Here is a 143,753-nt window from a genome sequence, read left to right on the forward strand (position 1 = left end):
AATGTCCTTTTTTTTCGCCGCTATAAAGGAGCGTAGAGTGTTGCATACCAGGGGCACCCATTGATGGCTTCGAAGGGGGCGCTGCTTGCAACCCTCTCGAGAACAACGAAGACAACACAGCGGAGAGCTCGAGCTGTGCGTTGCCAACGTCAGAACGCGCTTGAGACATGGCTATTGTTAGGGCTTCGGAGGTATGACTGGCCTCACAGTGGTCGCCCTATACCCCAGCGTCCCCGTGGTGAGTGTCTGCTGTGTGCCAACTCTGGGATTTTCTGCTATGGGATTTCTTCCCGCTAGGTTTCTTCGGAACGGGCTAGCTTGCTGGAGAGCGTAGACGACTTTAAGAACTCCTTATTGTGACCTGAGCAGCTCGAAAGAGGTGATAAAGGTTAGCGAGAGATAGAGGACATGCATTGCTTTGCGGTTGTCTGGTGTGTACCTTCGAGGCGATAACCGAGACTCAGGAATGACTGGCGTTAAAGGTGCACTGAAGAGGAATCTGAACTCGTCTTTTTGCCGCGGAAACTCAATCTACACGTTCCGAGCATTCTTAGAAACTGCGACTTATTGCCATGTGTGGCCGATTTCCCTAATTAAATCGAAATAACGTCCGGCTCCCGCCTTTTTTTTCGAATTCTGCCTCGTACGGTGGGCGGAGTCGACCGACGCGGGGAGTGCCTTTCACCCAGTCCCGCGGCGGCTTGCCGCTCTGCCATCGGCGGAGTAATACGTAGTAGTCCGTAGAAGCAAATAGTCCGCGCGTATTTTTATTTCTGCGGCCTTATTTTGCGGTTATATTATCCGCAAATGAAACTATTTATTCACGGAAACCTAACAAACAAAATGAAGCGAAAGCAAAGCCTCCACGGGGCTGGCTGAAAGGCACTCCACGCGTTGGTCGACTCCGCCCACCGTACGAGGCAGAATTCGAAAAAAAAGGCGGCAGCCGGACGTTAATTCGATTTAATTAGGGAAATCGGCCACACATGGCAATAAGTCGCAGTTTCTAAGAATGCTAGGAACGTGTAGATCGAGTTCCCGCGGCAAAAAGACGAGTTCAGATTCCTCTTCAGTGCACCTTTAAGGCTTGTCCAGATTTGTTAACCACCTGGCTGTGAAACTACACGCACATGACCATCCGGCTACACTTCAGCCCTGCTGCGCCGGCCCGACTTTGCAATGGTTCCAGGATGCATTTTCTGGCATGGCTTCCAGTCGAGAAAACCAAAGAAACCAATTAGACATTCCAGTTGGTTGCATTTATTTTCCAATTGGAACCATTTGGTTCCGGTTGATTTCAGTCATCTGACCAATTGGACACGACTGGATCCAACCAGTCTGACCAAATGAACCCATTAGGCTAGGCAGTTATGTCACCAAGAAAATATTCACTCAGTTTAACTCACAATTAAGTTGAGCAAAATACATTGCAGTGTGTGAAATATTTCTGCAACTTGACATACTATTAATGTGCAAAAGGAAAACTGATTTCTCAGAACTGCACAGAAGCACTGCTCTGTGCCAATCAACATTTTTATACGGAACTTTACGTGCTTGTATGAAAATCGATGTCAACAGACTCACATACAGTACACAAGAAACACTACACATTGAGACACTAGTAGCATATATTAGCTTAATATGCATATCCAGAAAACATAGACCTGCTCCAACTTATATGCCCCATTTATGAGGCTTTCATACTGGGGCTAGTTGCACTCGCCCACTGAGCGCAGTTATTTAATTTCGACCGCAGTGGTGGCGAAGATGATGAATACAATTTAGTAGGTTAAGCTGCATATAGCCCTTATTATAAGAACCATATTAGTTCTGCATTGTTTGTCAAATATGCAAACATTGGATACATTGAGCGCAGTTGGGCTGACCATTTGGATGCAATGAGTAAGATCCATTGGCTCACCAATTGGAAAACCAACTGGTACAAATGGATAGTAAATTTGGATCATCCTGTTGGAGCACCTTTCCAGTTGGAGGCAGTTGGATATTCAATTGGTTCCAATGGCTTTTTTGACTGGGTTGCTGACTCAGTTGCGAACACAAATGGGAAATGCACGTTCTCAGTCCGCTATGGTCCTGTACGTGTTCCTCTCTCTATAGTCGTCGTTTCTTTCATGTGCGCACGTCAAAGCCTACCACCGACTGGACCCAGCCACTGGCTTCTGTCTCTCTTAAATAAAATTTCAGGTCTTCTCTCATTAGTGGGACACGATTAGTTGATCGGTTGCAGATTCTAACATTGATGGAAGGGGACAATTTTCTGATTTTTCCGTTCACATCCGAGATGAAGAAGTTCGAGGAGTAGATTCCATATGACCATCCCCTTTGAACTCTATAGCAGCGCTCACTCCATTGTTCCAGAGAACCATGCTCACCCTGATCACGTGAACACGACGTATTCCTTCTCGACAGCGTCTATACTTCTATGCGGACGGGCATTACATTTTCGCTGGCTAGGAGCATAACGCGCCAGTTTTTGGCTACGACGCAACAAGGCAACGTGGCTATGATGCCAGTTCGTTCACCCCTGAGGAAGTCTCGCACAGAGTTATTGTTTACAGCCAACAGTGAACTATACAAACTTACACCGCTCATTCTCGGTGCATCACCTTGCTACATCAAAAAATGGGAAGTAGATACTTGGTGTCGTGAACACGCAAATGCGCACTGAATTACTTTTCGTTTAGTGTGCTTAATTTATTTCAAACTCTAAGTTCTTCATTTATTATGATCAATGTATTTCACGTCGGTGAGTAATTTTCGCGTTTTATGCGAGAGCCTTTATTGGCGAAGAAACCCAGCTGCCGAGTGTGTTCGCTTGACTACATACGGGACTTGGGAGGGGGAGAGAGACGGAACAGTGAAGAAGACTGTGGCGGTCGCAGCGAGGAAACAGGAAGAGGGCTTATAGGGGGGAAAATGTGAAACGCTATAGAAACTGCCACGGAGATGGCCAGGAGGCATAGGAAAAATGGCCGTGTAGGGTGACTGTATTACCCTGGCGCTCCCGGCACATTAGTGAGACGCGGCGTGCACATAGAAAAGCAAAGCAGCAAGTGTTGCCGCGGAGAAGGAAACTGTACCCACTAGGGGTAAAAAAGGGCGCGCGAAGTGTGCTCGGCTTGGCTTAGCCATGTTCCCTTGGCTATCCTTTACCTCTGCGTTTAGAAGGCATGTAGCCGCTGCGCATTTAATGGCATGCGCATGTGTCGGCATGCAGCTGCCATGTCACCGAAAGGAGTGACGTCGTAGAAGAGGCCGCTGGAAAGAGTTGCATCAGCTATTTTTGTCAGGCCCGGCAAACAAAGCAGCAGCAAATCGACGCTTGCAGCAAAGCGGCCAAAAGAGAGCTTCAGCGAAAGATAGAAGAATAGTAAGAATCGTCGGCCTAACTGAGGCACAGTGGCAAGAAGGCAGAGAGTACTTTGGTGTTCGAATGATCGTAACGAGACTGAAATGGTAAAGTGCCCGGGTATTGCGCTGCCGAAGCTTGCATAGTAGCCAGGACATAGGCTTAGCGAGAGAGGTCTAGCGGTGGTGAATACTTGCATGGCTGCAAATGCCGAGTGCGGTGGGCGATTTCTGGATGGTTTACCGCATTCTTGCGACGCATGCGCTCTGCCTTGGATTGAAATGGACTTTGAAAAGGCGTCCTTCCCTAATTGGTTCCTTCAGTGCGGCGTTGTGCGAACAAACAAGCGGTTGTCTGTGAATTGACCCATTGGTCGTCGCGAAGGCAGAAAATTAGATTAGTTACGAAGCATTGCACGGACTCGGCGTGTTACTGGCCGAAGACCGAGATTTTAAGGCCAACGTAATCTATGGCATCAATTCATATGGCTAAAGTGCTTGATCTGCACGTGTACGTATAACCCCGACACAGACCAACCGTGAACAACCGCAGAGTGGTGGAACTGGTGTTTCGGAAGGAAACTCACGTTGGCAGTCTAAATTTAGCGATACGCTACAGTTATCACAAGCCTACTACGTATTTTTGTAGTGTAATCAATTTCGAATTGTAATGAAGGATTTGCCTTCGTTTGTAAGTTTGTGTGACTTGTGTGCAACAAAGCCTGAAGATCAGACTGTCGCCGCTATTCTTTTGCAAGATACGGCAAGGAACTGCGAATTTCCATTGCTACTTAACCCTTTCAGGCCCCATTTTTTGTTCTGACGGAAATTACTTATTTTTTTCACCTAAGTAGTATATTCTGGCTTGAAGAAAGGGACTTCGTTAGTTTTCGAACGTGAGAGGCCAGCAGGTAAGTTTTTACAATGATGTGGAGAATTGCGTACAAAGTGTCAGATTTGTTAGAAACAGTAACATCGAAATGTTCTCGTGTGTCAGGTAAACACCCAAGGGATTGTGGAATCACTTTGTGTTTCGAAGATTCACATTACGCTCGAAATTGAGCAAAAACGATCGATGTTTTCACACGCGGCAAAATCGGTCTGCACAAAAGCAGCGGGCAAAGTGCTACCTAGCTCACTCGTATGTGAAGTATTTACTGAATTCGCTGCATGGTACAAAAAGCACCTCATTTGCAACAAGAAGAGTGCTCAATTCGACTGAAATAATGAAATAGGTGTTCAGTGCTCCAACTTCTCAGAAAAAGCTGTACGTTTGCCGTTTGCGCAATTGTGTAGAAAGCGCCTGAAAGGGTTAAGGTCAGTGAGAAAATGCGGTACGCAGAGCAGCGTTCGAAACAATGTCGTGCGCCTTATTTAGCAAGATTCATGTGCATGCACATACTAGTCCAACGTTTCGACAAATTTGAATTTATTATTCGTTTACAACTCTTCACTTCGCCGTCTCTTTCTCCACTCTTTATATTCGAGGTTTGCCTATCGCTAATCCACGAAGCTTATCGTTTTTGTTATCCGCACCACTTATGTTAGCTGCTGCACCTTCCAACTTCAAAACAGCAACTTAAAAAGAAGTAAAGATATGTTGCATTCGCACTAAGATCGATGTCGTTCTCGTACCGTTTGAAATGCAGGTCCACAGCTTCGCCCACGGTATCCCGAGCCTTTCTTCAGGCTTACACGTAACCCAGGATCACCGGTTACGGCGATACATGTAAGGTATTCTTATGAAATTGCCTTAAAGTTGCAGCTGCGCTTTAGACACAATGCCTCCAACGTAAGTAAAAGCGATAGTAGTCCATTTCTGACAGCATCACTTAGGGTTACGTGCAGAGAGTTCCGTTCTCGCAACCATCTCAGTTCATTCCTTGACAGGAACCGTAAGTAAACACACCGCGCAAATAAAATTCTCGCAGTTCAGCAGAAACATTAACACCTATTTCTCCCGCCGCGCTGCACTGTCTCGCTCCCGTTGGTGCGAGATTCTGTGCGGTTCTCCGCTACAGCCTCAACTTCAGAGGCTGTCACCCCAAAGGTGAGCAAATGTGCTTCAAACAATATCCTCTTCAGCGTGCTTCTTTGTGTTACTATGCTGAGCCTCTTTTTTAGGTTAAACAGAATGGCTTCGTAGTAACTGGTGTCCGCGACTCGCGAGCTTAACAAAAGTGGCAGAGCGGTAGTCATTACTGGCGGAGTGTTTTAACTTTGAGAAGTGGCTTTAGAGATGGAGAACGTAGGCAACGCTGACAAGCCCTGTATTGACTGGCTTGCGTTTTTTTTTTCAACTCCAAACTCGCTTCTCTCAAGTTAAGCGAAGCGATGGCATAAAAGATGCTGTTTTCAAACAGGCGATGCCCTGTTGCTTCGTTGATTTCTCGGGTTTTTTTTCTCATCCCACAATCTAGCAAGATCAGTTGCACTGATCTTGCACACGTCGATGTTCGTGTTCGTCGTGTGGACTCACGACGAACATGTTCGGGAACAGTTCATGCTCTCGATTTTCATCGCCTATTCCCATCGTCATTCGTTCGCATGGGTGGCAGTGACCATTTTCATGAAGATCTGCCACCCATTAGTATCATCCGACCATCGTTAGCAAGGGAAGTCCGTACTCATGCTGATGTTTGAACGACGACGAAAAACTTCTACGTAACTGGCGGATGTGCCCCGTCTCTGACAGAAAAGCAAAAGCCACTCGCTGCCTTTGGCAAAGGCATTTCTGGCCTTTGCTTTTTTCCTGTAATCTCTGTTCTTACCTCACGGGAGAGTGGTGTTGCTGGCTCTGTTTTGCGTCGCCTTCTTTTATTTTTCGGGCGCATCACTGCGGCGTTGGTGATGCCCTTTCCCGCCGTTTTCTTGTCTGGCGCAGACAGCGGACCGGGTGAGACTGTCAGCTCGTCCGCAAAGGAAGGTGACGAGAACAATCCAGGGCACTGCCCCTTTTCGTACGACGGAAAGGAAGGTACGGAGGCGTGAAGGACGACACATATCCCGTCGCGGAATACGATGTCCGGCATACCGTAAGCGCTGTCCTCACAGCGCCAGCGTGCAATCGCGTTTCAATGCTTCGAATTGATGCAATAGTTTTTAAACAGCGTTACCTTTCACTGTTATCGCCAGCGGCCAATAGCGCATGCGCAAATGACCAAGAAGGACACAATGGTAGATGGTTCGGCCGTTGTGGCATTTTTACGTCCATGTCTCAATTCCACTGTGCGCTACTGTGGGCCCGAAAGGGCTAGGTGGTTGCTTCCAACGCATGCGCTTTTTCCGGCTTCGGTGGAGGCAACTTTAGGTACATATACGGCAAGGCAATAGGTAGATTTAGCTGAGCGTATTTACGGCCAGCGCGGCGGAGCGGGCGAGCAGATACACCAGCGGACACGCGCGAGAAAGCAGTTTTAGCAGGGCGGATCGCCCGTCCTCTCGAGCGGACTAGAATCGAATTGCTCTGCTGCTCCACCTATAGGTCACAATTCGAGTTAGAGTGAAAATAATATCAATTAATTGTGCTAATAATGCGCTGAAAGTTTATAGTAAGGGTAGATTCTGTGTTTTTAGTTGTTTATTGGGTAAACGTTGCGTTTTAGATGTACCAAAGAGGCTGCCATCTTGAATACCCATACACGCCCGCGCGTTCTTACGCACGCTCGCGCGCTACCTACCGCTCCGCTGGAGAGGGCTTCCCAGTGGGTGTAAGCTTCGTTCCGTAAAAACGCTGTCCGGCCCAGCGACGTGCGCGTGCGCAGTGGCGTCTGCGCCCGCCCGCTCCTCTCCGCTGGCCATAAAAACGCTCAGCTAAAACTGTCTAATGTTGAAACACTCGGATGAGACCGTGCGTACAGTTATGCATGCAGCGGGCTATGGTACTTGTGTAATGAGCATTCTAAAAATCTTCCCTTATGAACTACTTTAAGAACTTCGAAATACAGAGGTTACTTCGCAGCGGGAGCAGCTACTAGGAGCGCACTCGCAGGGGTACAACTGCTTGTGGGAACACAGTAGCGTAAGAAAGACCGAACTGTTCATTTCCCATGCGTACCACGAACTGATGAATATCACCAGTCTTTACGTACACCCCATTGTACGCATCGTCTGGGCTCCCGGCCACGCGTCCCTTCCTGGCGCCGAGTGCGCACATGCGCTCGCCACCGGGCGACGGGCGGTCACATCTCAAAGACGATGCACCACCAGCAGCGCTAATCACGTACTCGCACACCATGGAATGCTACCGACTTCAGCGAAGAACACTTCTACCACACAACCCATCTCCAGAGCGGATCCCATGGAGCGGCTCCAGCACGAGGCGAGCTTCTACCCGAACCTCTACCCCAAGCACTCCTAATGCCCCACGCCATACCTCTCACCCAACACAAATTCTACCTTTACACGGCACGCTTGCGAGATTCCTAGATCCCATGCTGCTCGCCTCAAAAACACGTAGCTGAGTGTGTGGGCACAGTCTGTTAGCATGAAGGACATTGTTGGGGAATAGTAGGTGCCGGCCGGGGCGTTAACCGTGGACATGGATGGTGTTGTTTCCGAAGGTTATCTAAACGCGGTGCTTATAGTCCGTGGGATGAGATGATGTCGTGGTGACGTGGTCATACAGTTTCAATAAACCTTCTCACTAGTCCATAGCGAAACTTGAAGGCACCGAGCAGGAACGACCGAAAGGATTGTCGCCCCTCTGACACTACTATGGCGGCCGAAGTTCAGCTCTTGTCGTGGCTGTGCACCAGCTTCAAAGTATCGTTTGCAGAAAACGTTGTCTGAGCTATGCCATGATGGTGTCCTGCACTTCCTCGCTCGAGTCTATTCTCCCCTTTCCAACGACTTGATCGCGGAAAAAGACGTGTTCAAGTCACACATCGGGGAGCTGATAAGTGGTGAACTTACGCCTATCGCTAAAAATTTGATCCACTCAATTCACAAGTTGCACTACTGCCACAGCGTACTCTGTCAAGGCTCCTTCACCGTGAGCGCCTTTTTTGCTATCTCGAAATTCCATTCGCCAATCTCGCACAAGGCTGTCATTAACACAGCCCTCAACGCGAACAGTGCTCGTTCTACAGTGGATTTCCTCTACAGTATGCGTGTCCACTGCAAAAATTTCGGAAAACTATGTTGCTGGCACTTGGCGGCATTCTTGATTGTCGAGACCATGCTGACATGTTCAAAGCGAAGCTCCTATTGATGCACTGGTTGCGGCAACGGAAGGCATTATTGCCCTACCAACTGCGCGTACGGAACTCGCAGCCTTCGGTCACATGCGACGTTTTGTGGCGACGGCATCAGCTTGAAAGAAAACATCCCTCGTAGCAGTTCGGTTTGGTTTGTTTGTGGGGTTTAACGTCCTAAAGCTACTCATTCTATTAGGGACGCCGTAGTGAAGGGTGCGGCAGTTCAGGTACGCTGTTATTTTCGGTGTATCTATTGTACTGTGCGTACTGCTGTTCAATCTGCACTGTCTTTCTCTGTCGTAAGCAGCGCTCCTGTTTTCCCTTTGTCATTGCGTTTCTGCCTTGCCTCGAACCTCGAGACTTTGTGCCCTTAAAGCTAAGACGGGACGCAAACTAAGCACTATTATCGGAGCACCGCATGGTTAAGTTCAAAAAGACCGCCTGGAGATCAAAAAATGTATCTGCCTCTCATTTGTCGGTGGACACCTAAACCTCACGGGAAGGGAATGGAGGAAGATGAGAGTGAGTGAAGACACCGTATTCACTAGACGCGCCTTTGTTCATTCCAAACCATCGAGCTGGCATGGAGGAGTGGATAGCATGCTCGTCTCTCACGCCGAAGACCGGGGTTCGATTCCTGAGCTCGACCAATTTCTTAATCAGTTTTATTTATTTATATGGCCTGACTAGTAAAGCTAATTAGGCTAATTGGGTAATTAAGCGATTAACTAAGCTCAGTCCCACTTACTTGGAGCATCACTATACGATCCCTTCGATTGGTTGCATGGTTACTAGGCAAAGTATAATTGGCCCCGTTTGAAATTCGCGCACTGTGACGTCACGACCGTTTCCACCAATTGAAAAGCGTGACATTTTCTGTCGACAACTGCTGCTTACAACGATGAGACATTAAAGGCTTCCGCCTTAATAGTTAACAGCTGTACCGCACCGCGCACCCATCCTCTCCCCAAGGGTGCTTCTTCCCAGGCTTACCTGCGTAATACATCGCCGTCGACGGGGCGTTCTCCAACGTGGTCACGTGACCCCGGGTTATTCGAAGTGGCCGGTGTATGCGCATTTAGCCTCGTCTCGCAATGAAACCAAGCATTACCAAGTGTGACCGTGAAACCAGGTGGTAACTAAACGGTAGCATCGGATGATAGCTGGTGGTAACTATGTGGTAACCGGGTGGTAGAAAGGTAGTAACCTAGGGCGGTATGTGGTGGTATCCGGTCGTAACCAGGGGATAACCCGATGGTAACCCTGAATGGTAAACTGCGAAACTCAACGTTCTAGCGCACATATTCGCGCTAGCTAACTCGGCTAAGCTCAGGTAAGTCCGTAGGAGCGTGGCCAGCTGCGAAAGAAGTTGCTCGGGAAGAGCAACATACTTCACACAGTCCATACGGGTGGCTGTGACAGCAACAGCCAGTGCAGTGGCTCATCGCTCAATCGCTGCGCCACTGCGCAGGTAGTGGTATGAAGACTAGCCGCCATCTATGAATGTTAAGTACAGAATGTCCAATTCTGCATATATGGGCATTAAGCCACGGAGCTCCGCTTGGTGGGCGGTTTGGTGGCAAACGGGAACTAAGTTACATAAACGCACAGACTAACCACAGACATAACCAACCATAAACGCATCAAAGGAAACAGCAGTAGTGTACTGTGCTTTCGCGTTCATAGCACGTAAGAAGACTAAAGTTTCCCTGATAGTTTTATAATTACCCCCCTGCTGTCGAGACAAAGCAAGACGCTCTTCTTCTTGACGCTCGTTTCACGCAGGACCCAAGCCCGAGAAGTGGGGTGAGCTGACCTGCCTAAAGGAGGAGAACATGTGCGGCAAGGGCGACGCCCAGTCACCCATCATCCTCCCCTCCTTGGAGGCCACCTTCGAGGATGACAAGTTTATTGAGGGGGACCTCGAGTGGGAGGGCTATGAGGCAGAGTTGAGGGAGTTCGACGTCGACGCGGAGACGGGACATGCCAGTGAGTTTACGCCTATGGCCTCTAAATCCCCCAAAAAGACATTCCTTGCAATCCACCGCGGTGGTTCAGTGGTTAAGGCGCTCGGCTACGGAGCCGGGGTACCCGGTTTCGAATCTGACCGCGGCGGCCGCATTTCGATGGAGGCGTATGCAAAAAGGCGCCCGTGTGCTGTGCTACATCTGTGCACGTTAAAAAATGGCTGAGGCTTAGCCAAGGTTAAGCCTAGTCAGATGCGAAGCACATTGATGGCTAGGCTTGGTAATACATGGCTTTCTTTGGTTGAATACTTGGTCATTTTAATACAACCACTAGAAGTGTAGCAAGGACTGCCGTGGCAGCTATATACGGGATCATCGGTGAATTCAATGCAGAGTGTAAACCGCTGCCCCAGCACCGGCTACAACAGCATTCTTGGCACCCATGGAAAGTACATTGGAAACACCCTTAGTTATTCCACCACCGCCACCATTCCCTATAGACTGTATTGATGTACCCCCAGCAGCAGCAGCAGCTGTAGTACCGGCGGTTATACCAATATTTCCCCTCGACGTACGCCTATTCTGTTTCGTAGCATCCCAGCGTTCCGAACTTGTAGAACTACTGACGGACTCGGTGGCAGCACTATTGGAAGCATTGCTGACAAGTTCCTCGCTTTGTTCTTCAGTTGTTGTGGAACGCTGTCGCCGAGCCGCATATTGAGCACGCCGCTTAGCCAGACGTTCATCCCGCTCTTCATCGGCCTCTGTGGCACGCTGAAGCTTTCGCTTCTCGTTCAAATCAGCCCTGCTTCTAGGCGGCATCCCAACACCTGGCCGCCTCGTAAGTGCCCGGAGAGCTGTTGTTGTGACTGAGAGAAGGATGAAAAGGAAATTGCACGGGCCTGCCTACTGGCTCGAGCCGAGCCACCACCTCTGCCACGTGCAGACAGATGAGAGTTAAAAGATCAGAGGAAAGAGAAAAAAGGAAAGAAAAGACGCGCGTCGCAGCAACAACTGCGTCCGCCAGAGCGGACGCTGCTCAAGGAAGGAAGGAAGGGAAAACTTTATTTACACTAATGGTTTTTCCTGCGGTTTGGAGGCATCTTCAGAGACGTCTTGGTTCTACCCCCAGGAGCCTTCTCTGTCGAAGTCGTCCGCCTCTAATCAGTGGTCGGTTGCCCTCAGTCCAGGGCTCCGCTGGCCACTGCCGCCCGTTGAGCTCGCTGTACCAGACCTTGTTGGTCTTCGCAGCGGTCGCTGGACAGCAGAGTCTCCCACTGCTCCGCACTCGGGTTTTGTATTTTGGGGACCACGTCTATGTTTTGGCAGGCCCATGTGATGTGGTATAGTGTAGGTTTTTCGTCGCACCAGGGACATTTGTTCGTGTATATCGTAGAGTGCATTTTGTTTAGTATATGTAGGTTTGGGAAAGAGCCTGTTTGTAACTGTCTCCAAGTGACAGCTTCCTCTCTGCTGAGAGATTTGTGCGGTGGGGGATATCGCATTCTTCTGCCTCTATAGTTTTGTAGTATGGCCGAGTATTCCCTGGGTGCTGGCGCGAGTTCCGCGGTCTCATCGGAAGCTCGGAAAGTAATGTATCCTCGAGCTATCCTGTCGGCCTCTCGGTTCCCTGCCACCCCCGTGTGCCCCGGTACCCACACAATTTTGTGTCGGATCTTGTCGTTTTGTTCTTTCCGGTTTTTAATTCTGTCACTCGCTGCGAGGAGTATACGGAGCGCGTGACGACCTATCCTGCCATTCATGTAATTTCGGCAGGCTGTTTGAGAGTCCGTAAGTATTGTTAGTGACCGCCCGGTTCTATAGCCCTCCGCCACCGCTAGAGCAACGGCTACTTCCTCGGACTCTGCAGCTGTGCAGCCTCGGAGAGACGCGCTGGTCATTTCGCGTAAAGACGAATCGACCACCGCCGCTACAGCGATTTTGTTATCTCCTCCTCTCCAAGACGCGTCTGTATACACGGTCGTGGCTTGAGAAGCGTATGTTTTCTCGATGAATTCGGCCCTCGCTTCTCTTCTGCCTCGATGGAGGTTGGGATCCATGTTTTTTGGTATTGGCGCTACCTTGAGGGTCTTGCGAAGCTCGCCGGGGATCGTTGCCGTCCTCGACATTTCTCGCATCTGCTCGCGGTATCCGAGCCTCTGCAGGAGCGCTCTTCCTGTCGTTGTTTGCAACAGCCTGAGTTTTTGCGACTCAAGCTGCGCCTCTCGTAGCTCCTCAAAGGTGTTGTGTAATCCCAGGGCCATGAGTTTTTCTGTAGACGTGTTGCGTGGTAGTCGGAGCGCTGTCTTATACGCTTTGCGTAGCAGGGCATCCGCTTGTTGTATTTCATTTTTGTTGAGGCACTGGTAGGGTAGGCTGTACGTGATTCGACTAACTACAAGGCTTCTGACTAGTTTTAGTGTGTCTTCTTCACGCATGCCATGTCGCCTGTTGGTGATGCGGGTGATCATGCGTGCGACTTGTAGCGTTGTTGCTTTCAGTAGGGTAAAAGTGTGAGTACTGCGCTGGTTGGATTGAACCCACATGCCCAAAATTCTTATTGTTGTCTTTTCGGGTATGGGCGTCCCTTCTATGTAGACGTTGAGTTTTAGGTCCTCGTTGGTTGGGACGGTCCGGTTTTGCTTGCCTCTCCAGACTCTCAGCAGTTCCGATTTCTCGGTCGAGCATGAGAGTCCTCTTTCTGCGAGGTATTGCTCTACACAAGAGGCCGCTTGCTGTAGCCTTTCTTCCTTCTCTCCGAGACAGCCCGTGTTTGTCCAGACTGTTATATCGTCAGCATACATTGCATACCTGATGTCTTCGATGTTCTCTAGTTTTCGAGCTAGGCCTATCATAGCTATGTTGAAGAGTAGGGGTGAGATAACTGACCCTTGGGGTGTTCCTTTGTTTGGAGTGCGAATTTTTTCCGATCCAAGGTCTCCTATGCCGATGGTGGCAGTTCTATCGGACAGGAAGGCTTTGACGAAGCCGTGGATTCTGCGTCCGCAATCCAGGTTGTCTATGCCCGTAAGGATCGCTTCGTGGCTGACGTTATCGAATGCCCCCTTGATGTCCAGGGCCATTATGACATTTTCTCTCGTCCGAGGTACGTTTCGCAGGACATCTTCTTGTATTTGGAGGAGAACGTCCTGCGTCGAGAGCTTCGCTCTGGAGCCGAACATGGTATGTGGTACACAGTCGTTGTCTTCCGTATAATTTTGCAGTCTGAAAGTCACAACCCGTTCGTAAAGCTTGCCAAGGCACGACGTGAGTGATATAGGCCTGAGGTTTTCAATTTGTAGCTTTTTACCAGGTTTAGGTATCATTATTACTTCGGCGTGTTTCCAATCTTCGGGAACCGTCTCCGCCTCCCAATGTTTGTTAAGAAAGGTGACGAGCTCTTGTATGAGGTCGTCGCTCAGGTTGCGGATTAGGGCGTTGTCGATTCTGTCCGCTCCGGCTGCCGTGTTTCTGGTGGTGTTTCTTATGGCCGCGTAAACCTCTTCCACAGTTATGGGGCGGTCGAGTTTCTCGTTTTCGGCTCCTCGATACGTTCCTTGGTATCGCGGGGGGTTGTGATCGCCGAAACATTTTTCTCGTGCCTTCTCCAGTAGGGCGATGTCTGATCCCTCGAAGGAGTGGATGAACCGGTGGATGGCTTTATTGTTTTCTGATTTTATTTTGGTCGGATCGATTAGTGCTCTTAAGAGATTCCAGGTTCTGGCCGTGCTTAGAGTTCCCCTAAGTGAGTCGCTGAGTTGGTCCCAATTTTGTTTCGCGAGTTGCGTCGCGTATTCTTCCGCCTTTGCCGTAATTTCTGCTATCTTTAGTTTTAGTTTCCTGTTGTGTTTTTGCTTCCGCCATCTTTTGGTGAGGCTGCGTCTCGCTTCCCATAGTCTGAGGAGGTGGGCGTCTACTTCAGGCGTTGCTGTCGTTCTCCTTAGACTTTTTGTGCATCGTTGTCGCGTTTCTCTCAGCATGCCGCTCCATTCCTCCAGTGATTGGATACCGCCTTCAGATTTGTTGCAAGCCCCACGAAACTCGTTCCAGTCAGTGATTTTCGCCTGTCCAATCTGGCGTCTTATGGTGTCGGATGCTATTCGTGTCCGGAGGATAAAGTGATCGCTGCCTAGATTTTCCATCATGTTTTCCCACTGTGACTCCCTGCTGTTCCTTACGAAGGTGATGTCCGGGCATGTGTCCGTGCTCACGCTATTCCCGATTCTCGTGGGGGTCGCAGGATCTGTGATTAGACTGTAGCCAAAGTATACCGCTACTTCCACTAATGTTCTTCCCTTGATGTCTTGTTTCTGGTATCCCCAACTCCTGTCCATGGCGTTGAAATCTTCTACGATGATGAGTGCATTTTCTTTGGCCAGCTTGTGCGCTCCATAAAACAGTTCGAAGAGTTTGGCTTTTCTTTGTCTCGGCGGGCTGTACACGTTCAGTAAGAACGTGCTGCGTGCAAAAGAGATAAGCGCCGAAGCCGCGCTCGCCAAAGCGAGGACAGATGTGTCCGGAGAGCGAGGCAAGCTCAGCTTTATACCGCTGCTGTAGCGTCACGTGGTCAGCTGCAGGGCCTCTAATGTGGAGCCTCCACCGCCGCGGCCGACCACGTGAGCCGGCAGCCCATCTCTCCTCTGCTGTGACGTCATGTTGTCACGAGGTCAGCCGCCGCGCCTCTGATGTGGAGCCTCCACCGCCGCGGCCGACCGCGCGACCCGGCAGCCCATCTCTCCTCTGCTGTGACGTCATGTTGACACGTGGTGTCACGTGGTCACGCTAAAGGTGAATGGTAGCTCCACCGCCGCGCTCGACGGGCTGTAGTGTAGCTCTAGTAATATGCTTCGCATAAAATCCTCAAGGGATCGAAATTATTCCGGATCCCTCCACTATGGCACCCCTTCTTTTCTTTCTTCTGTCACTTCCTCCTTTATGTCTTCCTTACGGCGTATTTCGGGTGTCCACCGAGATACATGAGACAGTTACTGCATAGGTTACTGCTCCATGGCCTTTTCTCAAAACCAGTTTTTTTTTTTTCATCCATTGCGGTGAATGTGTGGGAGCGTGATGAATGGAGTACAGTTTTGAAGCGAAAAGTTTCACTAGGCTCGTCAACACCGCGCTTCGCGTGGGCCACCCCTGGGCGCCGCCGTGGCGCGCCCTTTCCCTCCTCGCCACCCCCTCCGTTCTCCTCCCCGCCACCGGTTTATCCTTCGCCACTGCCGCGCGGTCTCCGCCGCAGTTCCAAGAGAAGGTTCTTTCGCAAGGCGTAGCCATAATGCGTGAGCGGCGGCGGCAGCCGTAGAAGAGGCGCAGACATTCGCCATGGAAGGAAAAAGACCCAGAAGTGATAGCGAGGGAGTTGGCTCAAAATCTACACCGCTGTCGCGGTGCTCCCAGTGCCTTGTGCGCGAACTGCGACAGCCATGACGTCAAACAAAGCATATATGCAGCTTTTTGCTTCTATATCAAGGCTTAACCAGAGCTAAGCCACAGCGAATTTTTTTTTAAACTTTTATTTCTAGAGAAAAAAGCACCTGAGGCAAAGTACTGAGAAACCTGACGGGGCCTCAGCACCATAATACAGTTTTACTGAATAGACAAATGATATTGATTAGAACAAAAAAAATTACATCCCAACACAATTAGCATAGATATATGTACAAATTACACACGCAAGAGCTACAGGAACACAAACAATACAACGACAATAAAAAAACAATATAATTACAATTATACATACAAGTAAAGACTGGAAAATACAATAGAATAGACTGATCTGCAGAAAGCTTGAGATTTTAAAGTAAAGAAAATTCAATGTTGTCGACGACCATATGGTATTGTTTAATGTTTCGCTTAAAAGTAATATTGCTGTCGTTTAAATTAGAATGCTTAGTTAATGTCTATGATCCGATAGTCACTAAGCTAAGCGCGTTCAGGGTGTAGATAAGGGTTGTGTCATGTTTGCCTTACACGTGAGGGACGTGGGCTGCCTATAGTCTTCATATAGTCATATAGTCGGGCAGCTCTCCAACGGATACAGGGCGTGGTGAGGGGGATGTCTCAGAAGAAAGACGACTTATTTATTCAATTAACTTTAGGTCTCCAGTAGTTTATAAATAAGGCGAAATGTACCATAAATAAATAAATATATAGATAAATAAATAAATATTTCTGCATGTAATGTTTCCAGTATATTGCTGCTCTAGTATCTACAGAAGCATAGAGAGGTTTGCATACACTGTAGAGTGAAACTGCAACGTAAGTCTAAATCGCTTCATGACTCCGGCGAAAGACCACTCGCAAAAGAATAGGCTCCGGGCAGCGTTTACGCAACACTCTATGCTGACTTCCACCTGCTACATCCGGGAAATTAAAAGTTTCTACGAGCGCTGCGCCAGCACAGAAACGATGTCATTAACTTGTAGCGAGGGCATCGTGCGATCACGGAACATTCCGATGACTCTGACCACTCCATCGAATCGAATTCAAGCCTCGGATCCGTATGCGCCACTAAACCCACCGCAACACAACAAGCACTGTTTCCATTCCCACCCACTTGGTTCGCATGGCGGTGAGCTCTTCCCCAGAACTGTGGCAGTCCATCAAAGCAATGTTAGAAATCCACCTCTCTGTGCCCTATGGCGTAAACCCTGAAGAAAGCGCCGAGTGGGCGCAGAAACGATGCTTCTATCCCCATGTGACGCTGCTTGGAGTTTCGCGTTCTTTTCTAATTCGCCTCCAGACCAGGCGGATCTCTGCCGATACATTCACGTTCGGACATCTCTACCTTTCGTTGTCAAAGCTTGCATAGTAGTGCGAAAGCAATATTTGGCTCATTTGTGGCTTTACTGTTGACGTCTGGCGTAGCCTGTCCAGTGTATATCTAGCAAGGAATTTGCTGTAAGCATTAAAGAACGTCTCAGGGCCATGCTTTCAGTCTTGGCAGTTGCGAGACGCAACCAGTACTATAGCATCCGAAAGCGACTCCTCGCGTTATTAGCTCAGAACTGGTATTTGTGAGCATAGTATAAAGAAAAACTGCACAGGTTATACAAATCAACGAGCTTAAAAGGGTCGAATGTGTGAAACTTGCAGGTAAAGGATGCGAAGCCTTTATGGGCTAGCACTTGAAATAGTGAAGTAATCGCCGATTGAAATCCGGACGCCTTTCAAGCTTCTTCGCAGCGCACAACACAAAGTGAGGGGGGGGGGCATGATGACGTCATCGGAGGTATCGGTACATTTCCAATGCACCAACGCCTGCTTTGAGGCACAAAAACCAACACCACCGAAGGCGAACCCTGATAAGAGTTGTTTGGCAGCGTCTAATGCGTGAGGGCAGGTTGTGGCGGAAAGACAACAGTAATTTGAAACCGTACCTTCCATGAAGTCGCGCTGAGTTTTCCTGCACTTCTTCGATGCATTGAGGAGAACGTCAGTTTGGGCTAGATGGTGCATTATTTGAGACAGAAAAGAAAAATAGCGCTGCAAAAAGACGTACACACGAAAGACTGACACAGGACTTGACACAGGAGAAGCGCTAAATTCAATTGTCGATCGCGTCACTATTTTAAATGCTACTTCAAAAACACTTGACATGCTTTACCTGCAGCCTACATAGATTTGAATCCTTGAATATCGCGAAATTCTCAAAAAAGTGCTGCAGTTGCCATTTAAGCGCTTGTGAGCCCTCACCACGTTATCTGTTGTTCCTTCGTTTCCACCACAGTCGAGGTGGTGATCAAGGAAGAATATCTGCCCTACCTGACTGGCAAGAACACCGTCGGGGAGGACAAGTTCTACCTGAGGAGTTTCCACTTCCACCTCGGAATTGACGACACGAGGGGGTCTGAGCACACGTACGAGGGAGTACAGTCTCCGATTCCGATGGAGGTAAGTCCTAAGATGCTTACTGCGGTCGCCTGTGTAGCTCTGTTGTTCATTGTTGGCCATAAACGCATTCGTAAAAAAATTAGCCCAGTGTTGCAAATTCCAACCTGTGGACGACGCACATGCAGCTAGCGGTCGCATTCGCAGTTTCTTTGGCATTAGCCTCTTCAGCCGTTCGTCGTTTATTGGCGGGGGTTTTACCGTTAAGTATAAAAAGACAAAAATGCCTAATATACTGTGTGACACTACGCGTATGCTTACTGGCTCCGTTTCTCCTATTTTTTGCCTTCTTTAAGTATGCTCGCTTTCTGGTCCATGGAATGCGCTATGTGCGTAGTGGCTTTTACACTACGCTTCTTTCTAAACACCGGCTGTTTCCTGATTTACATATGAAATATTGAGTGAAGGTTATTAAATCTCTTGTATAATCATGGGGCAGTGGTTTCAGATTCTAATGCATGCTGACGTTATTGTACTTTGCTTCCGTAGAGAAGCAGGGGACAGACGCCCTAGGCTTTATGTTCAGCGCAAATAAATCATGTTTGGTTACATACTTGATCACACTGATCATGCGCTCAAAATTCAAGATGATCTCATTTCTGTGTACGAGAGGGCAATTATCTCACTGTGTGAGTAAGCGAGGCAACACACTGATGAAAAAGCACGAACAGGATTCTGGAACGACAGGTAAGAGGAGTGCCACGATAATATAGTGTTTTGAAAAAGAATAATGGTGCCAGGGTTTATTTCTGAGAATGTAGAATTGCTCCGAAGGTAAGGACTTCAGTGGGGAGTTAGAAATGAACCAGACAGCTTTGAGTATTACGTGCTGAGGGCAAACACAGAATAGGCAGTACAGGGGGATATAGGGTGGACATTTACCGAAGCGCCGGAAGTGCTTTCTAAAATGTTGTGTAAAAACCAGGCGAAGAAAATGGATGAAAACCGATGGGCACCTAAGTTACAGCCTTTGTAAAAATTTAAAAGCCCATGGAGTTTTGCCTCTAAGCCATGCTGTGGGGCTCTTGCAGCATCCAGTCCTATCCTGAGGATAGGGAGGTCCAGGGTTCCCCTTAGTTGCCCCCGACGAAAATTTCTTTAGAGAGTAGACTGTCCGTAGATTTCCATCGATAAAGTCTAGAGACGCTTTATCCACAAATCTTATCGCCTAATACATCGGCGATAAAAGTCCTAGACACTATCCACAGGCAGTCTTCGCAGTTATAGCCATACACATTCCGTATTTTTTTTCCTATTGACATTCTATAGGTTATGAATAGACTAAAGGAAGTATAAGCTTTGAGCATCAGGTGCTCAAGGCAAACCACAAAAGGCAGTACAGGGGGATACAGGGTGGACATTTATTGAAGCGGCGGAAGTGCCTTCAAAAATGTTGCATAAAAAACAGGCGAAGAAAATGGATGATAAGCGATGAGCACCTAAGTTACAGCCTTTGTAAAAAGTTAAAAGCCCATGGAATTTTGCTTCTAAGGCTCTAGCAGCATCCAGTCCTATCCTGAGGAGGGGGAGGTAAAGAGTTCTTCTTAGCTGCCCCTTACGAAAATTTCTTTAGGGAGTAGGTAAATTGGTTTTTGAGGAAAGGAAATGGCGCAGTATCTGTCTCGCATATCTTGGCGGACACCTGAACCGCGCCGTACGGGAAGGGAGGAAGGTGGGAGTGAAAGAAGAGAGAGAGAAAGAGGTTCCGTAGTGGAGGTCTCCTGAATAATTTCGACCGCCTGGGGGTATTTAACGTGCACAGACATCGCACAGCACACGGGCGCCTTCTGCCTTTCGCCTCCATCGAAACGCGGCCGTGGTGGTGGTGGTGAAAAACTTTAATCAAAGAGAGCTTGAGGGTAAAAAAAAACAAAAAAACCCTGCTGCATGGTCGGTATCCTTAGTCCGGGACACCGCATGACGAGGCCCCTGTCTCGCGCCCGCTTGACCAGAGCCCTTTGGGACTCCAGTGTGGAGCAGTTGAGGAGGGCAGTCTCCCATGCCTCTCGGGTGGGGGTGGGGGAAGGGGGAAGGTGAGGATTCTGAGTACATGCCCACACCATGTGAAAGATATCGCAGATCTCTCCACAGTGCGGGCAGCGCCCATCTGTGTTCGGATCGAAGTGTTTTGCTATTGCAGGACAGAGAAAGGTTCCTGTCTGCAGGCGCCGCAGAGTTCGCTCCTCCGCCTTACTCAGCCCCTTGGCGGGTGCCGGGTAGAGACGGTGGCTGTCGCAATAATAAATTAGGATTTCGCGGAACCGCAGAACCGGTTTATGAGCTTCTGAGCCATGAGAGCTAGGATGAGGAGCCCGGTGTGTGAGCGCTCGGGCGGCCGCATCAGCGGCCTCATTGCCTCGTAGACCCTGGTGGCCAGGAGCCCAGATCACTTTTGTGCGAGTTGGATCGGCGAGAGCGCGTCTTAGAATTTGCGAGGCAAGAGGTGATATTTCGCCTGCAAGATAATGTTCACAGGCCCGGCGAGAGTCTGTGATTACCGTTTTCGATTATGGATCGGCGGCAGCGAGAGCTATTGCGACTTCCTCCGCTCGTGTTTAATTTGGGGCCCGAAAAGATAGCCCATCGACATTCATTCCCTGGTGGACTACGGCAGCCGTGAAGAATCCCGCGGGCGACGGCCCTGTGATGTCCACGTAATAGACGCCCTCTTTATAGCCATATTGCCTCTCAAGCGTGCGAACCCGCGCTTGTCGTCTGCCTTCATGTGAAGCCATGTCCATGTTACGCGGGAGCGGAGCGACCAAGAGCATGTGGCGCCACAGCACAGGGATGTTCTCCGTCCCCTCTGGTATGCATGTGTGTTGGATGTGTAAGCGGTTTAGCAGGCGGCGCCCAGGCATCGTCTGCGATAGCCGCGTATATTGGTTCACGAGGTGGGCCTCCCGCAACTCCTGGTAGGAGTTTACCACTCCCAACGCCTTCAGTTTCGCGTTGGAGGTAGCCACCGGGAGGTCCAGTGCTCGCTTTGTTGCCTTCCTGATGATGGCGTCAATGCGCTCGTCTTGTTGTTTGGTGGTGCGTAGGTACGGCACGGCGTAGAGGATCCGGCTGGTCACGAAGGCATAGGTGAGCCGTAGCGCGTCCCTGCCCCGCAGACCACCCCGCTTGTTGGAAACACGGCGGATCATGCGCCCTACCTGTTCACCTATGCTCTTGAGTTTCGCTATAGTAGAGTCCAGCCTAAGTTTGTGATTGATGAACAGACCCAGGATCCGGAGCTCTGCCACTTCTCTGATGGGACCGCCCGACAGAGATATGTGTAGAGACGTGTTGTCCTTGTGGTTTGTCCTGACGTGTAGAAGCTCTGATTTGGCGGGAGCACATTGGGGACCACAGTCGGCAGCATATGCTTCGACTATGGAGGCGGCCTGCTGAAGGCGGTCCTCCATCTCCCCAAGGCTCCCCTCGGTGGTCCAGATTGTAATGTCGTCTGCGTAGAGTGCGTGTTTTATGCCATCCACCTGAACCAGTCGGCCGGGCAGGTGCATCATGGCGATGTTGAAAAGGAGCGGTGATAACACCGCCCCCTGTGGTGTACCTCGTGTACCCATAGAGTACGGGCCGTATTCCTCGTCCTCGATCCGGAGGAGTGCCTGACGCGCAGAGAGGAAGTCTCTGACATAGGCGAAGACCTTCGCCCCGCAGTTAGTGGTGTTCAAGTTAGAGAGTATGGTGCCATGTTTAACATTGTCAAACGCCCCCTTAAGATCGAGGGCGAGAATGGCCTTGTCGTTTTGTTGCATGGCTGTGGGTCGTATTATGTCCCTGTGTAGTTGGAGTAGGACATCCTGTGCAGACATGTGCGGGCGGAACCCGAACATAGTGCCTGCAAAGAGGCCCTTACCCTCCATGTATGGAGAGAGGCGATCCCGAACCATCGTCTCCATGAGTTTTCCCACACACGAGGTTAATGAGTTGGGTCTCAAGTTGTCCGTAGACACGGCTTTACCTGCTTTGGGGATGAACGTTACAAGCGATGTTTTCCATTCGAGCGGGAGCGGACACCCATCCCAGATCTGATTTATGTATTGTAGCAAATGGAGGTATGCAGAGTCGGAGAGGTTCGCCAACAGTTTCACTGTTATGCGATCCCGACCCGGTGCCCCACCTCGGCGCATTTTAGCCAGGGCCGCCTTAGGGTCATGCAACTCAAAAGGGGCGTCTAAATCCTGATTTGGCTTGCCGGAGTACGTGTACTCGGGCCCAACCGGGTCATTTGTACGGCAGAGATACCTGTCGCACAAAGTGTCCGCAAGTTGCGCCGTCGTACCTTGGTACCCGTGCAGAGCCCGCCGGAGCTGTTTTTGCGTCTCCCCTTTCGTTTGAAAAGGGTCGATGAGGCTGCGCAAGAGACGCCAAGTCCCCTTCGAGCTCTTCTGACGCGCTGCCGAGTTGCAGCGTTCTATCCAATTGGTGTCTGTGAGCTGGGCGGCATATGCCGCAGCCTGCTCCGTAAGTTGTGCAATGCGAGCTCTAAGCTTGCGATTCGTCTTCTATTTCTTCCATCGTTTTGTTAAGCTCCGGCGCGCCTCCCACAGATGCAGGAGGTGATTGTCCACTGCGGGGATCTCGTCGGTGGTGTGAAGTGTTTGCGTGTGTTGTTTCTGTATGTTGGTGACCTGTGTTGCCCACTCCGCATAGCCATCGGAGAATAGTACCGGAGGGACGTCCTGAGTTCGAAATTGGTGCCAATTGGTTATTTTCGCCTGGCCCCATTTTTTACGGGCTGCTTTCGCCAAAAGCGTGATGCGGAGAAGGCATTGGTCGCTGCCCAGGGTATCCCCCAGGTTCTCCCATGTGGCGTTTGTAGTGTCCCTAACCAGAGATAAGTCAGGACAGGTGTCACGGCTGACCGAGTTGCCCACACGTGTGGGGCAAGACGGATCCGTGAGCAACGTAAGACGAAGGGTGGAGATGAGCTCCGCCAGCTTGCGTCCCCTGAATTTCTCGAAGTGATAGCCCCAGTGTAGACTGGGTGCGTTGAAATCCCCAATGATCACCAGGGGTTCATTGTCAGCCGATTTGAGAGCACGATAGAAAATTTCGCTAAAAGTAACACGCGGCTTATGCGGGGGGCAATACACATTAAGCACATGTATTGACGGGTCGCGGCGCCTGAGAGGCAGAACCCTCACCATGGTGTATTCCTGCTCAGTCTCCAGATCAAGATCGACCTGAATCGCGGTGTATGCTTTATGCACCAGGATGCAGGTCGAGGGGCCCCCCTGAAACGAGCTATACCCAGAGAATTTAGTATCATTGCCGGGCTCTTGCAAAGCAAGAAGCGCCGGCATGTCACCAAGGGATTGCAGGTAGAGCTGGAGATGTGACCGTATTTTGCAGGCTCTGAAACCCCTGCAGTTCCATTGAATGATTTCGAATTGGTCTAATTTTTTAGCTTTCTGAGAAGGTTTGCCAGCCATATTGATGTTTTTTTTTTATTTTACGCTGCTGGGTAGCCACTTGGTTCGGGGGCCGGCGCAGCCCCAGGTAGGGGTTGCATCAACGCCGCGGCTATCGGGCCGGAACCGCTTTCTTCCGCTGCCTGTCGAGGAGCTATTTTACGTTTTAGCTGCGGGGAGTCGCAGGAGAGAGAATTTTTTTTCTGGGAGCTGACCCAGGGCTGCACCGCCTTAAGAACAGAGTCAGTCACCTGGGCCGCCGCTGTCGGGTTGGAACCCGGGTACTCCGGCTCCGTAGACGAGCGCCTTAACCACTGAGCTATCGCGGCGGGTTTATAGAGTGGACTGTTCCTAGATATTTGTCTATAAAGTTTGGAGACCCTTTATCCACAATCCTATAGCCTTTTATGTAGACAACAAAGATCCTATAGACTGTCTAGAGGCAGTCTTTGGAGTTATAGCCATGCACTTTCTGTAAACTTCTTTTCCTATAGACATTCTATAGGCTATGAATAGGCTAAAGGAAGTATGTATAGGAAGACAACAGAAAACCTGTGCACCATTTTTATAAGTTTGGTTTATTGGGGTTTAACGTCCCAAAGCAACTCAGGCTATGAGGGAAGTGTGAAGATATTTGGAACACTGGAAATGCATAACTAGCCGCATGACATGACCGAGAAGTAAACACCTTGGGCTTTAAACTTTTGACAAAGAGTATGCTTCAGAACTTGTACAGAAAGAGCGTGGGGTCACGGAGGAGGGAAAGGACTAGGCAGCCTACCAGTAAGTTAGCAGGAAACTGGGACTGGTAATTACAGAGCTTCAAATGCGGTGTTAAAAGGCAGAGGGTGCCAACTGGATCAAATCAATTGAAATGTAGCATAATCTGGACCTATAGAGAAGCAACAAAAGGAAACTCCAAAATTAATTGTATGTTAATTCACAGCTGTTCCTAAGATGATGTTCGCCGCCGCCGCGGTGACTCAGCGATTATGGTGCTCGGCTGCTGACCCAAAAGACGCGGGTTCGATCCCGGCCGCGGCTGCTAGAATTTCTTTGGAGGAGAAATTCTAGAGGCCCGTGTACTGTGCGATGTCAGTGCACGTTGAAGAACCCGAGGTGGTCGAAATTTCCGGAGCCCTCCACTACTGCGTCTCTCATAGCCTTAGTCGCTTTCGGACGTTAAACTCCATAAACCTAACCTAACCTAAGATGATGTTCAGGGTGTGCTACATCTGACGAATCAATTCTGCCTATTATCCTGGAATATGGCTTTTCCGATCCAGTTCTCAAGGCAGGTGCCATCGATATCACTAAGCACCTAGGGTCTGGGAATAATAATGTTGTTCTTTAAGCATTCCTGGTATACGTGAAGGAACAGTTGAATGTTTGATCGCTCACGAGCAGGCACGTGACCTAATGATACACGTTCGGGTTTCAAAGGGAGCCCACCGAAAATATTCTTACAGGAGTGGAAACTTGCGCAAGTCGGTGTCGGTGATTCATGGCATGAGCGGTAGCGCAAACCGAGTCTACGGACATAGAAGGAATACACACCACAGGACATGCGTTGCGTGTATTTATTATTTTGAGCTACCTTTCATACCATGGACCACCGCAAGTGCAATGAAATTTGTGTCTAAAAGCTGTACAGTTGAAGACAGTATAGAGAAAGGTTGAAATGTTGAGATAATATAGGCAAAAATAAATGTCAATTCGAACTACATAAGCTACAAGGCTTTGGGGCGCTCCGTAGGAGCTGACCAGAACTGCAGGTCACACAGCACTTTTTACGCAGTTTAGAGGTGTACGCAATTAAAAAAAAAAAAACCCTTGTACCGGCGAAGTGTGCGTGTGGGCCAGAACAGCTGCAAGCGCCCCGCTTCGTATACGGCGATGCCCTCAAATCTTGTCTCTCATGCAGGTGCACTTCGTTCACCTCAAAGCGGGCAAGAACAGTCTGGCGGAGGCCCTCGACGAGCCGAGCAGCGTTGTCATGCTGAGCGTGTTATACTCGGTTCGTGGCTCTGCATGCTTTCGCATGAGTACTCTATTTCAGTGCTGGTAAAATCAGCTGGTTTGAGAAGACGGAATCCTCCTCCGCGCTCCTTTTCACCCTCTTCCCATGCGTTAGGCTTCTTGCCTGCTTCGGGCGTGCACTAAGAGGAAGAGAGCCCCTCATCCCAATAGTGACACCCCATTGGAAATGGGCGAACGTACTCTCGTTCTCTTATTCTTGAGGCTGCCCTTTGAAGATGGTTTTATGAGGTTTAACGTCGCACACCAACTCGGGCTATAAGGAACGCCGTAGTGGAGGGCACCGGATAATTTCGACCAGCTGGGGTTCTTTAACGTGCACTGACATCGCACAGTACACAGGGCTCTAGCAATCCGCCTCCATCGAAAATGCGACCGCCGCAACTCGTGTCGAACCACGTCTTTGGGGTCAGCAGCCGAGCACCATAAGCACTGAACCACCGTGGTGGGCCGGCTGTTTATAGAGTAGCGATTGCCAACCATGCCAGGAGCTCGCGCGTTTACATAAGCTACCACATCCCAATAGTGGCGTCACATCGCAAGGAGTGAATAAAAAGTGACCTCCAAGGGGCTCCCATTGTGAAGGGAACACTCTCTGGATAGCACTGAAATGGAGAAGGCGTTGGTTTATACGTATGAAAGTCCTTACGTGCATATATGCATGTGTGTGTGTGCACACATAGTTGCACAGAACTCTCGTGATTTGTGCCTAAGCAACACTTTCAGACACATCGTAGTGATAGGCCTCAGATATATTGCTACCATATGCTGAGGCCAAACCCGCGACCTCGTTCTTACAAGCAGAATACCAGCGCAGTCAACCACCGCAAGAATTATGAGCAGAAATTGCACTTCGCAGTCGTTTAGCACTTTGCCAAGTCACAAAGGACGCCGAAAGCCTTATCGCAAACGATCTCCTGCGTAAATTTACTCCAGTCGTAAAACAGTTGTATAATTTCAATAGTTGGACTCACGTGCTATTGTTGGCCCTGAGTTATAGCGCTGTCAATATATTATTTCAGGTCTACATTTGTTGTTTTAGCAATGTTCGAATCATTGTTTTACCTTTGAAACGCTAGAAATGCACAATGTTTTACGTTTAGGAAGTCTTAATTGGTTTTGAATGAACACACAAATGTGCAAATCTTCTAGAAACAGCTTTACTGCGGAAGAAATGGCGCGGTTCTGGTAGCATTCCGCGTTCTGCTTCTGTGACCACTCGTAGATCTCACGTCCCTCAGCGCCGTCCCTATTCTTCCGATGGCAGTCAAGCCAGTATCTTTGCAAGAAGAGCGGCTGGTACACTTCTCTTCATTTACTTGCCGCAGCTCAAGTTAAGGACAACGCAGCGAGCTATGGAATGAATGATTGTAGGTGTAACGTTAAGAGACCGGAAGCCGGCAGAGAGTGTGAGGGAACAAACTCGGGTGAATGACATCCTAGTCGAAATCAAGAGGGAAAAATGGGCTTGGGCAGGGCATGTTACGCGAATGCAAGATAACCGCTGGTGCTTAAGTGTAACGGATAGGATTCAAGATAACCGCTGGTGCTTAAGTGTAACGGAGTGGATTCCAAGACAAGGTAAGCGTAGCACAAAGTTAGGTGGGCGGATGAGATTGAGAAGTTAATGGAGATACGGGGGCCGCAGCTGGCACAAAACAGGGTTACTTGGAGAGACAGGCGGGAGGCCTTTGCCCTGTAGTTGGCGTAGTCAGGGTGATGATGATGATGTGTGGTGAGACTTGTGGGGAGGGGTGGCTTACGAATTAGTGCGAGATGCTTGGGAACGTAGCTATATATGCATAAAACAACACTTTGGTACAAAAGAGCGTGGTTTGCGGGAACAATATCATATGAGAGGCATTTGAGATAAAGACGCCGGCTATGTCGTCTCGTGCACTTCGTGCGCAGCGTAGATAAGACGTTCTATAGCAAATTTGTGTTTCATATATAGATGTGAAAGCCTTTAGTGGATCAAATTACAAGATCTGAATCACGGCACTGTCGCACGTTGTTGAATAGAGGCACGCACATGAGATGGCCTGCTCGCACCCGCCGTTCACAGTGGGGGCGCGCTGAGGTTCGGGCCAGCGCGTGCTGGCAGGCTGATTGGCTGCGCAGCATCCCCTCTCTTAAATGCAATTAGAAAAGCTGTGATATCTGGCTCGGCTCCTGCACAAGCGTTGCGCCGTGCTTGAGAATGGAAAAGAAAGCACCGAGCCCGTTATGTCCCCGCTTTTTGGGGCGGCAGATCGCGAGGTGAAAAGATGTCGCCGGCAGGACCTCACAGTGCGGCCACCCAAGCTGCACCCTGAAGTGCGTGGCGCCGAATCAACTTGCCTTGAAGGATAGGTGACTTCAGCGTTGAGACCCCACGTTGCTTTCCGAATTGTTCGGAGCAAGGAAATGGAGGCGGGCAATTCCCGAACGAGCTTCGAAAGCGTTTCGCGAAATTCAAGAGTAAACAGTTTGGGTAAAATCACTTCGTACCACCGTCCGTGGTTTCACATAGACCTCGCGAAGTTACTATCAGCTTGCCACTGTAGGCTTCAAGAGGAGGTTCCGACTGCCAGCCTCAGTAGATTAAACCTGTGCACCGTTGGCGCTGAATTTTGCGTTATTGCCGTCACTGTGGCGACAGCTCTTTTTTAAGATCTCGCGGTCTTAAATTTGCAGTAAAGCTCTATTATTAAATTACTGGAACTTTCTACATATCTTCAAGGCCTAGAACGAAAATTTATGTTCGGTTTGTTCTCTAAGCTGCGACATTGGCTTCATAGGTTTTCCTCAATTGATTAACATTTGCTCTAAGCCCAGAAAATCTGGACAAGCACTTCTAGTTCGTGCGGCTCTCACTGCATGCTGCATGGTGCATATAATCAAAGATTACTGCGGGAATTCTGAATGTTTGTTACTCCCGACTGATTTCCTATGTCCGTCAGAAATAGTCCTTGCAAGAGCAGGAGACATTTAATAAGTGAAATTTTGCAGCACGTAGAAACATCAGGGCATCAGTGTCGACTTCTCGCACCATTCCTCGGGATGCATCAGTTTTCTTTCAGTCACAAATGAATATATTCTCCTTCAGTTATACTATTTGCTTTTGGCGGCCGACAGATGGCACCAGTTGCTAAAGTCCTGGAAAGGTGGACATGCAATAAGTGAGATAGATAACGGTCCACAGCGCGGTGTACTAATCATTATGGAAGCGCTTCACACTGCTACGGGTGTGCAGATTATTTTATTTTCGGGTTTTGTATTCAAAAATTGGCAGTGGCTTAGCTCTCTTATGCCAGGATATGCGTATCATGATCTGAGGGCGAGGTGTCCACATTTCGATGGACACCTAAACCGTAAGGAAGGCGGATAACTGCCCTCTTGGAACAGTGGACACCTCAACCGTGCTGTAAGCTAAGTGGCGGTAGTGACAGGTTCGCTGCTTAACGAGACAGTTAATGCACGTCATACAAACCCTCATCACCCCTCGACCTTCTTCGCCCCACTCAGACGCCGCCAAACTCGACGTTTCACGCACGTCGCTACTTACCGGCGTCAAGTCTTTTAAGTGCTGTAGTCCTTCACACACGTCGCAACCACAGGTGGTCGAAATTTCCGGAGCCCTCCACTACGGCGTCTCTCATAGCCTTAGGGCCGTTTCACATGCATGCGATTCTCTCCTGCGACGCTGCGAATTCTGTCGGTCTGCGACTGGAGAGGGCCGTCGGTCTAGCCGCCGACGGCCTGCGACCAAGTTCCGTCCGGTTGGAATTCAATCGCAGCGTCGGTGTGTTCGCTCTGCGACTGACCAATGGGCAGCGCCAAGACGGCGCGTGACGTCAGGTCATGTGGGAGCTGTTGCCGCGGCTACGGCCGGTCTCGAGGCGCGCGAGCGAGAGACCGCGCGCGTCCAGACCGGCCGCGGCAACAGCTCCCACGTGACGTCACGTCACGGCCGTCTCGGCGTGGGGTCACGTGGGAGCTGTTTCCGCGGCGTAAGCAAAACTGTTTATTCTAATCAAAACATACGAAATATTGCCTTGCATCTAAGAACACGCTGGTCATAACATCATCAACACATTCCGTGCAGCGTTTCTGTCGCTTTTAATCGTGGGTTGCCTATGCGAACATCGAGCAACCTTGCCTGTCTCTCCGACCGAATTTGCTGGGTACGCGTTGCATGTCAAAGCACTATGCGAAAATCGCACTGCGGCGTCACCGACTAGGCCGACTATTTTCGTTCTAGTCGCAGCATGTGAAACGGCACTTAAGCGTGGCCCGCATGGAGCGTTTTTCCGGGCGATTCGTCGGCGTCGACGGCACCGGAGTGTTTTTTTGTCGCCGGACAGGACGTTTTTGCCAAATCGTCGGGTTCTGTCGAAACAGAAAAAAACGTCGACGCCGCGCCGACGCCAGGAGAGGGCAGCGACAGTGGGCCAGTGAGAGCCGGAACGGGCGTCACGTAACTCTGGACGGAGCCACGCCGGCCGAGAGACGCGCTCGCGAGCTCTCTCTGGCAATGTAGCTGCGTCGCTTCTCGGATATCTGCGTCGTGTAACTGCGTCGTGCTTCCCGGAAAGACGGGCGTTTGGCGCTCCGAGGGTACTGAGTTCTAGGATCTTAAAGGCGCATTCGACAACGTCAAACACGAAGTAATCCTGGACCACCTCAGTAACACCAACTGTGGCCACAAAACATTCACCTACATAAAACAATTTCTTACAGACCGTCAAGCCTACATACGCATACAAGATGCGGAACACGGGCCATACACCATCGGCTCGAGGGGAACACCTCAAGGCGCGGTCCTGTCTCCCCTCCTCTTCAGTTTGGCAATGCTTTATCTTCCCTCCAAATTGTCCTCTTTGCCCGGGATACATCACGCTCTTTATGCGGATGACATTACAATCTGGGCCACGCAAGGTAACCTGGGCCACATGGAATCCTGCCTGCAAGCAGCGGCGACCCTAGTCGACGACTACGCGGCCTACTGCGGACTCCAGTGCGCCCCGTCTAAATCAGAATTTGTGCACATACGACCCTCCCCTCGGGAGTCAACTCCGCTTTGCATCAGTCTCCCCTCGGGACCGATCCGGGAGTCCAAGGAGATCCGCGTCCTTGGTCTCTTCATACACCACCAACGCAGAGTCGACACCACCCTAGCCAAACTTCGCACGGTGGGAGACCAGGTGGGCCGCATGGTCCGCCGGGTCTCCAACAAGCGGGGCGGATTACGAAGCAAGGATGCACTGCGGCTTGCCCATGCTTTCGTAACGAGTAGAATCCTCTACTCAACCCCCTACTTGCACCTGCGCAAACATGATGATGACGAACTGGAGGTCATCCACCGGAAAGTCATCAAGCGGGCTCTCGACCTCCCGGTCACCACGTCCAACCAGCGACTTCTGGCCTTGGGCGTGGTGAACACATTTCGGGAGCTTCGAGAGGCCCACTTAGTCAACCAATACACGCGTCTTGCACAGACCACGTCCGGTCGCCGCCTCTTGGACCGGCTACACATCAAACATGACTACCATATTGAGGAAAGGGAGAGAGTGCCAGCACCCTGGAGACGCGCCCTCCGGGTCCGACCCCTTCCCCGCAACATGTCCAGAGAAGACCATAGCGGTCGTCGCCAGGCGCGCGCGGAAGCGTTGGCGCGATACTATGGTAACCAACAACATGTGTATTACGTGGACGTTGCCGGCCCACACCACGGGGTGTGGTACACGGCCGCAGTCGTACACAACACAGTCAACGGGCTCACTTTCAAAGCCTACAGCGCAACACGCGCGGAGGAGATAGCCATTGCTCTTGCTCTCACTACTCCCAAGTCGAAACACATCATCACCGACTCGCGAGGGGCCTGTCGGAACTACGAGTTGGGCTGGGCTCCCCCGCTTGCCTGGCGCATACTGGAATATAGCTGTCGATCTGAAGATCCAACTCCACGCAACCTGATTTGGGCCCCCGGTCACCAGGGACTCCAGGGAAACGAACAGGCCGATCAGGCCGCCCGCGCACTCTCTCCCCGGGCTATCTCCCTGTCCTTGGAAGGGTACTCCCAATCAGACAATCTGGCCATTACATTCAAACAAATCACCGATTACTACAAGGAGGAGCACCGGCGCTACCCGGCCCCTTGTAAGGGTCTGGATCGCGCTGACGAGCGCCTCCTCATCAAAATTCTTACTAACACTGTACTGTGCCCGGCGGTGCTTAAACATTTCAATACATCCTTTGATGGCGCGTGCCAGTTCTGTGGGGAGGTGGCTGACACCTTCCACATGGTTTGGGCGTGTCAGTCAAACCCATCTATCCCCCCCAACCCCAACCCCACCAGAGAGGACTGGGAGGCGGCCCTGCTCGGCTGTCAGGACCTAAAGACCCAAAAGGCCTTGGTTCACCGGACGCGGGCGGCGTTGCTTGCCAATGGGGCCCCGGAATAGGGGCTCCACCTAGTATTGTTAGGGGAAAGGGCCAATAGGGCCTACCCCAATCACCTCTCTGTAAATATTTATTGCATTATAAATGTTTTTCACCACCACCACCGAGCAGCGTGTTGTCTTTCGGAGGAGTCGCTTTTAGCTGGCCGCGCTGTCCCTCAGGGTATCAGGGGAACGCGTAAATGGTAGCGCCATCTAGTGACAACACGCCAAAGCACATCAACGCTGTGTTGAAGAAATTTTTTATCCGTAATTACTGATACTACGATGGGTGCATTGCGAGCCTTTTTTCGTTCCAAGAAGAAAACTGCAAATAGATGAAAATGTAGGAAGAGACTAAAAGCTAGACAACTGCTTCACCAGGTGTCGTTCTTGCGAGATAAACACACTGTATTTAGTTTGCCCTAAGAGCTTGGAAATGGCCAAATTATCTGGAAAACAAGGGCTAGTTATCGCTTATACCTCGACGCGTGGGCGAGCTGTGCGAAGTAAAAGCGAACCGCTACCATTTGAGCGAGCTATCTCATCGAAGAATACAGCGGTGACATGTATTTATTCCGAAGTGGGCGAGCTGGGCGCCGCCATCTTGTCAACGTATCCGGTAACGCGCCCGTAACGCACGCCGCTCGGCTGCGGACCATGCGGGAGTGAATTCGTCGACGCCGGCGCGGGCGTTGGGCGCGCGACGCGAATCGCGAGTAAAAAACGCTCCATGCGGGCCAGGCTTTAGTCGCTTTGGGACGTTAAACCACATAAACCAAACCAAACCACACATACCCAAACGGATTATTCACAAAGTCGGCCTGAAAGGCCCGAGTTGCACTGGCACTTTCACTGAGTTTCTCCGTATAGTCCGCCGATCGGCGAGTCTTGACATCGTCTTGAGGCTGCTGCTGAGAGGCCCCGGCATGCCGCTCAGCCACCTGGCGACGCAGCTTTGCTAGGCGTTTTTCTCGTTGCTCTGACGTCTCCGCTGCACGCTTGGCCTTCGCCTGTTCGTTCTTCCTCTGGATAAGCGCCAACTGCCAGGCAACCACTTCGGGATCCGGCGAATTCAACTTTTCCGCTCAGCAGCGGCTTTGCTTTCCTTCTCCATGGCTGTAGCCTGGCTATTGTTCCTCATCATCCTCCCCTTCTTCTTGTCGGCTCTGGCACACCAGCTGGGCAGCTGTGACGTCACTCGCTCCTCGCGCATGCGCAACTTGGCTCATCCATGCTCACGCGAAACTGCTCATCCACGGCCAGTGTAGCTGACGCTACAATATGCCCAGAGCACTTCCGCCCTAGGGTCATGCCCGCACAGCACTCTGACATATCTTACGAATTTATTCCAGGCGTTTGATATACCACATAAAGCCAAACAGGAACACGCCCTTTCCGCCATCGTCGACAAGATCGGAGTCACGGGGAACGCCAGTAAGGTATCTATAACTCTGCAGGTTTCATGACCTTGGACGAGAGCATAATGGAAGCGATTTTTAGGACTAGTTCTTAATTTAACGATGAATAAATGTAGGAAGTAGCCTGCCAGTGGAAATTGTATATTACTGCTACAGCACTTATGGAATGTAGAGTCGAAGGAGTTTGCAATATGAAGGTACGTCCGTACGACATTCGCTAGTTGTTTTTTTTTTGCTGTAAACCAAAGCATTTTATCTGCCTCATACATCGATCCGAAACTATTTTTGAGCACCAAACGGGAGAAAATTCACAGCCTAAACTTTTCGCGCAGTGGGACTCAGTCATTAAAAAGTGATCATATGCTGTGCACATCGTTAACGAAAAAACTAATGAAGTAAGGTCGGTGCCGTCATCGGCGCCGTAGACCTTCCGGGAAGGAAGGTCTACGTATATTTTGGCTCATGGTTTCACGCTTGAGAAGTGTGCAGGGAGTCCGAAGCACAGTCTACAGGAAGTGGTAATTAAGAAAATCAGAACACTCGCTCACCCATCAAGAATTGTTTGTTGGTGCTTGCACCTATTTTCTCTAAGAACAGAATGTCCGCAGAAAAATAACCTTCGGCCTCGAGAGATAGTAGAGAGTGTCATCATAGCAGAGACTACCTCCCGTTTACCACTGTCTCAAGTTCTTTGCAGTGTCCTGGCCTTCGACTGCTCCCTTTCTACATGGGTGTCGCTTAGTGCGGCGTCCACGAGGCAGGACTACTGTTATGGCAGAGCGAAGCATTAACTTTTTGCCGATTGCCTGGATGGAAGTGACGTCACATCCGGTAAAGGCATCAACATTTGCTAAAGCTATCGTACTGCCAAACTCCCAACACATAATGGAATTAGGTGTTCCTGTGAATTTTTTCCTTCCCTGCGTCTTATGCCTCTTCTACGGCCTTCTGTTCTTTCTCAACGGGCCGGGCCGCCTTCTTTCCATGTTTGTAGCAACACTGTCGCGAAAGCGAGCAGCGCGATTCCCCGCAACGACCAAAGGACGCAGAGAAGGCGGCCTTTTCTTACAGCTAATGATTCTGGTGGATGAGTACGCTGTGGGTATCTGAAAGCAGACGGCCAGTATCTTGACTCTTCCCTTACAAGCCTTTGAGCGCGTTGCAGCTACACTCGGTGAGAGATTTTCTTGGCAATAAGGACGGAGCTCCCTTAATTGCGTCAGTCTGACAAACAGTACGACTACAGAACGGTGCCAACGGTGCGCCTAGTTGTCCGGCACGTTGCTTTCTCACGCGCTTTACACTCCCTTCATCGCTGTAGACGCTGGCGCCATCTATGGAAGTTTGTTGTAATCTGATGTGCCGAGCAAACTTGTTGTAATTGAAGCTTTCTGTACTTTCAACGCACAAAATAGGCAGTTGGGTTAAAAGTATGGCGCATATAACGAATATTGGCAACATACTGTGTAAGAGAAAACAAAAAACTGCAAGCGTTGACCATATTCCGCTCCGTACGAAGAGGAGACGTATTTCAGCCCATGCTTCCGCTGCACTCCCAGAAAATGTTGTCGCCGAATCTAGAGCATGAGCGCTTGGCGCGCAAGACTCCTTGAGCGGATTGGGGAGGATGGATGTCAAGGCATGGACAGAACTTCATTCGTTACAAGGTTCTTCCTTTCAAGATGATTAAGGCGATCGAAATAATCAAATCCCATCATACTATTGTTCCCACTGACATCCGCAAGCAGAGTAAAATAAAAAAGAGAATTGACATAAGCAATTCCTGAGAAAATTTTCAAAAACTTGCAATTTTTTCAGAAATCGCGAAAAACTAGGGGCCTTACTGAAGGCACAGAGCAAAAATTAACGTAGTATCTTCAGCTTACTCCGTGGCAGTGTTTTCAGTTCTGAAAATTTCAAGCATAATTTACCCCTTCCTCTCTGCGACGTAGCTTAATACGTGAATATCTTCAAAAGCACAAGCAAATCTTGAACAGACTGGAGATGTCGCACTTAGGCTGACAGTGTACGCGACGAAATCATTTTAGTGAATTAAAACAAATATCTGGCTTGGCGAGACGTTTCTTAGTCCAAGCTTCCATTTCTTGACTGCTTATGGAAATACTGAGCAAAAACTAAAGCACTTTCCATGCTGGTCATGAAGCGTGCAAATAGGGAAGTATTTGTCTAAAAAGAAAAGACCGCAAAAACTCGTGTCTAAAAACTATTAATAACCCAATTTTCACCCAAATTTCAACTTAAAAACTAGCCATAGATCTTAGCAGCGTGAATTATAAAAATAAAATATTAAGTTAAAAACGAAGGACCCAGGTATTAATTATGTCTCACCTATACTGAAACTTCTAACGTACCAGTAGCCTACCTCTGCACTCTTCCCAATTATTGCACTATAATCCTTCGGCGCAGCCTCTGGTGATCAACCACCTCATCGGCCGTCGGCAGGGGTCCTACTTCCTCTACACGGGGTCCATCACGACACCCCCGTGCACTCAGGGCATCAAGTGGGTGGTCATGACATACGGTCCTATCGTCCAGTCTTCAATGGTGGGTGGATTAGGAATATTTGCGAAGTTGCTTCGCAATGGCGCCTTCTTGCAAGCTCTGTGGCAGTGGACGCTGTGGATGTTAAAGCGGGCAGCACACTCGTCTCACACGCTGATGTTTCAGTAGTTTGTTGAAGGCTTTCTGCGCCAATGTCTCCAGGGAGGCACGACCGATAACGTCACGTCGTACACCCTTCCTACAAGAAGTTCACAGGCTGACACCCCAATGGACGGTTTGCAGACACAGGCTTACGATGGTAAAACAGAGTTGATAATTTTCTCCCGATATCTCGTGAACATTATCAGAATTTCTCCTCGATACTCTCAAAAAGTAACTACCGGAGATTTTTTTTAGGCTCGCACATACTGTTGCGTCTACTCTTTATCTTCATTCTTTCTGCAAAGTTTGACAGTGGTGCGGAATTTCGTCTCTACGAAAATTAGTTGTATGTTGCCGTTTTCACAATCTCAACACCGGGAATTTTCGCGGGAATCGTCAATTTCGGTCCCACAAACATACCTCATACGTAGACTGTCCCCCTCAACTTTCTCAGCAAGATTCCCCAGGTTCGTACTCGATAATTTCAGACATTTCGCGAAACGTGGAATTCTTTTCAGTCCCTATTTTAGCTATCCGACATGAGTGCGATACCTCTTCCAGTAACGTCTTTGACGTCTTTTCTGCGTCTCAAGTATATTAACCAAGCACTGCCTGTGGCATGCAGCTGAATTTCCGTTTGCGAATTGTGCTGTTTTTAAAATTGTTTTAAAGGGTATTGCAATCGAACCTTGCTATATCGAACCTGAAGTTAATCGCGAAATCGGTCGATAGATAAAAATCACAATATATAACATTATCTCTAACAAGGAAGAATACATGGCACCCACGCAGGCGACGTGCTGCTCGCAAAGGGTTGCCAGATCTATCCAGCTTTACGTCAAAGCCCCTGCGGACGGTAAGATGCCCAGTTATGTTAGCACTACACTATAAACAGAATAATCGCCAATTAAAATTGAAGTACAGTTAGTGCAACGCCTTCGATATCGAAGGACGCCATCCGAGGGCCGCAGATGGCTTTAGTTAGGTTGGCTTCACCTCACTTAAGTGATGTCTGAAAAATTAATGCAAGAGACGTAAGGCCACCTTCAAGCACCCTACACGTTCACATCGTCATGAGTATCACAGTGGTAGCGTTGCCAGCAAGTTCCCAATACCCCGTAGCCGACCTGTGTGCGCGTGGAAAGTAGCTTGATAAGAAAAGCCCAACTTGCAGGGGCGCAGCGCTCGTTTCGATATATGGAACGGCTGGAGAAACTGTAGTTAGATATATACTCGAGACTTTCCTATACTTTTAGATAGGATTATCGACGGCATAATTTGGGTGTTCGATATAGGCAAAAATTGCTGGCGGTTTAGCATCGGTACCCACAAAAAATTGCAAGGACACTTTGGCAACTAAAGTGTTGAGAGGCGAAAGCCGAGTACGCTATGCCGTGACGACTTCCTCTGGATGAGATGTCACACCATTCCCGTGGCTATATCGATACCCAAATTATACATCTTTCGAGGATCTTAAGTGTTTATTACGCTTAATTACTCATTTTTTATCTAATTTGATCGAAATCCGGCGTTTTCACGACCATTGTGCGATGATTTTCTCTGTGCCGTGACGACTTCCGATGGATGTGATGTCACACCATTCCCGTGGCTATATCGATACCCAAATTATACATCTTTCGAGGATCTTAAGTGTGTATTACGCCTAATTACTCATTTTTTATCTAATTTGATTGAAATCCGTCGTTATCACGACCACTGTGTGACAATTTTCTCTGTGCCGTGACGACTTCCTCTGGATGTGATGTCACACCATTCCCGTGGCTATATCGATACCAAAATTATACATCTTTCGAGGATCTTAAGTGTTTATTACGCTTAATTACTCATTTTTTATCTAATTTGATCGAAATCCGGCGTTTTCACGACCATTGTGTGACAATTTTCTCTGTGCCATGTCGACTTCCGGTGGTTGTGACGTCACATTGTTTCCGTGGTTATATCCATGTCCGCGCTATATCGACGCAATTTCTATTTTTGCCTATAATTAATTAACTAATCAATCCACAATCATCAAACTTCGCTTCGAGGTTACTTTCTTCCTTTTTGTCTGAAGTAACCGTTGGTTTTCTTCTATCTTTTTAGTTCTTGACTTAAACGCGTGTGACACGCTTTGTTAACAGACGAAAGTATGAGCCATTAAAGGCTTTCGCCTTAATACTGGGCGAGAGCAGGTTTTTGCAGGCGGACAGCAACGCCACGTACAGCCCGCGTCAAAAGTATGCAGCCCAACGGGTTTGCGTCTAAGCTGCTTAGCGTGGTTCCCTAGCACATCAAGCAGTCCAAAGCTTGCGAAGAGTGAGGACTCAAGGCCATTCTTCTTTCGAGAGATTGCTGTCGCTGAGAATGCATAACGAGGCATACTGCAGACCTCGCAAGCAAACCCTTTGGGCCATATACTTTTGACGGGGGGTGTACCTGAAAGCGCGATTGAAAGTGTGTTTCCTTTCCTTTCTTGACCTGCGCACAGATCGAAGTTAATAAAGACCACGATGTGCAGTGCACTGAGGAAGTGTGTGTTGTAGTTGAACGCGAGGCGTGATCAGCAGTGGCGATAGGCACAGAGCTCTCGTGCAATTGCCTGCGAAGCTGATCTGTTCGAGCAGCCGCGGATTCGGAACCCAGTCGCGGCAATATTTATTTTATTTCCCCAGGTTGTCCAAGGTCCCCCTCGTACAAAGTCTCGTTTATTTATCTCCATTTCCCGCATCATGTGACTAACTTCTAAGGCTTAACCACAAACCGGCATTTTTCATGTTAGGAGGCCAAAGGGGCTTTCGCGTTAATAATTCAAAATAACCGGGCTTGATACATACGGGCTGGAATGTATCTTCAACAGGTTATGGTAGAAAAATGGGCAAAACTTCAGAAATGCGGTGCAACCAAGTCAGTGTTAAGCTAGCGAGTGACTTAGATCATTACGTATGTATTAGCAGCGCGAAAACAATCCAGGAAGGAGGAGAAGATAGTACAAAGCGCTGATCATTACGAAAATGATTACTCCTTTCCACGGTGATAGGCACCTTTTATGGGTAACTTCTGCAGGAATGTGCGGCTCCACGCAGCGGGAATCAGTATGGTCGTAACACATTTTTACATATCTAATTGTCGCGCGCTTCAACAATTTGTCTTATTCCGTGACAACTGTCCTGCTCTAGAAAGCGTCATAAGAGTATGATTTTGCGTCAGCGGCACTGGGGGGGCATCCAAGACTTTGACAGTGCAGGATCGCGATGCTATCGTCTGCTGCGTCGCTCAGATGAAAAACCTCGCTGCCACGGCAGTTGCGAAATCACCTTTCCTTTGCCTGGAATCGCCGCGTACGATGCGACGCATTAATTTTTATCGATTGAGAAAAACACACCACCGAAACCTAGAATGGAGCAATACTAACCGCCGAATGCCGCCACCATGCTAACGCCAGTGGTTTTGCTGAGGGAAGCATTAATCCCTACTCTCTTGTGAGATGCAGCAGTCAATGTATGCATGCATGTATGTATGCATGTATGCATGTATGCATGTATGCATGCATGCATGCATGCATGAATGTCTGTATGCATGTATGCATGTATGCATGTACGTACGTACGTAGGTAAGGACGGACGGACGGATGGATGGATGGATGGATGGATGGATGGATGGATGGATGGATGGATGGATGGATGGACGGACGGACGGACGGACGGATGGATGGATGGATGCATGGATGGATGGATGGATGGATGGATGGATGGACGGACGGACGGACGGACGGACGGACGGACGGACGGATGGACGTCATGGATGGATGGATGGATGGATGGATGGATGGACGGACGGACGGACGGACGGACGGACGGACGGACGGATGGATGGATGGATGGGCGGATGGGCGGATGGGCGGATGGATGGGCGGATGGATGGGCGGATGGATGGGCGGATGGGCGGAGGGCGGATGGATGGATGGGCGGATGGGCGGATGGATGGATGGGCGGATGGGCGGATGGATGGATGGGCGGATGGGCGGATGGATGGATGGGCGGATGGATGAATGGGCGGATGGGCGGATGGATGAATGGGCGGATGGGCGGATGGATGGATGGGCGGATGGGCGGATGGATGGATGGGCGGATGGGCGGATGGATGGATGGGCGGATGGATGGATGGATGGGCGGATGGATGGCGGATGGATGGGTGCGGATGGGCGGATGGATGGATGGATGGATGGATGGATGGATGGATGGATGGATGGATGGATGGATGGATGGATGGATGGATGGATGGATGGATGGATGGATGGATGGATGGATGGATGGATGGATGGATGGATGGATAAGCGGGTGGGCGGGTGGGTGGGTGGATGAATGGATGGATGGATGGGAGCGCCCCCTTTGAAACGGTGTGGTGGCAAGCATTTCGTGAAACCCGCCGCCAGGTGTCGGGACCCAGAAGCGATTGACTTTGCTCACTCGTTCCTATGCCGTTTTAACGCGACGATGTTATTGAGGCTTCCGTTCTGCAGAAAATCTGGCGTCATCGTCGTCGGTGTTGTGGGTGAAAAGTCCCCGGAGAAGCAACCTTGGTGTGGGGGGGATGCACCTTGGTCACGTGACGTTAGGGCATCATCTCAACCTGACCATCGGACTGTTAGAAAATGAGCCACCGTGGCAGGTGGCAGTTAACTTAGTGATTGGTCGCGAGTGTCTGAATGGGAAGAGCAACCTGGGTCACAAAAGGCATACTGGGAGCACCGCTTGCCATCCCTGAGCAGTGGCACATCGCTTAACAGCCGCACCACTGCGCCAGGAGTGGTACGAGGACTGCCATGGATCTGTGAATGCAAATTCGAGAGTAACCAATTCCGAATATATGGACATAACACACTAGCGCTAACGCGTCTAACCATTAAGGCGGACCTTAAGTGCCTCCTTAAATTTTTCTTTCTTTATTTTCTCCAGTTGAAAACACTTCGAGACGTGTCTCCAAAGGTGCCCAAGGACAACTTCCGGCCGCCCAGACCGGCAACAGCCGTCTATAACCTTCAGATGTTCAAAGATACTAAAACGTAATCGCTGCTGCCACGCCACCCCCGGGCCACTCTAAACAGACTTTATCCCACCACTGGTCAACCCTGGTTTTTATTTACCTGCTGTCGGCCATTGAGAGAGAGATAAAGAGACAGAGAGGGGGGGGGGACGTTCTGCATTCTTGTCCCTATCAGGGTATGGCGTGTGGATTTGAACATATGCAAGCTGAGCTTGAGGTACGATAGGCGCCACAGTGTGTGGGTGCCGTAAGAGACAAATACGTTATAGCTTTGTTTCAGCCTTATAGCTCTGCATTCTACCCCGGAATCTGAGGCCTCAGCTGCAATACCCTGGTTACTTAGTGAAGTAAGTTAATGTGATTTGACTATTGTCATTTAATTACCATTTTTTATTTGATTCAATGAAATTACCACTTGCCAAGCATGCAGGTGGCAAAGTGGAAACAGAGAATAGAGAGAGGCGACGTGTGGCCAGATCAGTTTCGGTGATTCTCATGAGCACAGCTGCGCATTGCGTTGCGCCTAACGATGTAGATTCCACGGCCAAATGCAGGGCAAAATGGCTAAGCCAAACCTATAAACGTTTTCCGTGATTAATCAACTGATCCGGTAAACTTGGCTTTATTTTTTTTTTGTATTGCCCCTTCATCAAAACGTGGCCGCATCTGCCAGGATTCCATCATGCGGCTTTGATCGGATGAAGCGCCGAACGCTCCAACCATTACGCCACCGCGGCGGGAATTTATTTTCGTAGCAGTGCTGATTTGACGGATCGTACAAATGCCTGTATCATATATGAAGCGCTGGTAGAGGCGAGCGTCCGCCTCACGTGCTAGACGCCCGTGGTTCGAAATACAGTGGCGCCGAAATTTTCCACGGTGTGAAATAAAACAACCGAGTGTTGATGGAACTGACATTTCTACTCTCCTATTTCATCGCCACGAGTAGTTGTAATCATTACCACTTGTTGCGCATTACCTTTCCATTTTCGGTTGGGTCCAAAACTGTAACATGTCTTTGGCAGCAAAAATATATGTACTGGAGGATCTCAACTGCACTAGACAGTACACATTCAGCGCTTTCATCGAAGTTTGCGACATTTATCCAGGCAACCAGTTTTGAGCCAATGCGGCGGCGTAACCTGTTTTGGCCTTTTTGCGCAGGCGGACTGGCTTTATGCACCTCTATGTGAGGCAGTTTTTGCTTGTTCTTATTTTCGCGATAGTTATCATTTTTTCAGCATTTTTGCAGGCTAACTTTATCAACCTGTCTCCGAGCTTAGAGGTGCATTCCAATTTTTTGCCGAGTGTCTCTGGTAACTGGGATGGATGAAATTTACGCTTTGGTGCGCAGGGATACGTCCACTTATGGCAGGTACAGTAGTCGCTGATCCGATCATGAGAGGGAAATTACTCGAAGGATAAGAATGCTGTGTGCGCATACGGCCGGTTCTCTCAGATCACGAATGGCAGTTTACCGATATCCTTGAAGAGAAAAAGTGCACAACAGCTGTATCTTAAAGGTACTCACCAACGGGGCAGGAACTGGGAGGCTAACGAAAAGCGTTAAGAGAACTTCTTGCTGGGCTAGTTGGTAGTTCATTGTAAAATTAAAGGCGCCAAAAAACCACACACACACACAAGACAAGAGAACGGGACAGAGCGCCACTCACAACTAGTTTATTTTTCACACCACAGATACATATATACACAACGCCAGCGCCTGCGCCTGCACAAAGAACAAAATTACGCATCAATGCGATAAGGACTGCTCAAAAAACTTTCTTTCCACCTTATAGAGAGAAACGGAAGTTTCGCTAACACACGCACTGCCTTTTTTACAGATATAAAAGACTTCAATTAGTTCTCCGGCTTTAATGTTGCTGCTTCTGGCCAGAATCCGCACGGATGAAAAGCATGGCTCACAAGAGAGTGAAGGGCAAGATCTTATATGTTTCGGCAAATTTGGGCCCTCTTTATTTTGTTCTACGTTTTGTTCATGTTCCCTGATTCGCTCATTCACGCAGCGCCCTGTCTGTCCTATATAGGAACGACCGAACGAGAGGGGAATTTCGTAAACTACCCCTTCGGAACATTTCATGAAAGGTCGCCCATGCTTAATACCACAGCCTCTTTCTTGTTCTTTTTCTTTTCTTCTGTCGATTCGAGGACAAATACTTCCGAGCTTCAGGGGGGCTGAAAAGACGAGCGGGACACTATGCCTGCTCGCAACCTTCTTCAGATTGTGGGCCAACTTGTGCACATACGGCACCGCCACAGGTCTCACCTCATCACGAGGGACCTCTGCCCCAGCTCTCACTGCCCTCATCTTCAACTTCCGTAAGAGGCTTTCGCGACCCCTGTGACGAGGGAACCAGGGAATCCGGCTGAAGCCAGCCTAGCCAATTGGTTTTCAAAACTCGGTCGCATCTTGTGAATGCATGACTTCCTTAGCGCGGATTCAGAACCTTCATCTGGGCCGGCTTGCACGAAACAAATAAGACCGGCTTATTTCCAGTGTAATCTTATTCGCGGTCTAAAAGCTCTCTCGGTTTTGAAGAAAAGAAAGGCGCATAGCTGGTTCATTTTGTCAGTGGACACCTGAAATTCACCACGAACTCCGACTGAAAGTTCGGTAACTCAATGTTTTAGTCGGCGTTCGTGCGCATTTGAGGCACTCACCGACAAAGTGAACCATCTACGCGCCTTTCCTTTCTTCAAAACCGAGAGAGCGTTTAGACCGCGAATAAGATTAGACTGGAAATAAGCCGGTCTTATTTGTTTCGCAGGTTTTGCCAGCTAACACCGTTTTTAAAGTTTTTAGATACGTGGATGATTCTTTGATTGTTTTAACCAAGGACGCAAGCTTAAACTTCGATGAAGCTGCACCTAACATTTTATCTCTATTCAGACAACATGGAAAAGGCTTGGATTTTACATGTGAACTTCCGGTGGACAATGTTTTACAGTTTTTAGATATCAAAATTGAGTTCTGTACGGATCATGTGTGTTGGTCTAACGCTCCGCGGGCAGAAAAAGGGCTTCTGCCATACGACTCTTCGCACTCCAAATTAGTGAAAAGAAGTATTGCTTCACTGTGCCTTGAATCCGCGCTAAGGAAGTCATGCGTTCACAAGATGCGAACGAGTTTTGAAAACCAATTGGCTAGGCTGGCTTCAGCCGGATTCCCTGGCTCGCTCGTCAAAGGGGTCGCCGACAGCCTCGTACAGAAGTTGAAGATGAGGGCAATGAGAGCTGGGGCAGAGGTCCCTCGTGAAGAGGTGAGACCTGTGGCGGTGCCGTATGTGCACAAGTTGGCCCACAATCTGAAGAAGGTTGCGAGCAGGCATAGTGTCCCGCTCGTCTTTTCGGCCCCCCTGAAGCTCGGAAGTATTTGTCCTCGAATCGACAGAAGAAAAGAAAAAGAACAAGAGAGGCTGTGGTATTAAGCATGGGCGACCTTTCATGAAATGTTCCGAAGGGGTAGTTTACGAAATTCCCCTCTTGTGCGGTCTTTCCTATACAGGACAGACAGGGCGCTGCGTGAATGAGCGAATCAGGGGACATGAACGAAACGTAGAACAAAATAAAGAGGGCCCAAATTGCCGAAACATATGAGATCTTGCCCTTCACGCTCTTGTGAGCCATGCTTTTCATCCGTGCGGATTGTGGCCAGAAGCAGCAACATTAAAGCCCGAGAACTCATTGAAGCGTTTTATATCTGTAAAAAAGGCAGTGCGTGTGTTAGCGAAACTTCCGTTTCTCTCTATCAGGCGGAAATAAAGTTTTTTGAGCAGTCGTTAACGCATTGATGCGTAATTTTGTACTTTGCGCAGGCGCTGGCGTTGTGTATATATGTATCTGTGGTGTGAAAAATGAACTAGTTGTGAGTGGCGCTCTGTCCCGATCTCTTGTCTTGTGTGTGTGTGTGTGGTTTTTTGGCGCCTTTACTTTTACAACGAAAAGAGTTAGTTTGAGCTAAGAACAACGCAGCTAGCTATGGAAAGAAAAATCACAGGTGCAACATTAGAGATCGGAAGCGGGCGGAGTGTGTGAGGGAACAAACGCTGGTTAATGACATCCTAGTGAAAATCAAGAAGAAATGGGATTGGGCAGGGCATGTAATGCGAAGGCAAAATAATCGCTGGCGCTTACGGGCAACGGAGTGGATTCCAAGAGAAGGAAAGCGTAGCAGGGGGCGGCAGAAAGTTAAATGGGCGGATGAGATTAAGAAGTGACACGGTTGCCTCAGCTGGCGAAGGACAGGGTTAATTGGAGAGACATGGAACAGGCCTTTGCCCTGCAGTGAGCATTGTCAGGTTGATGATGATTATGATGATAAAGGCATAGTGAAATGGGGAGGAAAGGTGGGAGCAGGGAAGGGCATTAACTAGGATGCGGGCTGCGTTGCGCCCGTGTCAGTGGCCAGGGGCTGCCCGTGTTCACCAATACTGTGGAAGACGCTGCGAGTCCTAACCAGCTGAGGAGCGAAGTGGCAGCGCTCGCTAGCTTGAGGGCCGCTGTGCCTTGCTGTTACAAACTATGGTTTGTTGGCTTTCGTTGTGGCAGAAAAAAAAGGAACATGACAATTATTGGCATGTATTACACCGCACGGACCATGAGTCAATTAAAAAATGTATTAGCTATTACTACACCACATTATTTTTCGAGAACTCCAAACTCTGCACTCGAGACCCTGGAATTGGGAAGGATACACCTTATAATCAAACTGGCCTCCTTATAACAGGCTTCGCGCGAGCTTACAGAGTCCAAAAAATTACGTACAAGAAAAGTGTAAGCGGCGACCCCGCTAGAGAATTCCTGTAATAACGCCTGGCGAGGTGAGTCCTTCGCCTGCCACGATTACTTCTATGGCTTTATGGTGCAACGCTATTTCGGCATCAGTGCGAAAGTTTCGTGGAAATATGAGGAAAATACCACGGTAAGTAAAACGAACAAATAACCGAGGAAAACACCACGGTCAGTAAAACGAACAAGTAGCCGAGGATAACACCACGGTCAGTAAAACGAGCAATTATATTAACCTCACAATTAAAGAGCACAAGTCATACGATGGGCAGCAAGAAGGGACTCGAAGTCGGGCAGCCTTTTGCCTCGTATTATGTGCACCAGACCTGCACGTCGCCGTTTGGCGCAGCAATTTCGAAGCCTCAAGCTCTCAAAGGCATTCGCTCTCTTGGACACCCTACAAGCTTCTCAACGGTAGACTCGTGCACATTACGTAAAGCGGACAGAAAGAGATGCGTCGCATTCCAGTGTTACCTTTCTGGGCGATTCGACGAACAACGAGCAAGCGGCGACACCGAAGGTTGTCTGGAATGCCTTCATTCCATCTCGGCAGCCGGCAGGAAAGAGCGGCGCAGCGCTCTGCCGTGGCGTTTATAGAGCCAGCGATATCAGCGTTTTTTATACACGTCACGATGAACAAGGAATCAGCAATACGTTCCGCGCGACAGAGGCTGCTATCGCCAAAAGAACGTAACACCAGAGGCTCTGAAACGAGATATGCTCATGCCCAAAAATTTAGCACAACAACAACAACGTCTGTGGCTGGCTTGCTCCGGAGGGCTATGCATTTTCAATGGGCAGCTGATTTCAGAAATGTTCCCCTTCAGACATTAAATTTTCACTCTCCCCGTTGTAACTAATTATTAAATACCATATCTTTTTGTCGTTGCACGTGATATATCAACAAAATCGCTGCGTTACCTCAGGAGTAATTATCAGTTTACTACATTATGCGTCGTGGTAAAGAACTCTTCAGCATTAGGCTGAAGTGAAGTGCACTCAGTGGACAAGTTGCTCATCCTATGCGACAACCTAGAAAACTTAAAAGGCCTTTCACAAAACAGTGCCCACCTGTGCGGATATAGTTGAAACCGAGGCGCATATGGCAGGTTATCTCCGATAATGAATGGCAGTTTGCCAATGTCAGGAGGTATCCCGGGCCCTGAGATGGGAACGATTAGGGATAAGAGTTAATGTAGCAAACCTAAGTAATCTGCGATTCGCTGATGACATTGCCTTGCTAAGTCACTGAGAACATGAACTGCAAAGCATGATCAGTGAGTCAGACAGGCAGAGCAGAATGGTGGGGCTAAAAATTAACATGCAGAAAACCGAAGTAATGTTTAACAGCCTAGCAAGGGAACAGCAGTTCGCAATTGGTAGCCAGCTAGGTGCTGGAAGTAGTAAGAGAATATGTTTATTTAGGGCAGGTAGTGACAGCTGATCCAGATCATGAGAGGGAAATAACTGGAATAAGAATGCGGTTTAGCGCATATAGGAGGTTCTCTCCGATTATGAATGGCAGTTTCCCAATGTCCCTCAAGAGAAAAGTATACAACAGCTGTATCTTACCGGCATTCATTTATGCGGCAGAAACGTGGAGGCTAACGAAGAGTGTCCAGCTTAAGTTAAGGACATTGCAGCTAGCTACGGGAAGAAAAATGGAAGGTGTAACGCTAAGAGACCAGAAGCAGGTAGAGTGGGTGAGGGAGCAAACATGGGCTAATGGCATCCTAGTCGAAATCGAGAAGAAATTCGCTTTGGCCGGGCATGTAATGCGAAGGCAAGATAACCGCGGGTCCTTAGGGGTAACGGAGTGGATTCCAAGAGAAGGCAGACGTAGAAGGGGGTGACAGAAAAGTTTGCAGGGGTACGGTACCGTAGCCGCGGCAAAAGATAGGGTTAATTGGAGAGACATGGGAGGGCCTTTGCCCTGCAGTGGGTGTAGTAAGGCTGACGATGATGATGACAAAACAGGTGTAATTCGCTTTACGCCTGCATTACCTGAATGCAAGATTGCGTGCGTGCTTCGCCATGTTTTGTTGTCGTGCACCCACACCGTGCACGGCTGCATCGAGAAAAACAATTCTTTCATTACTCATTACGAAAACAGTGCCATGGCGCCTACGTTACGTCGATATTTCTCCAGTTGTCAGCATTTGCATTCGTTTTCTTGTGTTCATTTCTTTGTGTGCTGTGGTGTCGCGCGTTCGAGATCTGGTTGGTACAGTGAATATAAGGGAGAACGCCAGCTTTGGCATATTGCACGCTGCGAGCCAACCAAGCACAAGAAAATCTTTAAGACACGGAGAAATGCGGACGCCAAGCAGACGTGCTCCCGCGAACACCTGCTTGTGGGAGGGAGGCCACAAGTGCCTGCTATTGTGGTTGCAGAGAAGGTTTATCAACAAAACACATTTGGCAGCCACGCTTCTCTGCAAGACAAGTTATGGTAGTTGATGAAGGGGCCGGGGAGACCCAGCTGGGGAGACCCAGCTAGCAACGTACTTTCCTATAGGCGTACAGAACTGATGGATTGTCCCAGTCCGAGAAAAACATTTCTGGACTGGACAGCAGTACATAGAAACACAAGCGAAAAGGCAGTGCTCCCACGAAACGCTTTTTCGGGTGTGTTAAGCAGCAGCAAAAACTAATCATACCATTTTGGTGCCAGAAAGGTAAATAGGTATAATATTTCGGGAGCAAAGATTTTCGACAAGAAATAAATATCTACTGCTCGCTTTCTTTTCGCTCCCTCCCGCCACAAACTGCGGGAAGAGAAGGCATTCCTCTTGCACTTGGAGTTTTGGGAAATCAAAGAACAGTATCGTTCGGACAGTTGAAGAAAGCGGTTAACCCCGCATCTCTTTTGGCGCATGCGTTTCTCGATCGTGGGCCGTGGGCTCCCCGCCGCAAGCAGGCAACGGCGGTCTGCCTTTTCATTACGCCGCCGGAAGCGGCGGTCACCAGCTTTTCCGTCTTCTAGTGGTTCCCCTGCTGCCGCCCAACTTCAACATTGTGCGGCATTCCACGCAGGTATCTCCGACTATCAGCAGTCCCTGCTGCGCCGCTGTCTTGCAGAGGTGCAGTAATGGCATCCCGTCGCTCGCCCGCCTTCCTCGCTGGATGGAAGCCATCTTGCGCACACTTATTCGCGCATCCCCCAGTCGTTCGCGCGCCGGCCCCAGCGCGCGGCAGCTCATGCTCTCATCACTGGGCTGTCGTGGACTTCGTAAAGTTACGGATTCACGGCAGCTTTCCGGCGCACCTCGGCGCGCCCAAACCACCTTTAGGAATTGATGGAGCGGCGGCTCATTGCAAGTCTTTTTCGCAGCTTCACGCCCCTACTCATGCCGCTGTTCGAAGCGGTAATCCCGGCGGTGGAGTTGGTGGCAATAGGCGACTCTTGCACGCAACCTGGATTCCTCATTGCCTCCGACAACTGCAGCGTGGCCGTCCACTGCCGTCATAGGCAGAAGCAACCTTAGGGGCCTCACCACCCTCTTGCTGCGAGTGCCCATGGATTAGCCTGTTCTATCTACTTCTTCGCCGTCGCCCAGCTATCCATTCGCAGCGGTATAGTTTGAGTTGTGTTCGCGTCGCAAGTGACTCGCAATTCCCCCCCTACCTCCACTGGTTTATTTGTGCTTTGATCTCGCCTTCCACGCCGGTGCCACTCGCGGGGTCTGCTGCACCAAGGGTGCAGCGCGCCACGGCTGCTACCTCAAGACGCCTCCCCCTCCCCCCTCCACTGGTTTACATTTGCCTTGATCTCGCCTCTCACGCCAGTGCCGCTCGCGCGGTCTGCTGCTTCATGGGTGCAGCGGGACACGGCTTCTACCTCAAGACGCCTCCCCCCTCCACTGGTTTACTTGTGCCTTGATCTCGCCTCCCACGCCGGTGCCGCTCGCGCGGTCTGCTGCTTCATGGGTGCAGCGGGACACGGCTTCTACCTCAAGACGCCTCCCCCCTCCACTGGTGTACTTGTGCCTTGATCTCGCTTCCCACGCCGGTGCCGCTCGCGCGGTCTGCTGCTTCATGGGTGCAGCGGGACACGGCTTCTACCTCAAGACTCCTCCCCCCTCCACTGGTTTACTTGTGCCTTGATCTCGCCTCCCACGCCGGTGCCGCTCGCACGGTCTGCTGCACCAGGGGTGCAGCGCGCCACGGCTGCTACCTCAAGACGCCACCCCCTCCCTCCTCCACTGGTTTACTTGTGCCTTGATCTCGCCTCCCACGCCGAAGCCGCTCGCGCGGTCTGCTGCACCCTGGGTGCAGCGCGCCACGGCTGCTACCTCAAGACGCCACCCCCTCCTTCCTCCACTGGTTTACTTGTGCCTTGATCTCGCCTCCCACGCCGGTGCCGCTGTGCCTTGATCTCGCCTCCCTCGCCGGTGCCGCTCGCGCGGTCTCCTGCACCCTGGGTGCAGCGCGCCACGGCTGCTACCTCAAGACGCCACCCCCTCCCTCCTCCACTGGTTTACTTGTGCCTTGATCTCGCCTCCCACGCCGGTGCCGCTCGCGCGGTCTACTGCACCCTGGGTGCAGCGCGCCACGGCTGCTACCTCAAGACGCCACCCCCTCCCTCCTCCACTGGTTTACTTGTGCCTTGATCTCGCCTCCCACGCCGGTGCCGCTGTGCCTTGATCTCGCCTCCCTCGCCGGTGCCGCTCGCGCGGTCTCCTGCACCCTGGGTGCAGCGCGCCACGGCTGCTACCTCAAGACGCCACCCCCTCCCTCCTCCACTGGTTTACTTGTGCCTTGATCTCGCCTCCCACGCCGGTGCCGCTCGCGCGGTCTACTGCACCCTGGGTGCAGCGCGCCACGGCTGCTACCTCAAGACGCCACCCCCTCCCTCCTCCACTGGTTTACTTGTGCCTTGATCTCGCCTCCCACGCCGGTGCCGCTCGCGCGGTCTACTGCACCCTGGGTGCAGCGCGCCACGGCTGCTACCTCAAGACGCCACCCCCTCCCTCCTCCACTGGTTTACTTGTGCCTTGATCTCGCCTCCCACGCCGGTGCCGCTGTGCCTTGATCTCGCCTCCCTCGCCGGTGCCGCTCGCGCGGTCTCCTGCACCCTGGGTGCAGCGCGCCACGGCTGCTACCTCAAGACGCCACCCCCTCCCTCCTCCACTGGTTTACTTGTGCCTTGATCTCGCCTCCCACGCCGGTGCCGCTCGCGCGGTCTACTGCACCCTGGGTGCAGCGCGCCACGGCTGCTACCTCAAGACGCCACCCCCTCCCTCCTCCACTGGTTTACTTGTGCCTTGATCTCGCCTCCCACGCCGGTGCCGCTCGCGCGGTCTACTGCACCCTGGGTGCAGCGCGCCACGGCTGCTACCTCAAGACGCCACCCCCTCCCTCCTCCACTGGTTTACTTGTGCCTTGATCTCGCCTCCCTCGCCGGTGCCGCTCGCGCGGTCTCCTGCACCCTGGGTGCAGCGCGCCACGGCTGCTACCTCAAGACGCCACCCCCTCCCTCCTCCACTGGTTTACTTGTGCCTTGATCTCGCCTCCCACGCCGGTGCCGCTCGCGCGGTCTACTGCACCCTGGGTGCAGCGCGCCACGGCTGCTACCTCAAGACGCCACCCCCTCCCTCCTCCACTGGTTTACTTGTGCCTTGATCTCGCCTCCCACGCCGGTGCCGCTCGCGCGGTCTACTGCACCCTGGGTGCAGCGCGCCACGGCTGCTACCTCAAGACGCCACCCCCTCCCTCCTCCACTGGTTTACTTGTGCCTTGATCTCGCCTCCCACGCCGGTGCCGCTGTGCCTTGATCTCGCCTCCCTCGCCGGTGCCGCTCGCGCGGTCTCCTGCACCCTGGGTGCAGCGCGCCACGGCTGCTACCTCAAGACGCCACCCCCTCCCTCCTCCACTGGTTTACTTGTGCCTTGATCTCGCCTCCCACGCCGGTGCCGCTCGCGCGGTCTACTGCACCCTGGGTGCAGCGCGCCACGGCTGCTACCTCAAGACGCCACCCCCTCCCTCCTCCACTGGTTTACTTGTGCCTTGATCTCGCCTCCCACGCCGGTGCCGCTGTGCCTTGATCTCGCCTCCCTCGCCGGTGCCGCTCGCGCGGTCTCCTGCACCCTGGGTGCAGCGCGCCACGGCTGCTACCTCAAGACGCCACCCCCTCCCTCCTCCACTGGTTTACTTGTGCCTTGATCTCGCCTCCCACGCCGGTGCCGCTCGCGCGGTCTACTGCACCCTGGGTGCAGCGCGCCACGGCTGCTACCTCAAGACGCCACCCCCTCCCTCCTCCACTGGTTTACTTGTGCCTTGATCTCGCCTCCCACGCCGGTGCCGCTCGCGCGGTCTGCTGCACCCTGGGTGCAGCGCGCCACGGCTGCTACCTCAAGACGCCACCCCCTCCCTCCTCCACTGGTTTACTTGTGCCTTGATCTCGCCTCCCACGCCGGTGCCGCTCGCGCGGTCTGCTGCACCATGGGTGCAGCGCGCCACGGCTGCTACCTCAAGACGCAAGAAGCGTTTTATTGCGAAAGCAATACTACTTGCACTTTCACGCCTTTGCCGTGCCGCGGCGGTGACCACCATCGTGCCGCGGCGGTGTCCACCAAATCAATACTACTTGCACTTTCACGCCTTTGCGGTGCCGCGGCTGTGACTACCATTGACCTTCAATTGACCTTGATTACATTAGATTGGATTAGAATGGATTGGACTGGATTGGACTGGATTGGACTGCATTAGATTAGATTAGATTACATTAGATTAGAGTACATTACATTGGTTTGGATTGGATTTGATTGGATATGAGTGGGTTGGATTGGAATGGAGTGGATTTCATTGGAATGGAGTGGATTGAATTGGATTGGAGTGGATTGAATTGGATTCGAGTGGATTGAATTGGATTGGATTGGCATGCATTGGACTGGATTGTATAACCCATGCATCACCACAAGTCTAGCCACAAGCACCACCACCAGCTACACTACCAGCTGTACCATGGCGTAGGTACGAATATTGCTTTCGCAATTACCGGGCCTAACCAAGCTAAGCCACAGCGAGTTTTTTCAGTTATTTCATAGTCTACGCCATTTAGTAAATTTTGAAATAAGGTTCCTATGTTCAGTATGCGACGTAGCATACCTGAAGAGTGGCTGATGCATTGCCTTCGGCCTTGCGGGCTTTGGTTGTTGTTGTTGTTGTAGCCTACGACAGAATGGCACATACCCACTCTGGGGGATCGGCCAAGAATCGGGTGGAAAAGGTTGGTATTCACAGCCGCTCCGGTGAGGGCTCTCTAAAACACACAGTGACGAGGAACGATTGTGGTTTCGACTATAACCAATCGCATGGTTAAAAAAATAGGCTCAAGTGTCCGGTTTTATCTCTTCCCACCTAAGCCGCCTATCGACCAATGAAAAGCTGAAAAATACCTCTATATTGGCATTCCTGTGGTTTTCAATGAGTCGAAGTAGCTGTAAACTTTATGTTTGGTTGTGAGCTTGAGTAATTATTTTTGTCATGGGATAACTTACGGTGGACTCAATGCCGCAATGTGGTCTTTATTGGTTAGCGCGGGCATGAAAAAATTATCGTCGAAAACATACCGTTGATATTGCATGAGTTGCAGCAAGATCCCCTTTCACATTGCTTGGACCTCTACGCGCCCTGTTGTGGATATTGGTGCATTGGCGATCCGATACACCTATAAGAAACCGCTATGCTGCCGAGAATATCTGTAAGGTGTGAATTCCTCCTCTCCTCGAAACCAGCTGGGAAGAACACCAGTTAGGAACAGCCGGTCAGGACTCTTATTCTTGCCTTTATATTTTTCCTTTCCGGCCGCTATAGGACAGGCATGTCTACTTGCTGCAAATGAACTGCCTTATATATGATCATCATCAGCTTTTGTGGCGTATGTCCACTTGGGCAACCTCCAACCTTGGCCACCAGTTTAACGTGCGGGTCGTTTGGTACATACAACGTCGAAAGCGACACCATTAACACCGACATTAAGAATGCCCTTTTTTCACTGTCACAAGAAAGGGTAGTGAATTGTAGCAGGGACACCCACTGATGGCTTCGGAGGCGGCGCTGCTTGCGTTCTTCTCGAGAACAACGAAGACAACACAGCGGAGAGCTCGCGCTGCGCGTTGCCAACGTCAGAGCGCGTTTCAGACCTGGCTGTTGTCCGGGCTCCTGAGGTATGACTGGCCTCACAGTGGTCGTCCTATACGCCAGCGTCCCCGTGGTGAGTGTCTGCTCTGTGCCAACGCTGGGCTTTCCTGCTATAGGATTTCTCCCCGCTAGGTTTCTTCAGAACGGGCTAGCTTGCTGGAGAGAATAGACGACTTGGACAGCTCCTTATTGTTGCGAAAGCAACACCACGGGAGCCCAGCTCGGCTCGTCGTGTATGCTCTTGGCGGTGCGGCTACCAAACGACCTTTAGTGGCCGTTGCCTAGCAAACCGAATTACCCGAGCTTACCGAAGTTACTCGGGTGAGCACGGGTAAGTTCGGAAGAGCGTAGCGCCAGCTGCGCGAGAGGTTGGTCGGGAAGAGCAACATGCGTCGCACAAGGCCTAGGGGTGGCTATGATAGAAACAGTCACCTGTCAGTGCAATTGAATATCTCTTAACAGCTGCGCCACTGCGTTGGTAGTAGTATGAGGACTCAACGCCATTTATGAATGTTAAATAGAGAATGAAAAATTCTGCATTCATGTGCATTCACCCTCTACTGATATCGCGTCGTGCTCTTAAAGTGGAGCTTAATTGCCCGCTCCAGTTGAAGAATAAACACCTGCTCTCGCACGTGTTCACGATTTAACTTCGTTAAACCCCGATCAATTTTTTGTGACCTGAGCAGCTGGAAAGAGGTGATAAAGGTTGATAGCGAAATATAGAGGCCATAAATTGTTTTGCTGTTGTCTGGTGTGCAACTTCGAGGCAATAACCGAGACTCGGGCATGACTCGCGTTCAGGTTTGTCCAGATTTATTAACCACGTGACTGCAAAACTATACGTACATGACCATCCGGTTACACTTCAGCCCTGCAGCGCCAGCCCGACTTTCCAATGGTTGCAGGGTTCATTTCTTGGCCATTCTTCCAATCGAGAAAACCATTGAAAGCAATTGGAGATTCCAGTTGGTTCCATTTAGATTTTCCAATTGGAACAGTGTGGTCCCGTTTGTTTTTAGTCAACTGACCAATTTGACCCAACTGGATCCAACCCGTCGGACCAAATGGACCCATTAGGCTAGGCAGTTATTTCAACATTTTTCTACCGAACTGAAAGCAGCGTGCTTTTATGAAAATTAATGTCAACAGACACATATACAGTACATCACACACAAGAAGCACTACACATTGAGTCAATAGTAGCGCATATTAGCTTAATACGCATATCCAGAGAACACACTTCTGCTCCAACTTACATACCCCATTAATGAGGCTTTCATGCTGCGGCCAGTTGCACTTGCCCACTGAGCGCAGTTATTTAATTTAATTTAGACCGCACTGGTGGTTCAGATGATGAATACAATTTAGTAGGTTAAGCTTCTGATAGCCCTTGTTATAAGAACCATATTAGTTCTGCATTGTTTGTCAAATATGCAAACATTCACTGGCTATATTGAGCGCCGTTGGGTAGGCCATTTGGATGCAATGGGTAAGACCCTTTGGCGCACCAATTGCAACACCAACTGGTACAATTACAATTGCATAGTAAATTTGGACCATCCAATTGGAACTTCTTTCCAACTTGAACCATTAGGATATCCAATTGGTTCCAATTGTTTTTTGACGATTACGTTTGCTGATTACGTCGCGAACACAATTGGGAAATGTTTCAAACAGCATGTTGTCAGTCCGCTATGGCCCTGTACGTGTTCCTCTTTCTAGTTGTCATTTCTTCCATGTGCGCACGTCAAAGTCTGTCACCGACTGGATCCAGCCACTGGCTTCTGCTTTTCTTAAATAAAATTTCAGGGCTCCTCTCATTAAGGGTACACGGTAGTTGATCGGTAGCAGATCTTAACATTGAGTGGAAAGAAACATTTTTAGGTTTTTGCTTTCACATCCGAGGTGAAGAAGTTGCAAGGGTAGATTCACTATGGCCATCGCCTTTGCACTGTATTGCCGCGCTCACTCAGTTGTTCCAATGAACCATGCTCACCATGATCATGTGACCATGACGTATCCCTTCACCACAGCGTCCATACTTCTACGCCGACCGGCATAACATTGTCACTGACTACGATCAAAACGCGCCAGTTTTTGGCCACGACGCAACAAGACAACGTGGCTGTGATGCCAGGCAGTTGACCCGCGATGAAGTCTCGCACAGAACTATTGTCTACATTCAACAGTGAAGTATGATCCTCACACTCACAAAGCTTATTCTTGGTGCATCAGCTCACTACGCCAAAAAAATGAGAATTAGATACTCGGCCTCGCGAACACACACATCTAAATTCAATTCCGTTTCGTTTAGTATCCTTCATTTCAAATACTGCGTGCTTCATTTATTAGGAACAACGAATTCTACGCGTGGAGTAATTTTCCGGAGCCCTTCACTGCTGCGTCCCTGATCGCCTGAGTCGCTTTGGGACGTTAAACCCACATTAGCCACAAATTTTCGCGTTTTACGGCGATAGCAGTTATTGGTTAGGAAACTCAGCTCCCGAGTGGGTTCACTTGGCTCCGGGATTTGCGAGGGGGTGAGGGGGAAGAGGGAATAGTGAAGAAGAGGCTGTGACGACGGTAGCGAGGAAACAGGAAGAGGGCTTATAAGAGGGAAAAGGAGACAATCCATAGAAACTGCCAAGGAGATGGCCAGGAAGAATGGAAAAAAAGGCCGTGGAGGGTAACTGCAATACCCTGGTGCTGCCTGCACTTTAGGAAGACGCGGCGTGCACACAGAAAAGGAAAGCAGCAAATGCGCTGTTGCGGGGAAAGAAACAATAGCCGCTAGGAGCGGAAAACGGAGCGCGCAGTGTGCTGGGTTTGGGTTAGACGTGTTCCCTTGGCTATCCTTGACCTCTACAGATCGAAGGCATGTAGCCGCTGCGCTTTTCATGGCATGCGCATGTGTCGGCATGCAGCTGCCATGTCACCGAAACGAGTGTTTGACGTCGAAGAAGAAGCCGCTTGAAAGCGCAAGCGTTGGTAGCTAGCTATTTTTGAGGCCCGGCAAACAAAGCAGTAGCACATCTACGCGCTCAGCAAAGTGGCCAAAAGAGAGCTGCAGCGAAAGATAGAAGAATAGTAAGAATCGTCGGCCTAACTGAGGCACAATGGCAAAAAGGGAGAGAGCACTTCGGAGTTCGAATGATCGTAACGAGACTGAAAGGTAAGGTGCCCGGGTATTGCGGTGGCAAAGCTTCCTTAGTGGCCAGGAAATGGGCTTGTTGACAGGGGGCTAGCAGTGGTAAATACCTACATGGCTGCAAATGCCGAGTTAGAGTGCGATTTCTGGATGGTTTATGGCATTCTTGTGACGCATGCGATCGGCTTCGGATCGGACTGGACTTTTAAAAGGCACCCTTCCTTAATTGAGTACTTCAGTGTGGCGTTGTGCGAACAAACAGCGGGACGTCTGTGGATTTGTGCTGTTCGTGGAATTCCCATTGGTCGTCGCGAAAGCGGAAAATTATAATAGTTACGAAGCATTCCAAGGACTCTACGTGTTACTGGCCGAAGAACTGGATTTTAATGTCAACGTGTTCTGTGGCAACAACTCGTATAGCGGAAGAGCTTGATCTGCACGTGTACGTATAACCCTGACACAGACCAACCGTGAACAACTGCACAGTGGTGAAACTGGCGTTTCAGAAGGAAACTTATAGCGTTGACAGTCTAAATTTAGCGACGCGTTTCAGTTGTGATAAGCCTACTAGGTATTTAATCCATTTTGAATTGTAATGAAGGATGTGTCTTGGCTTTATAAGTTTGTACAACTTGTGTTCCACAAAGCCTGAAGCCCACAAGACTGTCGCCGCTATTCTTTTGCAGGATGCGGCAAGGAACTGGGAATTTTTCTTGCTACTTAAGGTCAGCGATAAAATGCGATAAGTACATTAGCGTTCGAAGCAACGTTGTGCGCCTAATTTAGCCATATTCATGTGCATGCACAGACTAGTCGAACTTTTCGACATGTTTGAATTTATTATTCTTTCACTTCTCTTCACTTCACTGTCTCTCTCTCTCTCTATCTCCACTCTATTTATTCGTGGTTTGCTTAGCGCTAATGGACGAAGCTTATCGTTTTTGTTATCCGCATCACTTCTGTTAGCTGCTGTACCTTCCCACTTCAAAACAGCAAAATAAACAGAAGTACACATTTGTTGAAATCGCACTGAGATTAATATCGTTCTCATACCATTTGAAATGCAGGTTCGTATCTGGCTTTCTTCAGGCTTACACGTAACCCGAAATCACCGGTTACGGCGATACATGTAAGGTATTCCTATGAAATTGTCGGAAAGTTGCAGCTGCACTTTAGGCACCATGACGTCAACGTAAGTAAAGGCGGTAGTAGTCCTCCGTGAGCGTATCACTTGAATAGGTTACGTGCTGACAGCTTCATTTCGAAACCATCTCAGTTCATTCCTTGACAGGAAAAGTAAGTAAACACACCGCGCAAATAAAATTTTCGCAGTTTCAGCTGAAATATTAACAACTATTTCTCTCGCCGCGCTGCACTGTCTCGTACCCGTTGGTGCGAGATTCTGTGCGGTTCCCCGCTACAGCCTCAACTCGAGAGGCTGTCATCCCAAAGGTGAGCAAATGTGCTTCAAACTTTATCTTCTTCAGCGTGCTTCTTTGTTTTACTATGCTGCGCCTCTTTTTTAGGCGAAACCGAAAGGCTTCGTAGTAACGGTGTCCGCGACTCGCGAGCTTAACAAAAGTGGCAGAGCGGTAGTCATTACAGGCGGAGTGTTTTAACTTGAAGAAGTGGCTTTAGAGATGGAGAACGTAGGTAACGCTGACAAGCCCTGCATTGACTGGCTTGCGTTTTGTTTTTCAACTCTAAAATCGCTTCTCTCAAGTTAAGCGAAGCAATGGCATAAAAGATGCTGTTTTCAAACACACGATGCCCAGTTGCTTCATTTCTTTCTCGGGTTTGTTTTCTCATCCCTTTATCTAGCAAGATCAGTTGCACTGATCTTGCGCAGGTCGATGTTCGTGTTCGTCGTGTAGGTTCACGACGAGCATATTGGTGAACATGTTCATGCTCTCGATTTTCATCACCTATTCTCATCGTCATCCGTTCGCATGGGTGGCAGTGACCATTGCAATGGAGATCTGTCACCCATTAGTATCATCCTACAAGCGTTAGCAAGGGAAGTCCGTACTCATGCTAATGTTTGAAGGACGATGAAACACTTCTACGTCACTGGCGGATGTGCCCGGTCTCTGCCAGAAAAGCAAGGGCCACTCGCTTCCTTTGCGAAAGACATCTTTGGCCTTTGCGTTTTTCCTTCAAACTGTGCTTGTTCTTACCTCACGAGAGAGTGGTGTTGCTGGCTCTGTTTTGCGTCGCCTTCTTTTATTTTTCGGGCGCATCACTGCGGCGTTGGTGAAGCCCTTCCCCTCCGTTTTCTTGTCTGGCGCAGAGAGCGGACCGGGTGAGACTGTCAGCTCATCCGCAAAGGAAGGTGACGAGAGCAATCAAGGGGCTCCCGAGCACTGTCCCTTTTCTTACGACGGAAAGGAAGGTACTGAGGCGTGAAGGACGACACATATCCCGTCGCGGAATACGATGTCCGGCATACCGTAAGCGCTGTCCTCGCAGCGGCAGCGTGCAATCGCGTTTCAATGCTTCGAATTGATGCAATAGTTTTAAAACAGCGTTACCATTCACTGTTATCGCCAGCGGCCAATAGCGCATGCTCAAATGGCCAAGAAGGACACAATGGTAGATGATTCGGCCTTTGTTTGTGGCATTTTTACGTCCATGTCTCAATTCCACTGTGCGCTACTCTGGGCCCGAAAGGGCTAGGTGGTTGCTTGCAGCGTATACGCTTTTTCCGGCTTCGGTAGAGGCAACTTTAGGTACATATACGGCAAGGCAATAGGTAGTTTTAGCTGAGCGTATTTACGGCCAGCGCGGCGGAGCGGGCGAGCGGATACACCAGCGGAGACGCGCGCGAGAAAGCAGTTTTAGCAGGGCGAATCGCCAGTCCTCTCGAGCGGACTAGAATCTAATTGCTCTGCTGGCCCACCTATAGGTCACAATTCGAGTTAGAGTGAAAAGAATATCAGTTAATCGTGCTAATAATGCGCTGAAACTTTTTAGTAAAGGTAGATTCTGTGTTTTTACTTATTTATTCGGTAAACGTTGCGTTTTAGATATACCAAAGAGGCTGCCATCTTGAATACCCATTCACGCCCGCGCGCTCTTACGCACGCTCGCGCGCTGCCTACCGCTCCGCTGGAGAGGGCTTCCCAGTGGGCGTAAGCTTCGCTCCGTAAAAACTCTGTCCGGCCCAGCGACGTGCGCATACGCAGTGGCGTCTGCGCCCGTCCGCTCCTCTCCGCTGGCCGTAAGAACGCTCAGCTAAAACTGTCTAATGTTAAAACACTCGGATGAGAGCGTGCGTACAGTTATGCATGCAGCGGGCTATGATACTTGTGTAATGAGCATTCTAAAAATCTTCCCTTATAAACTACTTTAAGAACCTCGAAATACAGAGGTTACTTCGAAGCGGGAGCAGCTACTAGGAGCGGACACGCAGGGGTACACCCGTGTGTGGGTACACATTAGCTTAGGAAAGACGGAACTGTTCATTTCCCATGCGTACCACGAACTGAAGAATATCCCCAGTCTTTACGTTATGGGGGCTATTCCTGTGATAACGCTCAAAGGGCTAGAAGCAGTTGTCGCTCTCTAGCACCAGCGTGCCAGCCCTAGCAGTCAGAGCTGTGACCCCCAACCCGCGGTGCGGTGAGTCGCAACCACGGCGGGTTCGGGCCAGAGGGGACAAACACGAGTATGCTACTCGGAGGAGCGTTTATTGCTCCCGAGCAGTAGAGTGCAGCAGCAACAATACAACCGCCGTAACGAAGGAGAGGGTTCCGCTCGCGTACGGGGGTGAAAAACAAAGGAACAGAACGCACGCAAAAATGTGGGGGAAGAAGGTTCCGCTCACCTCGCGTGGTTCCTCGCTCACGGCCCGCGGCGGTCAAGTCACACACGGTGGCCGGGCGATAAGGGCAGCGGTCTCCGTGGCAGATCTCTGATCCGTGCGTGTGCACGGCTCCCGCCAGAAGACAAGCGAGCCTCGGGAGAAACGCGTCTCATTCCGGGCTGTGGAGAGGAGGTCTCTCCGTTGTAAGAGGGGAAAGAGGGAAAGTCTCCGCGGCGGGGAGCGAAAGGAAGCGGGGGTGACGAGAGTGCCCTCCCTCGCAAAACCTCCCGAACGGCGCGCGCATAGCATCGCGTGATAATTACGCGCGGCCGTTACAATGGGGCAGGGGATTCATGTGTATCCCCACATCCCCCCCTCCTTAAAACTGCCCTACGGCCGAGAAGTGACCGCGTTCACACAAAAGGTTATACCGAGTGGGGCCGGCGAAACACCGTTTAACTTTAAAAGCCAATAAAGAAAAGATTCAGCTCACAGCCAGCAGTGCCGTCGTCGAAAGCCGTGGACGCCCGGGCAGGCAGGCAGTGTAGACGACCGCCATGGACGACCGTGGAGCCCAGGGTTGAAGGGGGTCGATGAGCGCAGGTCCCGTGAGTCGGCCAGGGCAGCTTTGCCGGGACGCGCGGGCGGCAGGCAGGCTCAGGGAAATTACGCACCGTGTCGTAGCGTACGGCCGGCCCCCACTCAGCTGGATGAACCGCTTGCTCTTGGCTCGCCCTCTTTTCCTCTCGTTGGGGGGTGACAAAGGCGCGCCGACCCATTTTCCCTCTGCCGCAGAGGACTTGCGAGGCGGGCCCAGCGGGGCACCAAGCTTCTCTTGCGGGCGAAGCCGCTGCAGCGGGGACACGGGGAACTCCAAGGCGGCTTCTCTGCTGCAGTTTTCGCCATGGTAGACACAGGCTCCGGTTTCCCCGAATTCCCGCTCGCCTGTCCCGCGGCCGACCGGAAGCTGTTCTTCTTCTGTGTAACCCGGTGGTGACAGCAGGCTCTTGGCTTCGGAATGCGGCCGCCTTCCAAACGGCCTGGCTCTCGGTGTTCGAAGAAGCAACGGTCGTTGCGGCGTCCGCTGGCTCTCCTCCGGGCACGCTGTGAAGGCTGGCCTGCGGCTGCAAGGCTGTCTTTTCTTTCTAGTTACTTTCCAGATTTACACTTTCTTTTTTTTTTTGAGCTAGTCTAACCCCTCTCGGTCTTTTCCGACGAGAAAGCGTGTGCTTGCTCCGGAAGCCGTGGTGCGAAATATGGAAGGGGTGTTCCGTCCATATTAAGCAGGAAAAATTACTCCCTGCGCGTTGGTCAGAGTTGTTTCTGCCGTGGGCGCAAGTTGTAACGAGGCGCCGGGCTCTGTTGTCGAGCCTTGCGTCTCGGTGCGGCTGCCTGCTGGCGGGGGAGGGTGTTCTCCACAGGCCACTCGTTCCCTCTGGCACACGTCGCACGAGCGGGCGTAGCGTATCGCATCCCGCTTCATGCCAGGCCAGGTAGCGAGGCGGCACAACTTGAGGTAAGTCTTAGGGCCACTCGCATGCCCAGCGATGCACGTGTCATGAAAGGAGCGTAAAAGTGCTCCTCTCAACGTGCGTGGAATCACCACCTTGAAGGACTCGTGTGTATCCTTCTCGGAGGCGATATATCTCAGCAGGATGCCATCGGAGTCGAGCAGATAGGAATCCATCGCGCTCACAGCATTACCAGCTGTGTTCGAGCGCCCCGCACGGACAACAATACCAGTTGCCTCCATGTGCGCCGCGGCCGCGCCGCCCAGCTCCCTGAGCCCGTCGAACACTTTTGGACAAAATGGATCCTCCCGCTGTGCCTCCAATAGCTCCCTTCTGCTGAAAACGCTCACCACTGAACTGATGCCTTCAAAGTGGTATACGCTTTCGCCCTGGGAAGGCGGGGTGTCCCTTCCCTCGGGGCGTTGTGTGAGCTGCGCGGCAGTCGCGCTGCTCTGGCTGTCGGGCGCGGCGGAATGGGCAGTGTTGTTACTTCCCAAGCCGTCAACGGGCGCGCGCGAAAGTGCGTCCGCCACCACGTTGTTCTTGCCCCTCCTGTAGCGCACGGTAAAGTCGTAACGCTGGAGGAGTAGCGCCCATCGCGCTAGGCGTCCGGACGGCTCGCCTAGGCGTCTCAGCCAAGTGAGTGCCGTGACCAGGATGTTGCTGCTGAGAAGCCGTATTGGACAACCACAGCAGGGACTGGATGTCAAACCCGCTCGCCGCCAAGGCTAGTCTGTATGTCGGCAGTCGGTCACACAGACACTCGGTTTGTCACACCTCTGGCCCCACGTTGGGCGCCAAGAATATGGGGGCTATTCCTGTGATAACGCTCAAAGGGCTAGAAGCAGTTGTCGCTCTCTAGCACCAGCGTGCCAGCCCTAGCAGTCAGAGCTGTGACCCCCAACCCGCGGTGCGGTGAGTCGCAACCACGGTGGGTTCGGGCCAGAGGGGACAAACATGAGTATGCTACTCGGAGGAGCGTTTATTGCTCCCGAGCAGTAAAGTGCAGCAGCAACAATACAACCGCCGTAACGAAGGAGAGGGTTCCGCTCGCGTACGGGGGTGGAGAACAAAGGAACAGAACGCACGCAAAAATGTGGGGGAAGAAGGTTCCGCTCACCTCGCGTGGTTCCTCGCTCACGGCCCGCGGCGGTCAAGTCACACACGGTGGCCGGGCGGTAAGGGCAGCGGTCTCCGTGGCAGATCTCTGATCCGTGCGTGTGCACGGCTCCCGCCAGAAGACCTGCGAGCCTCGGGAGAAACGCGTCTCATTCCGGGCTGTGGAGAGGAGGTCTCTCCGTTGTAAGAGGGGAAAGAGGGAAAGTCTCCGCGGCGGGGAGCGAAAGGAAGCGGGGGTGGCGTGAGTGCCCTCCCTCGCAAAACCTCCCGAACGGCGCGCGCATAGCATCGCGTGATAATTACGCGCGGCCGTTACAATGGGGCAGGGGATTCATGTGTATCCCCACAACGTACACCTCATTGCACGCATCGTCTGGGCTCCCGGCCACGCGTCCCTTCCTGGCGCCGAGTGCGCACATGCGCTTGCCACCGGGCGACGGGCGGTCACATCTCAAAGACGATGCACCACCGACAGCGCTAATCACGTACTCGCACACCATGGAATGCTACCGACTTCAGCGAAGAACACTTCTACCACACAACCCATATGTCTCCAGAGCGGATCCCGTGGAGCGGCTCCAGCACGAGACGAACTTCTATCCGAATCTCTACCCCAAGCACACCTAATGCCCTTCGCCATACAGCTCACCGAGCCCACACTTAACCTTTACACAGGATGCTACTCACCGCAAAAACTCGTAGCTGAGGTGAAGGAGCGCGTTGTTTGAGACGACCAAAGACGACAATTCGCTGCCCAGTCTGTGGGCAAGAAGGAACATTGTAGGGGAATGGTAGGTGCCGCCCGGGGCGTGAACAGTGGACGTGGATGGTGTTGTTTTCGAAGGTTATCTAAACGCGGTGCTTATAGTCCGTAGGATGAGATGATGTCGTGGTGACGTGGTCATACAGTTTCATTAAACCTTCTCACTAGTCCATAGCGAAACTTGAAGGCTCCGAGCAGGAACGACCGAAGGGATTGTCACCCCTCTGACACTACTATGTCGGCCGAAGTTCAGCTCTTTTCGTGGCTGTGCACCAGCTTCAAAGTATCGTTTGCAGAAAACGTTGTCTGAGCTATGCCATGACGGTGTCCTGCACTTCCTCGCTCGAGTCTATTCTCCCCTTTCCAACGACTTGATCGCGGAAAAAGACGTGTTCAAGTCACACATCGGGGAGCTGATAAGTGGTGAACTTACGCCTATCGAAAAAATTTGATCCACTCAATTCACAAGTTGCGCTACTGCCACAGCATACTCTGTCAAGGCTCCTTCACCGTGAGCGCCTTTTTTGCTATCTCGAAATTTCATTCGCCAATCTCGCACAAGGCTGTCATTAACACAGCCCTCAACGCGAACAGTGCTCGTTCTGCAGTGGATTTCCCCTACAGTTTGAATGTCCTCTGCAAAAATCTCGGACCACTATGTTGCTGGCACTTGGCGGGGCTCTTGATTGTCGAGACCATGCTGACATGTTCACAGCGAAGCTCCTATTGATGCACTGGTTGCGGCAACGGAAGGCGTTATTGCACTACCAACTGCGCGTACGGAAAGCCTTCGGTCACATGCGACGTTTTGTGGCGGCGGCATCAGCTTGAAGGAAAGCATCCCTCGTAGCAGTTCGGTTTGGTTTGGTTTGTGGGGTTTAACGTCCTAAAGCTACTCATTCTATTAGGGACACCGTAGTGAAGGGTGCGGCAGTTCAGGCACGCTGTTATTTTCGGTGTATCTAATGTACTGTGAGTACTACGGTTCCATCTGCTCTGTCTTTCTCTGTCGCAAGTAGCGCTCCTGTTTTCCTTTTATCACTGCGTTGCTGCCCTGCCTCGAACCTCGGGACTTTGTGCCCTTAAAGTTAAGACGGGACGCAAACTAACCACTATTATTGGAGCACAGCATGGTTAAGTTAAAAAGAACCGCCTAGAGATCTGAAGTAAACATTTTCAGATTTTTTTTCCCCTAAGCCGGATAGTTGGCATTGAAAGGGGGGGCTACAAGCAAATCGATAGTTAACAGCTGTACCGCATCACGCCCTCATCCTCTCCACAAGGGTGCTTCTTCCCAGGCTTACCTGCGTAATACTTCGCCGTCGACGGGGCGTTCTCCAACGTGGTCACGTGACCCCGGGTGATTCGAAGTGGCCGGTGTACGCGCATTTAGCCTGGTCTAGCAATGAAACCAAGCATTACGAAGTGTGACCGTAAAACCAGGTGGTAACTAAACGGTAGAATCGGATGATAGCTGGTGGTAACTATGTGGTAACCGGGTGGTAGAAAGGTAGTAACCTAGGGCGGTATGTGGTGATATCCGGTGGTAACCAGGGCATAACCAGATGGTAACCCGGAATGGTAAAGTGCGAAACTCAACGTTCCAGCGCACATATTCGCGCTAGCTAACTCGGCTAAGCTCAGGTAAGTCCGTAGGAGCGTGGCCAGCACGAAAGAAGTTGCTCGCGAAGAGCAACATACTTCACAGTCCATACGGGTGGCTGTGACAGCAACAGCCAGTGCAGTGGCTCATCGCCTAATCGCTGCGCCACTGCGCAGGTAGTGGTATGAAGACTAGCCGCCGTCTGTGAATGTTAAGTAGAGAATGTCCAATTCTGCATATATGGGCATTAAGCCACGGAGCTCCGCTTGGTATGCTGTTTGGTGGCCAATGGGAACTAAGTTACATAAACGCACAGACTAACCACAGACATAACCAACCACAAACGCATCAAAGGAAACAGCAGTAGTGTACTGTGCTTTCGCGTTCATAGCACTTAAGAAGACTAAAGTTTATCTGATAGTTTTATAATTACCCCCTGCAGTCGAGACAAAGCAAGACGTTCTTCTTGTTGTCGATCGTTTCACGCAGGACCCAAGCCCGAGAAGTGGGGTGAGCTGACCTGCCTGAAGGAGGAGAACATGTGCGGCAAGGGCGACGCCCAGTCACCCATCATCCTCCCCTACATCAGGAACGCCATCGAGGCGGCCAAGTTGGTTATTGAAGGGGACCTCGAGATGAAGGGCTATGATGCAGAGTTGAAGAAGTTCGACGTCGACGCGGCGACGGGACATGCCAGTGAGTCCACGAGTATGGCCTCTATATCCCCCAAAAGGACATCCCTTGCAACCCGCCGTGGTGGTTCAGTGGTTAAGGCGCTCGGCTACCGAGCCGGAGTACCAGGTTTCGAATCTGACCGCGGCGTCCGCATTTCGATGGAGTCGTAATGCAAAAAGACACCCGTGTGCTCCGCTACATCTGTGCACGTTAAAAATCCTCAAGGGATCGAAATTATTCCGAATCCCCCCACTATGGCACCCCTTCCTTCCTTTCTTCTGCCACTTCCTCGTTTATGTCTTACGGCGTATTTCGGCTGTCCACCGAGATACATGAGACAGTTACTGCATAGGTTACTGCGCCATTACCTTTTCTCAAAACCAGTTTTTTTTTTTTCATTTTGCATCCCTTGCGGTGACTGTGTGGGAGCGTGATGGATGGAGTACAGTTTTGAAGCGAAAAGCTTCACTAGGCTCGTCAACACCGCGCTTCGCGCGGGCCACCCCTGGGCGCCGCCGTGGCGCGCCCTTTCCCTCCTCGCCACCACCTCCGTTCTCCTCCTCGCCACCGGTTTACCCTTCGCCGCTGCCGCGCGGTCTCCGACGCAGTCCCAAGAGAAGGTTCTTTCGCAAGGCGTTGCCATAACGCGTGAGCGGCGGCGGCGGCCGTAGAAGAGGCGCAGACATTCGCCATGGAAGGAAAAAGACACAGAAGTGATAGCGAGGGAGTTGGCTCAAAATCTACACCGCTATCGCGGTGCTCCCAGTGCCTTGTACGCGAACTGCGACAGCCATGACGTCAAACAAAGCATAAATGCAGCTTTTTCTTGTATATCCAGGCTTAACCAGAGCTAAGCCACTGCGAATGTTTTTTAATTTTATTTCTAGAGAAAAAGGCACCTGAGGCAAAGTGCTGAGAAACCTGACGGGGCCTCAGCACCATAATACAGTTTTACTGAGTAGACACACGACATGATTAGAACAAATTACATCCCAACACAATTAGCATAGACATATGTACAAATTGCACACGCAAGAGCTACAGGAACACAAACTATACAACGACAATCAAATAAACAATATAATTACAATTATACATACAAGTAAAGACTGGAAAATACTTACAAGAGAATAGACTGATATGCAGAAAGCTTGAGATTTTAAAATAAAGAAAATTCAATATTGTCGACAATATGGTATTGTTTAATGTTTCGTTTAAAAGTAATATTGCTGACGTTTAAATTAGATTGCTTAGGTAATGTCTCTGATCCGATAGTAACTAAGCTAAGCGGGTTCAAGGTGTAGATAAGGGTTGCGTCATGTTTGCCTTACACGTGAGGGACGTGGGCTGCCTGTAGTCCTCATATAGTCGGGCAGCTCTCCAAAGGATACAGGGCCTGGTGAGGGGGATGTCTCAGAAGAGAGAGGACTTATTTATTGAATTAACTTTGGGTTTCCAGTTGATTATAAATAAGGCAAATGTACCATAAATAATAAATAAATAAATAAATAAATAAATAAATAAATAAATAAATAAATAAATGAACCAATAAATAAATAAATATTTCTGCATGTAATGTTTCCAGTATATTGCTGCTCTAGTATCTGTCGAAGCATAGAGAGGTTTGCATACACTGTATGAGTGAAACTGCAACGTAAGTCTGAATCACTTCGTGACTCCGGCTAAATACCACTCTCGAAAAGAAGAGGCTTCGGGCAGCGTTTACGCAACGCTGTATGCTGACTTTCACCTGCTACATCAGGGAAATTAAGAGTTTCTACTAGCACTGCGCCAGCACAGGAACAATGTCCGTAACTTGTAGCGAGGGCATTGTGCGATGACGGAACATTCCGATGACTCTGACCACTTCACCGAATCGAATTCAAGCCTCGGATCCCTATGCGCCACTAAACCCACCGCAACACAACAAGCACTGTTTCCATTGTCACCCGCTTGGCTCGCATGGCGGTGAGCTGTTCCCCAGAACTGTGGCAGTCCATCAAAGCAATGTTAGAAATCCACCTCTAAGTGCCCTATGACGTAAACCCTGAAGAAAGCGCATAGTGGTCGCAGAAACGATGCTTCCATCCCCATGATACGCTGCTAGGAGTTTCGCGTTCTTTTCTAATTCGCCTCCAGACCAGGCGGATCTCTGCCGATACATTCACGTTCGGACATCTCTACCTTTCGTTGTCAAAGTTGCATAGTAGTGCGAAAGCAATATTTGGGTCATTGTTGACGTTACTGTTGACGTGTGGCGTAGCCTGTCCAGTGTATATCTAGCAAGGAATTTGCTATAAGCATTAAAGAACGTCTCTGGACCATGCTTTCAGTCTTGGCAGTTGCTAGACGCAACCAGTACTATAGCATCTTAAAGCGACTCCTCGCGTTATTAGCTCAGACCTGGTATTTGTGAGCATAGTATAAAGAAAAACTGCACAGGTTATACAATTCAACGAGCTTCAGAGGGTCGAATGTGTGAAACTTGCAGGTAAAGCATGCGAAGCCTTTTTGGGCTAGCACTTGAAATAGTGAAGTAATCGCCGATTGAAATCCGGACGCCCTTCAAGCTGCTTCGCAGCGCGCAACGCCAAGTGGCGGGCGCATGAGGATGTCATCGCAGGTATTCGTACATTTGCAATGCACAAATGCCTGCTTTGAGGCACAAAAACTAACACCAGCGAAGGCGAACCCTGATGAGAGTTGCCGCTGCGGTGGCTCAGTGGTTATGGTGTTCGGCTGCTGACCCGAAAGACGCGGGTTCGATCCCGGCCGCGGCGGTCGAATTTCTTTGGAGGAGAAATTCTAGAGGCCCGTGTACTGTGCGATGTCAGCGCACGTTAAAGAACCCCAGGTGGTCGAAATTTTCGGAGCCCTCCACTACAGCGTCTCTCATAGCCTTAGTCGCTTTGGGACGTGAAAACCCCATAAAACCAAACCAAACCTGATAAGACTTGTTTGGCAGCGTCTAATGCGTGAGGGCAGGGTGTGGCGGAAAGACAACAGTAATTTGATATCATACCTTCCGTGAAGCCACGCTGAGTTTTTCTCCACTTCTCCGGTGCATTGAGGAGAAGCGCAAAATTCAATTGTCGATTGCGTCACTATTTTAAATGCTACTTCAAAAACAGTTGACATGCTTTACCTGCAGCCTACATAGATTTGAGTCCTTGACTATCGCGAAATTCTCAAGAAAGTGCTGCAGTTGCCATTTAAGCGCTTGTGAGCCCTCGACACATTATCTGTTGTTTCTTCGTTTCCACCACAGTCGAGGTGGTGATCAAGGAAGAAACTCTGCCCTACCTGACTGGCAAGAACACCCTCGGGGATGACAAGTTCTACTTGAGGAGTTTCCACTTCCACCTCGGAAAGGACGACACGAGGGGGTCTGAGCACAAGTACGAGGGATATGAGGATGTCCCGCTTTGCATGGAGGTAAGCCGTCAGATCCTTACTGCGGACGCCTGTGTAGCTCTGCTGTTCATTGTTGGCCATAAACGCATTCGTAAAAAAATTAGCCCAGTGTTGTAAATTTCAAGCCGCGGACGATGCGCATGCAGCTAACGGTCGCATTCGCAGTTTCTTTGGCATTAGCTTCTCCAGCCGTTCGCCGTTTATTGACGGGGGTTTTTCGGTTAAGAATAAAAAGACAAAAATGCGTAATATAGTTTGTGTGACACTGCGCGTATGCTTACTGGCTTCGTTTCTTCTATTTTTTACCTTCTTACCATGCTCGCTTTCTGTTCCATGGAATGCGTTATGTGCGTAATGGCTTTTACACTACGCTTCTTTCTGAATGCCGGCCGTTTCTTAATTTACATATTAAATATGGAGTGAAGGTTATTAAATCTCTTGTATAATCATGGGGCAGTGATTTCAGATTCTAATGCATGCTGACGTTATTGAACTTTCCTTCCATAGAGAAGCAGGGGACAGAGGTTCTAGGTTTTACATTCAGCGGAAATAAATCATGTTTGGTTACATACTTGATAACACTGATCACGCGCTCAAAATTCAACATGATCTCATTTCTGTGTACGAGAGGGCAATTATCTCACGGTTTGAGTAAGCGAAGGCAACACACTGATGAAAAAGCATGAACAGGATTCTGGAACGACAGGTAAGAGGAGTGCCACGATAATATAGTATTTTGAAAAAGAATAATGGTGCCAGGGTTTATTTCTAGGAATGCAGAATTGCTCCGAAGGTAAGGACTTCAGTGGGGAGTTAGAAATTAACAAGACAGCTTTGAGCATTACGTACTCAGGGCAAACACACAATAGGCAGTACAGGGGGATATAGGGTGGACATTTACCGAAGCGCCGGAAGTGCTTTCTAAAATGTGTAAAAACCAGGCGAAGAAAATGGATGAAAGCTGATGGGCAGCTAAGTTACAGCCTTTGTAAAAAGTTGAAAGCCCATGGAGTTTTGCTTCTAAGCCATGATGTGGGGCTCTTGCAGCATCCAGTCCTATCCTGAGGAGACGGAGGTCCAGGGTTCCCATTAGTTTCCCTTTACGAAAATTTCTTTAGAGAGTAGACTGTCCGTAGATTTCCATCGATAAAGTCTAGAGACGCTTTATCCACAAATCTTATCGCCTAGTACATCGGCGATAAAAGTCCTAGACACTATCTACAGGCAGTCTTTGCAGTTATAGTCATACACATTCAGTAATTTTTTTTCCTATTGACATTCTATAGGCTATGAATAGACTAAAGGAAGTATAAGCTTTGAGCATTACGTGCTCAAGGCAAACTCACAATATGCAGTACAGGGGATATAGGGTGGACGTTTACTGAAGCGCCGGAGGTGCCTTCTAAAATTTGCATAAAAAACAGGCGAAGAAAATGGATGATAACCGATGGGCACCTAAGTTACAGCCTTTGTAAAAAGTTAAAAGCCCATGGAATTTTGCTTCTAAGGCTCTGGCAGCATCCAGTCCTATCCTGAGGAGGGGGAGGTAAAGATGGTTTATGGTTTGGTTTATGGGGTTTAACGTCCCAAAGCGACTAAGGCTATGAGAGACGCCGTAGTGAAGGGCTCCGGAAATTTCGACCACCTGGGGTTCTTTAACGTGCACTGACATCGCACAGTACACGGGCCTCTAGAATTTCTCCTCCAAAGAAATTCTAGCCGCCGCGGCCGGGATCGAACCCGCGTCTTTCGGGCCAGCAGCCGAGCACCATAACCGCTCAGCCACCGCGGCGGCGGAGGTAAAGAGTTCTTCTTAGCAGCCCCTTACGAAAATTTCTTTAGGAAGTAGGTAAATTGGTTTTTGAGGAAAGGAAATGGCGCAGTATCTGTCTCGCATATCTTGGCGGACACCTGAACCGCGCCGTACGGGAAGGGAGGAAGGTGGGAGTGAAAGAAGAGAGAGAGAAAGAGGTGCCGTAGTGGAGGTCTCCTGAATAATTTCGACCACCTGGGGATCTTTAACGTGCACTGACACCGCACAGGACACGGGCGCCTTCTGCGTTTCGCCTCCAGCTCTCAGAGGCGGTCTCGGATGTGGACAACCACCTGCTCCATCTCTGGGAGGCCCGGCATTGCCTCGTCCGTCGGTGGCACCGGCAAAAGCACAACCGGAAACTTAAAGCTCGCATCGCCGAGCTCACTCAACGAGCGGCTGAGTATGCGGCCCAACTCGCCGACTCCAACTGGGTGGCCCGATGCAATACGGCCGCGCGGCAAATGTCCAGCCGGTACACGTGGCGACTCTTTCGCGCCCTAATTGACCCAACGCAAACACGCACGGAAACTCAAAAACACCTCCAAAGAGCAATACACAGCTTTTAGGGCAACACAAATCAATTGGCGCACAAGCTCCGGGACCAGTACTTGTGCACCACCCAGGACTCCCGCGGGCCGGCGTACTCTTATGCAGGTTCTGAGAACGTTGAGCTGGATCAACCGTTCCAGCTCCACGACCTGAAGGCGGCCCTGGCAAAAATGAAACGCGGCACCGCTCCGGGTCGGGACAAAATTACAGTCAAATTGTTAGCCAACCTCCCCGACCCAGCATACCTGTCTTTATTGAATTACATTAACTCAATGTGGCTTGGGGAAGTGCCACCCATCGAGTGGAAGACCGCCCTGGTCACCTTCATTCCTAAAGCTGGCAAGGCCATCAACACGGACAACCTCCGCCCCATCTCTCTGACTTCCTGTGTGGGCAAACTCATGGAGACGATGGTACGTGACAGGTTGTCCGAGTTCATGGAATCCAAACACCTATTCGCAGACACCATGTTCGGGTTTCGCCCACACAGATCTGCACAAGATGTCCTGCTACAACTCAATCGGGCTCTCCTCGACCCCGTGGAATGCCCTCACAATGACAAGGTCGTACTCGCCTTGGATTTGAAGGGTGCATTCGACAACGTTACCCACGAGATCATTCTCACCCACCTCTCTCAAACTAACTGCGGCACAAATATCTTTCAATACATTCGGCAATTTTTAACCGACAGACAATCTTACATTCGGATCCAGGATAAAGAACATGGCCCTTTTCATTTAGGAACCAGGGGTGCACCCCAGGGCCGGTGCTCTCTCCCCTCTTATTCAATTTGGCTATGATGCGCCTACCAGCCCAGCTGGGCGCTGTCGCCGGTGTGCAGCATGCGCTGTATGCTGATGACATCACCCTGTGGGCCACGCAGGGTTCCCTTGCAGACATTGAGGCTAACCTGCAGGAGGCGGCGACCATAGTGGACCGTTATGCTCGCCGCTGCAGCCTCCAATGCTCCACCCAAAAGTCTGAATTTGTGCACATACGCCCCTCACCAAAGTGCACAGCCAAAATTTCATTGTCTCTCGAGACAGGTCCAATCCCTGAAAATATCGAAGTCCGGGTACTGGGGCTCTTTATACATCAAGACAGACAGTCAGAAACAACATTGGCCAAACTCCGTCAGGTGGGGACCAGGTGGGCCGCTTGGTCCGCCGGGTTTCTAACAAGCGGGGGGGTTACGATGTAAGGACGCCTTGCGGCTGGCGCATGCATTTGTAACCAGTCGAATTCTATATTCGACTCCATACCTCCACCTGCGGAAGCAAGACGAGGATTCACTCGAAGTCATCCTCCGCAAAATTATTAAGCGGGCTCTAGGCCTCCCCGTTACCACCTCCAACAAGCGCCTCCTGGGGCTAGGCATGGTGAACACATTTCGGGAGCTCCGGGAAGCCCACTTGACTAACCAATATACACGTCTCTCGAAGACATCGTCGGGTCGCAGCCTCCTTGCCCGACTACACATCCAACACACCACTCTCATGGAAGAGCGCGTACGTATTCCATCCCAGTGGAGATGCGCCCTCCACGTGCGCCCTCTTCCCGCGAACATGAATCGTGAGGACCATAATGGCCGGCGCCTGGCGCGGGCGGAAGCCCTGGCCCGCCACTATGGATCGAAACCCGGCGTATTCTACGTGGATGCCTCAGGTCCCCACCATGGGGGATGGTACACAGTCGCAGTCGTCCACCAATCCAAAACAGTGAACGGCCTTACTTTCCGAGCCCGTGACATAACACACGCGGAGGAGGTCGCCATTGCGTTGGCTGCATCTGATTCCAATTCAAAAACGATTATTTCCGACTCGCGAGGGGCATGTGGGAACGTCGAGTAGGGCTGGGTACCGTATCTAACCTACCGCATTCTTCAAAACAGCGTCTACACCGGTGACCCCGCGCACCGGCGTATCGTTTGGGCTCCCGCTCACATGGGCCTTGAGGGAAATGAGGCAGCTGACGCCGCCGCCAGCGCGCTCTCTCACCGGACATTCCCCTCCGACCCTGACGATCAGGAACTCGAATTTATTCCAGCTTACACCTTCAAAGACATCGTTTTACTCTATCAATCTGGCCATGGTCTTTATCCCCTCCCGTGTAAAGGTCTGCCAAAGGCGGAGGAGCGGCTTCTGCTCCGCCTGTATACTAATACTTTGCTGTGCCCGGCAGCTCTGAAACACTTCGACCCTTCTTTCTCTGGCAGCTGTCCGCACTGTGCGGAGAAGTCTTCGGACATCTACCACATGGTGTGGGCCTGCCCCTCCAACCCTGCTATCCCCCTCACCCCAACCCAACCCGGGAGTACTGGGAGGCGATCCTGCTCGGCTGCTCTGACCTGCAGGCCCAACGGGCCTTGGTCGGGCGAGCCTGGGCGGCGGCCGATGCCACTGGGGTCCCGAACTAGGGACCTCCACCTAGTATTTGTAAGGGCTGGCCCCCTCTGGGTCAGCTCATGCATAACCTCCTGTATTATACCTGTACATAAATGTTTTCCACCACCACCACCACCATCCATCGAAACGCGGCCGCCGCTGTCGGGTTGCAACCCGGGTACTCCGGCTCCGTAGACGAGCGCCTTAACCACTGAGCCATCGCGGCGTTTTTAGAAAGTGGAGCTGTTCCTAGATATTTGTCTATAAAGTCTGTGGACGCTTTATCCACAATCCTATAGCCTTGTATATAGACGACAAAGATCCTACAGACTGTCTAGAGGCAGTATTTACAGTTACAGCCATGCACTTTCTGTAAACTTCTTTTCCTATAGACATTCTATAGACTATGAATAGGCTAAAGGAAGTATATATAGAAAGACAACAGAAAATCTGTGCACCATTTATATAAGTTTGTTTTATTGGGGTTTAACGTCCCAAAGCAACTCAGGCTATGAGGGAAGTGTCAAGATATTTGGAACACTGGGAATGCATAACTAGCCGCATGACATGACCCAGAAGCAAACCCCTTGGGCTTTAAACTTTTGACAAAGAGTGTGCTTCAGAACTTGTACAGAAAGAGCGTTGGGTCACAGAGGACGGAAAGGACTAGGCAGCCTACCAGTAAGTTAGCAGGAAACTGGGACGGGGAATTACAGAGCTTCAAATGCAGTGTTAAGATGCAGAGGGTGCCAACTGGATCAAATCAATTGATATAGACATTCTATAGACTATGAATAGGCTAAAGGAAGTATCTATAGGAAGACAACAGAAAATCTGTGCACCATTTATATAAGTTTGTTTTATTGGGGTTTAACGTCCCAAAGCAACTCAGGCTATGAGGGAAGTGTCAAGATATTTGGAACACTGGGAATGCATAACTAGCCGCATGACATGACCCAGAAGCAAACCCCTTGGGCTTTAAACTTTTGACAAAGAGTGTGCTTCAGAACTTGTACAGAAAGAGCGTTGGGTCACAGAGGACGGAAAGGACTAGGCAGCCTACCAGTAAGTTAGCAGGAAACTGGGACGGGGAATTACAGAGCTTCAAATGCAGTGTTAAGATGCAGAGGGTGCCAACTGGATCAAATCAATTGATATAGACATTCTATAGACTATGAATAGGCTAAAGGAAGTATCTATAGGAAGACAACAGAAAATCTGTGCACCATTTATATAAGTTTGTTTTATTGGGGTTTAACGTCCCAAAGCAACTCAGGCTATGAGGGAAGTGTCAAGATATTTGGAACACTGGGAATGCATAACTAGCCGCATGACATGACCCAGAAGCAAACCCCTTGGGCTTTAAACTTTTGACAAAGAGTGTGCTTCAGAACTTGTACAGAAAGAGCGTTGGGTCACAGAGGACGGAAAGGACTAGGCAGCCTACCAGTAAGTTAGCAGGAAACTGGGACGGGGAATTACAGAGCTTCAAATGCAGTGTTAAGATGCAGAGGGTGCCAACTGGATCAAATCAATTGAAATGTAGCACAATCTGGACCTATAGAGAAGCATGAAAAGGAAAATCAAAAATTAATTGTACGTTAATTCACTGCAGTTCCTAAGATGATGTTCAGGGTGCGCTAAATCTGACGAATCAATTCCGCCTATTATCCTGGAATATGGGTTTTTCGATCCAGTTCTCAAGGCAGGTGCCATCGATATAACCAAGCACCTAGGGTCCGGTAGTAATAATGTTGGCCTTTAAGCACTCCCGGTAGACGTGAAGGAACAGTTGAATGTTTGATCGCCCACGAGCAGGGACGTGACCTAATGATACACGTTCTGGTTTCAAAGCGAGCCCACCGAAAATATTCTGACAGGAGTGGAAACTTGCGCAAGTCGGTATCGGTGATTCATGGAATGAGCGGTAGCGCAAACCAAGTCTACGGACATGGAAGGAATACACACCACAGGACATGCGTTGTGTGTATTTATTATTTTGAGCTACCTTTCATGCCATGGACCACCGCAAACGCAATGAAATTTGTGTCTAAAAGCTGTACAGTTGAAGACAGTATAGAGAAAGGCTGAAATGTTGAGAAAATATAGACAAAAATAAATGTCAATTCGAACTACATAAGCTACAAGGCTTTGGGGCGCTCCGTAGGAGCTGACCAGAACTGCTGGTCACTCAGCACTTTCTATGCAGTGCAGAGATGTACGCAATTTCAAAGAACCCCCTTGTACCGACGACGTGTGCGTGTGGTCCGGAACAGCCGCAAGCGGCCCACTTCATATACGACGATGCCCTCAAATCTTGTCTCTCATGCAGGTGCACTTGGTTCACCTCAAAGCGGGCAAGAACAGTCTTGCGGAGGCCCTCGACGAGCCGAGCAGCGTTGTCGTGCTCAGCGCGTTATACATGGTTCGTGGCTCTGCATGCTTTCGCATGAGTCCTCTATTTCAATGCCGGTAAAATCAGCTGGTTTGAGAAGATGGAATCCTCTTCCGCGCTCCTTTTTACTCTCTTCCCATGCGTTAGCCTTCTTGCCTGCTCCGGCCGTGCACTAAGAGGAAGAGAGCCCCTCATCCCAATAGTGACACCCCATTGGAAATGAGCGAACGTACTGTCGTTCTCTTATTCTTACGGCTGCCCTTTATAGATGGTTTTATGAGGTTTAACGTCGCACACCAACTCGGGCTATAAGGGACGCCGTAGTGGAGGGCACCGGATAATTTCGACCAGCTGGGGTTCTTTAACGTGCACTGACATCGCACGGTACACAGGGCTGTAGGAATCCGCCTCCATCGAAAATGCGACCGCCGCAACCCGTGTCGAATCCACGTCTTTGGGATCTGCAGCCGAGCACCAAATGCACTGAACCACCCTGGTGCGCCGGCTTTTTATAGAGTAGCCATTGCCAACCATGCCAGGAGCTCGCGGTGTTACATAAGCTACCACATCCCAATAGTGGCGTCACATCGCGAGGAGTGAATCAAAGGTGACCTCCAAGGGGCTCGCATTGTGAAGAGGACGTTCTCTCGATAGCACTGAAATGGGGAAGGCGTTGGTTTATATGTGTGTAAGTCCTTACGTGCACATGCATGTGTGTGTGTGTGTGTGTGTGTGTGTGTGTGTGTGTGTGTGTGTGTGTGTGTGTGTGTGTGTGTGTGTGTGCGCGTGTGTGCGCGTGCGTGCGTGCGTGCGTGTGTGTGTGTGTGTGTGTGTGCACACAGTTGAACAGAACTCTCGTGATTTGTGCCTAAGCAACACTTTCAGACACATCGTAGTGATAGGCCTGGGATTGCTACCATACGCTGAGGCCAAACCCGCGACCTCGTTCTTACAAGCAGAATACCAGTGCAGTGAACCACCGCAAGAATTATGAGCAGAAATTGCACTTCGCAGCCGTTTAGCACTTTGCCACGTCAAAAAGGACGCCGAAAGCCTTATCGCAAACGATCTCCTGCGCAAATTTACCCCAGTCGTAAAAACGTTGTGATGTAAATTCAATTGTTAGACTCACGTGCTATTGTTGGCCCTCAGTTATACCGCTGTCAATATATTATTTCAGGTGTACATTTGTTGTTTTGCAATGTTCTAACCATTGTTTTACCTTTTAAACGCTAGAAATGGACAATGTTTTGCGTTTAAGAAGTCTTAATTGGTTAGAATGAACACACAATTGTGCAAATCTTCTAGAAACAGCTTTACTGCGGAAGAAATGGCGTGGTTCTTGTAGCATTCCGCGTTCGGTGTGGTCGACTCGTAGATCTCACGTCCCTCAGCGCCGTCCTTATTCTTCCGATGCCAGTCAAGCCAGTATCTTTGCAATAAGAGCTGCTTGTACGCTTCTCTTCATTTAGTTGCCGCAGCTCAAGTTCAGGAGAACGCAGCGAGCTATGGAATGAATTATCGTAGGTGTAACGTTAAGAGACCGGAAGCGGGCAGAGAGGGTGAGGGAACAAACTCGGGTTAATGACATCGTAGTCGAAATCAAGAGGGAAACATGGGCTTGGGCAGGCATGTAACGCGAATGCAAGATAACCGCTGGTGCTTAAGTGTAACGGAGTGGATTCAAGATAACCGCTGGTGCTTAAGTGTAACGGAGTGGATTCCAAAAGGTAAGCGTAGCAGGGGGCGGCAGATAGTTAAGTGGGTGGATGAGACTGAAAAGTTAGCGGAGATACGGTGGCTGCAGCTGGCACAAAACGGGGTACTTGGAGAGACAGGCGGGAGGCCTTTGCCCTGCAGTCGGCGTAGTCAGGCTGATGATGATGATGATGTGTGGTGAGACTTGTGGGGAGGGGTGGCTTACGTCTTCGTGCGAGATGCTTGGGAACGTAGCTATATATGCAGAAAACATTTTGGTAGAAAAGAACGTAGTTTGCGGGAACAGTCTCATCTGAGAGGCATTTGAGATAAAGACGCCGGCTATGTGGTCTCGTGCACTTCGTGCGCAGCGTAGATAAGACGTTCTATAGCAAATTTGTGTTTCATCGAGATGTGAAAGCTTTTCGTGGATCAAATCACAAGATCTGAATCACTGCACTGTAGAACGTTGCTGAATAGAGGCACGCACATGAGATGGCCTGCTCACACCCGCCGTTTACAGTGGGGACGCGCTGAGGTTCGTGCCAGCGCGTGCTGGCAGGCTGATTGGCTGCGCAGCATTCCCTCTCTTAAATGGAATTAGAAAAGCTGTGATATCTGGCTGGGCTCCTGCACAAGCGTTGCCACGTGCTTGAGAATTGAAAAGAAAGCACCGAGTCCGTTATGTCCCCGCTTTTCGGGGCGGCAGATCGCGAGGAGAAAAGATGTCGCCGGAAGGACCTCACAGTGCGGCCACCCAAGATGCACCTTGCAGTGCTTGGCGCCGAATCAACTTGCCTTGAAGGATAGGTGATTTCAGCGTTGAGACGCCACGATGCTTCCCGATGCTTCCACGCTCATGCGAGACTGCTCATCTACGGCCAGTGTAGCCCGCGCTACAATATGCCCACAGAACTTCCGCCCTAGGGTCATGCCCGCACAACACTCTGACTTATATTTTACGAATTTATTCCAGACGGCTGCTAGAGAACTGAGAACTTCTGTGGACGAAGCCCTTTCCGCCATCATCGATAAGATCGGAGTCACGGGGAACGCTAGTAAGGTATCTATAACTCTGCAGTTTTCATGACCTTGGGCGAGAGCATAATGGAAGCGATTTTTAGCACTAGTTCCTAATTTAACGATGAATAAATGTAGCAAGTAGGCTGCCAGTGGAAATTGTATATTAATGCTATAGCACTTATGGAATGTAGAGCCGAAGCAGTTTGCAATATGAAGGTACGTCCGTACCACATTCGATAGTTCAGTTTTTTTGTTTTTTTTGCTGTAAACCAAAGCATTTTATCTGCCTCATACATTAATCCGAAACTATTTTTGAGCACCAAACGAGAGAAAATTCACTGTCTAAAATTGAAAGTGAAAAGTGAGCATAAGCTGTGCACATCGTTCACGAAAAAACTAATGAAGTAAGGTCGGTGCCGTCATCCGCCGTGTAAGGAAGGTCTACGTATATTTTGGCTCATGGTTTCACGCTTGAGATGGGTGCAGGGAGTCCGAAGCACAGTCTACAGGAAGTGGTAATTAAGAAAATCAGAACACTCGCTGATCCATCAAGAATTGTTTGTTGGTGCTTGCACCTATTTTCTCTAAGAACAGAATGTCCACAGAAAAATAACCTTCGGCCTCGAGAGATAGTAGAGAGTGTTATCACAGCAGAGACTACCTCCCGTTTACCACTGTCTTAAGTTCTTTGCAGTGTCCAGGTCTTCTACTGCTCCCTTTCTACATGGGTGTCGCTTAGTGCGGCGTCCACGAGGCAGGGCTACTGTTATGGCAGAGGGAACCATTAACTTTTTGCCGATTGCCTGGACGGAAGTGACGTCACATCCGGTAAATGCATCAATATTTGCTCAAGCTATCGTACTACCAAACTGCCAAGGCATAATGGAATTAGGTGTTCCTGGGAATTTTTTCCTTCCGTACACCTTATGTCTCTTCTACGGCCTTCTGTTCTTTCTCAACGGGCGGGACCGCCTTCTTTCCACGTTTGTAGCAACACTGTCGCGAATGCGAGCAGCGCGATTCCCCGCAACGACCATAGGACGCAGAGAAGGCGGCCTTTTCTTACAGCTAATGATCCTGATGGATGAGTAAGCTGGGGGTGTCTGACAGCAGAGGGAAAAATAAGATCATCGCGGTACTCGTTGCTTGTTTCCTAATGGAACGTGAGGTGTGCTTGTGAAGCTACAGCGGCCAGTATCTTGACTCTTCCCTTACAAGCCTTTGAGCGCGTTGCAGCTACACTCGGTGAGAGATTTTCTTGGCAATAAGGACGGAGCTCCCTTGATTGCGTCAGTCTGACAAAAAGTACGACTACAGAACGGTGCCAACGGTGCGCCTAGTTGTCGGGCACGTTGCTTTCTCACGCGCTTTACACTCCCTCCATCGCTGGAGACGCTGGCGCCATCTATGGAAGCTTGTTGTAAGTTGATGTGCCTAGCAAATTTGTTGTAATTGAAGGTTTCCTACTTTCATCGCTGAAAATAGGCACTTGGGTTAAAAGTATGGCGCATATAACGAATATTGGCAACATACTGTGTAATATAAAACAGAAAACTGCAAGCGTTGACTATATTCCGCTCTGTACGAAGAGGAGACGTACAGGGTCTGTTCTGAAAGTAGTAGGACTGGTTTTTTCCTGGGTGAACGGGCGGACGAGAGGCTGTCTGCGCGTGGAGGATCGTTGAAGGGGGATATTGGGAATGCTGGGGAAAATCGGCAGTCGGCTCTCGGCCGTTGAAGAGAGGAGGTCGCTTGTACTGTGAACCCCTGTCGAAACGTCTCGTCACGCAGAATCGTCGAGCGTTTACTGGATCAGCGATACGCAATCAAATTTTGTGTAAATCTTGGTAAAACGGGCAAAGAGACTCACAACATGATTAAGGAGGCCTACGGTGACGCTTCCATGGGTAGATCAGGTGTTTTTTGAGTGGCACAAGCTTTTCCGAGAAGGTAAGGAAAGAGTGGAGGAAGACGACCGTTCCAGAGGCCCTTCGACTAGCAAGACCAACGAAAATGCGTAGCGAGTGAAACATTTACTTAACAGTGATCGTAGAATGAGTATCAGAATGATTGCTGATGACTTGAGCATTTCTTAAAACCAAGTTTTTGAGATAGTGACAGAAAACTTATCCATGAGGAAAGCGTGCGCGAAGTTGCTGCCGGGAGTGTTGTCAGAGGAGGAAAAGGCCAACCGGTAGGATCTTCTTCGTGATGTGATTGAGGACACCGATTTTTTTACCAGAACAAGGCGGCAACGCCGCCTCAGCACCCCTACAGCCTCGACTTGGCCCCGCCAGACATTTTCTATTCCCGAGAATAAAATCGACGCTCGAGGGTAAACATCACGGATCGGTAGAGGTGGTTCAACAGGCCGTGACGAGGGAGCTAAACAGCATTCCGGTCCAGGTGTTCCTGGAGGCGTACGAAAACTGTAAAACTCATTGGCAGCAGTGTGTAGGTGCGGAAGGGTGCTACCTTGAAAAATTGTAATCGTTTGTACTATTCTCTTGAATAAATTTTGTTTAAAAAAATGAGTCCTACTACTTTCAGAACAGACCATGTATTTCGGTCCCATGCTTCCGCTGCATTCCCAGAAAATGTAGTCGCTGAATGTAGAGCATGAGCGCTTGGCGCGCAAGACTCCTTGAGGGGATTGGGGAGGATGGATGTCAAGGCATGGACAGAACTTCATTCGTTACAAGGTTCTTCCTTTCAAGACGATTAAGGCGATTAAAATAATCAAATCCCATCATACTATTCTGCCCACTGATATCCGCAAGCAGAGTAAAATAAAAAAGAGAAGTGACATAAGCGATTCCTGAGAAAATTTTAAAAAACTTGCGATTTTTCCAGAAATCGCGAAAAATTAGAGGTCTTACTGAAGGCACAGAGCAAATATTAACGTAATATCTTCCGCTTACTCCGTGGCAGTGTTTTCAGTTTTGAAAATTTCAAACATAATTTACGGCCTCCTCTCTGCGGCGTAGCTTAATACGTGAATATCATCGAAACCACAAGCAAATCTTGGACAGACTCGAGATGTCGCACTTAGGCTGACAGTGTACGCGACGAAATCATTTTAGTGAATTAAAACAAATATCTGGCTTGGCGAGACGTTTTTTAGTCCAAGCTTACATTTCTTGACTGCTTATGGAAATACTGAGCAAAAACTAAAGCACTTTCCGTGCTGGTCATGATGCGTGCAAATAGGGAAGTATTTTTCTAAAAAGAAAACTCCGCAAAAACTCCTATTTAAAAATGATTAATAACCCAATTTTCACCCGAATTTCAACTTAAAAACTAGCCATAGATCTTAGCAGCGTGAATTACAAAAATAAAATTGTAAGTTAAAAACGAAGGACCCAGGTATTCATAAGTACTATTATGTCTCACCTATACTGATACTTCTAACGTACCAGTAGCGTACCTCTGCACTGTTCTCAATCATTGCACTATAATCCTGCGGCGCAGCCTCTGGTGTTGAACTACCTCATCGGCCGTTGGCAGGGCTACTACATCTACACGGGGTCCATCACGACACCCCCGTGCACTCAGGGCATCAAGTGGGTGGTCTTGGAATTCCCTTCTTCCGTCCAGTCTTCAACGGTGGGTGGATTAGGCATATTTGCGAAGTTGCTTCGCAATGGCACCTTCTTGCAAGCTCTGCGGCAGTGGACGCTGTGGATGTTAAAGCGGGCAGCACACTCGTCTCACACGCTGATGTTTCAGTAGTTTGTTGAAGGCTTTCTGCGCCAATGTCTCCAGGGAGGCACCACCGATAACGTCACGTCGTACACACTTCCTACAAGATGTTCACAGGCTGACACCCCAATGGACGGTTTGCAGTCACAGGCTTACGTTTGTAAAACAGAGTTGATAATTTTGTCCCGATATCTCGTGAACAATATCAGAATTTCTCCTCGATACTCTGAAAAAGTAACTACCAAAGATTTTTTTTGAGGCTCTCTTATACTGTTGCGTTTACACTCTATCTTGATTATTTCTGCAAAGTTTGACAGTGGTGCGGAATTTCGTATCTGCGAAAATTAGTTGTATGTTGCCGTTATCACAATCTCAACAGCGGGAATTTTCGCGGGAATCGTCAATTTCTTTGTCACAAACATGCCTCATACGTAGACTGTACCTCTGAACTTTCTCAACACCGGTAATTTTCGCGGGAATCGTCAATTTCTTTGTCACAAACATGCCTCATACGTAGACTGTCCCCCTGAACTTTCTCAACAAGATTCCCGAGGTTCCTCTTCGATATTTCAGACATTTCGCGAAACGTGCAATTCTTTTCAGTCCCTATTTTAGCTATCCGACGTGAGTGCGATGCCTCTTCCAGTAATGTCTTTGACGTCTTTTCTGCGTCTCAAGTATATTTTTTTTTCTTTATTTGTTCCTCAGACAGTGTCCAAGAGGAGGCCGAGGTTAAAGGCTAAGAGCCTGACGAGGCCTTGGCCCCTTGTACAAATTTTTGCATCCACGAACAGAACTCAGGCATAATACTTCGGCCAGAGAGAGAGAGAGAGAAAACTTTATTATGGCAAGTTTGTTAGACCCCCTTGGGTCCCTGGACCACCGCACGGTCCCACTGTACGTCGGAACGTTCATGTGGTGTTTGTCCATGACGTCGGCACCCCGAAGCACCGCAGCAAGCTGCGATGGCGGGTCCGGAGACCAGAGCACGACCTCCCAGTCCTCCCAACTTGATAACGCGGGCTGTCACTGCGGGGGAGGATCAGCGGAGCAGCCGAAAAGGATGTGGGAGAGTGTGGCGTGAGGGTCGCCGCACAGGGTGCATGCAGGGGAGGTGCCACAGTAGTGGGATAGCAGCTGAGGGGATGAGAGAGAGCGGGTCTGGAGGCGTCTACAGAGGATCTGTTGGGAATGGGTAAGGGAGGGGTGTGGAGGAGGGTAAGTCCGACGGTCCAAGCGGGGCATTTGCGTGAGCTCTTCAAAGGTGTGCGCCCGTTCTCTCGAGAAACCTGGATCGAGGCCGTCGTGAGCCCGGCAAATTAAACCTCGGGCCAATTTATCGGCAGCCTCGTTTCCTGGATTCCCAGAGTGAGCCGGCACCCACTGGAGCTCTACCCTGCGTGGTAAGTTTTTGGTGGGGGTGTTCAACAACTCCCAAGCAGGGGCGTGAATCCTGCCTCTCGCGAAGTTGAACAGAGCCGTTTTGGAATCGCTAAAGATGTAGTTTGCATTGGAATGTACAAGGGCTAGGGCGATGGCGGTTTCCTCTGCCTCCTCAGGCGTACAGCCCGAGGGAAGGCGGTGTGTGAGGGGCTGTGCTAGGGCTGGATTGTAACCAACAGCTACAGCTTCATGAGTTGTGCACGCGGCGTCTAACCAAATGGCGTCCTGGGCTTGTCCATAATACTTGTGTAGGGCCTTAGCGCGAGCCATGCGGCGAGGGATGTGGTACTGGGGATGAACGTTCCGGGGAAGGGGTTTCACAACGAGGGGATTATGAATGTGTCGAGGAATAGCTATAAGGGATGTCTGATTAGCGGGAATGTTGATGCGAAGGGAAGCGAGGATATGCCTGCCAGTTGCGCTCTCGGCAAGTCTCAGATACTGTGTCTGGAGGTGCCCGTCTACTAGTTACTGAAAGGTGTTATGCATGCCTAGTTCAAGGAGCTTGGCTGTGCTAGTGCTGCGGGGTAAGTTTAAGGCTGCCTTGGTTGCTAGACGAATCATGGCGTTCACTCGCTCTGTTTCCATGCGGTTGAGCTTAAGATATGGGGTGGCGTATAAAATGCGGCTAAGTGTAAAAGCATGCACTACTTTCATGCTGTCCGCTTCGTCTAAACCTTTGTGCAGGGAGGATACGCGGCGTAGAAGTTGCCACACAGATTGCATGGAGGCCTTGAGTGTTTTAAGGGTATGATCGTTGCGTCCTGAATCCTGCAATAAAGGCCAAGGATACGGAGGGTGGGGGTGACAGGGATAGGGGTTCCTTGTAAAGCGATTTGAATGGGCGAGTTAGCTGCAGATTTCGGTCTTATGAGCAGAAGTGCGGATTTAGAGGGGGAGCATTCGAGCCCAATAGATGACGCATGAGCAGAGATGGTGTCAGCTGCTAATTGAAGAGTTTCCTGAATTTCTCCATCAGATCGATGAGTGGTCCATGCGGTAATATCATCAGCGTACAAGGTATGCCTTAGGTGTGGGATGAGAGCGAGTTTATGAGCTAGGGGGATGAGAGCAATATTAAAGAGAAGAGGGGAGAGGACCGCGCCTTGGGGGGTTCCAAGTTCGCCGAGTGTATAAGGTGGTGTGCTCAGCTCTGCTATGTGCAGGGAGGCAGTGCGCCCCGAGAGAAAGGCGCGAACGTAGTTGTAGGTATTTGAGCCTACCTGTAGTGCCTGCAGTTCTCGCAAAATGGCATCGTGTCGAATCCTGTCAAATGCCTTTGTGAGGTCAACCGCCAGAATAGCTTTAGTGAGGTGGGGGATCGTGTCATCAAGCACGTCATGTGCAATTTGTAGTAGGGCATCCTGTGCAGATAGGTGCGCACGAAAGCCCACCATGCTGTGCGGAAAAAGGTGGTTGTCTTCCATGTACGTGGTTAGTCGGGCAAGAATTATGTGTTCGAAGGCCTTGCCGAGACAAGATGTCAGAGAAATTGGTCGGATATTCTCTATGTTGATGGGTTTGTGGGGTTTAGGAATAAATATGATTTTTCCATGCTTCCAGGTGGCTGGGAGGGTACCTGACTTCCAGCACTCGTTGAAGTGGGTGACTAGATGAGATATGGAGGCATCGTTAAGGTTTCGGATGGCAGCATTGGTAATTTGATCTTCCCCGGGTGCAGTATTGCGTAATTTCAAAAGGGCTGTCCGAAATTCCGCCTCTGTAATAGGGGCGTCAAGGTGGGGTTGAGGTGGACCCATGTACTCGGGGTGCTTGCAAGGGTCACCTGGGGTGGTATATGTTGATTTCACCTGCGCGAGGAAGGCGTTCGTGTCCTGCCTGTGGTTATGAGTAAGGCGGCGAATGCTAAGGCGTGTCTGGGTTTTAGATTGCGTGGGGTCTAGCATGTGGCGTAAGAGGTGCCAGGCACGGGTTGTGGAGAGATTGCCGCGGAGACTGTCACAAATCTGATTCCAATTAGCTTTGCAAAGAGTGGCACTGTGGTGTTCTATTTGAGTCTGAAGCTGTGCGAGTTTGAGTTTTAGTTTCCTATTGTGTTTTTGAGTTTTCCATCTGTGTGTTATGCGTTCTTGAGCTTGAAGGAGGTGCGCGAGCTTACTGTCAATTACGGGGGTGTCTGGGGTAGTGTCTAGCGTTCGAGTATGTTGGCGAATATCCTCCTGTAACTGGGTAGTCCAGGTGTCTAGGTCGAAGGGTACCTGTGTTGACTGTACGTGTTCCTGGCGAAATTTTCGTAACTGGTCCCAATTAGTTTGTCTAACGGCAAATTTGCGCTGAGGGCGGCGATAGCTTAGTGTTATGCGAATTAGGTGGTGGTCGCTGCCTAGTGTGGTTTGCGTTCTTTCCCAACTGCAGGTGGGCCACATTTCTTCCAAGCGTGAGATCTGGGCTGGTGTCTGTAGTTACACTGTTACCAACACGCGGAGGCAGGCTGAAATCATTATAGATGGACAAGTGGAGGACCATCATTTCATTGCAGAGAACTGTGCCTCTGTGGTTTGTGCGCCGATAGCCCCAGTCCACGTGTGCGCAGTTGAAGTCACCGGCAATGAGTAGGGGATTTGATCCAGCCAATTTCGCCACGGATTTGAGGAGTGGAGGGAGTAGATTAACTGGCTGTCGTGGTAGAAGATAGCAGTTAAGAACGAACAAGGGAGATTGTGCAGGGGTTGGAGGTAAAATTTCGATGAACGTGTGAGCGATAGGTGTGGTAATTGTGTGTTCCATGTAATGCAAAGAGTTGCAGACGTATGTGACCACCCGAGGAAGATCAGTAGAGTCCGAGGGGATAAGAGCGTATCCGGGAAGTTGTTTGCAAACGTTTGCGTCCTGAATTGCGATGATGTCTGGTGGGGATGAGGAAGTAGCGATAATTTGCAGCAGAGGATCGCGCTTACGCCGAAAGCCCCTGCAGTTCCATTGAATAATGTGTAAAGAATTATGGTCCGTCGGAAGAGCCATGCTGTAGCGTAGAGGGGCGAAGGAGGGGTGTGGAGGGTGGCACTGTGGGAGGAGAGGCCTGTGAGAGGCTAGGAACAAGGTGATGTAAACGCTCCTCTACCTTGGCCATGATGCTAGTTATGACAGTATCCATTAAACGGGTAATGGTAGTTTCAATCAAAATTTGGCACTGTGCAGTGACCTGTGCAGTAATTCGCTCTGCGAGCCTAGCTTCTAAGTTTTTGGCGAAGTCCTGAAATTTTGCTTCGTAGTCTATGGGTTGTGCTGGCGTCTCATCAGGCCTCCTCTTTTTCGAAGGAGGTTCGACAGGTGGCGAGGTGGGTGGAGAGGATTGGGGTGGAGGATTTGGGGGTACAGCGGTGGAGGTAGAGATGGCTGCCTTGAGCTGCCTTACCTCTTCCCGCAGAGCAGTCACTTCGTTGTCCTGGGAGGTCGGCGTAGTCCAAGTCCTGGCGGCCTTGGAGGCCCACGTAGAGGTAGTGGGAAGGGTCGTTTGCAGCGGGGGAAAGTCCTTCTTGCTAAAGGGCTTTGTTTTCTGTGGCGGCGGGCTGCGTTGTTTCGGAGTTGTTTGTCTTGCCTTGCATGAGCCGGTACCCGTGAGGTGCTCGGCCCCACACAGAATGCAGATCGGGATGCAGGAAGGAACAGCTTGCGGGTCATGCTTGTCCCCGCACCGCGTGCAGAGACCAGTCTTGGGGTGGGGGCAGACGTCATATCTGTGGCCCGGTCGGCGACAGTTGGTGCAGGCATCTGGACTGCCCTTGTACGCCGTGCATCTATAAACCACACTCATGTAGCGTATGGTATGAGGGACTGGTCCATGCGCAAAAGTGATTAATATGGGCAGCGTCCTCCCCATTCTGCGTGCTGCGATAATATCAGCGTCCGGGTTGCGGGTCTGGAGGTCTCGTAGCATCTGCTCCGGGGTTTCCGCCCAGTAGGCCTGCGAGATGACTCCACGTACAGCTGCGGGCGGCGGTGCGATGTAGGCGGCGACAGGGTAACTGGTCCCTTGGATTACCACTTCCTTGAGTTGGACGAGGTGCAGGGCGGTTGTATCCTGGTGGGTAGCGACGGTGAATGTGTTATTCGTAGGATGGATCCGGAGGTGAAAGTCCCCTAGGTCCCGGCCATCGGCAGTGACTTGCAGGGCTTGCATAAGGGGCTGCGCCATGGCTCCGTTCAAAGCGAGCCCGCCTCTCGGTCGAAAAACTACCCGTATGGTGCCGGGCGGGAGTGAAGCAAGGTGTTTACTTCGCTGCGAGACTGCGTGCGACACGCGCAGCTGTTGCTGTTGAGCACGGTACGTCGGCTTAAAGGGCGCAGGGGCAGCCTCGGCATGAGCACCGACGGCGGACACGGCTGTTTGTGTGCGTCCAACCAGGGTATTCGGGCTTGGTTCTCGAACCTGGTATGCGCGGAGCACTGCGGTCCACTCACTGGGTGGGGACGTTTCAGGGTCGAGGTTGTCGCCCTGCGCTTGCACCTCCATGGCTGTTGGGGTAGTTGCGCTGCGGGTGATAGGCCTAGCCTCAAGCGAGGCGAGGCCCAGCGCGGCGGCTGGCGAGGAGCGAACTTTACGACGTCGGTGCGGTCAGAAGAGAGGACTGGATCGAATAATGGTTGTAGCGGTTGGAAAGCGCTCACCTTTAGGAAACGCTGGACATAAGAGGTGAGCTCTTGAGCGTTTGTTGCGCATGAAAAGAAGCCGAGAAGCGGTGACAGTACCGAAGGTGGCCGGAGCGGAACCTCCTCTCGCCATCTACTTCGGTCAGTAGCATATTAACCGAGCACTGCCTGTGGCATGCAGCTGAATTTCCGTTTGCGATTTCTGCTGTTTTTAAAATTGTTTTAAAGGGTATTGCAATCGAACGTTACTATATAGGACCTGAAATTAATCACGAAATCGGTCGTTAGATAATAATCACAATATATAACATTATCTCTAACAAGCAAGAATACAAGGCACCCACGCAGGCGATGTGCTGCTCGCAAAGTGTTGCCAGATCTATCCAGCTTTACGTCAAAGCCGCTGCGGACGGTAAGATGCCCAGTCATGTTAGCACTGCACTACAAACCGAATAATCGCCAATTAAAGAGTAAGTACAGTTAGTGCAACGCCTTCGGTATCGAAGCACGCCATCCGAGGGCCGCAGCTGGCATTAGTTAGGTTGTCTTCACCTCACGAAGATGTGTAAAAAATAAATGCAAGAGACCGAAGGCCACCTTCAAGCACCCTACACGTTCACATCGTCATGCAGTTTCACAGCGGTAGCGTTGCCAGCAAGTTCCTAATATCCCGCAGCCGACCTGTGTGCGCTCGGAAAGTAGCACTGGTATGAAAAGCCCAACTTGCAGGGGCGCGGCACTCATTTCGATATGTGGAACGGCTGGCGAAATTGTAGTTAGATATATACTCGAGACTTTCTTATACTTTTAGACAGGATTATCGAGGGCATAATTTGGGTGTTCGACATAGACAAAAATTGCTGGCGGGTTAGCATCGATACCCACAAAAAATTGCAAGGACACTTTGGCAACTAAAGTGTTGAGAGGCGAGAGCCGAGGACATTATGCCGTGACGACTTCCGGTGGATGTGATGTCACACCATTCCCGTGGCTATATCGATACCCAAATTATACATCTTTCGAGGATCATAAGTGTTTATTACGCTTAATTAGTCATTTTTTATCTAATTTGACACAAATCCGGCGTTTTCACGACCATTGTGTGACAATTTTCTCTGTGCCATGACGACTTCCGCTGGGTGTGACGTCACATTGTTTCCGTGGTTATATCGATGGCAGCGCTATTCCGACGCAATTTCGATATTTTTGCCTATAATGAACTAATTAATCTACAGTCATCAAACTTCGCTTGTAGGTTACTTTTTCCTCCTCTCTCTGAAGTAACCATTGGTTTTCTTCTATCTTTTTTAGTTCCTGAGTTAAACGCGTGTGACCCGCTTTGTTAACGGACGACAGTATGAGCCATTAAAGGCTTTCGCCTTAATACTGGGCGATGGCAGGTTTTTGCAGGCGGACAGCAACGCCACGTACAGCCCGCGTCAAAAATATGCAGCCCAACGGGTTTGCATCTCAGCTGTTTAGCGTGGTTCCCTAGCACATCAAGCAGTCCAAAGCTTGCGAAGAGCGAGGACTCAAGGCCATTCTTCTTCCGAGAGATTGCTGTTACTGAGAATGCATAACGAGGCATACTGCAGACCTCACAAGCAAACCCTTTGAGCCATATACTTTTGACGGGGGGTGTACCTGAAAGCGCGATTGAAAGCGTGTTTCCTTTCCTTTCGTGACTTGCGCACAGATGGAAGTTAATGATGACCACGATGTGCAGTGCACAGCGGGAGTGTGTGTTGTAGTTTAACGCGAGGCGTGATCGGCTGTGGCGATAGGCACAGAGCTCTCGTGCAATTGCCAGCGAAGCTGATCTCTTCGCGCCGGGACCAGTACTTGTGCACCACCCAGGACCCCCGCGGGCCGGCGTACTCTTATGCAGGTTCTGAGAACGTTGAGCTGGATCAACCGTTCCAGCTCCATGACCTGAGGGCGGCCCTGGCAAAAATGAAACGTGGCACCGCTCCGGGTCGGGACAAAATTACAGTCAAATTGTTAGCCAACCTTCCCGACCCGACATACTTGTCTTTACTGAATTACATTAACTCAATCTGGCTTGGAGAAGTACCACTCCCCATCGACTGGAAGACCGCCCTGGTCACCTTCATTCCTAAACCTGGAAAGGCCATCAACACGGACAACCTCCGCCCCATCTCTCTGACTTCTTGTGTGGGCAAACTCATGGAGACGATGGTACGCGACAGGCTGTCCGAGTTCATGGAATCCAAACATCTTTTCGCGGACACCATGTTCGGGTTTCGCCCACAGAGATCTGCACAGGATGTCCTGCTACAACTCAATCGGGCTGTCCTTGACCCCGTCGAATGCGCTCACAATGACAAGGTCGTACTCGCCTTGGATTTGAAGGGAGCATTCGACAACGTTACCCACGAGATCATTCTCACCCAACTCTCTCAAACTAACTGCGGCAGAAACGCCTTTCAATACATTCGGCAATTTTTGACAGACAGACAATCTTACATTCGAATCCAGGATACGGAACATGGCCCTTTTCATTTAGGAACCAGGGGTACACCACAGGGCGCGGTGCTCTCTCCCCTTTTATTCAATCTGGCTATGATGCGCCTACCGGCCCAGCTGGGCGCTGTCACCGGTGTACAGCATGCGCTGTACGCCGATGACATCACCCTGTGGGCCACACAGGGTTGCCTTGGAGACATTGAGGCCAACCTGCAGGAGGCGGCGACCATAGTGGACCGTTATGCTCGCCGCTGCGGCCTCCAATGCTCCACCCAAAAGTCTGAATTTGTGCACATACGCCCCTCACCAAAGTGCACAGCCAAAATTTCATTGTCTCTTGAGACAGGTCCAATCCCTGAAAAAATCGAAGTCCGGGTACTGGGGCTCTTTATACATCAAGACAGACGGTCAGAAACAACATTGGCCAAACTCCGTCAGGTGGGGGACCAGGTGGGCCGCTTAGTCCGCCGGGTTTCTAACAAGCGCGGGGGGTTACGATGTAAGGACGCCTTGCGGCTGGCGCATGCATTTGTAACCAGTCGAATTCTATATTCGACTCCATACCTCCACCTGCGGAAGCAAGACGAGGATTCACTCGAAGTCATCCTCCGCAAAATTATTAAGCGGGCTCTGGACCTCCCCGTGACCACCTCCAACAAGCGCCTCCTGGGGCTGGGCATGGTGAACACATTTCGGGAGCTCCGGGAAGCTCACTTGACCAACCAATACACACGTCTCTCGAAGACATCGTCGGGTCGCCGCCTTCTTGCCCGACTACACATCCAACACACCACTCTCATGGAAGAGCGCGTACGTATTCCATCCCAGTGGAGATGCGCCCTCCACATGCGCCCTCTTCCCGCGAACATGAACCGTGAGGACCATAATGGCCGGCGCCTGGCGCGGGCGGAAGCCCTGGCCCGCCACTATGGATCGAAACCCGGCGTATTCTACGTGGATGCCTCCGGCCCCCACCATGGGGGATGGTTCACGGCCGCAGTCGTCCACGAATCCAAAACAGTGAACGGCCTTACTTTCCGAGCCCGTGACATAACACACGCGGAGGAGGTCGCCATTGCTTTGGCTGCATCTCATTCCAATTCAAAAACAATTATTTCCGACTCGCGAGGGGCATGTCGGAACGTCGAGCAGGGCTGGGTACCGTATCTAGCCTACCGCATTCTCCAAAACAGCGTCTATACCGGGGACCCCGCTCACCGGCGTATCGTTTGGGCTCCTGCTCACATGGGCCTTGAGGGAAATGAGGCAGCTGACGCCGCCGCCCGCGCGCTCTCTCACCGGACATTCCCCTCCGACCCCGACGATCAGGAACTCGAATTCTCTCCAGCTTACTCGTTTAAAGACATTTCTTTACTTTATCAATCTGGTCATAGTCTTTATCCCCGCCCGTGTAAAGGTCTCTCAAAGGCGGAGGAGCGGCTTCTGCTTCGCCTATATACAAATACTTTGCTGTGCCCGGCAGCTCTAAAACACTTTGACCCTTCTTTCTCTGGCAGCTGTCCGCACTGTGCGGAGAAGTCTTCGGACATCTACCACATGGTGTGGGCCTGCCCCTCCAACCCTGCTATCCCCCCTCACCCCAACCCAACCCGGGAGGACTGGGAGGCGACCCTGCTCGGCTGCTCTGACCTGCAGGCCCAACGGCCCCTGGTCGCGCGAGCCCGGGCAGCGGCCGACCCCACTGGGGTCCCGAACTAGGGACCTCCACCTAGTACTTGTGAGGGCTGGCCCCCTTTGGGTCAGCTCATACCTCACCTCCCGAAGTTTATCTGTAAATAAATGTTTTCCACCACCACCACCACCGCGGGTTCGGAATCCAGTCGCGGCAATATTTATTTTGTTTCCCCAGGTTGTCCAAGCTCCCCCTCGTACAAAGTCTCGTTTATTTCTCGCCATTTCCCACATCACGTGACTAACTTCAAAGGCTTAACCACAGGCCAACATTTTTCAGGTTAGGAGGCCAAAAGGGCTTTCGCGTCAATAATTCGAAACAACCGGGCTTGATATATCCGGGCGGGAATGTATCAACAACAGATTATTGTAGAAAAATGGGTAAAAGTTGCATGCCGTGTCGCGCATGTCGTCAAACATGTCGTGAAACCCGCCGCCTTGTGTCGGGACTCAGAAGCGATTTACTCTGCTCACTCGTTCCTCTGCCGTTTTGACGCGACGATGTTAAGGCTTCCGTTCTGCAGAAAATCCGGCGTCATCGTCGTCGGCGTTGTGGGCGAAAAGTCCCCGGAGTAGCAACCTGAGGGTTTTGGGCACCTTGGTCACGTGACGTTAGGGCATCATCTCAACCTGACCATCGGATTGTTAGAAAATGAGCCACCGTGGCACGTGGCAGTTGAATTACTTATTGGTCGCGAGAGCCTGAATGGGAAGAGCAACCTGGGTCACAAAAGGCCCACTGGGAGCACCGCTTGCCATCCCTGAGCAGTGGCACATCGCTTAACAGCCGCACCACTGCGCCAGGAGCGGTACGAGGCCTGCCATGGATCTGTGAATGCAAATTCGATGGTGACCAGTTCCGAATATATGGACATAACACACTAGCGCTAACGCGTCTAACCATTAAGGCGGACCTTAAGTGTCCCCTTAAATTTTTTCCTTCTTTATTTTCTCCAGTTGAAAACACTTCGAGACGTGTCTCCAAAGGTGCCCAAGGACAACTTCCTGCCGCCCAGACCGGCAACAGCCGTCTATAAACTTCAGAGGTACAAAGAAACTGGAGCGTAACCGCTGCTGCCACACCACCCCCGGACCACTCTAAACAGACTTTATCCCACCACTGGTCAACCCTGGTCTTTATTTCTCTGCTGTCGGCCATTGAGAGAGAGATAAAGAGAGGCAGAGAGGGGGGAACGTTCTGCATTCTTGTCCCTATCAGGGTATGGCGTGTGGATTTGAACATATGCAAGCTGAGCTTGAGGTACGATAGGCGCCATAGTGTGAGGGTGCCGTAGGAGACAAATACGTTATAGCTTTGTTGCAGCCTTATAGCTCTGCATTCTATCCCGGAATCTAAGGCGTCAGCTGCAATACCTTGATTACTTAGTGAAGAAAGTTAATGTGATTTGACTGTTGTCATTTAATTACCATTTTTAATTTAATTCAATCAAATTACCACTTGGCAAGCATGCAGGTGGCAAAGTGGAAATAGAGAATAGAGGGAGGCGACGTGAGGCCAGATCAGTTTCGGCGATTCCCATGAGCACGGCTACGATTTGTGCTGCGCCTAACGATGTAGATTCCACGGCCAAATGCAGGGCAAAATGGCTAAGCCAAACCTATAAATGTTTTCCGTGATTAATCAACTGATCCGGTAAACTTGGCTTAACATATTTTTTTTGTATTGCCCCTTCATCAAAACTTGGCCGCATCGGCCAGGATTCCATCATGCGGCTTTAATCTGATGAAGCGCCGAACGCTCCAACCATTACACCACCGCGGCGGGCATTCATTTTCGTCGCAGTTCTGATTTGACGGATCGTACAAATGCCTGTATCGTATATGAAGCTCTGGTAGAGGCGAGCGTCCGCCTCACGTGCTAGACGCCCGTTGTTCGAATTACAGTGCCGCCGAAATTTTATGTGAAATAAAATAACCGAATGTTGATGGAACTGAAATTTCTACTGTCCTATTTCATCGCCACGAGTAGTTGTAATCACTACCACTTGTTGCGCATTACCTTTCCATTTTCGGTTGGGTCCAAAACTGTAACATGTCTTTTGCAGCAAAAATATATGCACTGGAGGATCTCAACTGCACTAGACAGTACACATTCAGCGCTTTCATCGAACATTTGCAACATTTATCCAGGTAACCAGTTTTGAGCCAATCTGGCGGCGTAACCTGTTTTGGCCTTTTTGCGCAGGCGGATTGGTTTTGTGCACCTCTATGTGAGGGAGTTGTTTGCTTGTTCTTATTTTCGCGATAGTTATCTTTATTTCAGCATTTTTGCAGGCTAACTTTATGAACCTGTCTCCGAGCTTAGTGGTGCATTCCAATTTTTCCGAGTGTCTCTGGTAACTGGGATGGATGAAATTTACGCTTTGGTATACAGGGATACGTCCATTTATGGCAGGTATAGCAGGCGCTGATCCGATCATGAGAGGGAAATAACTCGAAGGATAAGAATGCTGTGAGCGCATATGGCCGGTTCTCTCAGATCACGAATGGCAGTTTACCAATACTATAAGAGAAAAGTATACAACAGCTGTATCTTACGGGTACTCACCTACGGGGCAGGAACGGGGAGGCTAACGAAAAGGGTTAGTTTGAGCTAAGAACAACGCAGCTAGCTAGGGAAAGAAAAATGATAGGTGCAACATTATAGATCGGAAGCGGGCGGAGTGTGCGAGGGAACAAGCGGCTGGTTAATGACACGCTAGTCGAAATCAAGAGGAAGAAATGGGATTGGGCAGGGCATGTAATGTGAAGGCAAAATAACCGCTGGTGCTTACGGGATGGATGGAAAACTTTATTACGCAAGCAAGTTTGGACCGTGCAAGGTCTCAGGGCCACCGCACAGCCCTCACATTACGCGCATGTGTCCAGGCCACGTAGGGCCATGGCACTGGCACCCCGGTTCACACAGCGAAGTTGCGTGTCCGGGTCCTGCGACGCAAGGAGGGCCTCCCATTCCTCCCATGTACGGATGGCGGGCTGTCCCTGCGGGGGAGGCTCGGCAGGGCAGCCGAAGAGGATGTGGTCCAGGGTGGCGTGCGATTCTCCGCAGAGTGTGCACTCTGGGGAAACATGGCGGAAGTAGGATAGAAGCTGAGGGGTAGGAAGAGTTCGAGTCTGGAGTCGCCTCCAGAGGATTTGTTGAGAGTGAGATAGGCGGGGTAGGGAGGGGGCTAGAGTCGACGGGCAAGGCGTGCTTGTTGAGTCAGTTCTGAGAACGTGTGTGCCCGCTCCCACGAGAAATCCTGGCTGGGGTCGCCATTTGCCCGGCAAATAAGTCCTCGGGCTATGTTATCGGCGGCCTCATTTCCAGGGCTGCCAGAGTGAACAACGGAGTGGATTCCAAGAGGCAAGCATAGCAGGGGGCGGCATAAGTTAGGTGGGCGCATGAGATTAAGAAGTTAGAGGAGACACGGTTGCCTCAGCTAGCAAAAGACAGGGTTAATAGGAGAGACATGGAACAGGCCTTTGCCCTGCAGTGAGCGTTGTCAGGTTGATGATGATTATGATGATAAAGGCATAGTGAAATGGGGAGGAAAGGTGGGAGCAGGGAAGGGCATGAACTAGGATGCGGGCTGCGTTGCGCCGGTATCAGTGGCCTGGGGCTGCCCGTGTTCACCAATAATGTGGCAGACGCTGCGAGTCCTAACCAGCTGAGGAGCGAAGTGGCAGCGCTCACTAGCTTGAGGGCCGCTGTGCCGCAACGATAGTTGCTGCTACAAACAATGGTTTGTTGCCTTTCGTTGTGGGAGAAAAAAGAAACATGACTATTATTGGACTGTATTACACCGCATGGACCATGCTCGCTAGCTTGAGGGCCGCTGTGCCGCAACGATAGTTGCTGCTACAAACAATGGTTTGTTGCCTTTCGTTGTGGGAGAAAAAAGAAACATGACTATTATTGGACTGTATTACACCGCATGGACCATGCTCGCTAGCTTGAGGGCCGCTGTGCCGCAACGATAGTTGCTGCTACAAACAATGGTTTGTTGCCTTTCGTTGTGGGAGAAAAAAGAAACATGACTATTATTGGACTGTATTACACCGCATGGACCATGCTCGCTAGCTTGAGGGCCGCTGTGCCGCAACGATAGTTGCTGCTACAAACAATGGTTTGTTGCCTTTCGTTGTGGGAGAAAAAAGAAACATGACTATTATTGGACTGTATTACACCGCATGGACCATGCTCGCTAGCTTGAGGGCCGCTGTGCCGCAACGATAGTTGCTGCTACAAACAATGGTTTGTTGCCTTTCGTTGTGGGAGAAAAAAGAAACATGACTATTATTGGACTGTATTACACCGCATGGACCATGCTCGCTAGCTTGAGGGCCGCTGTGCCGCAACGATAGTTGCTGCTACAAACAATGGTTTGTTGCCTTTCGTTGTGGGAGAAAAAAGAAACATGACTATTATTGGACTGTATTACACCGCATGGACCATGCTCGCTAGCTTGAGGGCCGCTGTGCCGCAACGATAGTTGCTGCTACAAACAATGGTTTGTTGCCTTTCGTTGTGGTATAAAAAAGGAACATGACAATTATTGGACTGTATTACACCGCATGGACCATGAGTCAATTAAAAAATGTATTACCCATTACTACATCTCATTATTTTTCGATCCCGGCCGCGGCGGTTGAATTTCTTTAGAGGAGAAATTCTAGAGGCCCGCGTGCTGTGCGATGTCACTGCACGTTAAAGAACCCCAGGTGGTCGAAATTTCCGGAGCCCGCCACTTCGGCGTCTCTCATAGCCTGGGTCGCTTTGGGACGTTAAACCGCATAAACCAAACCAAACATTATTTTTCGAGAACTCCAAACTCTACACTCGAGACCCTGGAATTGGGAAGGATACACCTTATAATCAATCTGGCCTCCTTATAACAGGCTTCGCGCGAGCTTACAGAGTCCAAAAAATTGCGTACAAGAAAAGTATAAGCGGCGACCCCGCTAGAGAATTCCTGCAATACCGCCTGGCGAGGAGAGTCCTTCGCCTGCCACGATTACTTCTATTGGTTTATGGTGCAACGCTATTTCGGCATCAGTGCGAAAGTTTCGTGGAAATATGAGGAAAACACCACGGTAAGTAAAACGAACAAATAACCGAGGAAAACACCACGGTGAGTAAAACGAGCAATTATAATAACCTCGCAATTAAAGAGCACAAATACGATATGTAGCAAGAAGGGACTCAAAGTCGGGCAGCCTTTTGCCTCGTATTATGTGCACCAGACCTGCATGTCGCCATTTGGCGCAGCAATTTCGAAGCCTCAAGCTCTCAAAGGCATTGGCTCTCTTGGACACCCTACAAGCTTCTGAACGGTAGACTCGTGCACATTACGTAAAGCAGATAGAGATGCGTCGCATTGTAATACCAGAGGCTCTGAAACGAGATATGATCATACCCAAAAATTTAGCACAACAACCACCACCTCTGTGGCTGGCTTGCTCCGCAGGGCTATGCATTTTCAATGGGCAGCTGATGTCAGCAGTGTTACCCTTCAGACATGAAATTTTCACTCGTCCCGTTGTACCTAATGATTAAACATATATCGTTCTCGTTGCACGTGATATATCAACAAAATCGCTGCGTTACCTCAGGAGTAATTATCAATTTACTACATTATGCGTCGTGGTAAAGAACTCCTCTGCATCAGGTTGAAGTGACGTGCACTCAGTGGACAAGTTGCTCATCCTTTGCGACAACCTAGAAAACTTAGACGCCTTTCACAAAACAGTGCCCACCTGTGATTATATAGTTAAAACCGAGGCGCATATGGCAGGTTATCTCAGATAATGAATGGCAGTTTGCCAATGTCAGGAGGTATTCCGGGGCCTGAGATGGGAACGGTTAGGGATAAGAGTTAATGGAGAATACCTAAGTAATCTGCGATTCATTGATGACATTGCCTTGCTAAGTCACTGAGAACATGAACTGCAAAGCATGATCAGTGAGTCAGACAGGCAGAGCAGAGTGGTGGGTATAAATATTAACATGCAGAAAACCAAAGTAATGTTCAACAGCCTAGCAAGGGAACAGCAGTTCGCAATTGGTAACCAGGTGCTGGAAGTAGTAAGAGAACATGTTTATTTAGGGCAGGTAGTCACCGCTGATCCGGATCATGAGAGGGAAATAACTAGAAGAATAAGAATAGGGTGGAGCGCATAAGGCAGGTTCTCTCAGAGCATGAATGCTAGTTTACCAATATCCCTCAAGAGAAAAGTATACAACAGCTGTATCTTACCGGTACTCACCTATGGGGCAGAAACGTGGAGGCTAACAAAGAGGGTTCACCTTAAGGACAACGCAACGAGATATGGAAAGAAAAATGATAGGTGTAAGGTTAAGAGATCAGAAGCGGGCGGAGTGGGTGAGAGAACAAACGCGCGTTAATGACATCTTAGTCGAAATCGAGAAGAAATTGGCTTTGGCCGGGCATATAATACGAAGGCAAGATAACCGCTGGTCATTAAGGGTGTTGAGGTATTAGCGGGGTCGCAGCGGAGCACAAGAGAGAGACGACCAGCGTGGCAGGCTTCTAGTTCCGGACTGCGCGTGCCGGGCGTACGCTCCGAGCACGCGCTGTCGTTCTTTATTTTCTTTTGTCGCGGGAACGCCGATCTCAGCGCCTGCGCTTTATAGCGTCGCCGGGCGCTACAGGGCCCCCCGCCTAGACGGAACGTCGGAATGTACGTGCCGACGGGGCAGAGATGGAGTAACCACGGCAGGCAAGCAGGCAGCTAGAGTAACAGTGTCCCCACGGGGTCGCTGCAAGGTCCGGTAAGTTCAGGTCAGGGGCCGGGAAAAGCTGTCGGGTGGAGTGCACGGGCTCAGGTGGACGAGCCTGGCTGCTGCGCAACGGGCGAATGAGGCAGGGTGCCGAACTGACAATGGACATGAGGGCAGGGAAGACCATGGTCGGGCCGTCACCGTTTGCAGTGCTGCCCGCGGACACAAGCGTCGTCGGTGCTGGAACATTGCAGCTGATGTCGATGGGGATCCGACGCGCAGTGTACGTAGTCACAAGCACAGGAGCGGCCGAAACGGCTCCAGGGACTGACAGCAGGTGTGGTGGGACCGTCGACATAGCGGCGACAGCTGTGACGATGCCGGAGCAAGTTGCTGGGCTCAATGCCAGGTGCTTGGGTGAAGCGAGAGTGGCAGTCCGGAGAAACTGGCCAGTGCTGATGCGCGTGTGGGCATGATCGGCTGTGGGTGGCTGCAAGAAGGTTGCGCCAGTGACAGGCCGTGGAGCTGAGACGCGTACATCAGACGGCTGGCTGACAGCAACAGACACAGCTGGTGGAAGGACAACTGCCGCGCTACTCGGTGCGGGTAGCTCTACCATTCGTTGCTGAAGGTAGCTCAAGGCAGGCACCAAAGCAGACGCTTGCTGCGGCGGTGTCGAGCTGCCAGGGTCAGAATCCGAGAAGCGGTTGACCGTACTGAGGGATTGGGGTGAGGCCTCTTGGGCAGGCGGTGTGGCCGCCGAGGTAGTGGGGCTGGTATGTGGCATATGCTGCGGTGGCGGCTTCAACCTCACAGCAGAGGCCTGTAGAGCTGTTGGCGGTAGTGACGAGGTAGATGAAGATGCCGGAAGCCTCGGCACGGCTGCTGCCGCAGAGTCGTCCTTGGCTGCAGGAGGCTCTGGCGACAACGCCACTGAAGCGCAAGGAGGCAGAGCCAGAGACGCGGGTCGGATAGTAGTGGGAGCAGGACGCGAGGCGGAGCTCGTGCGGATCCCACCTGGTGTGGCGTCGAGAGAGACAGCCGGGCTGGAGACGCTGGACGGGAGTGGCGGCGATGCGGCGAGGGGCTGCTGAGGCGGGCCGGGTTCTGATGAAGGCTGCGTGGGCGCGAGCGAGGCCGGTCCAGGGACAGAGGCTGGCGGCGGCGAAAACGGGTCCGCTGCGTCGTAGAGCGGCGGCGGAACGTAGTAGGCACCGAAGTCCGCCAAGACGGCCGCACGCAGCTCATCGTATGGCCGGCCGCCGAAAGCAGAGTAGGTGAGCCGACGCAGGAGGTCGGCCGGGAGGATGTCACAAAGGACTTCGTGTTTGAACGGCTGGATGGTGATGCCGTTCAGGTACATCGCAGCCTCCAGTTGGGCGAACCACCCGCCGACGCCTGCAGGCCGGAACGCCGGGAGCGGCGGGTCGAAACTTGGGTGCTGCCAGTACGCCATGCTGGAACGCCGCTGAGATAGAAGGCACGGTTCGCCAGGTCACCACTGTTGAGGTATTAGCGGGGTCGCAGCGGAGCACAAGAGAGAGACGACCAGCGTGGCAGGCTTCTAGTTCCGGACTGCGCGTGCCGGGCGTGCGCTCCGAGCACGCGCTGTCGTTCTTTATTTTCTTTTGTCGCGGGAACGCCGATCTCAGCGCCTGCGCTTTATAGCGTCGCCGGGCGCTACAAGGGTAACGGAGTGGATTCCAAGAGAAGGCAGACGTAGAAGGGGGTGACAGAAAAGTTTGCAGCGGTACGGTGGCCGTAGCCGGCAAAAGATAGTGTTAATTGGAGACACATGGGAGGGCCTTTGCCCTGCAGTGGGTGTAGTAAGGCTGACGATGATGATGACAAAACAGGTGTAATTCGCTTTACACATGCATTACCTGAATGCAAGATTGCGTGCGTGCTTCGCCATGTTTTGTTGTCGTGCACCCACACCGTGCACGGCTGCCTCGAGAAAAACATAATTCTTTCATTACTCATTACGAAAACAGTGCCATAGCGCCTACGTTACGTCGATATTTCGCCAATTGTCAGCATTTGCATTCGTTTTCTTGTGTTCATTTCCTTGTGTGCTGTGGCGTCGCGTGTTCGAGATCTGGCTGGTACAGTGAATATAAGGGAGAACGCCAGCTTTGGCATATTGCACGCTGCGAACCAACCAAGCACAAGAAAATCTTGGAGAAATGCGGACACCAACTAGACGTGCTCCCGCGAACACCTGCTTGTGGGAGGGACGCCACAAGTGCCTGCTATTGTGGTTGCAGAGAAGTTTTATCAACAAAACACACTTGGGAGCCACGCTTTTCTGCAAGACAAGTTATGGTAGTTGATGAAGGGGCCGGGGAGACCCAGCTGGGGAGACCCAGCTAGCAACGTACTTTCTATGTGCGTCCAGAAATGATGGATTATCCCAGTCCGAGTAAAACATTTCTGGACTGTACAGCAGTACATAGAAACACCAGCGAAAAGGCAGTGCTCCCACGAAAGGCTTTTTCGGGTGTGTTTAGCAGCAGAAAAAACGAATCATACCATTTTGGTCCAAGAAAGGTAAATAGGTATAACATTTCGGGACCAAAGATTTTCGACAAGAAATAAATATCTACTGCTCGCTTTCTTTTCTCTCTCCCTCCCGCCACAAACTGCGGGAAGAAAAGGCATTGCTCTTGCACTTGTCGTTTTGAGAAATCAAAGAACAGTCTCGTTCGGACAGTTGAAGAAAGCGATTCACCCCGCATCTCTTTTGGCGCATGCGTTTCTCGCACGTGGGCCGTGGGCTCCCCACCGCAGGCAGGCAACGGCGGTCTGCCTTTTCATTACGCCGCCGGAAGCGGCGGTCACCAGCTTTTCCGTCTTCCAGTGGTTCCCCTGCTGCTGCCCAACTTCAAAATTGTGCGGCATTCCACGCAGGCATCTCCGACTATCAGCAGTCCTGGCTGCGCCGCTGTTTTGCAGAGGTGCAGTAATGACCTCCCGTCGCTCGCCCGGCTTCCTCGCTGGACGGAAGCCATCTTGCGCACCCTTATTCGCACATCGCCCAGTCGTTCGCGCGCCAGCCCCAGCACGCAGCAGCTCCTGCTCTCATCACTGGGCTCCCGTGGACTTCGTAGTTACGGATTCACGGCACCTTTCCACCTTTTGAAATTGATGGAGCGGCGGCTCATTGCAAGTCTTTTTCGCAGCTTCTTGGCCCTACTGATGCCGCTGTTAGAAGCGGTATTCCTGGCGGTGGAGTTGGTGGCAATAGGAGACTCTTGCACGCACTCTGGATTCCTCATTGCCTCCGACAACTGCAGCGTGGCCGTCCACTGCCGTCATAGGCGGAAGGGACCTTAGGAGACTCACCACCCTCTTGCTGCGAGTGCCCATGGATTAGCCTGTTCTATCTACTTCTTCGCCGTCGCCCAGCTATCCATTCGCAGCGGTATAGTTTGAGATGTGTTCGCGTTGCAAGTGACTCGCAATTCCCCCCCCCCCACCTCCACTGGTTTACTTGTGCCTTGATCTCACCTTCTACGCCGGTGCCGCTCGCGCGGTCTGCTGCACCAAGGGTGCATCGCGCCACGGCTGCTACCTCAAGACGCCTCCCCATCCCCCCTCCACTGGTTTACTTGTGCCTTGATCTCGCCTCCCACGCCGGTGCCGCTCGCGCGGTCTGCTGCACCATGGGTGCAGCGCGCCACGGCTGCTACCTCAAGACGCCTCCCCCTCCCCCCCTCCACTGGTTTACTTGTGCCTTGATCTCGCCTCCCACGCCGGTGCCGCTCGTGCGGTCTGCTGCACCATGGGTGCAGCGCGCCACGGCTGCTACCTCAATACGCCTCCCCATCCCCCCTCCACTGGTTTACTTGTGCCTTGATCTCGCCTCCAACGCCGGTGCCGCTCGCGCGGTCTGCTGCACCATGGGTACAGCGCGCCACGGCTGCTACCTCAAGACGCCTCCCCCTCCCCCCTCCACCGGTTTACTTGTTTATATATCTCGCCTACCACGCCGGTGCCGCTCGCGCGGTCTCCTGCACCATGGGTGCAGCGCGCCACGGCTGCTACCTCAAGACGCCTCCCCCTCCCCCCTCCACTGGTTTACTTGTGCCTTGATCTCGCCTCCCACGCCGGTGCCGCTCGCGCGGTCTGCTGCACCATGCGTGCAGCGCGCCACGGCTGCTACCTCAAGACGCCTCCCCCTCCCCCCTCCACTGGTTTACTTGTGCCTTGATCTCGCCTCCCACGCCGGTGCCGCTCGCGCGGTCTGCTGCACCATGGGTGCAGCGCGCCACGGCTGCTACCTCAAGACGCCTCCCCCTCCCCCCTCTACTGGTTTACTTGTGCCTTGATCTCGCCTCCCACGCCGGTGCCGCTCGCGCGGTCTGCTGCACCATGGGTGCAGCGCGCCACGGCTGCTACCTCAAGACGCCTCCCCATCCCCCCTCCACCGGTTTACTTGTTTATTGATCTCGCCTCCCACGCCTGTGCCGCTCGCGCGGTCTGCTGCACCATGGGTGCAGCGCGCCACGGCTGCTACCTCAAGACGCCTTCCCCCTCCACCGGTTTACTTGTTCCTTGATCTCGCCTCCCACGCCGGTGCCGCTCGCGCGGTCTGCTGCACCATGGGTGCAGCGCGCCACGGCTGCTACCTCAAGACGCCTCCCCCTCCCCCCTACACCGGTTTACTAGTTGCTCGATCTCGCCTCCCACGCCGGTGCCGCTCGTGCGGTCTGCTGCACCATGGGTGCAGCTCGCCACGGCCGCTACCTCAATACGCCTCCCCATCCCCCCTCCACTGGTTTACTTGTGCCTTGATCTCGCCTCCCACGCCGGTGCCGCTCGCGCGGTCTGCTGCACCATGGGTACAGCGCGCCACGGCTGCTACCTCAAGACGCCTCCCCCTCCACCGGTTTACTTGTTTATTGATCTCGCCTCCCACGCCGGTGCCGCTCGCGCGGTCTGCTGCACCATGGGTGCAGCGCGCCACGGCTGCTACCTCAAGCCGCCTCCCCCTCCCCCCTCCACTGGTTTACTTGTGCCTTGATCTCGCCTCCCACGCCGGTGCCGCTCGCGCGGTCTGCTGCACCATGGGTGCAGCGCGCCACGGCTGCTACCTCAAGACGCCTCCCCATCCCCCCTCCACTGGTTTACTTGTGCCTTGATCTCGCCTCCCACGCCGGTGCCGCTCGCGCGGTCTGCTGCACCATGGGTACAGCGCGCCACGGCTGCTACCTCAAGACGCCTCCCCCTCCCCCCTCCACCGGTTTACTTGTTTATTGATCTCGCCTCCCACGCCTGTGCCGCTCGCGCGGTCTGCTGCACCATGGGTGCAGCGCGCCACGGCTGCTACCTCAAGACGCCTCCCCCCTCCACCGGTTTACTTGTTCCTTGATCTCGCCTCCCACGCCGGTGCCGCTCGCGCGGTCTGCTGCACCATGGGTGCAGCGCGCCACGGCTGCTACCTCAAGACGCCTCCCCCTCCCCCCTACACCGGTTTACTAGTGCCTTGATCTCGCCTCTCACGCCTGTGCCGCTCGCGCGGTCTGCTACCACGGGTGCAGCGCGCCACGGCTGCTACCTCAAGACGCCTCCCCCCTCCACCGGTTTACTAGTTCTTTGATCTCGCCTCCCACGCCGGTGCCGATAGCGCGGTCTGCTGCACCATGGGTGCAGCGCGCCACGGCTGCTACCTCAAGACGCCTCCCCCTCCCCCCTATACCGGTTTACTAGTTCCTTGATCTCGCCTCCCACGCCGGTGCCGCTTGCGCGGTCTGCTGCACCATGGGTGCAGCGCGCCACGGCTGCTACGTCAAGACGCCTCCCTCTCCCCCCTCCACTGGTTTACTTGTGCCTTGATCTCGCCTCTCACGCCTGTGCCGCTCGCGCGGTCTGCTACCACGGGTGCAGCGCGCCACGGCTGTTACCTCAAGACTCAAGAAGCGTTTTATTGCGAAAGCAATACTACTTGCACTTTCACGCATTTGCCGTGCCGAGGCGGTGACCACCATCGTGCCGCGGCGGTGACCACCAAAGCAATACTAGCACTTTCACGCCTTTGCGATGCCGCGGTTGTGACCACCATTGACCTTCATTTGACCTTGATTGCATTAGATTGGATTAGATTGGATTAGAATGGATTGGACTGGATTGGACTGGATTGGACTGGATTAGATGGTTTATGGTTTATGTTTAACGTCCCAAAGCGACTAAGGCTATGAGAGACGCCGTAGTGGAGGGCTCCGGAAATTTCGACCACCTGGGGTTCTTTAACGTGCACTGACATCGCACAGTACACGGGCCTCGAATTTCTCCTCCAAAGAAATTCAACCGCCGCGGCAGGGATCGGACCCGCGTCTTTCGGGACAGCAGCCTAGCACCATAGCCACTGAGCCACCGCGGCGGCTGGCCTGGATTAGATTAGATTAGATTAGATTACATTAGATTAGATTAGAGTACATTACATTGGTTTGGATTGGATTGGATAGGAGTGGGTTGGATTGGAATGGAGTGGATTTCATTTGAATGGAGTGGATTTCGCTGGATTGGATTGTATAACCTATGCATCACCACAATTCTAACCACAAGCACCACCACCAGCTGCACTACCAGCTGTACCATGGCGTAGGTACGAATATTGCTTTCGCAATTACCGGTCTTAACCAAGCTAAGCCACAGCGAATTTTTTCAATTATTTCATAGTCTACGCCATTTAGCAAATTTTCAAATAAGGTTCCTATGTTCAGTATGCGACGTAGCATACCTGAAGAGTGGCTGGTGCATTGCCTTCGGTCATGCGGGCTTTGGTGCTGTGTGCTGCGACCTCTTCCTTCTTCTTCTCCACATGACCGGCTGGCGACTTCGTTGTCTTTCAACAGCCGCTCCGGTGAGGGCTCTCTAATACACACAGTGACGAGGAATGAATGTGGTTTCGACTATAACCAATCGCATGGTTAAAAAATAGGCTAAAGTGTCCGGTTTTATCTCTTCCCACCTAAGCCGCCTATCGACCAATGAAAAACTGGAAAAATACCTCTATATTGGCATTCCTGTGGTTTTCAATGAGTCGAAGCAGCTGTAAACTTTGTTTGGTTGCGAGCTTGAGTAATTATTTTTGTCATGGGATAACTTACGGTGGACTCAATGCCGCAATGTGGTCTTTACTGGTTAGCGCGGGCATGAAAAAATTATCGTCGAAAACATGCTGTTGATATTAAGGCGAAAGCCTTTAATGTCTCATCGTTGTAAGCAGCAGTTGTCGACAGAGAATGTCACGCTTTTCAGTTGGTCGAAACGGTCGTGACGTCACAGTGCGCCAATTTCAAACGGGGCCAATTGTACTTTGGCTAGTAACCATGCAACCAATTGTAGGGACCATATAGTGATGCTCCAAGTAAGTGGGACTGAGCTTAGTTAATTGCTTAATTACCCAATTAGCCTAATTAACTTCTCTAGTCAGGCCATATAAATAAATAAAACCTAGTAAGAAATTGGTCGAGCTCGGGAATCGAACCCCGGTCTTCGGAGTGCGAGACGAGCATGCTATCCACTCCGCCATGCCAGCTCGATGGTTTGGAATGAACAAAGGCACGTCTAGTGAATACGGTGTCTTCGCTCACTGCCATCCTCCTCCCTTCCCTTCCGGCGAGGTTTAGGTGTCCACCGAGATATGAGAGAGAAATACATTTCCTTTCCTCAAAAACCAATTTACCGACGAGTGAGGAATAGAACCGAATGGGCGATGGCGTTCTATTGACTCCCTGGCAGCGTTGCAAGACGCTCTCGCGTTCCACTCTTGGAGGCGAAGCTTAACATCTTAACCACACATCAGTGACCACAGTTTAGGTCAAAAAAGTACACCCCCCCCCCCCCCTGAATTTTGACGGGCGTCCACCGAGATATGTGAGACAGTTACTGCAGACAGTTACTGCGTAATTTTCTTTCCTCAAATACAATTTTCATTTTCTTCATTACGGGCCATCTTCGTCTTTCTTCTTTCACTCCCATTTCCTCCGTTCCTCTACGGTGCGGTTCAGGTGTCCACCGAGATGACAGAGATTTACTGCGCCATTTCCTTTCCTCAAAAACCGTTGCGTTGAAACGGCAAGGCATCGCGCCGAACGGGTGGTGGCGTTCCGTGGACTCCCTGGCAGCGCTACAACACGCTGTCGCGTTCCACTCCTAAAGGCGAAGCTTAAGCTTAAGCTTAATTAGCAGTTAATTAGTATTCAGGCATTAATCAGTAATCAACTATTAATTAGGGATTTGTCATCACTTAGTAATTAGTACTCAATTACATGTGACGCCACCAGTGCCACAGAAGCACTGAAAGTGGTGCGGAAAACGCTTTCGCCTCTACGCACTTTAGACAAAGTGCCCCCTGAATTTTTTGCATGAATTGCAGCAAGATCCCCTTTCACATTGCTTGGAACTGTACGCGCCCTGTTGTGGATATTGGTGCACTGACGATCCGATACACCTATAAGAAACCGCTATGCTGCCAAGAATATCTGTAAGGTCTGAATTCCTCCTCTCCTCGAAACCAGCTGGGAAGAGCACCAGTTAGGAACAGCCGGTCAGGACTCGTATTCTTGCATTTATATTTTACCTTTCCGGCCGCTACAGGAAAGGCATGTCTACTTGCTGCAAATGAACTGACTTATATATGATCATCATCAGCTTTTATGGCGTATGTCCACTTGGGCAACCTGCAACCTTGGCCTGCAGTTTAACGTGCGGGTCGTTTAGGACATACAACGCCGACAGCGACTCCATTAACACCGACATTAAGGATGTCCTTTTTTCACTGTCACAAGAAAGGGTAGAGAATTGTAGCAGGGACACTCACTGATGGCTTCGGAGGCGGCGCTGCTTGCGTTCTTCTCGAGAACAACGAAGACAACACAGCGGAAAGCTCGCGCTGCGCGTTGCCAACGTCAGAGCGCGTTTCAGACCTGGCTGTTGTCCGGGCTCCCGAGGTATGACTGGCCTCACAGTGGACGTCCTACACGCCAGCGTCCCCGTGGTGAGTGTCTACTCTGTGCCAACTCTGGGCTTTCCTGCTATAGGATTTCTCCCCGCTAGGTGTCGTCAGAACGGGCTAGCTTGCTGGAGAGAATAGACGACTTGAACAGCTCCTTATTGTCGCGAAAGCAACACTACTGGAGCCCAGCTCGGCTCGTCGTGTATGCTCTTGGCGGTGCGGCTACCAAACAACCTTTAGTGGCCGTTGCCTAGCAAACCGAATTACCCGAGCTTACCGAAGTTACTCGGGTGAGCTCGGGTAAGTTCGGAAGAGCGTGGCGCCAGCTGCGCGAGAGGTTGCTCGGGAAGAGCAACATGGGTCGCACAAGGCCTACGGGTGGCTGTGGTAGAAACAGTCACCTCTCAGTGCAGTTGAATATCTCTTAACCGCTGCGCCACTGCGCTGGTAGTAGTATCAGGACTCAACGCCATTTATGAATGTTAAATAGAGAATGAAAAATTCTGCATTCATGTGCATTCACCCTCTACTCATATCGCGTCGTGCTCTTAAAGTGGAGCTTAATTGCCCGCTCCAGTTGAATAATGAACACCTGCTCTCGCACGTGTTCTCGGTTGAACTTGGTTAAACCCCCATCAATTTTTGTGACCTGAGCAGCTGGAAAGATGTGATAAAGGTTGTTAGCGAGATATAGAGGACATGAATTGTTTTGCTTTTGTCTGGTGTGTACCTTCGAGGCAATAACCGTGACTCGGGTATGACTCGCGTTAAGGTTTGTCCAGATTTATTAACCACCTGACTGCAAAACTACATGTACATGACTATCCGGCCTCGCTACAGCCCTGCTGCGCCGGCCCGACTTTGCAATGGTTCCAGGGTGCATTTCCTGGCATGGCTTCCAGTCGAGAAAACCATTCAAAACCAATTGGAGATTCCAGTTGGTTTCATTTAGGTTTTCCAATTCGCTGAGGCTAGAGTTCCGTCCAGACGGAACTATAATTTGCGTTAACGTTCCGTCCAGACGGAACTGCATGTAGCGATGGGGTTCCGTCCAGACGGAACTGTATCTGACACCATACAGTCATATCTGACACCATACAGTTCCGTCCAGCATTATCTGCCACAAGAGTTATGTGAAGACGGACTTAAAGCTGGCGTTAGGGTTTGGGAAACCAGTTTGCTTCCAGACTTTTGCATGTCCAATTAAAAAAGTGGCAATCCTGTTCCGCCTCATGTGTGACAGGATCTTCTGCTGCATCATTTTATTTTCCAAGCAGTCAGTGAGAAATGGCAATAGAACGTGTTTTGGCTTGGGTTTGTTGGTGCATTTGCATAATGCTTGTTGACCGTTTGTGTACGTCTTAGTCTTTTTCGCGCTGCGTCATCTTGCAGCACAAACAGCGACAGGGCTTCAGATCACTTCGCGAAGAGTTTCTGCACTCTGCTTCTAACAGTGCCATTTTCCCGATCCCGCATGCAGCAGGGAAGTTATACCTTCGGGGATGTAACTAAACGCAGTACGCGGACAGATATTTTGGTGCCGTATACATGGGCAGAGAGAACATCTGGATAAAGTATTGAAGAAGCGTAGCTTGTTGGGCCAGTTGTTGCATGGTAAGTAGAAAACCAGTGAAAAGGACGCATTCACAAGAAGGAGAAGTACACAGGACAATGTTGTCCTGTGTACTTCTCCTTCTTGTGAATGCGTCATTTTCGCTGGTTTTCTACTTATCTGGATAAAGCTTTGTCAACTGGTTATTCCAGAGGCAAAGAAATGGTTTATGTGGTTAGAAATCAACCATTTTGTATAGTATGGACAGTAAAGACATTAGACAGTTTTAGTTTTACGTACGTAGAACCTTCACGCACGTAAACGTGAGCAGTCTACGTAGCGTACGCTCGTGTCGATTCTTAGTTTTAGCTACACGTACGGGACGCAATTTGTGTAGATCTGCCATAGAACCTATAAAATGCGCTAGCATGTTGTGCCGCGCCATCTAGTACAGATAAAGAAAACTAATTTTGTTTAGTCGAGCTGCTTGGAGCGGAGCCAGGCCAAGCCACCATGGAGCTATTATACCAACAGTGCAGGCGGTACATACTTCCCCCTCTGTTCTCACAAACGTTGAGGACTTTCATTCCACCGAACTGTATGTTGCATGTTATCTTTAAAGGGATTGCACTCCTTCACGCCCTGCTGCATATTTAAATCATCGCTTTTCGAGAAGCTAAGGCGCGCTGGTGTCCCACTCATGTTGACGACGTGTGCGTATAGAGCCAAACCGTGCACTGTTTTGCTTTTCCCGCTCGGAGTGCCTAGCGTTCCGTCCAGATGAAACATTTGCTGCTGCTGCAGTACCGTCCAGACGGAATATTTATTGCAGCTAGAGTTCCGTCCATACAATAGACAGTTTTAGTTTCACGTACATATAAGCTTCACCTAAGTAGAGAGCTTACGGGTCACCAGTGTGCATGCGCAGAACGTGAAGTGTCTGCGTGGGTCTCAGGGACGTACGTGAGATTCGGATCTTTGCGTTGCGGTCTTCGCGTTGCTTGCGTACGCGGCGTTGTCAAGATGGCGGCGTCCTACCCGCCCGCTTCACAACAATAACAGCTTCGTCGATAATCCCTCGACGTGGTATCGTGCTGTAAACTGCTGTTTTTGCCTTCAGTTGGTCCTTTCTTGCTCTGGCATGAAGGTTTAGGTGAGAACTAGCTTTTGTTTTCGAGATAGAAATCCGTTTCAGCAGCTCCTAAGCCTGACGGAGAAGCGTTTGTGGTCGTCATAGCAACGAGTGTGCCGACGGTCTCGCGAGACGACGAAAAGCTCAAAACCTCGCGGGATATCGCGAGACCCTCGGCACAGTCAGCGGGCAAAACAAAACGGTGTACGTTTTGGCTCCATACGCACACGTCGTCAACATGGGTGCGACACCAGCGCGCCTTCGCTTCTCGAAAAGCGATGATTTAAATATGCTGCGGGGCGTGAAAGAATGCAATCCCTTTAAAGATAGCATGCAACATACAGTTCGGTGGAATGAAATTCCTCAACTTTTGTGAGAACAAAGGGGGAAGTATGTACCGCCTGCACTGTTGGTATAATAGCTCTATGGTGGCTTGGGCTGGCTCCGCTCCAAGCAGCTCGACTAAACAAAATTAGTTTTCTTCATCTGTACTAGATGGCGCGGCAGAACATGCAAGCGCATTTTTTAGGTTCTATGGCAGATCTACACAAATTGCGTCCCGTACGTGTAGCTAAAACTTTACGAAGCGACCCGAGCGTACGCTACGTAGACTGCTCACGTTTACGTGCGTGAAGGTTCTACGTACGTAAAACTAAAACTGTCTAATGTCCGTACTGTCCATACTGTACAAAATGGGTGATTTCCACCCACATAAAGCATTTCTTTGCCTCTGCAATAGCCAGTTAACAAAGCTTTATCCAGATATTCACAAGAAGAAGTACACAGGACAACGTTGTCCTGTGTACTTCTCCTTCTTTTGAATGCGTCCTTTTCGCTGGTTTTCTACTTACCATGCAACAACTGGCCCAACAAGCTACGCTTCTTGAATACTTTATTCAGATGTTCTCTCTGTCCATGTATACGGAACCAAAATATCTGACCGCGTACTGCGTTTAGTTACATCCTCGAAGGGATAACTTCCCTGCTGCATGCGGGATCGGGAAAATGGCACTGTTCGAAGCAAAGTGCAGAAACTCTTCGCGAAGTGATGTGAAGCCCTGTCGCTGTTTGTGCTGCAAGATGACGTAGCGCGAAAAAGACTAAGACGTACACAAACGGTCAACAAGCATTATGAAAACGCACCAACAAACCCAAGCCAAAACTCGCTCTATTGCCATTTCTCACTGACAGCTTGAAAAATAAAAGAATGCAGAAGAATATCCGTCACACATTAGGCGGAACAGGATTGACACTTTTTTAAATTAACGTGCAAAAGTCTGCAAGCAAGCGTGCAGGGCGCCGCCATCTTGCCAACGCCACGTACGCAAGCAACGTGAAGGCCGCAACGCAAAGATCCGAATCTGTCAGCGTCAATTGAAACGCGAACAAGCCAATTGAAACGCGAACAGCACAAATTGCAGATATTATACTAGGGAGGCAAAATACATGAGCAGTTGATTTTCCCATCGAAGCTGAAAAGACCGCTCTTCTAAAATGTTAATAGCCCACGCCTGTATTTCATCTCCAGCCTCTAATATGCTTGATTTTTTGTGCTCGCGTTTCAGGTGTTTTGTTCGCATTTCATTTGACGCTGATAGTACGTCCCTGAGACCCACGCAGACACTTCACGTTCTGCGCATGCACACTGGTGACCCGTAAGCGCTCTACTTAGGTGAAGCCTATACGTACGTGAAACTAAAACTGTCTAATGTATGCACGGAACTCTAGCTGCAATAAACATTCCGTTTGGACGGAACTGCAGCAGCAGCAAATCTTCCATCTGGACGGAACGCTAGACACTACGTTTCGAATTGGAACCGTTTCGTTCCGTTTGTTTTTAGTCAAGTGACCAATTGGACCCAACTGGATGCAACCCGTCTGACCAAATGGACCCATTAGGCTAAGCATTTATTTCAGCGTTTTTATACGCAGCTGAAATCAGCGTGCTTTTATGAAAATTAATGTCAACAGACACATATACAGTACATCACACACAAGAAACACTACACATTGAGTCAATAGTCGCACATATTAGCGCAATACGCGTATCCAGAGAACACACTTATGCTCCAACTTACATAGCCCATTTACGAGGCTTTCATGCTGCGGCCAGTTGCACTCGCCTACTAAGCGCAGTTATTTAATTTCGACCACAGTGATGGTGCAGATGATGAATTTAGTAGGTTAAGCTGCATATAGCCCTTATTATAAGAACCATATTAGTTCTGCATTGTTTGTCAAATATGCAAACATTCATTGGATACATTGAGCGCCGTTGGGTAGGCCATTTGGGTGCAATGGGTGAGACCCATTGGCGCACCAATTAACTGGCACAATTGGCACAATTGTGCCAGTTCGAACTGGCACAATTTATCGCATTCTTGTCACGCATGCGATCGGCTTTGGATCGGACTGGAATTTGAAAAGGCATCTTTCCCTAATTGGGTTCTGCAGTGTGGCGTTGTGCAAACAAACAGCGGGACGTCGGTGAATTTGTGCTGTTCGTGGAATTCCCATGGGTCTTCGCGAAAGCGGAAAATTATATTAGTTACGAAGCACTGCAAGGACTCTGCGTGTTACTGGCCGAAGAACGGGATTTTAATGCCAACGTGTTCTGTGGCAACAACTCGTATAGCTGAAGAGCTTGATCTGCACGTGTACGTATAACACTGACACAGACCAACCGTGAACAACTGCACAGTGGTGAAACTGGCCTTTTGGAAGGAAACTCATAGCGTTGACAGTCTAAATTTAGCGACGCGTTTCAGTTGTGATAAGCCTACTAGGTATTTAATCAATTTTGAATTGCAATGAAGGATGTGTCTTGGCTTTATAAGTTTGTACAACTTGTGTTCTACAAAGCCTGAAGCCCACAAGACTGCCGCCGCTATTCATTCACAGGATGCGGCAAGGAACTGGGAATTGTCAATGCTACTTAAGGTCAGCGATAAAATGCGGTAAGCGCAGTAGCGTTCGAAGCAACGTTGTGCGCATCATTTAGCAATATTCATGAGCATGCACAGACTAGTCGAACGTTACGACATGTTTGAATTTATTATTCTTTTACTTCTCTTCACTTCGCCGTCTCTCTCTCTATCTCCACTCTATTTGTTTGTGGTTTGCTTAGCGCTAATGGACCAAGCTTATCATTTTTGTTATCCGCATCACTTCTGTTAGCTGCTGTACCTTCCCACTTCAAAACAGCAACATAAACAGAAGTACAGATTTGTTGAATACGCACTAAGATCAATGACGTTCTCATACCGTTTCAAATGCAGGTTCGTAACTGCGATCGCGGAATCCTGAGCCTTTCTTCAGGCTTACACGTAACCCGGAATCACCGGTTACGGCGATACATGTAAGGTATTCCTATGAAATTGTCGTAAAGTTGCAGCTGCACTTTAAAGACCATGACGTCAACGTAAGTAAAAACGGTAGTAGTCCTTCGTGAGCGCATCACTTGAAAGGGTTACGTGCTGATAGTTTCGTTTCGAAACCATCTCAGTTCATTCCTTGACAGGAACCGTAAGTAAATACACCGCGCAAATAAAATTTTCGCAGTTTCAGCTGAAATATTAATAGCTATCTTTCTCGCCGCGCTGCACTGTCTCGCTCCCGTTGGTGCGAGATTCTGTGCGGTGCACCGCTACAGCCTCAACTTCAGAGGCTGTCACCCCAAAGGTGAGCAAATGTGCTTCAAACTATATCCTCCTCAGCGTGCGTCTTTGTTTTACTATGCTGTGCCTCCTTTTTAGGCGAAACCGAAAGGCTTCGTAGTAACTGCTGTCCGCGACTCGCGACCTTAACAAAAGTGGCAGAGCGGTAGTCATTACTGGCGGAGTTTTTAACTTGGAGAAGTGGCTTTAGAGATGGAGAACGTAGGCAACGCTGACAAGCCCTGTATTGACTGGCTTGCGTTTTGTTTTCCATCTCCAAACTCGCTTCTCTCAAGTTAAGCGAAGCGATGGCATAAAAGATGCTGTTTTCAAACACACGATGCCCTGTTGCTTCGTTTGTTTCTCTAGTTTGTTTTCTCATCCCATAAACTAGCAAGATCAGTTGCACTGATCTTGCACAGGTCGGTGTTCGTCGTGTGGGTTCACGACGAACATGTTCGTGAACAGTTCATGCTCTCGATTTTCATCGCCTATTCCCATCGTCTTTGGCCTTTGCTTTCTTGTTTTAAAGTGCGCTTGTCTTGCGTCACTTTCTTTTATTTTTCGGGCGCATCACTGCGGTGTTGGTGATGCCCCTTCCCGTTGTTTTCTTGTCTGGCGCAGAGAGCGGACCGAGTGACATCCCAGCCAGCTCGTCCACAAAGCAAGGTGGTGACAGCAATCCAGAGACTCCCGAGCATTGCCACTTTTCGTACGACGGAAAGGAAGGTACGGAGGCGTGAAGGAGGACATATATCCCGTCGCGGAATACGATGTCCGGCATACCGTGAGGGCTGCGCTCACAGCGCCAGTGTGCAGTCGCGTTTCAGCGCTTTGAATTGATGCAATGGTTTTAAATAGCGTTACCGTCCACTGTTATCTCCAGCGTTGCACAGATGGTCAAGAAAGCCAGAATAGTAGACAATTTGGCCTGTGTTTTTTGCATTCTTTGTACGACCGTGGCTGAATCGCGTTGTGGGCTACTCTGGGCCCGAAGGGGCGAGGTGCTGGCTTGCTGCGCATGCGTGTGTTCAGCTTGAGCGTGTGTTCAGCTTGCCATGCAACGGGCTATGGTTCTTGTGTAACGAGCACTCCATAAATATTCACTTATGGACTCCTTTGAGAACCTCGAAATACAAAGTTTACTTCGCAGCGAGAGCAGCTACTAGGAGAGGACCCGCCGGGGATACACCCGCGTGTCGGAACACAGTAGCGTAAGGAAGACCGGACTGTTCATTTCCCATGCATACCACATACTGATGAATATCCCTAGTCTTTACATATTGCCCATGGTACGCATCGTCTGGGCTTCCTGCCGCGAGTCTCTTCCTGGCGCCGAGTGCGCACATGCGCTGGCCACCAGGCGATGGGCGATCACATCTCAAAGACGATGCCCCACCGGCAGCGCCAATCACGTATTCGCACACCCTCGAATACTACCGACTTCAGCGAAGAACACTTCTACCACACAACCCATCTATCTGCTGGCGCGGCTGCAGCACCAGACGAACTTCTACCCGAACCTCTACCACAAGCTCACCTAATACCCCTCACCATGCGCAGTGCAGCGAAGAACACTAGCACACAGCCAATCTAACTCCAGCGCGAATCCCATGGAACGGCTCCAGCACCAGACGAACCTCTCCCCGAACCTCTACCACAAGCACACCCCTCGCCATACGGACTGTAGCGAAGAATACTTCTACCACACAACCCATCTATCTCCAGAGCGGATCCCAAGGAGCGGCTCCAGCACCAGACAACTTCTACCCGAGCCTCTACTCCAAGCACACCTAATGCCCTTTGCCATACCGCTCACCCGATCCACACTCTACTTTTTAAACTGGACGCTTGCGAGATTTCCAGATTCTATGCTGCTTACCGTAGCTGAGGTTAAGGAGCGCGTTGTGTGAGACGACCGGAGACGATGATTCGGTGCCCAGTGTGTGGGCAAGAAGCAACGTTGTTGGGGAATGGTAGGTGCCACCCGGGGCATGAACCGTGGACATGGATGGTGTTGATTGTTTTTGAAGGTTATCTATACGCTGTGCTTATAATCCGTAGGATTAAATGATGTCGTGGTGACGTAGTCATACATTTTCATTAACCCTTCTCACTAGTTCATAGCGAATCTTGAAGGCACCGAGCAGGGACGACCGAAAGGATTGTCACCCCTCCGACACTAATATAGAGGCCGAAGTTCAGCTCTTGTCGTGGCTGTGCACCACCTTCAAAGTATCGTTTGCAGAAAACGTTGTCTGAGCTATGCTATGACGGTGTCCCGCCCTTCCTCGCTCTTGTCGAATCGCCCCCCTCCAACCACTTGATCGCGGAAAAAGACGTGTGCAAGTCACACATACGACAGCTGATAAGTGGTGAACTTAAGCTCCTCGCTAAAAATTTGATCCACTCAATGCACAAGTTCTATTGCTGCCACATCATACTACGTCAAGGCTCCTTCACCGCGAGCGCCTTTTCTGCTATCGAAATTTCATTCGCCAATCTCGCACAGTCCTTTCATTAAAGGGCAACTCCGGCGATTTTTCGATGAGCATCGATTGAAATGAAATTTTAAGTCTGTATTCTTTATGATAGTCTGATGCCTCATGCAAAATTTCGCATCTGAAACCGGCGTAGTTTTTCCGCAAGCGAATTTTGAAAGCAAGCGCTCCTCGACGCGAGCGGCACCCACTGATCGAGCAACTTCTACAGGCCACCCTGTTCTGTGACGTCACTGGCGGGGCGGCGTGTCAAGCTGGTCGGGCGCGCGCTGGCAGTGCAGGGGAAAACTGAAAATTGGTTTTGAGGAAAGTAAATGACGCAGTAATGGACACCCGAACCGCGACGTAAGGGAGGAGTGAAAGAAGAAAGGAAGAAAGAGGTCCGTAGCGGAGCTCTCCGGAATTATTTCGACCACCTGTGCAATTTCGCGCCATCTCAATGTGCCTGATGTGATGTGTACGCCAGAGTGATGGGTCACGGCAACTTCTGTTGTGCTGTGGGGTGCACAAATTCTTGATCTGTGACAACGGGCGTGATCAGCGTAGGTTTCCTAGCGATAAGAACCTTCACGACAAGTTGGTGAGAGCTGTCCGCCGTGTAAACTGGCCTCCGAGGAAGCATTCCCGCTTGTGCTCAGAACATTTCGCGCCAGATTGCTATGAAGACAGCGTGTACTTCAAAGAGAGCTTTGGACTCGCTAAGGCTTCGTTCAACTGGCGCTTGAAGGCATATTCTGTGCCAACGTTATTCTAGTACAACCGTCTATAGCAGCGGCCAGCAACGAAGCGCGGCCGTCAAGAAGAAGCTGTATGTTGGATTTTAGAACTGTAGTTGGCGTGAACTCACTTCCAATAGCTCGCCGTCGAGACAAAGCTTCGCAAATAGAGGACTATTGGTGATGCATGCCCCTGTAAGGACGTTGTGCACCGCGGCAAAGTTCCGGCAGCAGATTCTTTCATCAGGCTGGGTCGGCCGGCGCTGGCCACACGAACAGCTGTCAGCGGGAGCATCTCGTTAACTTTTGTTCTGACGACTCTGTCACAAATGCATGCACGAGAAATGACTCAAGTAATCACTTCTCCGAGTTCAGACCGCCTCCGTGCTGCAGGTGACGCGGCCTGTGGTGTGACTCGGCTGGCTCGGGCGGCGGTGGATCATACCTGAAAAGCGACTCGTCCAGTCCAAAATCGTCGAATGAGTCGTCTTCTAAAGACTCGCTGGTCTCGGAAAAGCTGTCCTCCGCGCTTTCAGTCATGTCGACAGCGCGGCTCAGGGTAGTTGTGATATCTTCGGGGACTTCACAGCGCGGCGAACCCGCTCGTGACGTCACAGTCAACACCGCACGAAGGTACCTCCCCGGTTTCGGTTTTGCGGTTTCGGTTTCGAGTTTTGCGTTTTTTGCTGTTTAAAAATTATTTTACGGTTGCTTTTGAAAACCTTCTATAGTACACATTACAGGAGGTTCTTAGGAACACAAAACAGCCATTAACTTAAAATGGCTGAAAAATCGCCGGAGTTGCCCTTTAACACTGCCCTCATCGTGAACAGTGTTTATTCTACAGTGAATTTCATCTTCAGTATGCGTGTCCACTGCAAAAATTTGGGACCGCTATGTTGCTGGCCCTTGGCGGGATTCTTTATTGTCGAGACTATGCCGACAAGCTCACAGCGAAGCTCCATTAGATGCACTGGTTGCGGCAACGGAAGGTGTTATTGCGCATGGGATGCCAGCTGCGCGTACGGAACTCGCAGCCTTCGATCACATGTCATGCTTTGTGGCGCCGTAATCAGCTTGAAAGAAAACAATATCCTTCGAAGAAGTTCGGTTCGGTTAGATTTATGGGGTTTAACGTCCCAAAGCGATTCAGGCTATGAGGGACGCCGTAGTGAAGGGCTCCGGAAGTTCAGGTAGGTACGCTGTTCGGTGTTTTCGCCCAAATATGAACCGTTGTCTGCTGTTCCATAATCAGTGTCTTTGTCTGTCGAAAGTAGCGCTCCTGTTTTTCCTTTGTCACTGCTCTTTTGCCCTTCCTCGAACCTCGAGACTTTGCGCCCTTAGAGTCAAGACCGGACGCCAATTAACCACCTTTATTGGAGCACTGCACGGTTAAGTTCAAAAAGAGCGCCTGGAAATCTGAAGGAAAAATTCTCAAGATTGTTTTGCCCTTACCGGATAGTTGGCAAGGGGGGGGGGGGGGTGTAGAAGCTAATCGACAGTTAATAGCTGTACCGCATCACACCCTCATCCTCTTCCAAAGGGCGCTTCTTTCCAGGCCTACCTGCGTAATACGTCACCGCCGACGGGGCGCTCTCCAACATGGTCACGTGACCCCGGGTGATTCGCAATGGCCGGTATACGCGCATTTAGCTTGGTCTCGCAGTGAAACAAAGCGTTACCAAGTGTGACCATTAAACCAGGCGGTAACTAAATGGTAACCCTACAGGTGGCTGTGACAGGAACAGCTGCCTACCAGTGCTGTGGCCCATCGCTTAATCGCTGCGCCACTGCGCTGGTAGTAGTCTGAGGACTAACAGCCATCTATGAATGTTGAGTAGAGAATGTCCAATTCTGCGTATATGGACATTAACCCGCGGAGCTCCAATGGTGTGCGGTTTGGTAGACAACGCGTGCTAAGTTGCACAAATGCACAGGATAACCACAGACATAACGAACCACAAACGCACCAAAGGGAACAGCAGTAGTACACAGTGATTTCGCGTTCATAGCACTTGAAAAGACTTTAGTGTCCCCGGTATTTTTATAATTACCGGCCTGCAGTCGAGACAAAGCAAGACGTTGCTTCTTTTTGTTGCTCGCCTCACGCAGGACCCAAGCCCGAGAAGTGGGGTGAGCTGACCTGCCTGAAGGAGGAGAACATGTGCGGCAAGGGCGACGCCCAGTCACCCATCATCCTCCCCGCCATCGAGGATGACAAGGTGACGGAGGGGGACCTCGAGATGAAGGGCTACGAGGCAGAGTTGAAGAAGTTCGACGTGAACGCGGCGACGGGACATGGCAGTGAGTCCACGCAGATGGCCTCTAAATCCGCCAAAAGGGTATTCCTTGCAACACGCCGCGGTAGCTCAGTGGTTAAGGCGCTCGTCTACCGAGCCGGAGTACCCAGCTTCGAACCCGACGGCTGCGGCCGGTTTCGATGGAGGCGGAACGCAAAAGGCGCCCATGTGCTGTGAGATGGCAGTGCACGTAAAAAAACCCCAGTTGATCGAAATTAATCCGGAGCCCTTCACTACGGCACCTCTTTCTCTCTTTCTTCCTTCACTCCCACCTTCCTCTCTCTCATTACGGCGCGGTTCGTGTCCAACGAGGTATGTGAGACAGATACTGCGCCATTTCCTCCCCTCAAAAACCAATTTACCACTTTACCAAACGAAAAAGACGCCCGTGTGCTGTGCTATGTTTGTGCGCGTTAAAAATCTCCAGGTGATCGAAATTATTCCGGAGCCCTCCACTACGGCACCCCTTCCTTTTTCTTCTTTTACTTCCTTCTTTATTCCTTACGGCGTGGTTCAGGTGTCCACTGAGATAGTAAGACAATTACATCGCCATTTCCTTTCCTCGAAACCATTTTTTTTTTTCATTTTTCATCCCTTCAAGTTTTTTAAAATTTGCCTTCTACACAAAGAGGCAGCTGAGGCAAAAGGCTGAAAAAACCTGATAAGGCGTTGGCACCCTAATACAGTTTGAGAGAGCACACAAATTGCATGATTGCAAAATTATTTACATCCCTACAAAACTAGTACATACATATGTAGAAATATTGCAGACACGCGAGAGCGACAGGAGCACAGAAAGTATACAACGATAATCAAATGAACAATATAATTACAATTGCATACATGCAAGAAGCCGCCGCGGTGGCTCAGTGGTTATGGTGCTCGACTGCTGACCCAAAAGACACGGGTTCGATCCCGGCCGCGGCGGCTAGAATTTCTTTGGAAGAGAAATTCTAGAGGCCCGTGTACTGTGCGATGTCAGTGCACGTTAAAGAACCCCAGGTGGTCGAAATTTCCGGAGCCCTTCACTACGGCGTCTCTCATAGCCTTAGTCGCTTTGGGACGTTAAACGCCATAAACCAACCAACCAACCAACCAACCATACATGTAAGACCGATTGCATGCATGTAGTAATAAACTGCTACCATGGGGGATCGGTGTCCCAATGTCACTCACGAACCAATTCATCCGTAAAGATTGGCATGCAAATCGACTAGTATGCAGAAAGCTTGAGGTCTCACAGTAAAGAAAATTCAATATTTTCGAAAATTGGGTATTGTTTAATGCTTGGTTTAAAATTAATATTGCTGACGTTTAAATTAGATTTCTTAGTTAACGTCTCTGATCCGATAGCAACGAAACTAAGCGTTTCCAGGCTGTAGATAAGGGTTTATCATGTTTGCCTTACACGTGAGGGACGCGGACGGAGTGCAAACCGGTGGAGCGGGAAGCTCTCCAAAGGATAGAGGGCGTGGTGAGGAGGACGGCTCTGGAGAGAGGGAACTTATTTATGCAATTAACTTTGGGTTCCCAGTTGATTATGCATAAGGTGAAATGTATCGTCACTGAAGAACTAGTTCTTTCTGGTCCTCCGCAGCCAGTTACGTCTTCCGAGCTCCCGGGAGAAAAGGGTGAAGTTTTGATTGTTAGAGCTCGTCAGTGTTGGCTGAGTCAATTAAATCCAAATTTCGACGCTGTTACATGATAAACCTTATGTCTTCAAATGGCACCTCAAAGAATCGAGTTATGGGCCCATGCAGCGTGAAGCAAGGTATTCGTACAGATTTTTATTTAGGCCCGGAAGAGCATTCAAGGCCATAACAGACGTTGTAGTTTTCTCAGCTATTCGGGTGGGATACTCAGTATAAGAGTCTAGCTCATTGAAGTGCCGCATAAATAAATGAACAAATATGCATGCAACGTTTCCTGGCTATTGCTTCTCTAGTATCAACCGAAGCATAGAGAGGTTAGCTTACATTGTATGCGTGAAACTGCAACGTAAGTCTAAATCGCTTCCTGACTCGGGAAAAAGACCGCTCACGAAAGGAAGAGGCTCCGGGCATCGTTTACAGAGCGCTCTGTGCTGACTTCCACCAGCTACATCCAATGAATGAAACGTTTCTACGAACGCTTCGCCAGCACAGGAACGATGTCCGTAACTTCTACTGAGGGCATCGTGCGATTGCGGAGCATTCTGATGACTTCGACTACCCCATCGAATCGAATTCGGGCCTCAGATCCTTATGCGCCACTAAACCCAATGCAACACAACAAGCAGTGTTTCCATTGCTACCCACTTGGTTCGCATGGCAGTGAGCTCTTCCCCAGAACTTTGGCAGTGCATCAGAACAATGTCAGAAATCCACCTCTCTTTGTCCTATCAAGTAAACCCTGAAGAAGACGCCGAGTGGGCACAGAAACGACGTTTCTATCCCCTTTAGACTTTGCTCGGAGTTTCACGTTCTTTTCTGTGTAATTCGCCTCCAGACCAGGCGGATCTCTGCCGATACATTCATGTTCGAACTTCTTTACATTTCATTGTCAAAGCTTGCATATTAATGCGAAAGCATTTTATCACTCATTGTTGACGTTATTGTCGACGTCAGGAGTAGCCTGTCCGGTGTATATCTAGGAACGCAATTTTCTGTAAGCATTAAAGAAAGTCTCTGGGCCCCTCTCCCAGTCTTGGCAGTTGCTAGACGCTACCTGAACTATAGCACCCTAAAGCGACTCCTGGCGTTATTATCACAGACCTGGTATTTGTGAGCATAGTTTTTAAGCTTGTGAGCCCTCACCACATTATCTGTTGTTTCTTCGTTTCCACCACAGTCGGGGTGGAGATCAAGGAAGAAACTCTGCCCTACCTGACTGGCAAGAACACCGTCGGAGATGACAAGTTCTACTTCAAGAATTTCCACTTCCACCTCGGTAATGACGACACGAAGGGGTCTGAGCACAAGATCGAGGAAGTGACAGACCCGTTTTCCATGGAGGCAAGTCCTCAGATCCTTACTGCGAACGCCTGTGTAGCTATGCAGTTGATGGTTGGTCATAAACGCATTCCTAAAAAATTAGCCCCGGCCGTCTGAAAATCCTGTTAATGAGAGCTCCAGTGTTTTTAAGTTTCAAGCCGTTGAGGAGGCACATACAGCTAGCGGTCGCATTCGCAGTTTCTTTAGCTTCTTCAGCCGTTCATCGTTTATTGACGGGGGTTTCGCGGTTAAGTATTAAGAGACAAAAAATAAATATAGTGTGTAACACTATGCTTACTGGCTCCGTTTCTTCCGTTTCTTACCTTCTTATTCTGCTAAGTTCTGGTCCATGAAATGCCTTGTGTGGGTAATGGCTTTTACGTTGCACTTCTTGCTAAACACAATCTGGCGGGCTAGTTGGTGGGAATCCATACGATTTCAGCAGCGCGAACACGGTTAGGAAAAGACAGTATAGGGACAGGACAGCGCTCTGTCCTGTCCCTACTGTCTTTTCCTAACCGTGTTCGCGCTGCTGAAATCGTATGGATTCTTGCTAAACACTGGCCGTTTCCTGATTTATCCATTAAATATGAAGTGAAGGTTACTAGAAAGCGAGATAAAATATAATCTCTTGTTTAATCTCATGTACAATCATGGATCACTGGCTTCAGATTGCAATGCATGCTGACGTTATTGGGGGTTCTAGGTTTTACTTTCAGCGCAAATAAATCATGTTTGGTTACACACTTGATACCACTGATAACGCGCTCAAAGTTCAAGGTGGACTCATTTTTTTTTTATTTGAGACCTCAAAGGCCCCTGGTATGGGACATTACATGAGGGATGGGCATGACAGTTAAACAATAATGGTCTTGATAGCGTTCTTAAAATGGATGGCGTTGATGTGATGCACGGCGACCTGTGGTAGATCATTCCAGTCCCGAGATGACGTGACAAAAAAAGATCGAGAATGAGCGGTAGTTCTTGCGGTGGGGGCGTAGACGGCCTTATGGTGGTTAATACGGCTTCAGAGGCGATGAGCAGGTGATATGACTGATTCTCCTAAAGATGCATGATAAAACATATGAAAGAGGCACAATGGAGAAATTTTTCGTCGCGTTTCAAGGCTGGGTAAGTTAGCTCTAGATTTTAAAGCAGACGCACTAGTGTAGTACGAATACTCAGAATAAATAAAGCGGATAGCTCGACTTTGTATTTTTTCTAATGTTAAAGAGAGGTTAGATTGGTGAGGATCCCATATTGCTGAAGCATATTGTAGTTTAGGACGGACAAAAGTTATGTATGCTAATGATTTGATGGATGGGGTAGCAAATCATAGATTACGCCGTATGAAACCAAGGGTACGATTAACGTCGTTAGTGATCTTCATGATATGAGATGACCATGTTAGGTTTTGCGTTACAGTAATACCCAAGTACTTACAGGAAGAGACGGCCGACACATCTGAACCGAAAAGAGTGTATTTAGGAGTATGCATCTGTCGACGATGGAACGAAATCAAAGAAGTTTTGGAAATATTGAGAGACATTAACCAACGTTCGCACCAAGTTTGGATTCGGTTAAGATCTTGTTGAAGATTGCCAGCGTCAGTACTGTTAGTGATTGGGCGGCAAATTACACCATCGTCAGCAAATAAGCGGATGGTAGAGGAAATACTTTAAGGAAGATCCTTAATACATGTATATACGAGGAAAAGCAAAGGTCCTAGAACTGTACCTTGGGGAACACCTTAAATGACCGGGCTACGTGGAGAAGAATGATTGTTAGCATAGACAAATTGCTCTCTGTTAGACAAAAAGTTACAAAGCCATTCCAATACTAACGAATTAAGATTTAGACACGATATCTTTAGTAACAGTCTTTTATGCGGTACTTTATTGAAGGCTTTTTCGAAATCAAGGAAGAGTGTGTCAGTAGGAACGTTTAGGTCAAGGTTGAAGCTTAGGTCATTAATAAAGAGAGCCAATTGGGAGTCACATGAACGTCTTTTCAAAAAGCCATGCTGGTTAGTATGGAATAATTTTACGGAGACAAGGAATCTGACTATGTGCGAATAAATAATATGTTCCATTAGTTTAGAACAGACGCTTGTGAGGGAAATGGGGCGGTAATTTTTGCATGAAACAGGGGAGCCCTTTTTGAGGACTGGAATGATCTTACCAACTTTCCAATCTTGTGGAAGGACACCTGTTAATATGGACTGCTGAAAGAGGTGGCACAATATTACACTTAGTGTTTTTAGTATTTTTTAGGATTTTAGAATTTATGCAGTCAACACCAGATGAAGATGTAAGTTTCAATGATTCAATGAGTTTCCTGATTCCATTAGCATCAAATGTAATCTGTGGCATAGCTGGGTGGCCTAGAGTTGGCAAATCCGGTAAGTCACCGTCAGGTTATTTTGTAAAAAAAAAACTGAAGAAGGAAAGCTATTAAGAGCGTGGCTAGATTCGTGTTTTGGGATAAGGTTGTTGTCGTCGTCATGTAATGTTAGAGGCTTAGAATGTGATGGGTTTATAGTTTTCCAGAACTTGCGGGGGTTAGTGTGCAACATGGAAGGTAGGACAGACGAGAAAAATGTACGTTTAGTTTTGCCCGATATAGATATGTTGTTTCTGCAGAATAATATCTTTCCCATGCAGATGCGGTGTCAAGTTGTTTTGCGGATCGAAAAAGCCTTCTTTTTTCTGAGGCGTTTCAGCTCTTTGTTGAACCATGGTGACGATGGTTTTTCGGTGATGGTGATAGTAGGGACGTATTTATCTATAAGTTGATGCATCTTGTTTCTGAAAAGAGACCTGTTATCTTCGATTGATCGCTCTGAAAAATCTCGGAGAAACCACATTCAGAAATCAGCGAGTTCAGAATTAATGGCTGCATAGTTGCCTTTGTCGTATAGAGTTAATGTTTTTCGTATTTTTTTTTGTGCCTGACAACTGGCAGGAGTACGTGGATTGTATTACGAAATGATCACTGAGTCCTGGTAAATGAAGAAGCGGCGGGATGTTATCAGGGTGAGAAGTTAACACGAGGTCGAGTATGTTGGAGGAATCTCGGGTTTTATACGAGCTGGGACAGACTAAAGGTTAGGCACGTGTTTGAGAAATCGCTTTCGATGTTATTTTTACATGTAGTGATGGAAAGATCGGACCAGTTTATTGCAGGAAAGTTAAAGTCGCCGAAAAGAACAATGGGAGTATGTTGGTGAGCCGTGGTTATCACGGGAAGTGCTTCGTGAAAATTAGCAACAAGAGAATCGGTTAAATCAGGTGGACGATAGCAAACGCCGATGATTACGGGAGGAAATGAAGCGTGACACTGAATGAACAATATTTCTAGAGGGGATGAAGTTTTAATTTCAGAACAACGAAGCGAATCATGGGTTCCTATTAGCACGCCTCCTCCCCGTCTATTAGTTCTGTCGCGACGGAAAATAGTGTAGTTAGGAAAAACGGAAAGTATTTCAAAGTATTTCTGGGTTCGAGAGAGCAAATATCTCACAGTGGGAGTAAGCGAAGGCAACACACTGATGAAAGAGCACGAACGGGATACTGGGACGCAATGCAAGACGAGTGCCACGATAATAAAGCATTTTGAAAAGGAATAATGGTGCCAGAGTTTGTTTCCGGGAATGCAGAATTTCTCCCAAGGGTTAGAAATTAACCAGACAGCTTTGAGCATCACGCGCTGAAAGGAAACTCGCAATAGGAAGTACAGGGGGATACAGGGTGGACATTTACTTAATCGCCGGAAGTGCCTTCTAAAATGTATAAAAAACAGGCGAGAAAAATGGATGAAAATCCTTGGGCACCTAAGTTACAGCCTTTGTAAAAAGTTTTGCTTCTAAGCCATGCTGTGGGGCTCTTGCAGCATCCAGTCCTAACCTGAGGAAGGGGGTCCAGAGTCCCACTTAGTTGCCCCCTTACGAAATTTTCTTTACAGAGTAGACTGTTCGTAGATTTCTGTCTATAAAATCTGTAGACGCTTTATCCACAAATCCTATAGCCTAGTATATAGGCGATAAAAATCCTATAGACTGTCTATAGGCAATCTTTGCAGTTATAGTCATACACTTTCTGTAAACTTTTTTCCTATAGACATTGTATAGACTATGAATAGACTAAAGGAAGTATCTGTAGGAAGACAATAGAAAATCTGTACACCATTTTTGTAAGTATCAAGATATTTGGAACACTGGGAATGCATAACTAGCTGCATGGCATGACCCCGAACTAAACCCCTCGGGCTTTAAACTTTCGACAAGGAGTGTGCTTTAGAACTTGTACAGAAAAGTGTTGAGTCACAGAAGAGGAAAAGAACTAGGAATCTAACCAGTAAGTTAGCAGGAAACCGGAACGGGGAAATACAGAGCATTCATTGCAGTGTTAAGGTGCAGAGGGTGTCAACTGGGTGAAATCGATCGAATTGTAGCACACTCAGACCTGTAGAGAAGCTAGAAAAGGCAAATCCAAAATTAATTGTATGGTAACTCACTGCATTCCCAGATGATATTCAAAGTGTGCTAAATCTGACGAATAAATTGAGCCTATTCTACTAGAATATGGCTTTTTCGATTGAGTTCTCAAGGCAGGCGCAATCGATATCCCCAAGCACCTAGGCTCTGGGAGTAATAATGGTGGCGTTTATGCATTCGCGGTTGACGTGAAGGAACAGTTAGATGTTTGATCGCTCACGAGCAGGAACGTTACCTAAAGATACAAGTTCTGGCTTCAAAGTCAGCCCCCCGAAAATATCACTGACAGGAGTGGAAACTTGGGCAATTCGGTGTCGGTGATTCATGGCATGACGAGTAGCGCAAACCAAGAGCCACCCCTCATGCCATGAACCACCGGAAACACAATGGAAATTGTGTCCAAAAGCGGTGAAAGCACAGTGAAAGGCCTAAATGTTGAGGAAATATAGATAAAAATAAATATCATTTCGAACACCATAAGCTACAAGTCTTTGGGGCGCTCCGTACGAGCTGACCAGCACTGCTGGTCACTCAGCACTTTTTATGCAGTTCAGAGATGTACGCAATTTCAAAGAAACCCCCTTGTACCGACGGCGTGTGCGTGTGGGCCGGAACAGCTGCAAGCGGCCCGCTTCGTATGCGACGATGCCCTCAAATCTTGTCTCTCATGCAGGTGCACTTCATTCACCTCAAAGCGGGCAAGAACAGTCTGGCGGAGGCCCTCAACGATCCGAGCAGCGCTGTCGTGCTGAGCGTGTTATTCAAGGTTCGTGGGTCTGCATGTTTTGGCATGAATCATCTATTTCAGTGCCTGTAAAATGAACTGGTTTCAGCGGATCGAATCCTCTGCCGTCACTCGTTCTTGCCCTCTTTCCCTGCGTTAGGCTCCTTGCCTGCTCCGACCGTGCACTAAAAGGGAGAGAGCCCCTCATCCCAATAGTGACACTCCATTGGAAATGGGCGAACGTACTTTCGTTCTCTTCGTACTTTCGAGACTGTTCTTTATCGATGGTTTTATGTAGTTTAACGTCCCAAAGCGACTCAGGCCATGGTGGACGTCGTAGTGGAGGGCTCCGGACAATTTCCACCTACTGAGATTCTTGAATATGCACCGACATCGCACGGACCTTCAGCATTTCGCTTCCATCGAAGATGCGACCGTCGCGACCAGCATCGAATCCGCGTCTTTCGGGTCAGCAGCCGAGCACCATAAGCACTGAACCACCATGGTGGCCCGGCTCCTTATCGAGTAGCGAGTGCCAGCCATGCCAGGAGCTCGCGCTGTTACAAAAGCTACCACATCCCAATAGTGGCGTCACATCGCGAGGAGTAAATCAGAAGAGACCTCCAACGAGCTCCAAGGAGACCTCCAAGGAGAGACCTCCAATGGAACTGGCGTTGGATTATATATGTGTGTAGGAATTTACGTGCATGTGCGTGTGTGGGCAGGCACAGAGTTGCACAGAACTCTGACGATTTATGCCCAAGCAACACTTTCACACTAATCGTAGTGATAGGCCTCGAATTTATTACTACCATACGCTGAGGCCAAACCTACGACTTCGTTCTTACCAGCAGAAGTTCAGTGCAGTGAACCAACGCAAGAATTATGAGCAGAATCGCACTTCTCAACTGTTTAAACCCCGAAAGCCTTATGGCAAACGATCTCCTGCGTAATTTTAACCCAAGCTTAAGAAAGTTGTGGTGTATCTTCATTACTTTGAGCTGCATGCTATTATTGGCCATCAGGTAGAGCGCTGTCAGTATATTATTGGAGGTTTACATTTCTTTTAGCAATATGCTGAAATCATTGTTTTACCTTCGAAACGCTAGAAATGCACGAAGTTTTACGTTTAGGAAGTCTTGATTGGTTTAGAATGAACACACAAATGTGTAAATTTTCTAGAAACAGCTTTACTGCGGAAGAAATGCGTGGTTCTTGTAGCATTCCGCGTTCGGTGTGATCGACGCGTAGATCTCACGTCCCTCAGCGCCGTCCCTATTCTTCCGATGCCAGTCTAGCCAGTATGTCCGCAATAAGAGCGGCTTGTACGCTTCTGTTCATTTACTTGTCGCAGCTTCAGTTAAGGACAACGCAGCGAGCTATGGAAAGGAAAATTATAGGTGTAATGTTAAGAGACCGGCAACGGGCAGAGAGGGCGTGGGAAAAAACTCGGGTTAATGATATCCTAGTCGAAATCAACAAGAAAAAATGGGCTTGGGCAGTGCATGTATTACGAAGGCAAGATAACCGGTGGTCCTTAAGGGTAAAGGAGGGAATTTCAAGAGAAGGCAAGCGTAGCTGGTGCGGCGGAAACTTAGGTGGGCGGATGAGATTGAGAAGTTAGCGGGGATACAGTGGCCGCAGCTGGCAAAGGACAGGGATACTTGGAGAGACATGCGAGAGGTCTTTGCCCTGCAGTGGGTGTAGTCAGACAAGATGATGTGTGGTGACACTTCTGGGAAGCGGTGGCTTTCGTCTTTGTGCGAGATGCTTGAGAATGTAGCTATATATGCATAAAACAACACTTTTTTAGGAAAAAACATAGTCTGCGGAAAAAATCTCATCTGACAGGCAATTCAGATAAAGATGCGAAAGATTTTAGTGCGTCGAATGACAAGATCTGCATCTCGGCACGGCCGTACCACGCTGAATGCAGGCACGGACATGAGACGGCCTGCTCGCGCCCGCCGTTCACAGTGGGGGCGCGCTTAGGTTCGGGCCAGCGCGTGCTGGCAGGCTGATTGGCTGCGCAGCATCCCCTCTCTTAAACGCAATTAGAAAAGCTGTGATATCTGGGTCGGCTCCTGCACAAGCGTTGCGACGTGCTTGATAATGAAAAAGAAAGCACCCAGCCCGTTATGTCCCCGCTTTTCGGAGCGGCAGATCGCGAGGTGAAAAGACGTCGGCGGCAGGACCTCGCAGTGCGGCCACCAAAGCTGCACCCTGCAGTGCGTGGCGCCGAATCAGCTTCCCTTGAAGGAAAGGTGACTTCAGTGCTGAGACCCCATAGTGCTTTCCGAACGGTTTGGAGCAAAGAAATGTTGGAGGCAGGCGAATGCCGAATGAGCTACGAAAGCGTTTCGCAAAATTTAAGGATAAACGTTTCGGGTAAAATCGCTTTGTGTGGTCGCCTGTGGTTTCTTATAGACCTCGCGGAGTTACCACCAGCTTTCCACTCTAGGATTCAAGAGGAGTTTCGTACTGCGAGCCTCAATAGTTCCCACTTGTTCAGCGTTGGCGCTGAATTTTGCGATATTGCCGTCACCGCGGCGTTAACGACTTTTTAAAGATCTTGTGGTCTTAAATTTACAATAAAGCTCTATTACTCAATAACTTGAACCTTCTACATATCCTAATACAAAAATTAATTTTCGGTTTCTTCTCTAAGCTGCGAGAAGCCCTTCTAGTTCGTGCAGCTCTCACGGCATGCTGCATGGCACATATCATCAAAGATTACCGCGGGAATTCTGGATGTTTGTTACTCTCCACTGATTTCCTGTGGCCGTCAGAGCTAGTCCCTGCAAGAGCAGGGATCATTTAATAAGTGAAATTCTGGAGCACGTAGGAACATCAGGCCATCAGTATCAACTTCGCGCACCGCTTTAGTTTTCTTTTAGTTACAAATGAATATAAATTCATTCACTTATATTGTATATGCTTTTGGTGGCCGATAGATGGAGCCAGTTGGTAAAGTCCAGGAAAGCTATGCAGGCAGTAGGTACGATAGATAACGCTCCACTGCGTGGCGTACTAATCATTATAGAAGCGCTTTACACAGGTACGGGTGCGCAGAAGCCTTTATTTTCAGCTTTTGTTTTAATTTGCCCAGAGAATTTCCGTCCTAAGGCCATGTCCACAAAGCAATCTAACTTATCTCTTACGAATTTATTTCAGGCGGATGATGCAGCAGCGGATTCTAGTGCGGACGACGCTCTCTCCGCCATCATCGATAAGATCGGAGTCACGGGCGACGCCAGTAAGGTATCGATCACTCTGCTGTTTTCATGAGCTTGGACGAGAGGATAATGGAAGAGATTATTAGGACTAGTTCCTAATATAACGATTAATCCATGTAGCAAGTAGGCTGTCAAGCGGAAATTGCATATTAATGCTACAGCACTTCTGGAATGTATTCTCGCCGGAGTTTAAAATATGAAGGTATGTCCGTACCACCTTCGCTAGTTCAATTGTTTTTTTGCTCTAAACTGAAGCATTTCATCCGCCTCATACGAAAATATCAAAATCTCTTTGAGCCCCAAATGTGCGAAAATTCACTGTAATGTTTTCGCGCAGTGGGACTCATTCATTGACAAATGCGCACATACGGTGCACATCGTTGGTGAAAAAACTAATTAAAGCGGTGCCGACGTTCGCCGTGTCTGCGTATATTATGGCTCATGGTTTTTCGCTGCAGATGAGTGCAGGGAGTCTGAAACACAGTCGGCAAGAAGTGGTAATTAAGAAAATCAGAACAGTCGTACATCCATCAAAATTTGTTTGTTGCTGCTTGCACCGATTTGCTCTAAGAACAAAATGTCCGCAGAAAAATAACCTTCGACCTCGAGAGATAGTATAGTGTTATCATAGCAGAGACTTCCTCCCGTTTACAACTGTCTTAAGTTCTTTGCACTGTCCAGGTCTTCCCTTTCTACATGAGTGTCGCTTAGTGCGGCGTCCACGAGGCAGGACTACTGTTATGGCAGAGCGAAGCATTAACTTTTTGCCGATTGCCTGGACGGAAGTGACGTCACATCCGGTAAAGGCATCAACATTTGCTAAAGCTATCGTACTGCCAAATTGCCAACACATAATGGAATTAGGTGTTCCCGTGAATTTTTTCCTTCCCTACACCTTATGTCTCTTCTACGGCCTTCTGTTCTTTCTCAACGGGCCGGGCCGCCTTCTTTCCACGTTTGTAGCAACACTGTCGCGAATGCGAGAAGCACGATTCACTGCAGTGACCGAAGGACGCAGAGAAGGCGGCCTTTTCTTATAGCTAATGATTCTGGTGGATGAGTTCGCTGGGGGTATCTGGAAGCAGAGTGAAAAATAAAATTATCGCGGTACTCGTTGCTTGTTTCCAAATGTAACGTGAGGTGTGTCTCTGAAGCTACAGCCGCCAGTATCTTGACTTTTCCCTTGCGAGCCTTTGATCGCTTTGAAGCTACACTCGCCGATATATTTCCATGGCAATACAACGACGGAGCGACCTTAATTGCGTCAGTCTGACAAACAGTACGACTACAGAACGGTGCCAACGGTGCGCCTAGTTGTCCGGCACGTTGCTTTCTCACGCGCTTTACACTCCCTCCATCGCTGGAGACGCTGGCGCCATCTATGGAAGTTTGTTGTAAGTTGATGTGCCTAGCAAATTTGTTGTAATTGAAGCTTTCTGTACTTTCATCGCTGAAAATAGGTAGTTGGGTTAAAAGTATGGCTTAGAGAACGAATATTGGCAATATTCTGTTTAAAAGAAAACTGAAAACTGCAAGCGTTGACTATATTCCTCTACGTGCAAAGAGAAGACGCATTTCGGCTCCGTGCTTCCGCTGCATTGCCAGAAAGTGCGGTCGCTGAATGTAGAGCATGAGCGCTTGGCGCGCAAGACTTCTTGAGCGGAGTGCGGAGGATGGATGTCAAGGCATGGACAGAACTTCATTCGTTACGAGGTTCAACCTTTCAAGAGGATAAGGGCGATTGAAATAGTCAAATTCCCGTCATACTATTGTTCCCACTGATGTCTGCATGCACAGTAAAACAAAAAAAAGAGAATTGACATAAGCAGTTACAGAGAAAATAAAATAAAACTGCGAGTTTTTTAGGAACCGTGAAAAACCAGGCGCCTCATTGAAGGCACAGGACAAAAATATGCGTAATGTCTTCCGCTTACTCCATGGCAGTGTTTTCAGTTGTGTTTTGAGAATTTCATACCTAATTTACCACTTCCTATTTAGGGCGTATTTTAATATAACTGCGAAAATACAACCTTCACATTTTGTCCTGGTCATGAATTCGTGCAAATAGGAAAGTATTTTTCTGAAAAAAAAAACACCGGAAAAACTGGTATTCGAAAACTTTTACTCAATAACCCAATTTTCTCCCGAATTTGAACTTAAAAACTCGCCGTAGATGTTTGCACCGTGAATTAAAAAATAAATAATAACGGAAAAGCGAAGAACCCAGGTATTCTTTAGCACTATTATGTCTCACCTATACAAACACTTCTGATTAAAGTACAGTAGCGTGCCTCTTCATTCTTCCAAATCGTGCACTATAATCCTACGGCGCAGCCTCTGGTGATGACCGACTTCATCGGCACTCTGGAGACGTACTACTTCTACACGGGATCCATTACGACACCCCCGTGCACTCAGGGCATCAAGTGGGTGGTGTTCGACACACATCCGATTGTCAAGTCGGCGACGGTGGGTGGATAAGGCATATTTGCGAAGTTGCTTCTGGACGGCGCCTTCTCGCAAGCGTCGTGGCATTGGACGCTTGGAATGTTAATCACAGCGGAACGTACACTCGTCTCACACACTGATATGTTTGTTGAAGGCTTTTTGCGTTAGTGTTGTCTCCAGGGAGCCACGCCCGATGACGTCACGCCGTACACGCTTCCTACAAAAAGTTCCCAGGCTAACACCCCGATGGCCGGTTTGCAGTCACTGGCTTACGTTTGTAAAACGGAGTTGATAAGTTTGTTCCAATATCTTGTGAACAATATGAGAATTTCTCCTCGATACACTCGGAAGAATAACGACCGGAGATTTTTTTGAGGCTCGCATATGCGTTTTCGTCTACTCTCTATCTTGATTATTTCTGCAAAATTTGACAGTGGTGCGAAGTTTCGTATTCTGCGAAAAATATTTATATGTTCCCGTTTTCACAACCTCAACAGCGGGAATCGTCAATTTCGATGCCGCAAACACACCTCATACGTAGACTCTCCCGCCCTCAGCTTTCTCAACAAGATTTCCAAGGTTCGTATTCGATCATTCCAGACATTTCCCGAAACGTGAAATTCCTCTCAGCCCTATTTTGATTCGGCGTGACTGCGATAGTTTTTGCAGTAATGTCTTTGACGTCTTTTCTGCGTCACAAGTATACTAACCCAGCACCGCCTGTGGCATGCAGCTGAAATTCCGTTTGCAATTTTTGCTGTTTTAAAATTGTTTTAAAGGGTATTACAATCTAAACTCGCTACATCGAACCCGAAGGGAATCTTGGAATAGGTCGATATATAGAAATCGCAATATATAACAATATCTCTAGCGAACAAGAAGGAATACATTCCACCCACGCATGAGACGTTCTTCTTGCAGCGACGTGCTGTTCGCAGAGTGTTGCTAGATCTATCCAGCTTTACGTCAAAGCTTCTGCGGACGCTAGGATGCCCAGTCCTGTTAGCACTGCACTATAAACAGAATAATCGCCAACTAAAATTGAAGTACAGTTAGTTTCTGCAACGCCTTTGGTATCAAAGGACGCCATATGTGAGGGCCGCCGCTAGCTTTAGTTAGGTTCGCTTCACCTCACGAACGTGATGTGTGAAAAATTAATGCAAGAGACAGAAGGCCACCTTCAAGCACCCTACAGGGTCACATCATCATGCAGTTTCACAGCGGTAGCGTTGCCAGCAAGTTCCCAATACCCCTTAGCCGACCTGTGTGCGCCCGGAAGATAGCAGCATTAAGGAAAGCCCAACTTGCAGGGGAGCGGCGCTCACTTCGATGTATGGAACGGCTGGCGAAACTGTAGTTAGATATATATTCGTGACTTTCCTATACTTTAGACAGATTTTTCGAGGGGATAATTTGCCCGTTCGATATAAACAAACATTGCTGGCGGTTTGACATTGCTCAGCACGAAATACTGAGCGGAAGAAAGTTTTTGCAGGTAGACAACAACGCAACGTACCTGAAAGCGCGATTGAAAGTGTGTTTCCTTTCGTGACCTGCGCACAGATGGAAGTTAATGAAGACCACGATGTGCAGTGCACAGCGGGAGTGTGCTGTAGTTGAACACGAGGCGTGATCGGCTGAGGCGATAGGCATAGAGCTCTCGTGCAATTTCCTGCCAAGCTGATCTGTTCGCGCCGTTGCGGTTTCGGAACCCAGTCGCGGCAATATTTATTTTATTTCTCCAGGTTGTCCAAGGTCACCCTCATTCAAAGTCTTTTGTTTATTTCTCGCAATTTCCTGCACCACGTGACTAACTTCAAAGGCTTAACCACCGACCAGCATTTTTCAGGTTATGAGGCCAATAGGGCTTTCGCGTTAATAATTCGAAATAACCGAGCTTGATATATGCGGGCGGGAATGTACCAACAACAAATTATGGTAAAACTATGACGAAAACTTGAGAAATGTGGTGAAACCAAGTCAGTCTTAACTATAGAGAGTGACTTAGATCATTACGTCTTTTCATGAGGATAGGCGCATTTTATAGGTAACTTTTGCAGGAAATGGTACTTAAAGCTCCCCGCAGCCGGAAGCTATGTGGTGTTAACACATTTTTATATATTTAATTGTCGCACGCTTCAACAATTTGTCTTATTTGTCAGGTGGACAGCAACGCCACGTACAGTCCGCGTCAAAATTATGCAGCCCAACGGGTTTGCGTCTAAGCTGCTTAGCGTGGTTCCCTAGCACATCAAGCAGTCCAAAGCTTGCGAAGAGCGAGGACCCAAGGCCATTCTTCTTCCGAGAGATTGCTGTCGCTGAGAATGCATAACGAGGCATACTGCAGACCTCGCAAGCAAACCCTTTGGGTCATATTCATTTGACGGGGGGTGTACCTGAAAGCGCGATTGAAAGTGTGTTTCCTTTCCTTTCGTGACCTGCGCACAGATGGAAGTTAATAAAGACCACGATGTGCAGTGCACAGCGGGAGTGTGTGTTGTAGTTGAAGACGAGGCGTGATCGGCTGTGGCGATAGCATTGATCTGTCGTGCAATTTCCTGCAAAGCTGATCTGTTCGCGCCGCTGCGGGTCCGGGATCCAGTCGCTGCAATATTTATTTTATTTCCCCAGGTTGTCCAAGGTCCCCCTCGTACAAAGTCTCGTTTATTTCTCTCCATTTCCCGCATCACGTGACTAACTTCAAAGGCTTAACCACAGACCGGCATTTTTCATGTTAGGAGGCGAAAAGGGCTTTCGCGTTTATAATTCGAAATAACCGGGCTTGATACATACGGGCGGGAATGCATCTTCAACAGGTTATGGTAGAAAAATGGGCAAAACTTGAGAAATGCGGTGAAACCAAGTCAGTGTTAAGCCAGCGAGTGACTTAGATCATTGCGCCTTTCCACGGTGATAGGCGCATTTTATAGGCAACTTTTGCAGGAAATGGTACTTAAAGCTCCCCGCAGCCGGAAGCTATGTGGTGTTAACACATTTTTATATATTTAATTGTCGCACGCTTCAACAATTTGTCTTATTCTGTGACAACTCTTCTGCTCTCAAAAGCGTCATAAGTGTCTACAATTTTGCGTCAGCGACATTGGGGGCATCCAAGACTTTTGCAGTGCAGGATCGTGATGCTATCGTCTGCTGCGTCGCTCAGATAAAAACCCCTGCTCCCGCAGCAGTTGCCAAATCAACTTCTCTTTGCCTGGCATCGCCGCGTACGATGCGACGCATTAATTTTCACCGATCCAGAAAAACACACCACCGAAACCTAGAATGGAGCAATACTAACCTCCAAATGCTGCCACCATGTTGAAACCAGTGGTTTTGCTGAGGGAAGCATTAATCGCTTCTCTCTTGAGAGACGCAGCAGTCAAGCATGTCGTGAAACCCACCGCCTGGTGTCGGGACTCGGAAGCGATTTACTCTGCTCACTCGTTCCTCTGCCGTTTTAACGCGACGATGTTGTTAAGGCTTCCGTTCTGCAGAAAATCTGTCGTCATCGTCGTCGGCGTTGTGAGCGAAAAGTCCCCGGAGAAGGAACCTGAGCGTTTGGGAACCTTGGTCACGTGACCTTAGGGCGTCGTCTCAACCTGACCATCGGATTGTTAGAAAATGAGCCACCGTGGCAGGTGGCAGTTAACTTAGTGATTGGTCGCGAGAGCCTGAATGGGAAGAGCAACCTGGGTCGCAAAAGCCCCACTGGGGGACACGTCTGCCATCCCAGAGCAGTGGCACATCGCTTAACAGCCGCACCACTGCGCCAGCAGGAGGTACAAGGACTGCCAGGGATCTATGAATGCAAATTCGAGAATGATCAATTCCGCATATATAGACATAACACACTAGAGCTATCGCGTCTAACCCTTAAGGCGGACCTTAAGTGTCCCGTTAAATTTTTCCCTCTTTGTTTTCTCCAGTTGAAAAGACTTCGAGACATGTCTCCAAAGGTGCCCAAGGACAACTTCCGGCCGCCCAGACCGCCAACAGCCGTCTATAAGGTTCAGAAGTTTAAAAGAGAAGCCTAAAACGTAACCGCTGCTGCCACACCACCTCCGGACCACTCTAAACAGGCTTTATCCCATCACTGGTCAACCCTGGTTTTTATTTCTCTGCTCTCGGCCATTCAGAGACAGATAGAGAGAGAGAGAGAGAGAGAGGGGGGGGGGACGTTCTGAATTCTTGTCCCTATCAGGGTATGGTATGTAGATATGAACATATGCAAGCAGAGCTTGAGGTACGATAGGCGCCATAGTGTGAGGGTGCTGTAAGAGACAAATATGTTATAGCTTTGTTTCAGCCTTATAGCTCTGCATTCTACCCCGGAATCTAAGGCGTCAGCTGCAATACCCTGATTACTTAGTGAATTAAGCTGATGTGACTTGACTATTGTCATTTAATTACCATTTGTATTTAACTCAATCAAATTACCGTTTAACAAGCATGCAGGTGGCAAAGTGGAAACAGAGAAGAGAGTGAAGCGAATGTTGTCAGATTAGTTTCGGCGAGTCGCATGAGCACGGCGAAGCTTTCTGTTGCGCCTGACGATGTAGATTCCACGGCCAAATGCAGGGCAAAATGGCTAAGCCAAAACTATAAAAGTTTTGCGTGATTAATCCACTGATCCGGTAAGCTTGGCTTTACAGATTTTTTTGTATTGCCCCTCCACCAAAACGCTGCCGCATCTACCAGGATTCAATCCTGTGGCTTTGATCTCAAGAGCCGCACGTTACAACCATTACGCCACCGCCGCAGGCATTCATTTTCGTCGCAGTTCTGAATTGAGGGATCGTACAAATGCGTGTATCATATATGAAGCGCTGGTAGAGGCGAGCATCCGCCTCACGTGCTAGACGCCCGTGGTTCGAATTACAGTGCCGCCGAAATTTCCCACCGTATTTCAAATAAAAGAACCGAGTGTTGATGGAACTGAAATTTGTAGTCTACTATTTCATCGCCGCGAGTAGTTGTAATCATTACTACTTGTAGCGCATTGTATACCTTTCCATTTCAGGTTGGGTCCAGAACTGTACCATGTCTATGGCTGCAAAAATATATGTATTGGAGGATCCCAACTGCACTAGACAGTACACATTCAGCGCTTTCATCCAACATTTGCGACATTTACCCAGGCAACCAGTTTTGTGCCAATGCGGCGGCGTAACCTGTTTTCGCCTGTTTAAACAGGCGCATTGGTTTTGTGCACCTTTACGTGGGGCAGTTGTTTGCTTGTTCCTATTTTTGCGATAGTTCCCATCTCATTATTCCAGAATTTCTCATTCTTACTTTATGAACCTGCCTCCGAGCTTAGTGGTGCATTGCAACTTTTCACTGAGCGTCTCTGGTTATTGGATGGAGGAAGTTTACGCTTTGGCATAAAGGGATACGTCTACTTAGGGCAGGTAGCGCGCGCTGATCCGATCAAGAGAGGGAAATAACTAGAACGGTAAGAATGCGGCGGAGCGCATATGGCAGGTTCTGTCAGATCATGAATGACAGTTTACCAGTATCCTTGAAGAGAAAAGTATACATCAGCTGTATCTTACGGGTACTCACCTACGGGCAGAAACGTGGAATCTAACGAAAAGGGTTCAGTTTGTGCTAAGAACAATGCAGCTTGCCATGGAAAGAAAAATGATAGGTGTAACATTAGAGATCGGGAGCGGGTGGAGTGTGTGAGCAACGAACGAGTTACTGGCATCGTAGTCAAAATCAAGAGGAAGGAATTTGCTTGGGCAGGGTACGTAATGCAAAGGCAAGATAACTGCTCGTCATTGAGGGGTTCAGTGGATTCCAAGAGAAGGCAAACGTATTAGGGGGCGGCAGAAAGTTAGGCGGACGGATTAGATTAAGAAGTTTGCAGGGATACGGTGGCCGCAACTGGCAAAGTGCAGAGTTAATTGGACATGGAACAGGCCCTTGCCCTGCAGAGAGCGCAGTCACGCTGATGATGATGATAAAGGGATAGTGAAATGGGGAGGAAAGGTGGGAGCAGTGAAGGGTATTAACTAGGATGCGGGCTCCGTTGCGCCGGTATCAGTGCCCCGGTGCTGCCCGTGTTCACCAATAAAGTGGCAGAGACCACATTTATTCGACTCGACAGCGTGCACCGTGCTGCGAGCAGGGTGTCGAACTGGAACCGAACCGAACCTGTACCCGAAACCGGAACCGAATTTTCGCCCAGAACCGGAACCGAACCCATATTTTTTCGCCATCTTGGAACAGAACCCGAACCTGAACGATCTCACTGTCTCAACGTCTATCTGTCTATCTATCACTGTCAAAATGAGATAGTGTAGCGCGTAGGTTTGCCCATCCGAAGCTGTCTGCGCTGGGAAGTGCGAAAATGGCACCCAGTACGTGCGACAACAAAACTGAATGAAGTCTGCTGTCCAGGAAGAAGTCTAACGGACGCTTCTGTAATGTACTAGCACCAATTCTAAAGCATTGTACGACAGGTTTATGTAAAATCTCGAGTTACTACTCCTAGCCCTTTAAATGTTTGCGTATGGTTTTAATTAAATTGCTAGCACTTCCGTAACTCAAAGGACTATAGGCACCAAATTTTTGCTGGCGTGTTTTTCTCTTTCTAGCGATGCTTTCCACATTGATGTATATGTAGGGTTATTCGTTTTCGGGTTTTATATTTTTTCAAATTCGGGGGTAAAAATTGGGCGTTATTTTTCGGCTTGATAATAGGGAATAAATCGGGTTTTTCGTAGAAAAACTTTGCAAAGTAGTAATAAAGTAATAATTTGCAAAGTAATAATTTATTCGATTTGCTCTAACCGGTATGTAACTATTAAGGCTATATTTTGGGCTGCTTTCAAGAAAGTATTGAAAAATTTGGCGTTTCTTTGGTAATTATTACTCGCAGTGAGAGGCAACGGTCAGTTTTGAGAAAAGAAACATTTTCTTCGCGAGGGCTGGTTATCGACGTTCTACACGTCCTTATTAAGATACATAATCACTTCACTTCACTTCACTTCACTTTATTTCCTTAAAGACCCCACTTTGGGGGTATTACATAAGGGGTGGGAGTACAAATATAGGTTGAATATGAATGCTTACATGATATTTATGAAATGCATATTTAAATTGCTCACAAAACTTGATTGGCAGGTGATGGCATCAACGTCGTGGGGAAGGCCATTCCAGTCTTTAGCAGTGCGAAGAAAAAAGGATGCGGAAAAAGTGACGGTGCGGGCGCGTTGGCATGACACTTGCAGTGGATGGCCGGTGCGATGAGATATGCGAGCGGGCGGTGTGATGTAGGGTGGTTGTCCGAGGGAACTGTAAAAAAACTTATGAAACAGACTAAGAGAAGCAATGCGACGACGATGGGCAAGAGTTGATAAACCTGATTGTCGTTTAAGTGACGATACACTGATGTCGTATGAATAGGCAGAATGAATGAACCTCGTTGCGCGATTTTGGACAGATTCTAGTGAACTGATGAGATATGCTTGTTGCGGGCTCCAGATAGCAGATGCGTATTCTAGTTTTGGTCGAATGAGTGATTGGTAGGCGAGAAGTTTAATACTTTGAGGGGCGTGCCGTAGATGACGTTTCAAAAAACCCAATGACCGGTTAGCTGATGCGATGATGTTCGTTACATGAGAACGCCAGGAGAGATCCTGGCACAAGGTGACACCTAGGTACTTGTATGAGTATACAGATTCTAGTGGAACGTTAGCAACTGAGTAAGGGGAAATATGGGGGTTACGCCGGCGGTGAAAAGATACGAGTTTACATTTGTTGGGATTAAGCGACATTAGCCAGTCATCACACCAGGCATGCACTGTGTCAATGTCGTTTTGGAGCTGAGACTGGTCAAAGGTGTTAGAAATCGTGTGGTAAATAACGCAGTCGTCTGCAAACAGACGAACATTGCAAACCAGGTTTGAGGGTAAGTCGTTAATATAGATTAAGAATAGGAGGGGAGCAAGTACAGAACCTTGGGGTACGCCTGATGTTACTGGAAGAGGGTTGGAACTCTGGCTGTTAACGAGAACAAACTGGGAGCGGTTAGAAAGGAATTCTTCGATCCACAATAAGACGTTAGGATGCAGT

The 143,753-nt window shown here is 49.8% G+C and overlaps 3 protein-coding genes and 1 pseudogene across 3 annotated transcripts; 3 read left to right on the forward strand and 1 right to left on the reverse strand.

The window, feature by feature from the left end:
* Positions 1-203: 203 nt before the first annotated feature.
* LOC149365592 (carbonic anhydrase 6-like) lies at positions 204-41,463 on the forward strand. The gene is made up of 7 exons (XM_089568869.1): positions 204-242; positions 10,353-10,556; positions 18,270-18,433; positions 25,778-25,870; positions 33,668-33,754; positions 36,161-36,298; positions 41,353-41,463. The coding sequence occupies exons 2-7, from the start codon at positions 10,403-10,405 to the stop codon at positions 41,461-41,463; spliced, it is 747 nt and encodes a 248-aa protein (XP_089424995.1). The 5' UTR covers positions 204-242; positions 10,353-10,402.
* Positions 41,464-66,847: 25,384 nt separating this feature from the next.
* On the forward strand, positions 66,848-95,303 carry LOC149365593 (carbonic anhydrase 3-like). The gene is made up of 6 exons (XM_089568881.1): positions 66,848-67,042; positions 70,290-70,456; positions 77,517-77,609; positions 80,254-80,340; positions 83,772-83,906; positions 95,193-95,303. The coding sequence occupies exons 1-6, from the start codon at positions 66,886-66,888 to the stop codon at positions 95,301-95,303; spliced, it is 750 nt and encodes a 249-aa protein (XP_089425007.1). The 5' UTR covers positions 66,848-66,885.
* Positions 83,916-90,181, reverse strand: LOC149365594 (uncharacterized; annotated as a pseudogene).
* A 14,579-nt stretch (positions 95,304-109,882) lies between the features above and the next one.
* LOC149365595 (carbonic anhydrase 6-like) lies at positions 109,883-139,708 on the forward strand. Its single transcript, XM_089568887.1, has 8 exons — positions 109,883-109,984; positions 116,907-117,011; positions 121,612-121,803; positions 124,629-124,792; positions 129,940-130,032; positions 133,165-133,251; positions 135,561-135,695; positions 139,601-139,708. The coding sequence occupies exons 3-8, from the start codon at positions 121,662-121,664 to the stop codon at positions 139,706-139,708; spliced, it is 729 nt and encodes a 242-aa protein (XP_089425013.1). The 5' UTR covers positions 109,883-109,984; positions 116,907-117,011; positions 121,612-121,661.
* Positions 139,709-143,753: the final 4,045 nt, after the last annotated feature.

Source organism: Amblyomma mixtum, chromosome 1 (genome assembly GCF_055824585.1).
Source record: "Amblyomma mixtum isolate Tamu chromosome 1, ASM5582458v1, whole genome shotgun sequence".
Lineage (NCBI taxonomy): Eukaryota > Metazoa > Arthropoda > Arachnida > Ixodida > Ixodidae > Amblyomma > Amblyomma mixtum.

Coding starts and splice junctions, on each gene's coding strand:
- LOC149365595 (XM_089568887.1), top strand. CDS start 121,662: ATGTGCGGCAAGGGCGACGCCCAGTCACCCATCATCCTCCCCGCCATC. Junction 130,033..133,164: donor TGCTGAGCGTGTTATTCAAG/GTTCGTGGGTCT, acceptor AATTTATTTCAG/GCGGATGATGCAGCAGCGGA. Junction 135,696..139,600: donor CGATTGTCAAGTCGGCGACG/GTGGGTGGATAA, acceptor TGTTTTCTCCAG/TTGAAAAGACTTCGAGACAT.
- LOC149365592 (XM_089568869.1), top strand. CDS start 10,403: ATGTGCGGCAAGGGCGACGCCCAGTCACCCATCATCCTCCCCTCCTTG. Junction 18,434..25,777: donor AGTCTCCGATTCCGATGGAG/GTAAGTCCTAAG, acceptor TCTCTCATGCAG/GTGCACTTCGTTCACCTCAA. Junction 33,755..36,160: donor TCACGGGGAACGCCAGTAAG/GTATCTATAACT, acceptor CCTTCGGCGCAG/CCTCTGGTGATCAACCACCT.
- LOC149365593 (XM_089568881.1), top strand. CDS start 66,886: ATGTGCGGCAAGGGCGACGCCCAGTCACCCATCATCCTCCCCTACATC. Junction 67,043..70,289: donor CGCGGCGACGGGACATGCCA/GTGAGTCCACGA, acceptor TTTCCACCACAG/TCGAGGTGGTGATCAAGGAA. Junction 80,341..83,771: donor TCACGGGGAACGCTAGTAAG/GTATCTATAACT, acceptor CCTGCGGCGCAG/CCTCTGGTGTTGAACTACCT.